The 144,179-nt window shown below is 34.5% G+C and overlaps 13 protein-coding genes and 1 long non-coding RNA gene across 16 annotated transcripts in view; 9 read left to right on the forward strand and 5 right to left on the reverse strand.

Moving 5' to 3' along the window:
* Positions 1-413: 413 nt before the first annotated feature.
* LOC123882918 lies at positions 414-1,687 on the forward strand (the record flags this gene model as incomplete). Its single annotated transcript, XM_045931573.1, has 1 exon — positions 414-1,687. A coding segment is annotated over exon 1 (1,248 nt), but the record flags the coding sequence as incomplete, so codon positions are not given.
* A 25,173-nt stretch (positions 1,688-26,860) lies between these two features.
* On the reverse strand, positions 26,861-27,955 carry LOC123886261. The gene has a single exon (XM_045935593.1). The coding sequence runs from the start codon at positions 27,953-27,955 to the stop codon at positions 26,861-26,863; it is 1,095 nt and encodes a 364-aa protein (XP_045791549.1).
* Positions 27,956-31,266: 3,311 nt separating this feature from the next.
* Positions 31,267-34,766, forward strand: LOC123885364 (NADH dehydrogenase [ubiquinone] 1 alpha subcomplex subunit 2). The gene is made up of 4 exons (XM_045934639.1): positions 31,267-31,451; positions 33,370-33,462; positions 33,591-33,697; positions 34,452-34,766. Exons 2-4 carry the CDS (start codon positions 33,377-33,379, stop codon positions 34,553-34,555), a joined length of 297 nt encoding a protein of 98 aa, XP_045790595.1. The 5' UTR covers positions 31,267-31,451; positions 33,370-33,376; the 3' UTR covers positions 34,556-34,766.
* A 1,648-nt stretch (positions 34,767-36,414) lies between these two features.
* On the forward strand, positions 36,415-38,387 carry LOC123885363 (DELLA protein RGL2-like). Its single transcript, XM_045934638.1, has one exon. The coding sequence runs from the start codon at positions 36,415-36,417 to the stop codon at positions 38,191-38,193; it is 1,779 nt and encodes a 592-aa protein (XP_045790594.1). The 3' UTR covers positions 38,194-38,387.
* A 2,832-nt stretch (positions 38,388-41,219) lies between these two features.
* On the forward strand, positions 41,220-42,512 carry LOC123885093 (nicotianamine synthase-like). Its single transcript, XM_045934322.1, has one exon. It carries the CDS (start codon positions 41,372-41,374, stop codon positions 42,308-42,310), a length of 939 nt encoding a protein of 312 aa, XP_045790278.1. The 5' UTR covers positions 41,220-41,371; the 3' UTR covers positions 42,311-42,512.
* A 707-nt stretch (positions 42,513-43,219) lies between these two features.
* On the forward strand, positions 43,220-46,625 carry LOC123884909 (ubiquitin-conjugating enzyme E2 32-like). The gene is made up of 5 exons (XM_045934136.1): positions 43,220-43,454; positions 44,639-44,770; positions 45,011-45,095; positions 45,596-45,759; positions 45,844-46,625. The coding sequence occupies exons 1-5, from the start codon at positions 43,347-43,349 to the stop codon at positions 46,267-46,269; spliced, it is 915 nt and encodes a 304-aa protein (XP_045790092.1). The 5' UTR covers positions 43,220-43,346; the 3' UTR covers positions 46,270-46,625.
* A 719-nt stretch (positions 46,626-47,344) lies between these two features.
* Positions 47,345-48,427, reverse strand: LOC123882795. Its single transcript, XM_045931391.1, has one exon. It carries the CDS (start codon positions 48,367-48,369, stop codon positions 47,551-47,553), a length of 819 nt encoding a protein of 272 aa, XP_045787347.1. The 5' UTR covers positions 48,370-48,427; the 3' UTR covers positions 47,345-47,550.
* A 5,420-nt stretch (positions 48,428-53,847) lies between these two features.
* On the forward strand, positions 53,848-56,881 carry LOC123887543. Of its 2 annotated transcripts, none has more exons than XM_045936875.1 (3): positions 53,848-54,398; positions 56,134-56,206; positions 56,293-56,881. In XM_045936875.1, exons 1-3 carry the CDS (start codon positions 54,310-54,312, stop codon positions 56,449-56,451), a joined length of 321 nt encoding a protein of 106 aa, XP_045792831.1. In that variant the 5' UTR covers positions 53,848-54,309; the 3' UTR covers positions 56,452-56,881. The 2 variants fall into 2 exon arrangements, 1 of the variants encoding a protein (XP_045792831.1); XR_006801556.1 differs by having other exon boundaries at positions 53,852-54,398; positions 56,124-56,206.
* An 840-nt stretch (positions 56,882-57,721) lies between these two features.
* Positions 57,722-60,927, reverse strand: LOC123886262 (protein FAR1-RELATED SEQUENCE 5-like). The gene is made up of 4 exons (XM_045935594.1): positions 60,865-60,927; positions 59,672-60,336; positions 57,886-59,584; positions 57,722-57,775 (listed from the first exon to the last, which is right to left on the reverse strand). Exons 1-4 carry the CDS (start codon positions 60,925-60,927, stop codon positions 57,722-57,724), a joined length of 2,481 nt encoding a protein of 826 aa, XP_045791550.1.
* A 1,570-nt stretch (positions 60,928-62,497) lies between these two features.
* On the reverse strand, positions 62,498-64,365 carry LOC123887163 (universal stress protein PHOS32-like). The gene is made up of 4 exons (XM_045936451.1): positions 64,178-64,365; positions 63,867-63,976; positions 63,436-63,554; positions 62,498-62,711 (listed from the first exon to the last, which is right to left on the reverse strand). Exons 1-4 carry the CDS (start codon positions 64,350-64,352, stop codon positions 62,624-62,626), a joined length of 492 nt encoding a protein of 163 aa, XP_045792407.1. The 5' UTR covers positions 64,353-64,365; the 3' UTR covers positions 62,498-62,623.
* Positions 64,366-66,308: 1,943 nt separating this feature from the next.
* Positions 66,309-73,493, forward strand: LOC123884593 (aldehyde dehydrogenase 22A1). Its single transcript, XM_045933726.1, has 14 exons — positions 66,309-66,644; positions 66,741-66,784; positions 67,630-67,734; positions 68,341-68,468; positions 68,690-68,812; positions 69,284-69,437; positions 69,681-69,784; positions 69,872-69,950; positions 70,278-70,373; positions 70,530-70,667; positions 71,797-72,012; positions 72,259-72,450; positions 72,880-73,023; positions 73,107-73,493. The coding sequence occupies exons 1-14, from the start codon at positions 66,533-66,535 to the stop codon at positions 73,257-73,259; spliced, it is 1,788 nt and encodes a 595-aa protein (XP_045789682.1). The 5' UTR covers positions 66,309-66,532; the 3' UTR covers positions 73,260-73,493.
* A 3,590-nt stretch (positions 73,494-77,083) lies between these two features.
* LOC123887014 (TPD1 protein homolog 1-like) lies at positions 77,084-78,478 on the forward strand. The gene is made up of 3 exons (XM_045936285.1): positions 77,084-77,260; positions 77,468-77,578; positions 77,984-78,478. The coding sequence occupies exons 1-3, from the start codon at positions 77,176-77,178 to the stop codon at positions 78,283-78,285; spliced, it is 498 nt and encodes a 165-aa protein (XP_045792241.1). The 5' UTR covers positions 77,084-77,175; the 3' UTR covers positions 78,286-78,478.
* Positions 78,479-114,136: 35,658 nt separating this feature from the next.
* Positions 114,137-117,659, forward strand: LOC123887062. Of its 2 annotated transcripts, XM_045936334.1 has the most exons (13): positions 114,137-114,196; positions 114,292-114,355; positions 114,439-114,642; positions 115,168-115,317; positions 115,569-115,702; positions 115,805-115,874; positions 115,990-116,080; positions 116,230-116,299; positions 116,392-116,487; positions 116,595-116,694; positions 116,843-116,985; positions 117,135-117,273; positions 117,455-117,659. In XM_045936334.1, the coding sequence occupies exons 2-12, from the start codon at positions 114,295-114,297 to the stop codon at positions 117,264-117,266; spliced, it is 1,251 nt and encodes a 416-aa protein (XP_045792290.1). In that variant the 5' UTR covers positions 114,137-114,196; positions 114,292-114,294; the 3' UTR covers positions 117,267-117,273; positions 117,455-117,659. The 2 variants fall into 2 exon arrangements, with proteins under 2 accessions (XP_045792290.1, XP_045792291.1); XM_045936335.1 differs by having other exon boundaries at positions 114,185-114,355.
* Positions 117,660-143,507: 25,848 nt separating this feature from the next.
* The window catches only part of LOC123887481, a 2,743-nt gene continuing 2,071 nt past the window's right edge, over positions 143,508-144,179 (reverse strand). The window contains exon 2 of the long non-coding RNA XR_006801517.1: positions 143,508-143,771. This is a non-coding gene — a long non-coding RNA (uncharacterized LOC123887481). The remainder of the gene's footprint in view (positions 143,772-144,179) is intronic.

The following is a 144,179-nucleotide window of genomic DNA, read 5'->3' on the forward strand; positions in this document are numbered from 1 at the left end:
TTATCTTTCTAAGTCTGTTCTTGGAATTGATTGGTTGTTCAGGATCATGGCGGCTAGGGCTAACAATCAGATGGCAGATGCGATAGCTACTTTAACCAACATCGTGGCTAGAGATCATCAACCCGGGAGGGAAGATGAGATGAGGTTGGAGCGGTTCATGAAGCATAATCCGAAGCTTTTCACTGGAGGCTATGCTCCGGAGGCTGCTGTCAAGTGGATAGAGGAAGTGGAGATTGTCTTTGAGGCTATGAGGTGTACCGAGGAGAGTAAGCTAACCTTGGGTACTTATGTACTTCGTGAAGAAGCTAACAAGTGGTGGAAGAATGCTAAGCTGAGGATGGGAGTTGGTGGTGTGGTAATCACTTGGGAGATGTTCAAGGGAGAGTTCTTGAGGAAGTACTTTCCGGCTGATATTAGGAACAAGAAAGTGGTGGAGTTCATGGAGCTCAAGCAAGGGAACATGTCTGTGGCGGAGTATTCCGTGAAGTTTGAGGAGCTATGTGCGTTTAATCCACACTACAACACCGTGGAAGCTGAGAATGACAAGTGTGTCAAGTTTGAAAGTGGGTTGCGCCCGGACATCAAGCATCTTATCGGATTTTCTCAAATCCGAGACTTTGCAACTTTGGTGGATAAGTGCCGTATTTGTGATGATGATGGAAAGGCCAAGACTAACTACTACAAGGCCATGAGTGACAAAAGAGGAAAAGGTCAAGACCGTGGGAAGCCTTATGGTGACAAGGGGAAGAAGGTTGTTGAGACTAGTGGTGGAAAGAAGAGAGGTGGTGGACAATGCTACAAGTGTGGTGAGTTGGGTCATAAGTCTTATGAGTGCCCAAAGAAGGTGGACAAGTGTGTCAATTGTGGGAGGCTAGGACACAAGTCGGATGTTTGTCAAGTGAAGGTGACTTGTTTTAATTGTGGTGAAGAGGGTCACAAGAGTCCTATGTGCAAGAAGCCGAAGAAGACTATGGGAAAGGTGTTTGCTTTGAGTGGAGATGATGCGGATCAGGGGGATAATCTCATTAGAGGTACGTGTTTCATCTATAACACTCCTTTAATTGCGATTATTGATACGGGAGCAACACATTCTTTTATATCCGTTGATTGCATGAAGCGTCTTAGTATACCTGTGTCTGAAATGTCTGGTCGTATGGAAATAGAAACTCCTGCTAATGGTTCTGTAACTACCCGTCTCGTATGTCGTGACTGTCCCGTAACCGTGTTTGATAGACACTTTGGAATGGACCTAGTGTGTATCCAACTTAGTGGTATAGATGTTATCTTTGGTATGAACTGGTTAATATTTAATCGAGTCCATATCAACTGTTGTGAGAAGACTGTTGTGTTTCCTAAACCGGAGGAGAGTTTGCATTTGATGAGTAAGAAGGAAGTAGTAGAATCGTTGAAGGAACCTGTAGAAGTGTATGCGTTGTTTGCATCCTTGAAGATGGAAGGTGAAGTTAAGGTGGAAGAGTTACCGGTTGTTTGTGAATTTCCCGATGTATTTCCGGAAGACGTGTCAGATGTACCGCCGAAAAGAGAAGTAGAGTTTACGATCGATTTGGTACCTGGTACTAGTCCGATATCTATGGCGCCGTATCGAATGTCAGCGTCAGAGTTGAATGAGTTGAAGAAACAACTAGAGGAACTACTTGAGAAGAAGTTTATTCGACCTAGTGTATCGCCGTGGGGTGCACCTGTGTTGTTGGTTAAGAAGAAAGAAGGGAGTATGCGGTTGTGTATTGACTACCGACAGTTGAACAAAGTGACGATCAAGAATAAGTATCCACTTCCGAGGATAGATGATTTAATGGATCAATTGGTTGGAGCTTGCGTGTTTAGTAAGATTGATTTGAGATCCGGATACCATCAGATTAGAGTGAAAACAGAAGATATACCAAAGACTGCTTTTAGGACGAGGTATGGTCATTATGAATATTCGGTGATGCCTTTCGGTGTGACCAATGCACCTGGTGTTTTTATGGAGTACATGAATAGGATTTTTCATTCATTCTTGGACAAGTTTGTCGTGGTATTCATCGATGATATTTTAGTTTACTCAAAGTCCGAAGAGGAACATAAGGAGCATCTGCGGATTGTTTTACAAGTTTTGAAGGAGAAGAAGTTGTATGCCAAATTGTCGAAGTGTGAATTTTGGTTGAAAGAAGTAAGTTTTCTTGGTCATGTGATTTCAAGTGGAGGAATAGCGGTTGACCCAGCGAAAGTTGATGCCGTATTGCAATGGGGAACGCCGGAGTCTGTTTCAGAGATAAGAAGTTTTCTTGGATTGGCTGGTTATTATAGGAGGTTCATTGAGGGATTTTCGAAGTTGGCTTTGCCATTAACGCAGTTGACTCGGAAGGATCAAGCGTTTGTTTGGGATGTGAAGTGTGAAGAAAGTTTTCAAGAGCTTAAGAAGAGGTTGACTACCGCGCCTGTGTTGATTTTACCGGATGCTAAGGAATCTTTCGTCGTGTATTGTGATGCTTCGAAGATGGGATAGGAGGTGTGCTTATGCAAAAACGTCAAGTGGTAGCGTATGCGTCGAGACAACTGAAGGTTCATGAGAGGAATTATCCGACACACGATCTTGAGTTAGCCGCAGTTGTGTTTTCATTGAAAGTATGGAGGCATTACTTGTATGGATCGAAGTTTGAAGTCTTTAGTGATCACAAGAGTTTGAAGTATCTATTCGATCAGAAGGAGTTGAATATGAGACAAAGAAGATGGCTCGAATTTTTGAAGGATTATGACTTTGATTTGAGTTATCACCCCGGAAAAGCTAATGTGGTGGCCGATGCGTTGAGTAGGAAATCGTTGCACATGTCATCACTAATGGTGAAGGAGTTAGAGTTGATTGAAGAATTCCGAGACTTGAGTCTAGTATGTGAAGTGACTCCTAAGAGTGTTAAATTGGGAATGTTGAAGTTGACGAATCCTTTTCTAGAGAATATCAAAGAATGTCAAAAGACGGATAAGAAGTTAATGGAGAAGTTGGCAATAGTAGTTGAGGAAGGAAAAGAAGCTAATTTCAAAGTTGACGAGAATGGAGTTGTGAGATTTCATGGAAGAGTGTGCGTGCCCGATGTGCCCGAAATGAAGAAGATGATTTTGGAAGAAGGACATAGGAGTGGAATGAGTATTCACCCGGGAGTAACCAAGATGTACCAAGATTTGAAGAAGTTATTTTGGTGGCCAGGAATGAAGAGGCAAATTTCTGAGTTTGTTTATGCTTGCCTAGTTTGTCAGAAGTCGAAGATAGAACATCAGAAACCGTCTGGTTTGTTGCAACCTTTGTTTATACCGGAATGGAAGTGGGATAGTATTGCGATGGATTTTGTGGGAGGTTTACCCAAGACTACTAAAGGTTATGAAGTGATTTGGGTGGTAGTAGACCGTTTGACGAAGTGTGCGCATTTTATTGCTATTAAGAAAGGTACCTTGGTACCTAAGTTGACCGAGATCTATATGGAGCAAATTGTGAAGTTGCATGGGATTCCGTCGAGTATTGTTTCGGATAGAGATCCGAGGTTCACTTCGAGATTTTGGGAAAGTTTACAAGAGGCTTTAGGGACTAAGTTGAGGTTGAGTTCGGCTTATCATCCTCAAACGGATGGCCAATCGGAAAGGACGATACAATCTTTGGAAGATTTGTTGAGAGCTTGTGTTTTGGAGCAAGGAGTAAGTTGGGATTCGTGTTTGCCGTTGATCGAGTTCACGTACAACAATAGTTTTCATTCGAGTATTGGAATGGCACCTTTTGAGGCTTTGTATGGAAGGAGGTGTAGAACACCGCTTTGTTGGTTTGAATCCGGAGAGAGTGTGATTCTTGGTCCGGAGATTGTGCAAGAGACTACGGAAAAGATTAGAATGATTAGAGAGAAGATGAAAGCGTCTCAGAGTCGTCAAAAGAGTTATCACGACAAGAGGAGGAAAGACATTGAATTTCAAGAAGGTGATCATGTTTTCTTAAGAGTTACATCGACTACCGGAATTGGACGTGCTTTGAAGTCGAGGAAGTTGACGTCGAAGTTTATTGGTCCTTATCAGATTTTGAAAAGAGTGGGGAAAGTGGCGTATAGGATTGCTTTACCGCCATCATTGGCGAATTTGCACGATGTGTTTCACGTGTCACAATTGAGGAAGTATGTTAGAGACCCGTCACATGTGATTGAGTCAGATGATGTTCAAGTGAGGGATGATTTAACGGTTGAGACTGTGCCTTTAAGGATTGAAGGGAGAGAAGTAAAGAAGTTGAGGAACAAAGATATCGCCTCGGTGAAGGTTGTATGGGGAGGACCCGCTGGTGAGAATGCAACTTGGGAATTGGAGAGCAAGATGAGGAGCTCGTATCCGGAGTTATTCTCAGGTAATTTTCGAGGGCGAAAATTCTTTAAGGAGGGTAGAGTTGTAACGACCCAATTTCCATTTATTCGTTTTTATGTGTCAAAATGTTTTATTGACGTGGCATTTTAAATAAGTTAATAACTTTAGTTATTTATCGAATACTTTAGTTATTAGGCGAGTAGTGAGAGTTAACTTGAATTGGGCCAAGCCAATGGGCTTGAGGCCCAATGGGCCTTATGAGCATGAGTGGGGCGGCCATATGGCCAAGTCAAGAGAGAACATTTCATTTGTTCTTGTTCTTGACAAGTTGGAGAGAGGAGAGAGCTCAAGAGCTAGGGCAAAGGAAAGTGAGGAGAATCAAGATCAAATCTTCGTATTTTCTTCGAATCCAGGTATGAGAGTAGATTCCTTAATCGTGGGTGACTCGAGGAAGGGGAGAATGTCGATTTCTCCTCACCCGAACTTCCTCCACCCCATTTTCGTTTTAGCTTAGATCGGATTTCCTTGATGGAATTCGTTCCTAAGGTTCTTAATATGTTTAACATGCTTTTAACATGATTAATGAACGAAAATAATGGATAAAAACGAGTTTTATAACAGATTAAACTCAAGAACTTTGTGTTCTTGAGAGTTTTGATGAAAAAGTGTCAATCCTTACTTTTTCGATGTTTATGAGGTAGATCTGAGAAATGGACTGTCCTTTTGTGTTTATCTATGTTTGTTATGTGTGAATACAAACTCTTTTGGGATTTATAACATGAAAAATGGGATTTTTGGGTGATTTGGTGTAGAAATCGCAAGTTTTGAACTGTCCTGACAGGAGGTGTTCGCTCAGCGAACGTGTGGCGAACAGCTCGCCACAGTTCGCTGCAGCTCGCCACGAGCAGGTGACTTACTGGTGAGGTTCGCCATGTCTCGCTAAGCCTTCGCTCAGCGAATAGTTCGCTGAAGCTCGCCAATGCTCGCCACGAGCAGGTGACTTACTGGTGAGGTTCGCCATGTCTCGCTAAGCCTTCGCTCAGCGAATAGTTCGCTGAAGCTCGCCAATGCTCGCCATGAGTAGGTGACTTACTGGTGAGGTTCGCCATGTCTCGCTAAGCCTTCGCTTAGCGAGGGCCTCTGCGACAGCAAATTTTGTTGATGTTTATAAGTGTAATTAGGCACTTGTAACATGGTTTAATGATACTCTTGCATGATTATTGATGCTTGTTGATGCTTATAATGCTCATTGCTATTCGTTGAAGATTGTTAATCATGTATGAAGTAATAAATGAAGAATATTAAGGTTTTGTTAAATCTTAATAATGAAGTATGTTGGATAGTGTTCCACATAATAAATGAAGAGCTTATGCTAATTATTTGTGAGTGAATTCATGAACACATATACATGCATTCATGAATTAAATAGGATATTGGATATTCCAATAAAGAAGTATATCGGATTATATTTATCCGATAAAGAAGGATATTAGAGGTGAGATACTCTAATAAAGAAGATGGTACCACATGCATTAGTAATGTCTAGGATTGACATTCATGAAGTTGAAGCATTAGAGTTGCATTAGGTTATATGTGTGCATTACTTGATAAGTGATATGTGACATATAATTTGGCTAAGTGTAATGAATTGTAGATTGATTATTTGGTACTTGATTATACATGTTTAGAACTTGTAATTGAGTAGTTAATGGTGATGCATGTTTATAAATTATGAATATGCTTGTTGTTGTTGAAGGAGTGTTTAAGTACCTTTTACTTGCACTTATATTTTGATTATGTGATCTAACTCTCATGTTTTGTGTTATGTGCTGGACCGTTGGGGGTTCAGGTTCTCAGGTTGAGGATCCCGATCAGAGTTAGAGGGCTTGCTCGTGCTCGTGGTAGTGCGCATTTTGGTGAGGAGTTAGCGTAGACTACTCCTTAGATATATGATATATATATCTTTTTGATGGGTTGTATAGAATTGCTCTGATTAGGTTTACCGGGTCGGGTTATTCGTTTGAATTGTATTAAGCCCGTGATGGCATATTTAACTTTGCTAATCCTATCTTTTGTCGTAAACATAATATCCTTTGTTGATATGGCCTAGAGCCTAGGGATATTGTGTGAACAATTATGATCATTGTATGATATACATTATGATAATTATTCGCTTTTAAACTCCGCTGTGCTAGCATGATTTTAATTATGCCGTGGTTTGTATTATTAACATGTGACGCCTAGATTTTCTTAAGTGTTTTATTTATTTATATTTAATAAATACGCGTTAAGGGGTTGGGTGTTACACTTAGCCCCATACCCCTATAAATCCAAATATAATTATGAAAATGAAAATTCCTTCAATCACCTTAGTAAAAAGAGAAGTTTATTGATCCTCTTACACATGTATTTATGAGTTTGATTCATGACTCATATGCGTATGGAGAAAATTGAGTTGAGAGGGGATAATTCATCTTGTGTGTCCACAAATTCCCGATAGAGATTAGTCATCGCTAACGACGATAGAAACTTTGTACCAATATTATAGTAATCCAAAAAACTAAGAGAAAACCAACATGTGTCCTAAGCGCACATGTTAAAATACTCAATATAGAAAATTTATCTTAAAAATCGCACATTCATTTTTAATTTTTTTTTTTATCACACATTCATCTATTTAAAAGTTAAAATGTTATTTTTTAATACTAAATTTTCACTATTCCTTAACATGTATTTTTAAGAATAGAAACTCAATTTCACTTAGAATTTTTTAGAAAAAAAAAAACTAAAAGACAAATAAATATTAAGATCGACTTTGCCTTCATCTGGTATTATAAGTAGTGAACCAAACCACAAACTCAAATGAATAAAAACTAAATAAAAAAACCTAAGGAACGGGTCGCATCAAAATCATTTAAGATTGCATGATCTCAAAATTTCTACTATCTTCCATACGATCTGAAATTATTGAATATGTTAACACAGTAGAATTGAAAGGAGTGACTAACATATAGTTTTTTTTTTTTTTTTAAGAAAGACTAACATATAGTTAAATTGCATTATCTTACAATCTATGGGTGATCTTGACCAGTAACGGAGTCATGAATTTATTTTGAATAAAAAGTTATAACATATAAATTAAATACAAATATTATATTATATATGTATAATAATTAAAGTTGTAATAAGGACAAAGTTGATCACTCGAGATGAAATATCATAAATTTGCTCCCTTAAAAAAAAGCTGGTCATTCAAAAATTAAAGTGCGTATCTTGAGATAAATTAAGTGTGAACTAATACTTGCATAAAATTGATCATTAATTTTTTAATTTTTTTTATTATATTACATAAAAACTAAAAAAATGATATAATCCTAAATAAATAACATTAATCAAAAGAGAATAATTATTTTTAATTGATAAAAAGTTGTGCTTCATTAACACAAAAAATTAAGGAGAAAGATAATAGTGGATATATATATAAATATGAAAAGCTAATTTTACAAAAATAATGTGATTAATTTAGTGACTTAAGACTTTAATTTTGTCTCGATTGAAGTGGGTTTAAAACCCACTTTACACAATAAAATTGTTTTTTTTAAGAAAAAAACAAAAACATTAAAAAACCTTTCAACACAACGGAATTGATTATTTAAAAAAACAAAATAGATAAATTCTAAAATATAGACAGGAGGACTCATATCAACACCCCTTCTCTAAACACATCAACTTTAACCACTCGGCCAACTACATTCTTGTAATACTTAGATGCGTTTTCAAAATTCTAAAAATTCACTAGAATTCTAAAAATTTCCACGTGACTGCCTTTTCAAAATTCACTTTAAAGATAATACACTCTTGGTTAAATATATGTAACCACTACATTCTCCTAAAAATATATTTTGATATTTACTTGTAATATATCTATCAAATTTAGTATTCGGTACACAATAGTTACAATGATTTTATTCTTAAAAAAAAAAAAGGTACAATATGATTTTAGTTTACTTTTATTTTGAATTTTAAAGAAAGAATAAAAGCTAAGCCCTCAATTAGGACCTACTTAAGGAGAAAGACATGCCCAATGTTATTGGATTGAAACCCCTCATCCTACAAGCAAAAGATAATGGGAAGTGCAAAACCAAATTAATGACCATTTAAATATCCCATGAAATACAACAACAACAACAAGAAGAAACAAAAGTTTTCATTGTCAAGTTGCAAAGCTCTTAAAATACACATACAACATATTTATCCATCTATTTTAGAAAAGTTTTCTTCTAATAACACGTGACGTATTTTCACATGTCCTTTGTGTTGCCCTATATTCGTGCAATAGCTAACACGAAGCTCTTGCACGAAAAGTCTAAAACTATAGCTATGACTTAAAATATATACAAGATACATAGTGAACTATATATTAAAAGGCAACATCAACTTATTTATGACTATAGTGTTATCTTCTATATTGAGGAACCTTTTTAAGTCTTCAAAGTTGATTTCTCTGCCCCATTGGAATTACCTTTGTTTTGCCCTAATTGATTGAACATTTGCCTCCAGCTAGTATTCCTATTGTAGTTGTGGTAGCTACTATATCGATTCCTTCCCGGTAAAGGAATTAAAGAACTAGGTGGCATTTTTGGATGAGTATTTTTTTGTTTTTCACCATCATCAATATTTGTGAACTTTGGCACACCAACAACAAAAGTAGTATTACTCTTATATTGATCAGCCATTTTCTTTAAGAGAATATGGTTTTTTTTTTTTTTGAGTCGTTCTCACTTTGATGCTATTTTAGTACGAATAACAAGGACCCGGTTTTATAGATGGAAGAAGAATAATATCTTTATGCTTAATTATCTAAGCTTAAGATGAAAGTTTTGACCATTTATTATTAATGGAAAATATTCTCTTACAGAAAATATCTATATATGTGAGTTTTCAAATCATGCATGCATGTTCGGTTTTGTTAAAATACATATGTTTGATTCATTTACGATAACTATATTCGGGAATATATTTATTCCATATGCTTTGTAACACTAGGACAATTGGACACGATAGAGATTCTATTTGGACTCGTATCGATCAGGCAAGGCTTACTCATTATATTGTTCTCGTGTATCGCTCTAATGGTTAATGAACTCCTCCTATAACGAATTGTTTCGAAGAACCCGAGTTTGAGTTCTGGTAGAAATAATTTTTTGTCAGATTTTACATACCTCACAGCCGAATTTTGAATTACCGAACGCCTTTTCCCCCAAAAAAACTAATAATCTCACCGTTCATTAACAAGGTTTTAATTGAAATATATTAGAGTAAAGTTATGTATGGATACAACACAAGAATTGGATCGAGAAAATTCACACACGCACTGTTTCGATTTAATTTTGGCTTATTTTCGAGCTTAATAATTTATACAAATAAATAAATTTTTTTAGTATGTATTATTTATAAGTTTGTTAAGGTATTTTATGAAATAATGGTTTTATGAAGATACAATTTTTACTAGTCATAAGCCTTATATATTACCACAAAAATTTATTTACGCAAGTTATTTTTCATACATTAAAAAATAAGTTAATTTTAATGGACCTAATTCACAAGCCTACAAATAGTGTGCCAAAAATATCTCCATCCCTTACTTCTTCTTACTTGTCCCACAAAAACATCGTATTATATCTTTTAATATAAGTTAATTATGTTTTTAATCTAGTTAAGAAGTTAGTTAAAAACAAAAGAAATAGAATATCTCTAACTATAAAAAGAAAGAAAAAAAATGAGCCACGTACCCTATCTACTTTTACAATACTCATTCCTTTTGTAGTATTATATATGTTCCTATTCTTTATCCACTACTTCTCACATTAATTCGAGCTTTGAACCCAAAGAAAAACTCATATAAGATAAGATCGGATATTGCAAAGAAGAAAAAGAAGAAAGAAAAAACCACACACACACACACACACAAGCACCAACAAAGAGAATTTGTGTTGAGATCATATATAAGCTGATTTGGATCTTTTTAATTTATCTTATAATATGTATTCTCAAATTTGAGAAATAATTAAATTCAGATTAAAAATAAATTTTTAAAAAAATTCACATTAAAAATATATATGTGATGTTATCTTTTTTTTTTTTTTTGGAATATATGTGAGGTTATTTTAGCTTACTTGAGAAATTTTGCAAATTAAGGCAAAAACTTGGTAGGTGTAACTTGTAGATACTAAATTGACTTGTAGTATTTCAGTTTAGGGGAGAATTTGTTAGTAATATAGCTTAGTAATTGACTTGTTTGTTCACTAAGGTTAGAGGCACTTGCAATGTAAGTAAGCTTGTTAGGTAAGCTTTGTAAGTCATTTGTATTCAATGCATTGAACAGTCAATGAGAATAAAGAGATCAACAACTTTCATCATAACATGAAAGCAATAGGAAAATAATTAAATATTTTCAAAGCTTGATTTTGATATAAAAAAATGTCTATATAATGACTTTTATTATTGAAATAAAATTTAACCATCAAGACATCAGATCTATCATGTTTTAGATTTAACTATCATGTTTTAGATAAACACTATAAGATTGAAATTAATTTGAATACTTTTAATTCAATTCCTTCATATGATGATCGATATTAATTTTTGTTATTTTGCTTGAATAATTTGTTTTTACTATTTTAATTTTTTCGTAAACCACATTAATATTTAATTTTTTTAGAAATTATTTTGCATATATTATGCTACTAATACTTTGTAAGATGTATTTAAACTTAGAATTTGACTGTACCCCTCAAACTTTCAAGAAAACGAGGTTCTAATAATTTAAAATTCGATCGAAACTTAAGAAAAATATATTAAGTATTGTTCTAATTAGAGATTAAATTTGGATATTCATGATTGATAATTAATTTTAAACTTATCCTAAAATTGAGAATTTTACTTTGATTTAGAAAATTAAGTCACTACTACAATTTTGCTTTACAATAGCGCCTATTTAATAGCGCTTTTTGTGAAAACGCTATTAAAAATCACACAGAGATACCTGTAATAGCGGTTTTGTGTCGGGCGCTATTATAGGTGACCCTTACAATAGCGCTTTACCTAAAAGCGTTGTTATAGCTTACTAACAAAAATTTATAGAAGTTTACGATGGCGCTTTCTTTTAAATCGCTATTATAACTGTATTCCTATGTTAGCGCTTTCCTTGAAAACGCTATTATAGGTGTTTCTAGTTTTCTAGTTGACTTAAAAATATAATAATTAAGCGAACATAACCTTTTTGAGCCTTGAACCCTTTTCTTCTTCATTTGGTTTCTTCGACCTCACCCAGAAACCTCCTTCGGTTTCTCCTGAATCAATTGAACCCAAAAACTCTCACTGTTGTCTTTCGTCGTCACTCAACCTCAATCACGAACTCGTGAAATCCTAAACCCCAAAATCTTAGAACTTGTTGAAAACCCTAAAACCCTCTTCCCCCATCATTCACCATCGGCCATCCTTCCAGAACTCGTTGAACCCAGAAAATCTTCATCGTTCTCCATGCTTCATGGCAATTGAACCTCGTCTCATCAGAACGTGTTTAAGTATTTGGGTTTCTCTTATTCTTCTTCTCCTTCTTCTGTAGCGAAAACTAGTTCCACTTCTCAGCTTTAAATCACACGTTATTTCCCCCCTGCATTTATGATTGTTGTATTCACAGTTTCTTTACTGAATAAAAACCCTTTTTATTGGAATTTCTAACTGTTGCTTTCAACATGATGACCCAGATGCAGGATAATTTGTTGGCACTCAAGAGCTTATTGGGTTGTTACTTACTTTTCAGGAAAGATCCTTCTTTAAGCATTTCAAATTCTTAAATTCATAGTTCTATATTTTATACTTTCTTTTTGATTTTCGGTTATTCAAGTGTGTGAAAAAAAACAAGATTCTATTTTTTATTTATAATTGATTTATTACAAATGAACTTTGACTCGTTCTATTGCTAATTAAGGAAAAAGAAAACATGTTTTCTTCTCCAATTAGTAAAGACTAGATTTTGTTAGGTAGTTATATGAATCTTCTTGAGAAGATAAAGTGTGAACTTGATGGTCATCTAGTTGTAGAATTGAAGGTAATTCATTGGCAGAGTGATTTTCCAACAACGCAGTTAGATGCTTTTGTGTAAAGTAGATTTTGAACATCTTTGTCAAATACTACAAGTGTTAAGCAGCTGTTTCATCTGCCAGTGTGAAAGTTAGTATGCTATTCATGTTAGATTCTTACCATATATCTTTAAAACTTGTGACAAATTTCATATCCTCACTAAATACACTTATGTGATTTAATTATGCGATTTAATGTCTTTATACTGATGTTGAAGTGATTTATTTAGTATTTGACTCTTCTATGGTCCAGGTTAAGTTGAACCCATCTCCTGGATAAAAGGAGATTCAGCTGCAGCAAAGAACTGCCTCAATCTTTTATTAAACAAGGTAACAATGGTCTTACTGCTAAATCCTAAATCAATTGGGCAGCATCAATGGCTCTATCTTGTCATACAAGGGTTCCTTGGGTTCCCTTGATACATTGTTTTCATAGTTATGTTTATTTTGTCTATGTATGCTTTCTATATATGGTTACATTTGTGTGGTGTTGAATGTTGAAGAGTTGAGACGAGACAAGGGATAGGTGATGGAAGTGTATTTTCTACATTTTTTGTTACTAGTCCGTGTAGCCATTTAATGTTTTTGAGCTATAAGTTTAAGGGAGAAGGCTCATAAGAAGAAAGAAGAGAAGAGAAGGCTCACATGTAGATAATTTTAAACGGACATAAATATGGCGTCAAAATGTTATCTAACATTTACTTATCTTTATGCACTTGTGCAGCGAAATCTGCCATGTCATGATTCTCATGAATAAGACTACCATAGCTTGTTAAAAATATGCAAATTAAATATCCTAATATCATCGTATGAATCTCAATCTGTCATATACATGTTTTCCCGTCAATATTTGAGAAGTAGTTCACTTTATCTTTGTTTTCTTATTCATGAGAGAATTCGAGTTGACAAGGAGTAACTTGAAGCAAAGAGGTTTGACTCACCTAGTTGTCTCACATCCTATGTTATAATTTGATTAATGCAGCCAACTACAATAAAATTCTACTTCCTTTTGCAGGTTGTTATCTTTGAGAAAAGAAGAGAAATAGGAAGAGAGAAGGGCTAGAGAGAAAATCAAACAAAAGTTGGATGAACAGAAGGTTTAGACATTTTTAATTGTCTTCCTATGTTAGCTAATTTATTCATAACATTTTTGTTTATTTTGATGGTAAGACATGAATATACATTTATGATTTATATACTTTGTATGCCATTTAAAATGCAACTCACAAGGAATAGGTGATGAATATACATTTATAATTTTTTATAGTTGTGAATTTGTATGTGTATGGAATAAGGAATACCTTTGTAATTATTTTTATGCATTTAAATTAGATACAATATCAGACCAAATTATGGAGCAATATTGATTGTTGTGTGCTTGGGTTGGATTTTCCATACTAGAGTTGTTGGGTGCATCTGAGGTTAAATATATATGACATGTATTGGCATCTACATTGGTATATTTTGGCATTTGCATGGTGCTACTTTCTCTATGCAGGTTGGAATTTGGAATTGATCAGAGTTGGTTTTGGTATTTCTTTTGCTGAGATGATGCAGGATATGTCAAAGACTCAAAAAGTAAAGAATGAAGTTTATTTTGTGAAGGGTTGGCTCATGTCCTGGCATGTAGTCTTGGTCTATATGTTTTGGCCATTTAGTCTTTTATGATTCTAGTGTTATAGTCCAATCAATATGGAGTCTTTGTTTGTATATGTTTTGGTCACTTAGTCTTATGTGATTCTAGTGTTAATAATTGTCCGGTCAATATTAGTGACTGGATTGTGTTGTAACTAGGATATTTGTGTTGTAACAAATGGATTGTGACTATGTATTTGATTATGATTAATGAAAATCAAAGTTTTTTTTTTTATTCAAAAGTCAAAGGTATTTATATTTTAAATCCCTGAGCATGTCAAAAGCAAAAAAAAAAAAAACAAAAATGATGACATACGATAGCTCTTTTTGCACGGGCGCTATTAAAAGCTGACCTAGATTATTTATAAAAGGACATATAATAGCTCTTTGGGACACGGGCGCTATTAAAGATGTACCTATGATAGCGTTTATAAAGCAAAGCGCTATTAAAGCACCGTTTCAAAAGATATCCTGGGCAGTGTTAAACAGCATACTATAGCGCTTCTTACAAAAAGCGTTGTTAAAAATGCACATTTGATAGCGTTTTAAAACGCTATTATATGCACCCAGACTTATAATAGCGGTATTAGTAATAGCGCTTTAAAACGCTATCAAAACTCAAAACAAGCGCTATTAAAGGGGCTTTTTTGTAGTAGTGAGTGTTGCAAAATTTAATTAAAAAACTGATGAAAACACAAATAATATTCATTAAATTTAAATTAAAAATTGAAATTTTCAATAATAGATAAATCATATACAATTGATTTTACTCATTCTCATGTATATATTAACCTATGACTATTTGATTCATGCATGCAATCACCAAAAAATATACCAACAACCAGCTACATGCATATCAATCATCATGAACACCACAAACCAATTACATGTATGAATTTTGAATTCGTTCTTCCTAATTATTCATGTATTAAATATGAATTTTAGAATCAAACATGTCATGTGATAAAAGAATTTATATAAAAGTTAACTAGAAATACGTGGTCTTTTTTAGGAATGACTAGGGTTTGAGGTTTTTTTAGATTTTCTTAGTTTTCTTTAGATTTTCTTTGTTTATTTCTTTTGTTTTGTTTCTTTTCCTTTTCTTTTCTTAGGTATGGTCCGTATATATTTTTCCCCTACACACACCAGCAAAGAGGCAGATGATGAGGGTCACTTAATATCTTCTAGTTACTTTGATGTCTTAATCTTAATTAGTTAAAAAAAAATATTTATTTTGTTTTTTTATTTTTGTTTTCATTCCTTTTCATTCAATGGTGAAGCTAGAACTTTTGAGTAGTGGGAAAATTATTTACATATAAATTTATAATTATTTTTAATGTATATTGTGTGTGTGTGTGTTATAATTATTTTTGTGATTTTTTTATTCCTAAAACTAAGAAAATAAAATAAATGTTTAAAAATATATAATAATAATAATAATAATAATAATAATCTAGAATTCTATAATTGTTATTTAAAATAATAATTAAATATTTATCTTGTATTTTTTTTATATAATTATCAAGGATTAATATATTTTTGACATTTTCTTTTGTATGTATCAATGTCAAACATCTATCATTTCCATGAGTATTGTTAAAAAAATGTGCTTGTTTGTAATTTTCAATAATAAATATATATGTCTTGTGTTTTTTTTTTTATAAGAAAAGAATGAATTATAAGGAGTATAAGGGGTACCCAACCCTTACGATTCTAAAAGAAGCCATTAAATGCTAAAAATGCAAGATAATGGATCTTTACACCAATCTGAAAATACAAGAGAAGACTTAGAAGCTATTCTACCAACAAACCAAAACCAGGAGATATAAATAATTTGATCCACTAAGGATTGCAAGTTAATGACATCTCCTCTAAACATTATATTATTACGGGCTCGCCACAAGCTCCATGTGGTTGCCAACCAAATTACATGTCGAGCTTTTGCATAAGACTTATTCTTCACCAAAGGAGATAAAGTGCTTCCAACACACTTCATAGGGGATAAAATCCACATTCAGCCAGACGAAAATTCTCTTCCAAATTTGTTGCGAAAAAGAACAATTGAAAAACACATGGTCAATATCTTTCTCTTCTCTGAAACAAAAAACACAACACAACTCACGCGGATTAACAATAACACCTTTTTTCCCAACGTCATACGAGTTGGTAGTCTAGGTAATAATAATCTCCATCCAAATATACTCACTTTAGATGGCATGTCATTTGTCCATAATTGATTCAAGGCTTCCACCACGTTCTCGTCGATTGCCAAAGTAACAACACGAGATAGTAAGAACACATACGTCGAATGGACCGAGAACTGGCCGGTTTGATGTATGTTTCATCAAACGCTATCTTTGTTTTGTCTTGTGTTAATTTTATATATCAATAGCGTAAAAAAATACTTTATTTCCAAAAATGCACACTTTAATTTACCCTATCAAAAATATCTTCATGCTTATACATCAAATCCTTTACAAAAGTATCTTCATAAGGTTTTGTGACTTAACTTGTTAATGAATCCAAATATACAAATAATAATCATGAAAATCATCGTATTCCAAATTTATCAATAAAATAGAAACACTATAAATCAAATAACAAACAATATAATAATACATGAGATTAATAAAAAAAAATCAAAACATGAGATGAATGTAATCCACAAATTAGAGAAACCATATAAAATATAAAAAGGGGATTACTTGCATATTGATGAATCGTAAATTGTCGTTACTTGAAGATTGTGATGAAAGTGAATTTGTGAGAAAAATAACACATTAACTAATCATTAACGATGAAAGTAACCCGTAACAAAGTGAAAACAAAGAGAGAGAAAAATTGTTACCATGGGAGATGAAGCAGAGAAACGGACGAAGGAGAAAGGAATGTTGAATGAATTCACTACTAGAAAAATCTTAAATATCGACGGGCGAAATCTGTCTCTAAAATGTAAATATTTTGTCACTAAGCATATGTTACAGACAAAATTAGAGACGAATTTGATTCTGTCGTTAATTTACTCGTCTCTAAACTATTAGAGACAGATTTATAGACAAAATTCATCGGTCACTAACAAATAAAAATTGGTCTCTAAAGGTGTGTTTGGTTGGAGGTTTTTGGAGGAGAGGGGAGAGAATATTTTAAATTTTATGTGTTTGGTTAAATTTTTATAAGGGGAGAGGAGGGAGGGGAAGTGAGCAAAATCTCTTCAGAGATCACTTGCTTCCCCCAACAATGGGGGATTTGGAGGGGATGAGAGGTATTCAATTATAAATATAATTAAGTAGTCCAAATTACCCCTTATTTTATTATAAAAGTTAAAAATATCCCTGTTATTATAATTTTAAATGTTAAATAGACTTCATATTTATATATATATACGTAGGATAATTACACTTGAATGGAAAATAATAAATTGCCTCAATATTTCTTCACCAGAGAAAATAATAAATTGCCTCATTATTCATGCTATTATTATATATGTTCACGTCAGTGTTATTATACCCATTTTTCCATATATGTTTGAATCCTTCTTTTTCTTTACCAATCTTACATACAGATGACGAGATATAAATAAATATACATAGTATCCTTCATTTTCTTCATTATTATGAGTTTTTTGTTTTACGTTTAATTTCTTTTGTTTCCATTTGTTATTTTCATTGATTTTGTTTTCATATTACTCTCTATTATGTAACCAAAAAATATTACTCTCTATTGGTTGCAGTATAATTTTATATCTGTTTTATATTTATTTCGGATTTTTAAAATTGAGAAATATTTGTGAAAAAATTGTTTGATTTGCGCAGAAGAGTATTATAGCTCAAATTATGTGCGGTTTATAATTATGATGGAGTAAATAGTTTTAAAATCATGAGTATGTTCTGAAATTATAAGGACAAAAACGTAATTTAATTTTAAAATCTCTCCCCTCTGCTCGTGAACCAAACATATTTGTATTAAAATTCATCACCTCCCCTCCGGCCCTCCCCTCCCCTCCCCTCTCCTCTCCTCTTCTGAACCAAACATAACTGTTTTTAAAAATCCTCCCCTCCCCTCTATTAAAACTCCTCTGCTCCCCTAACCGTCAGTTGAATCAAACAGACCGTAAACGTTGAATTCAAAACACAATAAACAAGCAATTCTAGCAATTCTACTACTGATTAACACAATTATGAGTCCCCGGCAACGGCGCCAATTTGATCACCGTCGTTTCGTGATCAAAATAATTTTAAAATAAGTAGTACAAGGTAGTAACCTTGGTCGTTTCGCAAGGACTCAATCGGTTTAACAATGTTAGAATCAATTTAAAGATTGCAAATTGGGGGGTTTTGGTTTTGAAAACAGTAACAACAATAACGAATTTAATCAATGTGAAAGTAATCAATCCATTGGTTTTAAGAAATCTTGTTTATCATCTATCCTAGGTTCTCATAAGATTGTTCGTTAGTTTATGCTGGGCTGATTATAGAACTAATTTAACAAGCGAAAATCAATTCTATAAAGAATCGTTGATTAAGCACCAACGTGTTCAATTGACTATGGGGATGATCAAGCGTCACCGATAACATAGATAAAATCATAACAATAATTCATTCAGCCCCTTTTTACAAGCGAAAAAGCATATATCAATTTCTATTCAAATTAATTTATACAAGCGATGAATGAATTCGAATGGTGTCGATAGTATGAATATGAAACAGAATAATTAAGCATCAATTGTATCAAACTCATACATAAAGAAGGAGACACGAAAATTGATATATGATAAGCATAAACATATGAATTGATAATAAAACCGAACCTCAAGAATCAATCACAAAATTCCTTACACCAATGGATTGAAAATAAGCTTAGTTCTCCATGAAGGTAGTGGCTGCTAGGGTTGTATTTCGTGAATGATGAATGAGTCTCCTAGCTGCTTTTTTTCGGTTTAAATAATACATGGAAACGGGCCTTAAAATAATTGGGCCGAAAACATAAAGTTGTGCTGAAAGTTAATAATTTAATTCACGTCTGAAACGTAAACGTAATTATTCGACTTATTTGCGCTCCGAATTGACTTTAGGCTTCAACACAAAAGTTGTAGCTCTCTGTCTCAGCTTTCCAACGCATCTTCCCGCGCCTCAATCCGATATTCGTAGCTCCAGTTATGACCTACAGACTGAGAAGGTGTCAAGTTATTATTAATTCAGAAAATAAGTGACGAAAATAAAATAAAGCTAGAAATAAACTTTAATATAAAAACACATTAAAATAGTGAAAATAATAAAATAAACCATAGGAATACTTAAGTACAATAGTAGAAGAATGTGCATTAAAATGCACCGATCACCCTCTCCTCTTCTGAACCAAACATAATTGTTTTTAAAAATCCTCCCCTCCCCTCTATTAAAATTCCTCTGCTCCCCTCACCGTCAGTTGAATCAAACAGACCCTAAACGTTGAATTCAAAACACAATAAATTCGTCTCTGTTTCGTCTCCATAGAAGTTATTATTTTTTGTCTATTTAAAAAAAAAATGCTTATACAACTTTTCAAATATTAATTTTTATTTATTAGATGTAATTCATATAATTTTAAAATGTGAGAAAATAAAACTTCAATCAATACCAAATTTTCAACAATAACATAAAAATGTAGGGTCATCTTACAAAAGTATCAAGTGCACCACTTTGGCACTACATGATATCAAACTTAAAGTTATCCAAAACACAAAAGTACATATAGGTCTCCGCAAATAGGTTGCGGTTAGTGATTGGTAGTGTCATATCCGAGTCTCAGACTGCGTTTATGAAGGATAGGCTGATCCTTGATGGTATTCTGATTGCTAATGAGGTGGTGGATGAGGCTCGGAGGTCTAAAAAGGAACTCATGTTGTTCAAGGTCGATTTTGAGAAAGCCTATGATTCGGTGGATTGGGGTTACTTGGAAGAGGTTATGGGGCGTATGTCCTTCCCAACCTTGTGGAGGAAGTGGATTAAAGAGTGTGTCAGCACGACTACGGCGTCTGTTTTAGTTAACGGTAGTCCAACTGACAAATTTCCTCTCGAGCGGGGCCTTAGACAAGGAGACTCGCTATCCCCGTTTCTTTTTCTTCTCGCTGTTGAGGGTTTGAATGTGCTTATGGAGGCCATGGTGACGCGTCAGTTATTCACGGGGAATAGTATAGGGGAGACTGATCCAATTGCAGTGTCTCACCTTCAGTTTGCTGATGACACGCTTCTATTGGGGGTAAAAAGCTGGGCAAATGTTCGGGATTTGCGAGTTGTTCTTGTGCTGTTTGAGACTATGTCTGGCCTAAAGGTTAATTTTAATAAAATCATGTTGGTCGGGGTTAAAATTCCTGATTTCTGGTTAGGCGAAGCTGCGGTTGCTCTATGTTGTAAAGTGGGAAAGATCTCTTTCCTTAATCTGGGTCTTCCTATTAGGGGTGATCTGAGGCGTCTTACTTTTTGCGATCTAGTGTTGGTCTGTATAAATAATAGATTGTCTGGATGGAAGAGTCGCTTTCTTTCTTTTGGTGGTCGTCTGATTTTGCTTAAGTCTGTTTTGACATCTCTACCTGTTTATGCTCTTTCTTTCTTCAAAGCTCCCTCAGATACTATTTCCTCTATTGAATCTCTTTTGATTAAATTTTTTTGGGGATGGGGGGGGAGTGAGGACTTTAGGAAAACTTCTTGGGTCAGCTGGAAAAATATTTGTTTGCGTAAGGAGTATGAAGGTTTAGGGGTCAGACAGTTGAGGGAGTTTAACTTGGCTCTTTTAGGGAAATGGTCTTGGAGGATGTTAGTGGACAAAGAGGGGTTGTGGTTTTGAGTGTTGGCTGCTCGTTATGGGGTGGAGGGTGGTAGATTACGTGATGGAGGGCGGAGTGGATCATCGTGGTGGAGAGAGATAGTGCGCATTAGGAAGGATGGTAGTGAGTCAGGGGGCTGTTGGTTTGGGGAGCATGTCTTGAGGAGGGTGGGGGATGGGTCCGATACTCTGTTCCCTGGGTGTCTGAGGTTCCCTTAAGTGAGCGGTTTTGGTGCTTGTTTGATTTGGCGAAGACCAAACTGCGTACGGTGGCTGAGATGTTCTCTCTAGGGTGGGGTGCAGATGGTGAGGCGTGGGTGTGGCGGATGCAGTTGAGGGCGTGGGAGGAGGAGATGTTGAGAGAGTGTCAGTCATTATTGCTTAACCACTCCTTGCAGCCAGACCCTGTTACAGGTTACACTGTCCAGGGAGCATATCAGCTTTTGACTCTTCAGGATCCGGTTACTATGAATGACGCGGAGAATCTCATTTGGCATGTTCAGGTTCCTTTTAAGGTCTCCGTGTTTTCTTGGCGTTTATTATGTGATAGGTTACCCACAAAAACAAACATGGTCACTCGTGGAATCATATCTACTACAGCTCACTTTTGCATATTTGGTTATGGGGCGGCTGAGTCTGCCCAACACTTATTCATCTCATGGGGAATATTCGGTTATCTTTGGGTTTTAGTTGGCTCGTGGATTGGTACTTCTGCCGTGGATTTCATTACTGTACGTGATCACTTTGTTCAGTTTACTTCTTCAGCAAGTGTTTCTCGATCGCAATGCTCTTTTATGCAGCTCATTTGGCTTGCCAGCATTTGGGTTATATGGACGAAAACAAATCATCGATTGTTCCGAGGCTCGACATGCACCCCTCTTCAGTTGTTGGACAAGATCAAGCACTTCTCTTATAGGTGGTTGAAGCTAGGCATGACAGGTATCTTCCCAAACCCTACCCGTTTTGACGGGAAAACCCCGAGCTGACTGGGTCTGGGTTCGGGTTTGGGTTTTTCCCGATTTCAAAATATGGGTTTGGGACGGGTAATGGGCACATTGATACCCACCCCGAACCCGTTCCCGAACCCGCCCCGCTTATACTAAAATTAGATTTTACCTATTTTACATTAGAAACCCTTCAACAATCTCTTAAATTACATTTATATGTTTATATTTATTTTTAATTTGAGTATTAAACAAACCATTTTTTCTATTTTTTCTTTATTTAAAAAAATATTGTTGAAACAAAATAATTTTGGACATTTAACTTCTTTTTTTGATAAAAAAATACTAAAATACAATTCAAATTCATGTGGAAAGATGCGTAACGGGGATACCCGAACCCCGATGGGGATACCCGGTCCCCGTTGGGTATGGGTTTGGGGTTATACATTTTATCTCCACTCGAAATTGGGATGGGTTTGGGGAAACCCAAACCTTTATAGGTTTGGGTTTGGGGAGGGCAATATCCGTCCCCGCCTCGCCCCATTGCCATCTGTGGTTGAAGCCGGCGAGTGTTACTTTAGCTTCAAACTACCATAGCTGGTGGTCAAGTCCTTTGCTTTGTTTGGGCTTTGTATGATTTGTTTTTGGTTTTTACTCTGACATTATGCAAACTTTTGTAGTCTATCTCGGTATTTCTTGTGCTGAGGGGACTGATTTGTTAATATATATATATATATATATATATATATATATATATATATATGTATGTATATATATATATATGAGAATGTGAGAATGAATTTTCAGCCTTTAGATTAAAATTAATGGCTTAGATTAACGTGTGCCTCTCTTTTACCCCATGTACCACATCTTTTCCTCTTCTTCTTCTTCCACATAGCCTGCCAAAGGCAACAAATTATTTTTCACGTTTTCACCTACCAATCAAAGTATTGTCGAACCACCTCTGCCTCGGTCGCCACCTCCCACCATGTTCCTCTCTCTCTCTCTCTCTCTCTCTCTCTCTCTCTCTCTCTCTCTCTCTCTCTCAGTATTTTGTCATTCTTGCTCTTACCCATTTCCAGCAGCTCTTCTTCTCCGTGTTCCACCACTAGTTCTGGCTTCTTCTCTTCATTCCTATTGTTGTCGCCTTTGTTCACCGGCGTGTTCACAGGGTCGCTGTCATTCGCCAGCATGAATCTGGAATACAGCGGAGGCTAAAATTACCTTGAAGTTCGCTTTTTCAATAAACCTGGAAAAAAAATTCGGCTTCGTTTCATTTCCATGACGTCTTCCTCATCGTCGTAATTGCAATTCTCTTAATCTAGAAGATAATCTTAATTCCCTGTTCCCCGTCACATGAAGATTATCTTTTTAATTACTTTAATTCACTTATTCAAATTGAAACCTGTAATTATTTTAAATCCCCAAATTATGAAACTGGATTTAATCCAACAACTTGAGATTTGAGATCTCAAGGCAAAACAAACCAATTTCAATCTATTATAAAAGAACCATTAGAAATCAATAGCACCGCCGGAACGGAGAGATGACCGACGGGAAAGAGAGACGGTCGCACATAGAATGAAGAAGTTGAATATGCACAGGAATGAGAAAGACACACGTAAGGATGTTTTAATCTCAACCGTTCTTTTTTAATCTGACGGTACCTATTCATTCTCATATAAAGATGTCATTCTCATAATATACATCATATATATATATATATATATATATATATATATATATATATATATATATATATATATATATATATATATATATATATATAGCTTGTTAAAGAAAAAGTAGATATAATTGATTTAATAAAAATATATGGCTTAATATTACACATTTTGTTCCTCATCTTTATTTTAGATTTTAAGTTGGTCCCTTATCTTTTAAAAATTTCAAGTTGGTCCCTTATCTTTTCTGACGTCAACTAGTTAATAGATAAGTTTCGTCTTCAATCTTAATCTTCAGGTTCAATATTAAGATTCGTCTTCAATCTCTTAAGTTTTGTTCAACCTTTTAACATTTAGATTTGTTCAACCTTCAACTTTTTCAACATTTAACTTTAATCAACCTTCAGGTTCTCATTAGGTTATTGAAGAAGTTGGTAATTAGGTATTTGGAATTGAATGTGTCCTAGCTTTGTATGAATAAAATACTACACTTAACACTAGAATACAATCTAACTATGCACACACCCCATTATCCCTAGCATGAACAACTACTTTTCTTAATTAGTCACGTAACCTATTTAAACAAAAAATTTATTTAAACAAAAATTTGATTAAAAGCACAAACTTAAAAAATTTTAAAATAAAGACTTAATTAGTAAAATGGTCTTTTAAAGACATTTTTGGTTTCACATTGGTCCCTTAAAGAAAAAAAGGACCAAATAGATCCCTTAATGAAAAAAAAGTCTGAATAGGTCCCTTAAAGACATCTCCGTTAATCAGTTTGGTCCCTTAAAGACATCTCCGTTAATCAGTTTGGTCCTCGAAAAAATGGACGGAAAGGACCAAACTGATTAACGGAGATGTCTTTAAGGGACCTATTAAGATTTTTTTTCTTTAAGGGACCTATGTGAAACCAAAAATGTCTTTAAGAGATTATTTTTTATTTTTTTGATAAGTAAAATTTGAATTATAAGGAGTACTTGGGGTACTCAACCCTTACAATTCAAGAATAATCACATTAAATACAATCAAAGCAAGCTAATGGATTATTGCACCATTCTGAGAAAACAACATTAACATCACTACCTCGGCCTATGAACCAAAACCAAGAAATATAAATAATTTGGTCCACTAAAGTAGCTATATTAACATGTTCACCTTTAAACAATATATTATTGCGCATACGCCATATGCTCCATGTCGTCGCTAACCAAATAACATGTCGGAATCCTTTGCTAAGTTTACCTCTTGCAATGTCTCCAAACAAAATAAAATGTTGAGGGATATCTTCAAAAGATAAGCAGTTTTTGTCCAACCACCTAAATATGTTATGCCACACTTGTTGAGTCACTTGACAATTGAAAAAAATATGTTGAGAATCCTCCACCTCCCTAAAGCAGAAAATACAACATCTCTCATAATTATTGGTGATAATACCTCTATTGAAAAGAGTCTCCCTTGTTGGTAATTTATCTAATAACAACCTCCAACCAAAAATGCTAACTTTCGTCGGAACATTATTATTCCAAAGATCCTTCAAAGCTGACAATGTTTTTGGCTCAATTTCCACCAAGTTAACTCTCTTCAGCAGAACCGCATAAGCGGATTGAACTGAAAAAATACCCGCCGTGTTCGGGATCCACCGGCGTCTATCAGCAATGTTCCTGCAAGGCTGCACCTGTTCCAATAGTAAAAATAATTCTGCAGCTGCTACAGTTTCTGTTTCGGTAAGCAGGTCTGTCCAATCAAGCTTCCACGACCAAATATTATTATCCCATGTCCCCATGGTCGAAATAGTGGCATTTTGATGAACTGTTTTTACGAACAAAGCGGGATACAAGTCACAAAAAGGCTCCATTCCAATCCATCTTTCATTCCAAAAACTTATGTCTTTCCCATCTCCGAGTACGATACTAACATTATTACCAAACCAATTACCTTCCCCCCCGCCACCCAATTTCAAAATGTCTCGCCACCAAATTGAAGAATGTTTAAGCCCCTCCGTCCCTTTTCCATGCAAAAGATTTGCAGTGAAAGATCCATATCTAAAATTCAAAAGTTCTTTCCATGGCGTTATCATTTCCTCCAAGCATCTCCACTTCCACTTGCATAAAAGTGAGGAATTAAAGAGCCCCAGATTTTTTATACCCAATCCTCCTTTGTCCTTTGGTTGACATATGCGGTCCCAACTCACCCAACACACTTTTTTATTATCTGTTCCACCGCCCCACAAAAAATTTCTTTGGATACTAATCAACTCATTTATCACACAAACCGGTGCCTTGTAGAAAGAAAAAAAAATAAAGAGGTAGACTTGAAAGAACAAAATTAATGAGAGTAACCCTACCTCCTATAGAAAGGTTACGACCGTTCCAAACACAAAGTCTTTTTTTCATGGATTCTAAAATAGGTAACCAAGTGGCTCTTCTTCTAGGATTAGCTCCTACCGGAATACCAAGAAAACGAAAAGGAATAGACTACACTTCACAATGCAAGAAGGAAGAAGAAGCCCGTAAAAACTGGTCCTCAAGATTAATTCCGTAAAGCTTACTCTTGTAAAAATTAACTTTCAAACCAGACACAATCTCAAAACTCCGCAAAACAGTTTTAATAGTCCAAAGATTATCCCAATTACCTTCTCCCACAAAAATAGTATCATCAGCAAATTGGAGAGTATGGAAAGAAATATTGTTACTAACCTTGTAACCATGAAAAAGGCTTCTGTCCACTGCACTATGCATAAGGCCGGTGAGACCTTCAGCTACAATCAAGAAAAGAAAAGGAGAGAGTGGATCTCCTTGCCTCAAACCTTTACCAACATTGAAATCATCCGTTGTGCTACCGTTTACCAAAACAGACATGGAACTTTGGAACACACAAGCACGAATCCAACGACGCCATCCTTCAGCGAAGCCCATTCGAATCATCATATATTCTAAAAAATTCCAATTCACCGTATCGTAAGCCCTTTCAAAATCTACCTTAAACATCAAGCATTTATCTTTCCTTCTTTTTGCTAAATCTATCAATTCATTAACAACTAATACTCCATCCAGAATATGCCTGTTGGGTAAAAAAGCAGATTGAACATCCGATATTAATTTGCCCATTACTTTCTTCAACCTAGCTGCTAAGACCTTTGATAAAATCTTGTACATACTAGAAACCAAACAAATAGGCCTATAATCCGAAAGACATTGCGGATGATCCTTCTTTGGAATAAGAGCCAAGAAAGAAGCGGTAATTGCCTTTGGAAGGGATGCGCTGTCGTGAAATTCTGACAAAAACTCCATAATATCCCCTTTTAAAATCTCCCAACAAGTTTTCAAAAAATTAAAATTGAAACCGTCTGGACCTGGGCTTTTATTACCATCACTACTCCAAATCTAACTTCATCAACGGTAAAAGGTGCCATCAACGAAAAATTATCCTCATCAGAAAGTGAATGAAACGTAATACCATTGAGATTCGGTCTATTCTCCCAATTCTCCTTAAAATTGTTCTCGAAAAAATTCTTCACAAAACCCTTCACCTCTTTCACCCCATGTACCCAATGGTCTTCGTCCTTCAAAGCCATTAATTGATTCCTTCTTCTTCTACTTTTTATGGATTCATGAAAGTATCTAGTGTTTGAATCACCTTCTTTGACCCACCTCGTTCTAGACTTTTGTTTTAGAAGACTCTCCTTGAGATGAAGTTGTCTCCAAAAATCTTTATTAAGCCCTTCCCTTCTAGTTAACTCTACATCCATGTCATCTCCACCCAAAAGACCTTCGATGTCATTGATGTCCTTCACAGTCTTCTCAATATTAAGATCAAGAAAACCAAAAATCTCTCTATTCCACTTTCTCAAACTTTCTTTCAATAGTTTAAACTTCTCTTTTAATACATAAGCCTTTTTTCCATGAACAACAAAACTCTTCCATGAGGACTCCACAAAAGAAATAAAATCTGGATGATCCAACCAACCATTGATCACCCTAAAAGGTTTAGGACCCCAGTCCTTGGGTGAGACTATCAACCAAATTGGACAGTGATCAGATATATCGCGATCTCCTATCCACTGCCCGGTGATACCATGCTTAGTAACAAAACCATCAGATAACAAGAATCTATCTATCCGACTCTTTGATTTGCCATCCGCACTGATCCAAGAGAATTTTTTTCCTAACACCGGAACATCTATCACTCCCATCTCTTCAACAAAACGATTAAACATAATTCTTTCACTTTGTCTGCCGTCCGCACTACTACCTATTCTTTCCGAAGAATGTAAAATGGCATTAAAATCTCCTCCCACACACCACTCTCCTACTCCACTATGTTGCTTTAAAGTCAACAAATCTTCCCACATTTTTTTCTTTTTGACAAAATTACAAGATGAATATACATTGACAATATGCAACACATCACCATCCATATCCACACTAATGCCCAAAAATCATCACCAGAAAAGCTATTAAGTAAATTGAAAGAGGCAGAGTTCCAAATAATTAACATACCTCCGGAGAGTCCTTCCGGATCCTTCGACACCCAATTAACATCCTTGTGACCCCATAAGTTGTGAATACAATGATCTTCGATGTTCACTTTTTTGGTTTCTTGAAGCAAACAAACATCAAATCCCCCCTTTTGAAGAAACAAGTGCAGTCTACGCCGTTTCGCACTCCCTCCCCACCCCCGCATGTTCAAAGAAGCAATCTTCATAAAAGATGGGATTGTTTGTGCTTCCTTCTAATACTGTCATCCAATTCTTTTTTTTCATTGACATAAATGTGATGAATACAAACCTCCTCCGTGCCATCTTTTGCACCCAGCACAATAGCGCACTTCCCTTGTGGCGATGTCACCTCCACCCCCAATTCTAAAGCTCCGCGCCACACTTTTGTAGCCACTGCTTGATCAAAATTCTCTAAAAAATTTTTATTGCAATTACGAATATCTGACGAATTGATCGAACTACAATTCAAAACGTCTTCAGCTGCAGGTACTGCAGCCAATTGTTTATCTTCGTTATCGTCGTGAAATGACAAGCTTCTCCGTACAACCCCACTAGCAACAGGACCGCGCCGGGATCCTTCTTCCTCATCGGATTGAGAAGGTTGTGCGGCAGAGATTGAAGAGGAAGCTCGATTCTTGCGTGTGACTAAGCTGCGATTAAGATGTTGTTGTTTTCTCAAAGACGCAGACGGTGGAAAGATAGGTAATCTTTGGTTTTGTGTGGTTGAATTGTTTTGTGGAGTTTTGTGTTTTTGCTTGATGGAATTTTTGTGTTTCTGCGTGATGGAATTTTTCTGTGAAGTTTTGTGATTTTTTAGGCCTTTATTCAATTTCTTGTAAACACTCCTTGGGCCATCGCTATACACACATCCCTTCTGTTCCTTCAAACATCCACCGTCTATATCATTCAAATGGTTGAATTTGCGACAAATACCCATATCTTCAGATTGAGTCAGCCTGTTAAAAGCACCCCCTGTGACAGAATCATGTGAATTGATAGAAATATCAGGCCCATGCTTCTCCTGGCCCAGCAAAATTCCATCCAAAACATTAATTATGTCTTCCTTATCCACACCCCCTTCCACATTCGCACACCCCCCAACAGAATTCAAATTTCCAACAATTTGATTATTGTCTAAATAAAATGAATTAATTGACTTTTCCTCCAAAACCTCCTTATCAGTTAATGATGCGCCATCCTTATCTATAACAATAATAGGAGAATTATTTGCATTAACAACAGAATTTAATGCCAATAAATTTTCCCCCTCCCCCTCTGATTCTCTCTCCGGTTCCTCATCCACCGCCAACAACCGGCTCTCCGCCTCGTCTTCATCGTCCTCTGAGCTATCTCCTTCGTTAGCTCTCCCATCTTGAGCTTGGACTTGAGGTAAGGAAATTCTCATGGGTCCATACGAGTCTTCGATGATCCTAAGATGAAAAATTTCTCCATTAATTTTCACATCAAAAAACTCATCCACCACTTGTTGACAAGAAGTTCGAATCAAAATTCGGGCAACATCCATGGTTAATTTCTTATTTGTTGCATCATCAGAATTCATGAACGTGCCCCACGATTTCGTAACCTGAGTGAAAAAAATGTCATTCCACGCATGAAGAGGAATTCCGAAAATTCTTAACCAAGCCACTCTATCCACATCTACATCCGCTGGACACCAAGGACGAATCTCCCTAAACCATTGATCCAACCAATCTTTCGCGTCAACTAGTAAAGCTTGCACCTCTCCCTCTTCTTGGCCTTCTAACAATGTCAAGTTTGATCCTAAAGGAGTAACCTTGATCCCAAAATACCCTTCCGTGTGAAAAGCATTTTGGATATTATACGACATACCCGGATTAATAACAACTCCTATAAAAGCCTTTTTCAATCTCAACATGTCTTCCTTCTCAGCCTCATAGGAAACAACAACCCGTTTCTGCCCTCCGCTTCCATCTCTGGTTCCCCCCTTCAGCACCGCCTGAGCATAATTGTCCCCCAACGCTGTCGTATCATAATAATGCTGATTTTGACCGCCTCTAAAAGTGGGTTGTAAATTTGCTTTCACAGGTTGTATATTTCTATGACTCCTCTTCGAGTCCTCAGTCCTGACATTGCTTCGTTTGTACCCATCTGAACGGTTGAAACGAGATAAATTGACTGAAATTTTATCTCTCCCGATGATAATATTATCCAACGTGGATTCAAACTCTCGTGAGTCAGCTACCCGATCAAACCGCGCGAAACCAAATCTTCTACCGCCCTTATCCCTCTTTGCTGGTATCACTACCTCCATGATATCCCCATAGTGGTGAAAAACGTTGAACATAGCCTTTGCCCCGAAGCTATCCGGAAAATCCGTAAAAAAATATGTGGTGAGGAGGTTATTATTATCCTTATTGTGATTCCTTGCTGTTGCTATATCAGATTTGTACTTCTTGTTGTCTTGTCTGTGACGACCTCTAACTGTCTGCCAATCCTGATCATCGTCCCCCATCCTTCAGAGAAAAACTTTCGTCGTACAATTGCTTCGCCAAAACTGGTCCCTAACCGAGGGTAACTCCGTTGCCGGAGAAACCGGGTTAGGACTTTAAACTCTCGTTTGGCTAATCAACCGACGTTGAAAGTTGTGAGAAAGGAGGAATAAGACAAAACAGGAGAAAAGAACTAGGTTTCACGAAATCACTGTTTCAATGGCAAAACAACAAATTATCTGCCTCGTTAAAAAACCTTTCTAGTAAAACCCAATGGGAAAAAAAACTAAAAAAGGGAAAAAGAGTACAGATAATTTTGGAGGGTTCATACTGTGATCCTTAGGATCTTGATTCTGTATTCTGTACGACTAAGGTTTGGTACGCAATTGCTCGGTGGATTGGCAATTCCTTAATTCCTTAATTCCTTAATTCCTTAATTCTGCCACGTATGATATCCAAAATGATATCATATTGAAAATGCTATAAGATACAAAAATTTGGATCAGTTTTCTGCCAAGAAATAAAAACCTCGGATAAGTTGATGTCAAAGGGGATTATTTTATTAATTAAGCCTAAAATAAACATAAAAGATGAAATATATAATTAAATTTAGGGCAAATGTAATTGACCACCCCTAAAGTTTCCTTAAACAACAAAGACACCCTCTCTAGTTTTCGTAAAACACTCACCTCCCCTCAATTTTAACACTGTTTATGTAAAGATTAAATCGTATAGGACAAAAGTGCAATTTAATCTAAAAGATACGGACGAAAAACCGAACAAAACTAAAAAAACAGTAGTGAGAGAGAAAGTTAGCGTTTTCCATAATTTCTCATTTTTGAACCTTCCGCATCCGCCCGAAGATCTTCCGACCACCGTCTCCGATCGATTGTCCGACCTCAGGCTTCACCGTCAGATCGCTTCTTTCAAATCCTATCTCGCTGGTATTCTCACGCGCTCTCTTTCTTCCTCTGTTTCAAATTTATTGAACTAGTAATTCTACGATTTTCTTATAATTGATTTTTATTTTTTCAATTAGTAATCATTATTCTGAGATTTGATCTTTTTTCATGTATGTAATGTTGATAATCTCATTCATTCAAAGCATATTACAATTTCATAGAAATTTGGGGAAATTTGAATAAGTGGAAATGGTATGATCCAAATTCCCACACAACGAGGCTATGTTTGGATAAACAACTTATTTGCAACTTATAGTAGGAGGGCTTATCATGATAAGCGATTATGGCCCCGTTCAGATTAGCTTATTTTTTAGCTTATCCAGACAGCTTATACAATTTTTATGTATTATTATAAGTTTGTCAAGGTAATTTTTTATAAAATAGCTTATAAAAATACAATTTTCACTAGTGTGAACTTATAAAATAGCATAAAACATAGGACCTGTTTTTATAGATTTTTTCAAAATAGATTATTGTAGTGTTAAATAATTTTGAGTAAAAAAAATTTACAAAGAAATAAATTTTTTATAAAAGCTTCAAATGAAAATTTGGTTTGAATAATTATTCTTAAAATGTTATTTTAGGTATTTGATCATTTTATTGAAACTTTTTTTGGATATCAAAATTTCGAAAAATCACTTAATTTTGAAGCTATTTCAAATAGATTTTCATAAAAATCATTTTTGAAATACAACTTTTTCAAAAAATTGTGATTTTGACTATGTTTTGATCTTCAATAATGTGTGTTTATGTTATATGATATCAAAATTAGTGTTTAAATTTAGAAAAAACGAATATAAAAAAACTTGTAATATTTTGAAAATCGGTTTTAGAAAATCTATTTTCAAAAATACAAAGAAAAAATCTATTTTTTTAAAGCTGAAACAAATAGGCCCTTAATTTATATTGCATAAGCTCAAAAATAAGTTAATCCAAACGGGGCCTATGTATAAGCTTACATAAGCTATTTTTGTAGCAAGAGATATAATAAAGTTAATTTTTTTTTTTTTTTTGTGGTATATGCTGCTATAAACTATTTACATAAGTGATGTTAGAAAATTTGTGAAAATAAGTTGAAAATAGCTTATGAAAAATGTTATAAGTTACTTTCTCAATACTTATGCGCCAGTAGATAAGCTCGAATAAGTCAATCCAAACCGGTCCTAAATCTTAGTGAAAATTTCAACATTTTATCTATAAATAGGAGGAATCGTCGCCACACTATCACACCATGCAAATGAGATGGTAGCAACCTTGTTATTTTGTTCTTAAAGAACATGCAAAGCCACTAGGTTTCTAAAAGTCTTTTTCAGTTTTCACAAATCACAAAGCAAAATCCTTAGAGTTTGAATCATTGTCTTCAATCACAAATCGTGGAAAGTTACGGTATACTCAAATTCCACTACGTGCTATAGCCACTATTTGATAACACCGTACTAAATAGTGTATTGCAAATAATAGTGATTTGTTCAAATTCTGCTACGCTACAGCGCCATATCCCGCTATTTGAGTTTGACAACACTGGTTTGAATAACATACCTGAGAAAACACTTTTTGAATTTTAAAAGACGTTAAGATAGGGGCATTTCAGTAGTGAAATTATAGGAAAAGAAAAGTACTCTTAATTCTTAACATCTTTGCAATTATTGTCCCTCCTCAATCTCACTGAACCTCTAGCTGTGATTAACTCATTAACTGTGAAGCGGATGGGCGAATTGTGGCTACTGCATTGGAGGAATTATCCGACAGTGTCTATGGTAGTGAGACTAGTTTTTACTGTCATACTACCGCTAGACGCCGGTGGTAGTTTAGCTTGCATGATTAATTTTATGTCTTTATCTCCTTTCCTCCTTGCCTTAATATGAGGTAAAGTCTCACAGATATTATAACTTTGAACTAGGAAAACAATGGCATGGAGAGGACAACTTTCGAAGAACATAAAAGAGCTTCGACTTTTGATGTGCCAGTCATCTCCTGCAAGCTCATCTGCAAGGTTATATTTATTTCTTTCTTTTAATTATCTTTTAAATAGCTTTTGATTACTTTTTAATTAATTTGAATCTCATAAATATTTTAATTTTTTAACGAGCTCTTATTATTATTATCTTTTTGTTATCTTAGGGCATTTGTTGAAAAGAATTATAAGGAACTAAAGACATTGAACCCAAAACTGCCCATATTGATCCGTGAATGCAGTGGAGTTGAACCCCAATTATGGGCAAGATATGGTAACACCCATCTTATATCTCATTCTTTTATAATTTGAATTTCATACCCGGTGATTTGCATTCACGTTCCATATCATCTTTCCCAAGCTTTTACCTCCCTTAGTTCCGTAACTGGATTTTTTGGAACTTAACATTAATGCTCTGACATTGAAAATATGCTAATCAGCATTGTTCCCTTAAATTCATTTCAATTTCAAAGGCCATTAAGTTATTTATAAAGAATATGATAGTTTTTTAACAGGCAAATTGTTAGTGGCTAATCAAAGGTCTTTAAGTTATTTATAAGAATATGATAGTTTTTTTAATAGGCAAATTGTTAGGGGTTAATTTGTCCGGGGGAGAGGGATTTGTTAGTAGCAGGAAATCCAGGGATCAAATCTTGGACCATCTACATAATACTCCTTTCTTTGGTGTTCTAACCCGTAGCTATGGACTACTCCTTCGAGGGCGGGAATATTGTAGTGTTAGTAGTCTATACAAAGCTAATTTTCAATAGTAGCCCAATTTTGACTTTTGTCCACAAGTAGCGTATAATGTGAATTTTGTTGTGATTGTTACTTGAGATTAATTTGCTTATTGTGGATGACATTGAATGCAGTAAGAAAATTAAGTCAATTTTGGTATACTTGCTCTTCCATGATGGTGCAAATTTCTGAATATATGTTGTAGCTCATCCTGTTAATTTGCATTATTTTGTACTGGTTATATATTTGTGATATACACTCATTTCCTGTAAATTAATCCTTAAAACTAGATTTGGGTGTTGAGAAAGGCATTAAGCTGGAAGGCATGACAGAGCCACAGATTTTGAAAGCACTTGAAGATCTGGTAAAAGCAGGACAATCTTTGAAAGCTTGATATTACTGCTTAGTCACTTTCTGAGATGGAATAAATTTTATGTTGCACTTATTATTACAACGTGTCTCTAAAGTCATTTTAAGAATAAATCTGTTGAGTCTATATTTAAGACTGGATTATGCATTTTGAGTACATTTATCGCAGATTAAATATATTTTATTTGATTCATCAAGCAGGCATAAGCTCTTGATGCTATTTCAAATGGCCCATACAGCTTTTGCTTGTCTTTGAAAATGAGTATAGTTAGATGAACTTGTAACAAATCCATGGATTAAAGGGAAAAGGTCATATCCATATGAGAGATAGAGAACATATGATCCTCTGAAGATAATATTGTTACCAACTTTGTAACAAACTAAATGATACTCTATAATCATTGTTACCCTCTCAAGCTGATAGGTGTTATCAGCACAATCAGCTTGAACTAAGATCGTCAAAAGGAGGAGGAGGAGGACGGGGGGATAGCCAATGGAACGTGTATTCATAGAACTTTTTTTTTGGGTCGAAAGACATGAGATTTCAAAATACACACAAGGCCAAAGAAAAACATTGTAGTAACTGAAGAAATGTAACTAGGCCTAGCTCAAGGCATGATTGATGTTGTCTGTTGGTGTCCCAAAGTTGAAACTAGAAACTTGTGACCAAGGTCCATAGCGTACCGTAGAAGCTCATTCGAGCGTCGAGGATATCAACTACACATGTCTCTTTTGGTCTTGTGAGCATAGCTTTTAAACTTTCACTTTTTATACTAGCTCTCTTATTTTTATTTTTATTTTTCTCCTCTGACAGTAGCTTTGTTATCTTTCAGTGATGAAGGAACTTGGTCTTAAATTTCCAAAAAATACTATGTGGAAATATAATTTCTCAAATATTAAAATATCAAAATTTCAATGTTTATTTTACATATACCTCTAGGTTCAGTTGCCAACTCCAAATAACGGGTAGAAAAAGAGGTTATTTAGGCATTAAATTGGCAGGTAACAAAAATAAAATGGCAATGGGTTAATAACATTTGCCAAATTGTGGGTTTCATAGAATAGTAAATCCGTTCTTTATTTTTTTTCTCCCCATTTCTGAAACTTGACATGGCAAAGTGGATAACATTAAAAATCATAGAAGTAACTTAAATAAAGTACTCGTTATTGTTTGATTGCATAATAAGATATCCAATCAACAACTAACAAGTCTCTATCACACATGTCATTTTATTTTACTGTCATCACTTACGACATCTTTGCTGGCTTATGCCTACTTGACAATTTCAAAAAACAAGAATACTTTGTCTGAATCATAACCTTTTATTTTTCTTTTTTCATATATATGATAGTTTTTTTTAACTATTATCAATTTTAATGACCAACTGTATCCAGGCCACCTTGATCATATCGACACATTATCATTATGGTGACAACATCAATGTTAACTCTACTAGACGGATTTAGTGTTAGAATTAGTCAATTTCACATTAAACTAAGCACAATCTATACCTTAGTTCACTAAATCTACAAATGTTCATGTATATATTAATTAAAATAAAACAGATTAAACCAAGAAATTGAACTCAAGTGGTTAATGAGCTCTCCCTAGGACGGATTGTTCGAGAGAATCTGAGTTCGATTCCTGGTGGGAACAATTCTTGGCAGAGTTTCATAACCTCGCGGCCGAACTCTGGATTACTGGGGCCCCTTCCCCTAGGAACCAGAGGGCTAATGCCAAAAAAATAAAATAAAAATAAAACAGATTATGACATTGATTAATAATAATAATCTTATTAATCTTGTTATATATAGAATGAAGTACATAAAGTAAATAGTTAGTTTGAAACTAAGTACCAAAAGAAAAGTTTGTTTCAATTTGTGATGGAAAACTTTTGCAATTTTGGTGAGATAAGTTTCAGTGCAATTGAGGACAAACTTAGTTCATCCAATGATACTTTCTGGCATACCAAAAAAGTTACTGCAATGAAAAATGTTCAATTTTCTGTAGCAGAAGATCAAGGAGACCATAATGGCATTGAGTCTCTTCGCTCAAATTTTGGTTTCTTTCCGCAAGAAGAAGAGTTACTTCTTTCCACTAATCAACAAAAGTTTCATCATCAAGATTATGAACCTTTTGATAATCTACAATTTGATATGGTTCAATTTGATGAACAGTTTGAAACCAAAACTCTTCCACTTTGTGACACAAAAAAGGGCAAACAATATTACCAAAATACCCCTTTAGCTGCACCAGTTGAAATATTGAAGAATTATGGCAAAGGATTCAAGAGGTTATTACCTGATGAAGGAAAAATCCTTCATCCTGTCAATGATTTTGGTTTAGTCACGGATAATGAAAATGAGAGAAAGTTGTCGACCACAGATATCATGAAGATAGCTGGAACTAAGTTCATACAATCATCATCTTCATCAGATCATTCTGCATCAGGTTTGATTCTTAATCACCCTTTTGGTTTTTCTTTCTCCGGTCTATCCGATGAAGAGAAAGAAGATATTTCACTTGCTGAATCACTCTTAACTTGTGCTGAGAAAGTTGGATATCAACAATTTGAACGCGCTAGAAAAGTTTTATCACAAATTGAGTCTTTATCTTCGAAGACAGGTAACCCGGTTAAGCGCGTGGTTCATTATTTTGCCGAAGCTCTTCGTCAAAGAATCGACAAAGAAACAGGTAGAGTATCTATTAACAATATGCAAAAGAAGGAATCTTTATTTGATCCTGAAGCGGAAACCAAGGATCTAAATCCGACCCTTGTCGCGTTTATTGAAGATCTTCCATTTTGTAAAGTTGCAATGTTCACATGTGTACAAGCTTTAATAGAAAATGTAACTGATGCAAAGAAGATTCATGTTATTGATCTCGCAATTCGAAAAGGGTTACAGTTGGCAATCCTAATGCAAGCGCTTCAATCGAGAAACGAATGTCCACTCGAGCTTCTAAAGATAACAGCTATTGAGAGCGGAAACACAGACACTTCAAAGCTTGCAGTCGAAGACACTGGTAAGAGATTGAAAGAATTTGCGCAAAGTTTGAACATACCTTTTTCATTTGATATAATTATTGTATCTGATTGGTTAAACCTAAGAGAAGATCATTTTAAGATAGATTCAGACGAAACTGTTGCGGTTTATTCTCAATTTGCGCTTAGATGCAAGATTCAACAATCCGACCAGCTTGAAACAGTCATGAGAGTGATTAGAACTATAAATCCAACAGTAATGGTTGTCGCCGAGATTGAAGCAAATCACAATTCTAAATCTTTTGTTAACCGTTTCATCGAAGCACTTTTCTACTTTAGTGCATTTTTCGATTGTTTAGAGGATTGCATGAAAGGCGATGAGAAAAATAGAATGATTATGGAATCAATGTATTTTAGTCATGGTATAAGGAATAATGTAGCTGAAGAAGGAGCTGAAAGAAAGAGTAGAAATGTGAAGATTGATGTGTGGAGAGCATTTTTTAGTAGATTTGGAATGGTTGAGACAAAATTGAGTATGATATCTTTGTATCAAGCTGAATTGGTTGCTAAAAGATTTTCTTGTGGAAGTTCTTGCACATTTGATATGAATGGTCATTGTCTTCTTGTTGGATGGAAGGGAACACCTATTAATTCTGTTTCTGTTTGGAAATTCATTTGATATATTTGGTAAATGCAAGTGAATTTTTGTTTCTTATTGTTCAAAAATTTATGTGAAGTTAGTTCTTATTGTTAAAAGTAATTTATGTTTTTTTTGCTATATGAATGGTAGAGACTACAATACCTAGGTCACTACTATCTTGATTTGGCTTCATGATACTACTTTAAATTTATAACTACATTTTTCTTTTAATCTCTTATATTTAGTAGTTATAAGTTTTTCTTTATCTTTATCCTAACAAAACTATATCCCTTAATTTCTCATTCATGAATCAAATTACCCCCATTCCCATATTTCAATTTGTATCACAACGACAAAATGATTAACCTTCATTGTAAGAGTGAGATCAAATAAGTAACATTTCTTAAAATGAAAATTAAAACGAAAAATCTCTTATTTAAAGTGTACCCATGCAGATCGTGGCCAAACACATACAACAAGCCAAAAAAGAAACAAAAAATTTAAGGGTTCATAGAAGAGCAGTGGAGGAAGAAGAAAATCATGTTGTAACAATGACTTTTTTTTTCTAAAAATCCTTCACCAAACAACCCATTTAATAAAAAAAGAAGATTTAACAGGAAATAATATAGAAGAAAGTGGGGAGATGAGAGAGGGAAAATCGTTAGTTAATAAAAGAGATATTTTAATTAATTAATTTATTTTAATTTTAATGAGGTGTAGTGTTTTAATTGGTTGTGTGTAAGAGTGATGTGTTAAGGGAGTATCTATGCAAGAATTTCTCGTCAGAAACTACTATTTATTTTGCCTATTCGAGCCCACATTGAGAATGAATCTTCTCATCTTTAGTTTTGGTAATGTTAAATTTCAATCCTTAATCTTCTTCAAAAAAAATTTCAATCCTTAATGGAATATCTCAAAAGAAATAGCGAATGAGAAAGAGCGTTTTAAATAGATATAAAGAATTGCATGTGAAGATTAAAAACATGATTCTCATTTTTGTTTTTTTTAAGTAGTAAGAGAATGAAGTTCATATTATGCAAGTAGCTTAAAAGTATATGTGCTATGGGTGACTTAAAATTATAATTAAAATGCATATATATACTCTATAAGCAAAATCTAACACAATTGTTGCTGTAGTTTAGTGGTGAGAATTCCACGTTGTGGCCGTGGAGACCTGGGCTCGAATCCCAGCAGCCACAAAAATTCTTTTTATTTTTTTTACTGTGTTGATTATTTTCATCAATTTATCAAAAATCACCACCAATTCCTGTTAAAAAAATTCAAAATAAAAATGTTCCTGTCGAAAAAAATAAAATGATTACATCTATTGAAAGTTCCAAATATTTGATCCCTATAAATATAAGTCATTTGTGTTTTGATCATTGCAAATGTTTTTTTTTTTATTAATACTACTACAAAATTTTAAAAATGAGAACTTTATTGAGCGATAATAAAAAGATGTAAAGTACAGAGTAATATGTTTTATAAGTGTAGTTCAGTTGATAACTATCATAAGAGTTAGAGTTAGAATTTCAAAATTTTCATTCTCCATATTTAAAAGTTATGAGTGTAGTTACTAAACTACATATCGCACTACACTGATCAATAATGGACATATTGTTACAAAATGTCGACAGAGTAGACTCATAAAATCAGCAAGTTGTTGAACTTTGGATCTTAATTTTTGGTATTTTTTTTATAAAAAAAAGGAACAAAGGTGCATGTTCTGTTCAATTCATTTCATGAAATCATTGTTTGTTATTCTAATGAAAATATTTTCTTTGTTTTTGAAATTTAACCTTCTTTCCTTTTCTTTTTCTTTTTCTTTTTGGATTTCAAATTTCAAAGTGTTTAATATATCAAGATGATATTGAGATTTGAGAAGAAATAAAATGGAAAATGTTGCACATAATGTTGCCATATCTCTTACACCAATGGAAAATGTTGATAGAGTTGGTGATGTAATAATGCCCACTGGTCACAGTGCACAACTTGAAAAACCACAACTATGAAGATAGTGCAGTGTTGGTCCAATATCTTTAAAGGTTTAAAATAATTTTATATTGAGGCATTTTAAAATTAAGAAAAATGGCTTTGAAAAAATAAAATAAATAATTATTCGAAAATGTTAAACAGTTCCCGCGGGCACTGTTTAAGGAAGTATATATAGTAATATTGCATTGAAACTTGTACAGTCAATTCCTCGAAAGTTTAAAAAGTGTTACTTTCAATTTAAAAATTTCATTTTTTAATTTCCTTAACCAATGCCCCTGGGACACCAGTTAGCATGACCCATAATTAAATTATGTTAAATTCAATGTGTAAACCAATGAACTCAATTATAGGTAATACATGGTTTTTTCAAAGATTGATAAAGATATTATAAACTCACGGTCACAAATCTGCATTTAGAAAAAGAAAAAAAACAATTTTCTAAGTTGACCATATTCACTTGTGTCAATCTCTCTCTAAATGGACGATAAATAGAGAGATAACAAATGGACGAAACCCAAATTCATCTTCTAGTATCCACTCCCAAAAAGACTTGCATAATTATTTTCGTATTGGGGGAGTAGCGGCTGATCTACCTTATGGTTGGATAGATAAATGTTTTGATTTCTGCAATTATTTTTTAACAAGGGTTATTGAATATCAAAAACTTATTACATGAAATCCTATTTTTTTAGAACGGGTTGAAGGAGTAGGTGTTGTTGGTAGAGAGGAAGTTCTAAATTGGGGGTTATCAGGACCAATGCTTCGGGCTTCCGGAATACAGTGGGATCTACGTAAAGGATAATTATGAGTGTTACGACGAATTTGATTGGAAAGTTCAATGGCAAAAAGAAGGAAATTCATTAGCTCGTTATTTAGTTCAAATTGGTGAAATGATGGAATCCATAAAAATTATTCAACAATCATTATTTTATAAAATAAAACTCCAAAGGATAATCTTTTTGATATATTACATCAATTTGCACCAACTTGTAAAAGCTCCATCAATTATATCCTCGAAACTCTAAACAAAAAAAAACAGTCCTACATTCCTCTTATAAATTAACATTGAATCAAAGATGTTACTAAACTAGAATTCAAAAATGTGGGCCTAGTCTTTGTTCAGTTTGTTGTGCAAGTTTATCAATTTTTTAGTTGTTACTATAAATCAGGTATTCTCTCGCGGAACTGTGACTAGTCTCTCGAGCCATATTTTTATACGGAAATGGACAACCGACATGAGGTGATAGTCGAAAAGGTATGTAAAATCTATGATAAACTCTCTAAGCTAGAAAACCTTAATCCTTCAAACCAAGTCAATGACCTATTTACCCAACTTGTAACAACATGCACCACACCATGTCATGAACTTGATATTACTAAATTACCCCTAGAAATCAAAGAAAAAATAGCTAAACTAATTACCCTTTGTGGAAAAGCTGAAGGACTACTTGAAAGTCATTTCTCAACTCTCATAGGATCAAATGAAAAACCATTAAACCACATAAAAATTTTCCCTTACTACAAAAACTACCTCAAACTCACACATTTAGAATTCACTATGCTCACCAAACACATAACTCAAGTTCCTTCAAAACTTGCCTTTATTGGTTCTGGTCCCTTGCCTCTAACCTCAATCATGTTAGCAAACTATTACCTAACAAAAACATGTTTCCATAACTATGACATTGATTCATTAGCAAATTCAAAAGCTTATGATTTAATCTCAAAAGACAGTGACTTGTCAAAGAGAATGTTTTTTCACACTAGTGATATTTTTGATGTCAAAAATGTTCTTAAAGATTATAATGTTGTATTTTTGGCTGCATTGGTTGGTATGGACAAAAAGGAGAAAGCAAAAGTGATTAATCACTTGGCTAAATACATGGCTCCTAATGCTATTCTTGTTCTTAGAAGTGCACATGGAGCTAGAGCTTTTCTATATCCTATTGTTGATCCTTGTTTTGATCTTAAAGGTTTTGAAGTTTTGTCAATTTTTCATCCAATTGATGAGGTTATAAATTCGGTTATTGTTGCAAGAAAGTGTTTGGTGAATCAACAAGGGATTAATTACTTGAAAAACAAGTGTTGTGAAGTAGAAGGTTTTAATCCATTGAACCATGGGAATGTTGTTGATGAGTTGAGCATTGAAGACCAGGCTTAATTCTTTCTTATGCTTAATATAATAATGCATGTAATTTGTTATTGAGAGTATGTATTTTCCAGGATTTTGATAGCATGTAGTCAGGATTTCATGGATTCATACCGTCAGCATATTGGTTGTCATTAAATTAAAATGGAACGATCTAGATTTTGAGCTTAGTATTTACATTTAAAAATAAAAGTTAATTAAGCCATTCAATTAATCTTGATCGAACAACCGTTAATATGTTGTGTAAATGGATGAGATTCTAACCGTATGCAATCCAAATCATATTTTGGATTGTACGTATTCTCCTAGGTGCGACTTTGAAAATCATTCTTGTAGGAATCACTTTTAAGAGTAAAACTATTGGCGTTGATCATACAAATTAACCATTTCCCTTAATGTTTAGGATAAAAAATTTTCGTCCCTACAAAATTAGCGAGTTTTAATTTTCATTCTTTAAGAAAAATGTTTTCATTCCTAAAAAAAAAAATAGTATTTTGTATTTAGTCCCTAATGGACACAATTTTGACACTTTTTTATATTGGAGTATTTTTTAAATATTAACTTATATAAATTAACATGATATATGAAAATAATATAGACACATCTTGATCATCAAAAATATATAAATTGACATTAAATTAAATTTAAATTAGTCATTAGGCACTAATAATAAAACAAAAGAATTTGTAAAAATGAAAACATGTGATTTTTTTTATAGGGTTAAAAATCAAAATTGGTTTATCACCAAAAAAAAAAAAATCAAAATTGGTTAATTTTATAGGGAGGTAATATAACACATGTAGCCAACAAAAGAGGGACACGTAATATAACACATGAACAACGACGTGTCGTATCATGAGTCAACATCCTAGGTTCTGGTCTCCTCTCTATAATTTAATTTCCATTCCCAATTAAAAAAGAATAATCACACACACCTTTCGCAAACTATAATAACGATTGGTCGTAGTTGCGACGCTTTAACGACGGAGGTTACCGTCATAATTTCTGTTCCGATATCCAAACACAAACACCTTTCGTTCTTATAATAATGGCGGATAAATACAATCTGAAGAACCCAGCTGTTAAGCGGATCCTTCAAGAGGTTAAAGAAATGCACTCTAATCCTTCTCATGATTTCATGAGCCTCCCTCTCGAGGTTTCTTTTTTCTCCTTCCATTTCGCTTTTTCTTATTCATTTTTATATGATATGATTTTCTGATTTTTTTGGATTCAGAATTTCGAATTAATTGATTGATTCAGCTTGTCGATGATGTTTCTCAAAACCCCTTTTAAATTCATCATTTTTTTTTTAATATTAAATTCATCATTTTTTTGGGTGCAATCTTTCAAATTCTATGAAGCACAAACAAGAGACCGTAATGCAATGACATAATAGATACACGTCGACACCAATGATAATTTAAGAAAAATGACATAATTCAATATAATCATATTTGTCAGTGTCTGTTGCGAGCTTGACAATGGGACACACCTAATCTTAAGAGTATTGGTGTCTGATCCGAGTTTGACACTCGGACATGCATAATCTAAAGAGTGTCTGTGTTTGTAATTTTTTATATACGGAGAATTGTGGTAAAATGTTGATGTTGTAGACCTTGTTTGGATAACCATCTTAACTAAGTGCAAACACCATATAGAAAAATGCTATAGTGTCCTTGGGGTATTGATCAAGTAAACAAATATAGAAATTTTGTGCGAGTATTCAACTTTTTAGTAGTTTAAAAATTGTTGTTTTCAATACTAAGAGCGCACTTGTTAGCATGACCCATAAGTTTTTTAAAAGTGACACCGATGACCATTTTACAACTGTTCCGTGGGAATTTGAACTTGACACCTTGAGGTTACATGACTAAGCTCTTACGAGTGAGCTAGCACTTCAAAGTGTAGCATGGCCCATAAGTTATTCCTATAACTAAAGATAAATTAAAGTCAAATGTTTTCATATTATCCTGAACAGTTTATGGACATATGTCATCGACTCGTAGCTTATTTCAATAAGCTCTCTCAAACAATCTTACAAGTGTGTATATGCTGGTAAATAAACTTAAATAAGTCAATCTAAAGAGGCCCATAATCTCAACCACGTTTACCTATGAAGACTTTTAGTTTATAAACTAGTATTAAGTGTTATCTTTTAGATTTGGTTAATATTATTGATTAATTAGTTAACTAATTGATTGATTAATCCTAATTGGTGTATTCAACTGATCTGTCTTTTTTCCCTTGAGTGGATAATCTGTAACTTGTTACTGATTAGTTAGTTAATATCATTTATAATTTTAAGTCTTTACATAGCAAATTGATCATGTTTGTTTACAGGAAAATATATTCGAATGGCAATTTGCAATTAGTGGACCTCGTGATACTGAATTTGAGGGTGGCATTTATCATGGAAGGATCCAGTTGCCATCGGAGTATCCCTTCAAACCTCCTTCATTTATGCTCTTGACTGTGAGATATTGCAACCTCCTTACTCTTTACATACACAGCAATGCTAAGTTGCTAACAATACACTCTGTGACTTACATATTTTTATGTGGTCTCTCTCACTAAAACTCTACCTGTCAACTGTTTATATAAACTATGTTGTTACCATTTTCCTTTTCTTCTTTTTTGTGTGTGATTATGCTTTCTGAACTGTCTTTAATCTCAATCATTACATGCTTATAAATTTAACTGTTATGTTTGCAGCCTAATGGTCGTTTCGAGACTCAAACCAAGATTTGCTTGAGCATATCCAATCACCACCCCGAGCATTGGCAACCATCATGGAGTGGTAAGTAACATTCCCTTGCACTTTTGAGTTTTGATGACTAGTATTATGAATCAATAGAAAATGAATGAAAGTGATTTCTTTCATTAATGATTATAGAGGTTACATGCTACACTTATACACAAAGATCAGCTTATACTAACATTTGGTGTAATAACACCTATAGGATAGTGATTCTAGTCAAATAAACAGGTTACTTGTATAACAAGTAACTGCAATGAGCTAGTTTATATTTACAGCCTTCTCTTGCCGTTCATGATGCAATAACTAGCTATCTGCATTTGCGGAACTATGTTGCAATTCTTGAGCACATGGCCCAATTTGCTCTTTATATGTCATAGATGTCATGTATTTGAAGGCCACACTTGCAAATAGACCTGTTAGTAAGTTAGATAGGTTTTGTTGTTTTCATGATTTGAACCAACTTTACAGGCCACCCCCTATAGATGCCTTTGATAGCAAAAGGTTCTTATTACCATAATTGATGTAAATTCCTTTGGCAGTAAGGACTGCTTTAGTTGCACTGATTGCATTCATGCCAACCAGCCCAAATGGTGCATTGGGTTCCTTAGACTACAAGAAAGAAGAGAGGCGAACTTTGGCCATTAAATCTCGTGAAGCATCTCCGAAATTTGGGACTCCTGAACGTCAAAAGCTTATCGATGAGGTAAAAAATGCTAAATATAGTTTTCTACTCAATATATGTTCTGTAATATATTATGCTGATTGTACTTTGTTATCCCATTCCCAGATACATGAGTATATGCTAAGCAAAGCACCTCCTGTTCCTGAACTTAGCCACACAGAGACTTCTGAAGATAACGTGAGACCTGAGGAGGCTGAGTCTCAGGTTAGTTCACCTAATCCCGAGGCTTTATCTGAAGAAGAGGGGATTGATCAAGTCGGTAACGAGGTTGTTGAAGAACAAGTAATCCCTGCAAATGCCAATCCTGCTGAAACTGAACCTTCAAGAGGGAATCAATCAAGTTTTTCAATGAATCAGTTAGACACAAGGGTTCAAAATCTGCAGTCACAAACGACAATCCAAAAACATAAACCGGATGATCGGTTGTTCACATGGGCAGCTATTGGACTAACTATTGCAATTGTGGTCCTCTTGCTGAAGAAATTCATCAAATCTACAGAACATGGTCCACTTTTTTTCAATGGATCTTAAAGATTTCACTGCTTATGTTGGCTCAAGAGGTTAGCCTTATGCGGCGATGATAGAAATGTAAAGCTCTTATAAACTGAAAGAAGTTTTGGTTTTATTGTACTTTTATTCTATACTCTCTTTTTGTAATTATAGTAATATAAATGTGCTACAGCTATAGCCTATGAGTTGGTGAGCATGCCCTTAATTTTTCCTGTTATCAGGTGGTATGCTTGTGACTTGTTAGCTACCATGATGTACGTATGGATGTATAATATATGTATTATGAACTGCAATATGTTAACATTGTACACAAGTAAAAAAAATGGTGTATCAGATGAACAACATAATAAGATTGTTTTATCTATTGATCTTTTTTATCTATCTCCACCAGTGCATCGCGGCCGTTGATTTCAGATTGGAAGGTCTAGATTACGCAGTCGAGCGGCTGATAGTTATGTCACATAGTTAAAACACCGAATCCAATTTCGTGTGGTAGGTGGCTGAATTTGGAGATGGGTTGGTTCATGTTTTCAAAACAGGGCTATATGGTATGAAAACAAAGAAGTATGAAAACTGCATGAATTTCTTCTTTCTTTTTGTTGGGTACAATGCACAAATTTCTTTAACTAATCAAATTAAAACTGTAATTTGAGAAGTAATGACCTACCAAGTAAGAGAAGACCCAAGATCGCTTGGATGAGATGATTCAGATCTCTTTCAATTTCATTGGATTTCATAGCTTCGAATATAATCTTGAGAATGCAACGATATAATTATTTTTTGAACAATGCAACGATATAATTATTGATTGAGAGTTTTGTTGTCCATTGTAGTATTATAAAGCTCGAAGGATTATTCTCTTTAGTTGTGTGCTAAGGATACCTGATTAGCATTCATATGCAAATTCATTCAAGTTTTTATTTTAACAAGTCATAGATTCACGTAAAACTGAGGTTTTTTATAGTGACTGCGCAACACAACCGCGTAATTTCATTTTTGCGCAGCCACTACAAAGGATCTCAGTTTTGAATACGATTCGCGGGACAGGATCCATTCCATATCTATGGGATACTAAATTGAAGGCTAATTAGCTACCATATAGAAACAAACAAAATGTTATTTTTTTGCAAAGTAACTAAAATACATATACATTGACAAAGATTTCTTTATCAAGAGTTTGTACCCTTTACAAACTAATTTATTACTTTCCTATATACATAATTAATACTATAGTCTATATAATCCAAGACTTGACTTTAGTGCATATAATATACAAAACATTAATTTACCTATTAAGTAATACTAATAGGGAACCAAATTAGCAATGGAGAGAGAATTGCTAACAGTAATAGTAACTAAACCATCAGTTTTAGTCATGTCAGAAGAAGGTGATTTTCTTATATCCTCGAAAGCACTCTCGCATGTTGAAACATCGGCCATAACAGCGCTAAGCATAACGGTAATGGTACCAAGATCGCGCGACTCAACAGCCTTCATCGCTCTATGAAGATTTTCCGCAGCAATTTTGTATTGTTCTTGACATTCAGAAACTGCACTAGCAACAGCCGGATTTTTCGCGGCATGTCTTTTCACTTTTGTTGTTGTCAATTTTACTTCAATTGAACATACTTTTATGGCCGCAGCGAGGACATCCATTATATCGAAATTTTGACTTACAAGAGGTTTAATTGTTGTCATACAAACGTCGGGGTAATCTGTGTGCATACATATTTGGTCTAGTCCGAGGGTGCTTTGTCTTGATTCCGATATGTGGTGAGGCTGTGTAGGCATTGGCATGGAGTTTCCAAACAACGATCCTCGGAGAATGTCGGAGATTGCATCTTTGAAGGAAGATGACTCACCAAATGGATCTTGTCCCGATTCTGATGCAAAGTTTGGAATTTCGGGAAAATCAGAGGTCGACTCAGAAGGCGCTTCAGAAGGCGCTTCTGAAGAATAGGTTGGTGGATTCGCCGAGTGATGCGAGTGACTATGAGAAATAGATCTTGATTCCAAGCTTGGTGAGTCCATGAATGTGTGAGCCATGCATTTTTGTAATGCAAAACTAATTAGGATTATGTAAAAAAAATTGAGATTAATATTGTTGTTGATGAATTTCATGTTGTTTTAAGGGATGCAAGAAAATTAGAAGGAAAAAAATGTGTATGGAATTATGTGTAAGGAGATTTAATTTAACTTGTGAGTGAAACATTTATATGAATTTTCCATAAAATTAGGATATTATTTAGGATGGTAACCATTGTTTATGCATTGTTTTCGGGGATAACAATAATTTGTCTGCGGTTGAAACTATAGTAACTATATTTTTTCACACTAAAAATAGATTTTCAATAATTAATGTCTTCTCAATCTCATAAGCTCTATTGATGATAAATAAATAAAATTGCTTGTTTCACTAGAGTAAAAAAAATAAAATACAGATATTGTGCATTTTGAGTAATATTCCAAATATAGAGACCCTTTAATTTGAAAGTTTCTATTATTGGCGGGAAAAGAACATAAAATTGAAGGAATTGATTGGTAAGTTTTCAGGAATCGAACATGTATCATGCATTATAAACACTGTGTTTGGAACAAAGGAAACTGAAAGGAAAGAAGCTAGAGAGGATGGAAAGTTTATTGAGAATTGGGCTTCCATCGTTTGGATCACCAAAGAAAGAGCTTTTGCAAGTGTTATACTACCAATTTTATACAAATAAGTAATTGAATTCCCAAGACCTATTTAATGGAAAAAATGTTCCGTTAATATATTTTTTTTGTGGGATTAATAATTTAATTATAAATAAAAATTATAGAAATATTATATTTTAAAATATAATATAATTATATTAAGATAAATATTAAAATATATTAAGATAAATATTTTATTCTTAGGTAGGGATATTTATGTCATTTACCAAATAAATCTCTTTCACTTTCTGTTCACTTTCACTCAAACCAAACAACTCAACAATCATATCACTTTCCATTCACTTTCTACTCATATTCAATCTTTCAACATTCTTTCCTCTGATTTTCTTTCCTTCAACTATTATATTTTAAAATATAAGTTTAAATGCAGTTTTGATCCCCCTATTTTGAATTTTTTGAAGTTTTGGTCCCCCTATTTCAAAAATCAACTTTTCAGTCCCCCTATTTTAGATTTTTTGTACTTTTGGTCCCCCACTTTATTTTGAGTCAATTTTCATGATGTGGCAGATGACACATGGACACTACAATTACACGTGACATTATTATTTATTTTATTTCAATAAATCATATTATTAAAAATTATTTTGATTACGGTAAAAAAATAATTATTTTGATTAATAAAATATTAAATAAATAAATTAAAAGAGATTAATCCCAAAAATCTCTAACTTTCCTAGAATTCTTCACCATCATAGTTGTGTTCATCCTCTCATCTCCAAATCCAAATTTATTCGTCTATCAACAAAAAAAAAAAATTATTCAACTTCATCACCAACCCCACCAAAACCTTTCTCCATTTCTTCCACTTAACTCATCGTAACCAAAAATCTCACTAATGTGAACAAGACATTTTTCCATGTTTTTCAATCAGGAAATCGTTCATTGTTTCCCAATATCAATAAAATTACCTATTTAACGTCCAAGTTTATTTGTTCTATAACTTTCCTCATAGCATAAAACTCCAGACCTAAAAGGAAACCAACTCAACAAAGTATTCCCTAATTTTGAAGAAGGGATAAGGAAGAAATCTAGATTTGAGATGAGATGATGATCGTAGATGAAGAAATCTGGGAAAATTAGGGATTTTTGGGATTAATCTCTTTTAATTTGTTTATTTATTTAATATTTTATTAATCAAAATAAATTTTAATAAAATGATTTATTGAAATAAAATAAACAATAGTGTCACGTGTAATTGTAGTTTTCATGTGTCATCTGCCACATCATGAAAATTGACTCAAAATGAAGTGGGGACCAAAAGTACAAAAAATCTAAAATAGGGGGACTAAAAAGTTGGTTTTTGAAATAAGGGGACCAAAACTTCAAAAAATTCAAAATAGGGGGATCCAAACAGCATTTAAGCCTAAAATATAATATAATTATATTAAGATAAATATTAATATATATTAAGATTAATATTTTATTCTTAGGTAGGGATATTTATGTCATTTACCAAATAAATCTATTTCTTTCCTCTCACTTTCTATTCACTTTCACTCAAACCAAACAACTCAACGATCACCTCACTTTCTACACATATATTCGATCCTTCAACATTCTTTCCTCTCACTTTTTTTCCTTCGACTTTCCTTTCTCATCCAAACAAAGCCTAAGTTTAGAAGGACCGAAATTAAAATTTAAAAGTATAACATATACAAGAAATTATAAAATAAATTTAAAGTTAATATTATGAATATGTATTTTATGGGCTATTTTTTTTTTTAAGTCGAACATTTTCAACTCCTCTATTTTCCCATCTAGCTTATATACGTCACACAAAATATTGACACACAGTTTAAGAATTCAAATGTAGATATTCTCTTACAAAGTTTGTGCAATTAATTTGTTAAAAGTTTAAAAAGTCAATTAAATACACGGATCACGATAAAACTTTTTGTTTTTAATCATTAACATTTTTTTTACTTCCTCCGGTTGTTATTATAAGAAAAAAATTTACTTTATAGATTCATAGAATGTTGGATGTATCTAGTCAATAATATGGACCAGATACATCCAACATTCTATAAATCTAAAAAGCAAACTTCTTCTTATAATAAGGACCGGAAGGAGTATAAGCTAAGAACTTCTAAACATCAAGAAGTGAGTTGGGATATTTAAGGCTGCTTCTAACATGGACCATGAAGCCAAGTGGTCTATGATGGACTATGAGTACTCACAAGTTCTTTTTCAATTGCAACCATTGGATGAAAGGAGTGTTTATAGATTATCATGGGCTTCCAACATTGAATACAATACTATTTGGATTTTAATTATTTTATACACAAAATTGAAAAAGAAAAAACATAATTAAATTTTATTTTCCTGATAATTTATTTATATTATTAATTTTTTATTTTTATATCACTAACCTAGATCCCAACCACCACCATAACCACCCCCTCGACCATAACCTCTATCTTGTTAAACTAAATTAGTTTAACAAGATTTACAAGTAAAACATGTGCCTATTATGATGTTTTGTTATGCCAATGTATGTACTATTATGAGATAACATGTTTTACTTGTATGAAGAACTGTGTTGTTAGGTTTTCTTTTCCCTGTTTTTGCTTTTTGGGATAAAATATCTTAAAAGTTTAGTTTAACAAGATTTACAAGTAAAACATGTGTCTATTATGATGTTTTGTTATGCCAATGTATGTACTATTATGAGATAACATGTTTTACTTGTAAATCTTGTTTGTGTGGTTTTCTTTTCCCTGTTTTCGCTGTCTTATTATGATGTTTTGTTAAACAAGATTTCACTTCGCTAATTTTTTTTTTGCTGTGTTTATTTTCCCTATTTTTGCTAAAAATTAGTGTGTATTATGATGTTTTGTTTTGTGTTTATGTGTTTATATTTTTTCTTTCAACTTTTTTAGCATCTATCAAGACAGGTTGACACCATTGCAAGAACTCAGTCATTGATGCAAGCCAATCTATTGAAGATAACAACAATTATGGAAACTGCACCATCCTCAAAGGCATTGGCCAAGGAGATGAGCAAAGGTCAACCCAGGACTCCTATGATAATAAAAACTGAAGAAAACTCAAGTAAGACAGCTCAAAAAACAAAACATTACCATGTTGATCTTTTCAAAAATATCGACAGACTCCTCTTGGATAATTCAGACGAAGAAAATGCTTCATATGAAAAACGAAGTGGCTTAAAAGGCATATATGCTCGTCAAAGTTCAAAAAACATTACTAGTTCATTTGACAAGGGAAACTCAAATTTGGCTGAAATGGATGTTGGAACAGAAGTAGGGAAAATCACCTTTGGTTATTCTGGTTTATTATTCATGTTTTTATTATTTATCTATATGTATATATCAATCTCTAATTTGTGATATAATCCTAGTTGCAGGGTAATGCTTCAGGAACAACCACTTCTGTCAAAAGAAATTCCACAAGGAAGTTACCTTTCACAAAAGCTCCAACACTAAAGAAAACCAAGACTGAGCCAAAACCAAAGTCATCTCAGGCAAAAATCAAGAAGAAACCATATGCTACTGGTACTTCCAAACAAAAGTCAACAAAAAATGTACATTTGGAAAATTGCTATGAAAGTCATTCTCTAGCAGCATACAAGGTAAAATGATGCATTAAATTTTAATTACTTGTTATGCTTCTTGTGCTAAGTGTATTTCAGAATGCTAAGTGTGAATTTATACCAAGTCCAAACATGAACTTAAATCTTCAAGAAGTTCAACTTAGTGTGTATGTCTTTCACACAGAGCTGGCCTCAAGGTAACGCTTTCTAATGGTTTTCTATATGTTCATCATCTGCTATTTTTATAAACTTGTGTTTAATTGAAAACATAGAATTTGTATTCATATGCGGTCAACATATCGGGTCGCGGTCTGATTTTGAGTGTCTTTGCCCAACGCGAATTGTTCGGCGTAAAGTAAGTCTAATTATCTCTTTTACGACCAATAATTCATTTTATTTTATTTTTAATTTGTTGTGTTTTTGGTTTCCCAGATAAATCATATGATGGCTGTGAATATCACATGGACTCAATTGAAGAAGACTGAGAAAACAGTTTGGTGTCTCCCTCCAGATTTTGTGGTGAGCTTTTAATATGGGTTTCATTGTACTTTATAACTCTAACCATTCGCATATTAAGTTGAACTAACATCAATTAATTCTTTTTAGCATGATGTCCTTGAAGGCAATACCATGGAAGTTTTGCTGATGCAATACGCAAAAGATTGGATACACCCATTCCAACAATTGTCATTGGTAACTACTATTAATTGATATGCACAACCAATATATACCTCAATGGTCACTAACTCATTATTTTTATTTCAGATTTACATCCTTATACATGATATTGATCATGGTCATTGGTACTTAATGATAATATCAATTAAGGAGAAAAAGATCTACCAGTTTGATTCATATCTTACTCCAAATGCAGCTGAAGAGAGGATGAAAACAATGCTTAAATTAGTATGTCAATAAATTATTTCAATACTTTGTTTATGTGCCAATTTAGATCTGATACAAGTCTGATCTTGGATTGATTATAGAGATTGTAAGCATTCCAATTAGATGGTAATTTACTGAGACAACTTTCTTCTGGTGCTTGCATGGACAAAGAGTTTCTATTTCATTTGCTTTCACTCTATCCTCGTTCACTTAACTCTTCTTCAAGTGCATATCATTCTTATCATCTTATGTGCTATACTTTATCTATTATAAAACAGAGCAAGACATTGGAAGCCACAAACAGGTACAAGAGTTGTATTCATACAATAGTACATAAATTATATATCTATGAATTACAAACATATATACATGTCTTATGTTTTGTCCATGTTCTTTTATTAATATAATTGTTGTGTTATACAGTCACTGTAACGCCCCGAATTTTAATTAGGAATATTTTAGGGATATATGATTTATTAAATGATGTCTAATTATGTGCTTATGTGTATTTGTGTGTTTATGAATTTTAAATTGATTTTTGACATGTTAAGTGTGTTTTTATGTCTTGTGTAATTATTGTAGTTTGAGATTAAATTAGATAGTAGTATAATTTAGGAGTTAGTTATGGGAGAAAATAAATAATTAGAGGTTTTGGACTTATTTATGAGAGAAAGAGGTAGAGAGAGAAGTTAAAAAGAAGGGTTTTGGTGAAAGTTGAAGAGAAAGAAGAGATGAGGAATGCAATCTCGTTTTCAACACAGCAGCCTCACAAAAACTTCGATTCCCGATTCGTTAACCGTTGGATTTCCTTGAAATTTTGAGGGTAGGTTCACAACATCCGAGACCAACTTTTGACCGTTCGGATCGTTGAAACAAGGTCTGAGGAGGAAGAAATCGAGTTCGGATTGCACCAGATGTGTTGGGGAGAAAAAGAGGGAAAAAGGCAAGAACAAGGTGGAGCTTCAAGAACCATTGCCATCCTCCATTTTCTTTACAATCAAAGGTAAGGGAAGTTTATGTTTTTAAGTAGGATTGAGTTATAGAATAAAGGAGTAGCTAAGCTTCTCTTTCCCAAGTATTCTATGATTCTCCTTAGGAGAGGGTTTTTTGAGAAAACCCATGAGTAGAGATTATGTTTTTATGCTTTCTCATTAATAATCCATGTTGTTGTTATTAGTTAGTAGTGATTTATACAATAAAAATTCATGCTTGAACGGTTGAAGTTGTTATGTTTGAATAAATTGAAAGTATGAATTTTGATTGATAATTTCATGAATTGGTTGTTGTTTTGTTGTTAATTTAAGTATGCTGAGTTAGGATTAATGAGAACTAAACATATGAATCCATTTATGTGAGTTTTGGGGGTTATGGGATACTATGATAGTGGGTTATAGTCATGGTAAATTGTGGTGTGAATCTACTCAATTTTTGTGAGATGATTTGTTTGAGTCGGTGTTTTGTTCGTTATATTGAAAAGATGATGGTGATGAATATATGAATGAAACTAAATTAATGTGTTAGTTAATGTATTTAATTGATAAACTTTATTTGTGAGTTTGTTGATGAAGTTTCATTGACGTGGATTATCGATGAATTTTATTCGTGTACTAAATGATGAATTTTATTGGTGTATGAATTCTTTTGGTGTATTAGTGATGTGTTCGTGCGTATGAACAATGACGGTGTTTCGTGCTTATGTACAATGACGAGGTGTGATTGTTCGTGAATATAAATTGGATGTTCAATTTATTGATGATGATAAATAAGGATTTATCATGTGTGGGTGTATTCTAAAGACGATGATTTAGAATATTTGGATTATGTTAATCCATATTATGTTGATGTTATAATAGAGATAAAACCATATGTTTGGTATATGCACATTCATGCATTCATAAGTTGTGTTTATTGATGAGTATTCTAGAGACGATGATCTAGTTTACTGTTGTTTTAGAGACGATGATCTAAAACATTTGGAATAAGTTTTCCAAAATTATGATGATGGGTACCACATGCATATAGGTCGTGTCTAGGGAGACATTGCATACTTAATTTCAATGGATGAAATATTGTGTGACTGATAAATTGTTGATTGATGTTTGCATAATTGCGCACTAAATGATAAGTGATGATTTGTGGGTGTTAATTGGTGGATGCTAAATGATGTGTAGTGGTGAGTTGGATATTTAGTAATATATCTCCGATATTCCAAGTAACTAATGTTGTATGATTGATTTAATTGATTAATGATGTGTAAATTGAGGTGTTGATTAAATGGTATAAATGTTGCATGAATTATTAACGTGATATAATCATGTTTATACCTTGTTGTATATTTCCTATTTTTTTTGCTTATTGCATAAACTCACCCTGTTTTGTGTTATGTGTTACGTGCTGGACTCTTGGGAGTCCAGGTTGTTGAGTCTCGTGTGCTTGAGTTCTTGATGAAGCTCCGCTCTGATTGTGACACGGGAAAGAGTTCATAGAGTCATTTACTCTGTCATTTTATTTTTAATTTAAAATGTTTTCTTTTTAGAAAAGAAAAATATTTTTATTAGTGATGCTTATGCTAATTTATTTTCATTAGCAATGTATAAAGAAAAATGTAATACCTTAAACCAATATTTGCATAAGTTATTTTGACTCCAAGCATATTTATTATTTATAACCGCTGCGTAATTTTGAAAAGCATTCTTGAATTAGAGTAACTTTTGAATATTGGGTTTAGGGCGTTACAGTCACACTTCTGGACTATGGGTCGTGGAGTGGATGTCTATGGAGCATGCATTCTTTGTAAATGCACCACAAATGGTAGGTCCTAATACACAATTGTCACATCTAAAATTGGATATCTACATCATAGTGATAGTTAATGCTTTTGTTTTTTTAATTTGCAGCTTGATGAAAATGTGGTTCGCATGAAAGTGGCTCTACGTCTGTTAATGGGTCCCCATAATGACTACTTCAAGAGTGTATCGTCAAATGCACTCTCTTATTGGTCGAAATTGATCAACAAAGGGCCTGAAAATGCCAAACTTGAAGGAACTGAATCTTGAATCTTTATGGGATATGACGTGTGTCTCACGTTAAGTGCAATAGAGACTCCTACTACCTTATTTTCTTGAGTCTTTTTTTGAATAGTATCACTCTTTTTAACTAATGATCTAGAACTAATGATCCAAGATCACATGTCTTTTTTGGTTATATCACTGATGGCCCCAGTCAATATTATGTTTTGTAATTGAAGACCATAGGTTTGGGGTTCCAAGCAAGGGCCTTTTGTTTATGTGTTGCCCCTTGTTTCTATTACTACTATTTATAATCTATCTTGTGTATGAACTAGAAATGGAAATGGTGTAGTGACTCCAAATCTATTGGTACTTAGACCAACTTGGTACTTATTATGTAATTATGTAATGATGATTATGCACAAATTTATGTTTACCCATTTAGATTTGTCTTATTTTATAAAACTTTCATTATCTCACAACTATGCACGTGTACTCGGAAAGAATAAATTGTTATTTTTCATTTTATAGGAGTTATAGTGTGTTTTGTTCGGAGGCGGCCATGAGCAAAGAGCAACACAATCCTACGCTCATGGTTGAGTAATTTGTGTTAAATGTTGTGTGTATTTATGGGTTTGATTTCCCTTCGTCGATTTCTTAATAGAAATTTTTAGAAATATAAAAATATTGCAAAAACAATTCGTCTGGGGCATAAAAAAGATTCAAACTCAGACGAGTTTGACTCAGCGAGACGCATTTTCAGCCATACCCATATACAAGAAGTATCTATAGGATGAGAAGAAAGAACACTAAAAACCAAAAGCAAGGACCCCAAAACCTGTCCACACAGGCGCAAAACAGGCTCATGGTTAGAGCACTAATACCAAAATTAAAGCTACAAACGATGGACAGAACACAAAGCTGCCACCAATAAAATTATAACACCATATTAGGCAACATAATCTTGATCACCTAGAACATTTCAAACATGACAACCAGATCCCTTCTTTTCAAATAAAAAGATTAACTCTAAAAGCAATCAATTGGGTCCCAACACCACTCATAAGGTGATTTAAAAAAGAAGCATGACACTAAATGGAAAAACAACAGGGAGACCTGCAACTACTTAATAACACAATATCCACTACAAATATTAGTAAATCCACTACAAAAGCATTAAACACCAGTGGGAAACATGTTTTAGTACATCTAGTAGCTACAAATATCAGCCCACAACAAAATTAACCAAGTTAATCAGTACATCTAAACAGGTTTCATAGCCACTATCATACAACTGCTTGAAGGCATACTCTCAGCACTAGGAATGACTGCTTGAAAGCATAAACTCAGCAGCGGAGCTTCCAAACTGATGCTACAAGTGTAAATGTGAAACGTAGTCAATGTCATAATTATTAGACAAAAGTCAAGTGCAAGAATTATTATGTAGACATGAATAATATGCATTTACATAAATTAACTTACCATTTGACTGTCAGACTGTTCGTTCATTGTTGTATTAGCAGTAATGTTTTGGCAAGATCTTATATTGTGCCCAACTATACCACAAGCGCCGCACTTATAGCTGGATCCTTTAGTGCTCTGGCCATATTCCTTCGATCTCACAATTTCGGGATCCTTTAGTGTCTCGTCAATGTTTTCAGTCTCGATATTTTCTGCACTGCCTGCATTTCCATGCTTCTCTCTCAACTTATTAATTTCAACTGTCATGAGATTAACAATATGTTTGTAGTCTTCATCATTGCGGTGTGCAACCACTGCTAATTCTTTAAATAAATAGTGTAAATTTGCAAGTCTAGCAATCAAATGAGAATCCCAGTAAAATGAGGCATTTGTGCAACTTCCGCTAATGTTTTCCTTCGCAGTCTTAGACCATCTATTCAATACCAAATATCCAGGCAACTCATCAAAGTCTAAGTTCACCAACACAACTATAATGTGCTCACAAGGCAAACCTATGGACTCCATCCTTTGGCAAGAACATCTAATATCTACAGGTGATGGGCAATAAGAAACATTCCACACTATTCTAGAACTCTTCCACTTTGTCACCAAATAAATTGAGTACATTGCCATCTCATGGCACTCCAACACCCTTATTAAGGATGCCTTAGATAAGACGGGTCGAAATAAAATAAACATCTTATTTGTGAAATGCCTTGATGCAAACCTCTCAATGGACCTCAAACTTGTTTGCAACACAAACTGACCATAATTCGATTCAAAATCAGATTCCACTTCCCTAAACCGAAAGTAAGTAAGGCACCTATGGAATTGTTCAACAAAATCAGTTAAATTACATCTCGACTGAACAAACTTTCCAATATGACTGTGCAACGCTTCACACCATGAAGTGGTCCTTATCCCTGCAAAAAAATTTCCACATATCAAAGCTGTAGCACACATGTTTCTTTTTTCATACAAATCTCTTATCCAAGTGTTGTCTTCCAATCCAAACTTATTAACCATTTCATCCCATGTTTCTTCGAATCGACTCACTTCAATGTCACCTAACATGCACTTCTTTAGGTACGGCATGACATCTGGAATACCTACATTGCTAATTGTATTGCATAGCAAATGCCATGCACATAACCGGTGGTGGGCTCTAGGAAATACTCTCCGTATTGCATTCTTCATGGCTAAATCACCATCAGTTATAACATAGATTGGCATCTTGCCTTCCATTGCCTCCATAAATTGTTCCAAAAGCCACACATATGTTTCTTCATTCTCCTTCGACACAAGTGCAGTTGCAAAAACTATTTGATTATGGTGATTAACACCAGAAAATACGACAAAAGGACACATATACTTGATCTTCCGATATGTGGCGTCAAAAGCCAAGACATCACCAAACACTCTATAATTCAATCTACTTTCCCCATCACACCAAAATAGATGTTGCAACCTCCCTTCATTGTCAATTGTGTGCTTAACAAACATCAACGGGTCTTTAGATCCCACATCTTTGAGAAACTTTAACGCGGTAGAGGCATCAGATGATTGTTGGCGTTTTTGTTTACCAACTTGATTATATAGGTCCTTTTTTATAAAACCTATCTTGTGATACCCTCCAGAGTTGTTTGCAAACGAACCAAACACTTGACAAGTCTTAATCCCAACTTTTCTAAAACTTTGAATTTGAGAATCATCAGCTGCACTGATCTTTTTATGTCATGGCAACAAAGAACAATATTTTTCTTCAAACAAATTATGATTATGTTTATCACTAAAAATTGTCACATACCATCTCCCTGATAGAGTATTAATGTGAACACGAAATTTAGCCTCACAACCACACTTAGTTTCACGCCTTGGTTCACGCTTTCGACTTTTCGTATTTAAACCCTTATCTTCTCTGTATCCTTCATTTGAACAAACAAATGTTTGTTGCAACTTTTCACCCTTGCTATTCCTACCAACCTTGCTTTTGCGTACAGAGAAACCATTCATTCTAGAATACCAACAATTGAATTGATAAGCAACTTCTAAATCACAAAAATCGTACCTACTAACATCATCAATGCTAATATTTTTCATATCAATCTTCAAAATATCTGTCAAACCATCTATGGTTATTTCATCTTCTGTAGAGTTATTTTCATCTGATTCTTCACTACTACTATACTCACTACCATCTCCGTCTCCATCTCCACTTAGATCTCCATACTCACCACCACTATCATCTCCACTACCATCCTCGTCTCCATTGCCTTCATGTTCATCTTCATACTTACCTCTATCATCTTCATTCCCTTCATGTTCATGTTCATCTTCATACTCAACGCTATCATCTCCGCTACAATCCTCATCGCCATTCCCATTTTGACCTCCATACTCATCTTCATACTCACCTCTATCACCTCCATCACTATTATTATTACTCATAATATTTGTTGACTCGTCCGATCTCTACAATGAAACAATAAAACCATTAAAATTTAATTGAATAACAAACACTTCAATATACACCTCAGTTTGCACAAAATCATTACATTATATATTAAAATACAACAAGTATCCCCAATACATGATATACCTCCCAATCACACTACCAATATAATCCCAAAACAACACCACACCACCAACCATTACTAATAAACTAAACCAGACACAATAAAAACAAGCATGACTAACTAACACAAAAACTAGACTGGAGTGCTGTTCTGCTCATGTACATGACTTCCAAAGTACACAGTATTCTAATTTTCATAGTTTCAGTTGTCTTAATAAGAGCATGAGCCAAGGAAAAAACTAAGAGAGCAGAGAAGCAACATAACATTCATGAGCTTTCATCTAACAACATAAACTTCATTTCAATTAGAGACAAACAAAAAAATAATAATGAAAAACCTACTCAAAGTAATCATCTCAGCTTGTTGGAATCAGAGTAGAAGAAAATGAAATTATCAACTTACTTTACACGATGCGTAACATAACCTGCCTTTGATATTCAGCTGCCGTCGGACCTGTTTTTCCAGTGTCTCGTGTGCTTTGATTCATATCGATTGGTGGTGGTGGATATGGTGGAGGTGAAGGTGGTGGTCGCCGTGAAGGTGAATAGAGTAGAAGTGGTGGTAGAGGTTATGGTCGAGGGGGTGGTTATGGTGGTGGTTGGGATCTAGGTTAGTGATATAAAAATAAAAAATTAATAATATAAATAAATTATTAGGAAAATGAAATTTAATTATGTTTTTGCTTTTTCAATTTTGTGTATAAAATAATTAAAATCCAAATAGTATTGTATTCAATGTTGGAAGCCCATGATAATCTATATACACTCTCCTTTCATCCAATGGTTGCAATTGAAAAAGAACTTGTGAGTATTCATAGTAGTCCATCATGGACCACTTGGCTTCATGGTCCATGTTAGAAGCAGCCGATATTTAAACACTCACATCTTATACTTATAGCTCATAATAATAATATAAATAAAATAGAAAGAAAATATATATATATATATATATATATATATATATATATATATATATATATATATATACATGAGCCTTAAGAACACATGGTAACTTTTCCAATATCCATTTTATCATACCCCTAAACACTTTTGATCTATGTTGATTTCCGAACTATGATTTGTGTCAAATGTACATGAGGAAATTTTCGCACAAACTATAATTCTGTAAATTTGGATATTTTGAACGCAATTTGTATCTATAACCAAGTATATTTTGACATACTATTTTTACCTTGTTTAATGCAAACTCAAGGATAGTTTATATCTTTTAAAAAAGATAACCAAACTTAAGCCACCTTAATGCACAATATTGCTTATGGTGTCTCTCCAAAGTGAAACTTTGACTATTGCCCTACCTTAAAATCGAATTCGAAGCAAATGTGAAAACAAACACGGTATTAAGTTGAGAATGATTTAAGCCACTAGGTTTGGTCTAGTGGTGAGGGATTTGGGTAATATGCTATAGGTTATGGGTTCGATCCTCAGCTCATTGTAAACTAAAAAAAAAAAAAGTTGAGAATGATTTTAAGTCGTTGTATAATTTAAAACCCTTGATATTGTTGTGGCAACTTAACCCTTGAAGTCGATGGGGGAAGAATGAAAAATGCTAAAGCCAATTGAATGATGAGGTTCATGTTTAAAGGTTTTAAATTGTAGTCACAATTATGGTTATGTTTATATTGCGATTCTTGTAGGAAATTACAATGATAAATAGTCTAAGTCCATAGTTGCGGTTTAGATTATGTCACTTAGGTCTCAACAACGAGTCTTGGGCCACAATCAAAACTATATCATATTCGAACAATATTCACATTAAAGGGAAAGTGATTATAAGTTCCTAAAAAAACCTTACAAACTTAACCATTTTATACTTTAAGACTCTCAAATTCAAATTATATTAGAAGTCAACATAAACAGAGTCATTCTTAAAACTCCACTACATTCCCATTTTCTAAACACATCAAATTGAACAATATACATTTCCTTATAAATGCATGACTTTATTTTCTTTTATTTAATGATATATACATGCACAAATATAATCTTGAACACAAGAATTCACAATTCAATATGAAGCAAGGGTTACTTGCAATTCAAACAAACCCATTTTCATACATTTATTTTATAATGTTAATTCATAAAACAAACTATATGCAAAACCACTAGAAACATAAAAACAAGTACAAAATTTGTTCCTACGTCAAATCAATTAAAAAATAATAATTAATGCTGGTGGTCTGGAGTCTTCACCACAATAATTGGACATGTAGCATGATTCACTACATGGTTGCTAACACTCCCCATTATAGCCCTGAAAAAAGAAAAAGAATGAGATATTCAATGAAATCTCATCAACAAAAATGCAATGCACGATATTCAAATGCTTATTTTGGGAGGTAGATTTTACATTAAAAAAAAACATATTTTACATTTTAAAAATGTTTACTATCTTATGTAAAAAAAAATTGTTATTACTACCCAAAATCCAGAATAATTTTACTATTTTTGATTTCTTAACTAATACTATGAGGCACTAGTTATCATTTTTCTTAAATACACTACTTCTTTCCATCCATAAAGATAAGTTTTTTTAGAAGAAAAAGTTTGACAAGAAATGCAATTGGTCAAATATCATATTCTTCTTTTTCTCGGATAAATATTTTGTAATAAATAGGTTTCCTCTTTTCTTAATTTGATTTTTAATTTTTTTTTGGTATTCCTCTTTTCTTAATTTCTTATGTAAAAATGAAAAGAAAAAGAAGACTTACAAAAGGTAACAAAAATAGTACGTCAACCGTCACAAAATTAATTATTTCTTTTTAATTATGCCCTCTAATTAATACTATTACCTACTTCATTCTTAATTCAATATCTAGTACTTTACATTTACGATCAAGGTAAATACACCAACATGATAAGTGTATTTTAATTTTAATAAAAGTATTATTCACACTCTATTTCATTTATGAATTTTCTTACTTTATTTGTCTAAGTTAGTCAATTAGTAATTCAGTACATAGAGAGTATATAGTTACCTTTTAATGGTTCCAAGGCCTCTGTTTCCCATGGTAAGACTATCTAGAGGTATTTGTTCAATTGCTTCACATAATTTTTCACCAGCATCTCCCCAATAGATCTTTACATGCACCACAACCTATGCCACAATAAATATCAGTAACTATAATAATGAAAAAATATACAAAAAATATATGAATAAAATAATGATTCTATAACCAATTTTTAGTTGGTTCAGTTGTGATTGACGCTAGATTTGGTAGGATGACCATGATTCGACCCTCGCAACTACAATCGTGTGGGACTGAAATCACTTGATGTCAGAACTGACCCATGAACCAAATTAGGCGGTCCAGTGGACTGGATACTGGTTTTCCAAATTAGGCGCTATATATATATATATATATATATATATATATCTTATAACTTCATGATCAAATTGAAATAGTACCTTTTTCTGCTCTACGGCAGATGTGGCGATTTTGATAACTTCAGGGCTGGGTTTGATTTCATATTTCTTTGAGAGTGTAGAGTCATTGAATTCAGCTAGAGGTATTAGAGCTGCATGATGAACATCAAATTGAAAGCCAAATCAATATAATTGTAGCTTTTATAAGAAGCTTTTATACCATGGCAATTTTCCATGTAAATAAGCCACTAAAATTCACAAAAATATATATATACACACACACCAACACTTATGTGTACGTACGTATTAAATTGGATCGTCAAATGATTAATTTACGAAAAAAATGTACTTACGTGAGCCGGTAACAGACCAAAGCTGCATTTCACCATGCTCATACTCTTCTGGGCTAACAATAACAAGAATGATGTTATCACCTTCTCTGACAAGATTATCCACCGTCCATTGCAATGCTTTGACACTGCATGGTGAGAAATCCACAGCTACACCCAATCTCCTTCCACTTGCCATTGATTCTTCTTGTTCACTTGTGTAATTGCATGTGAGTGCTTCATTAATTAATTTTATTGTTTTGTTTTGTTGTAATGGAGTGAGAATGTTTCACGGGACATAACTTAATTCTTGAAGACAGAACTAAACAATTTATGCGACAATTGCGTTTCTCCATTAGTGGTTGAGACTCACATATTCTCACATATATACTTTTGACTTTCACATTAATTAATTCACATATAGATTGTAAATATTTTTTTTCCATTGTAACTCACATATACTTTTGCATTTCTCTCTTATTTTTAAGAGAAATGTTATTTGAACAACTTTCTTAAACAAAAAAAAAAGTAGTCTCATATATTGTAATATTATTTTGATTATACTTAATTCAAAATTATATGATAATAATAATTTTGGATCTATATATTTTTTTTTATGCCACAATTGTATTTTCACTTTGTTATACATGATCAAAAGAAATTGAGAAGTGCTATAAGCACGGTACTCTACTCTTTACTATACTCTTTTTAGTATATTTTTAATCGATTGAAATTTATATAGATCTCACTAAATATAATCAGATCTGGATTTTATACGGTTAGTAATTTTATCACCGTTCGATTAAGATTGAACAATTGTGGTTTGATAATAAAAAATTTAATTTTAAACGAAAAATTAAAAACTGAGTTTAAATAGAAATTGTATGATTTTAATCGGACGGTTCTAATGATCTTTGTGCAGCAGACTGCACAAAGTAGTGATTGCACTTAATCCAAATCACACTAAATCATGTGTATTTATTAGAAAGTTTGTTGTTAGTAGAGTATTATTGCCCTTAGAGCACATGTTAACAAGACCCTTATTTAAAATACTTATTATCCATCATGTTAAAAAATATAGTTTAGTTGATATAAACTAGGCATGACAATAAAACCCATACCCGTGGGTATTCGCCCAAACCCTACCCGTTTTGACGGGGAAAACCCGAGTTGACTGGGTTTGGGTTCGGGTTTGGGTTTTCCCCGATTTCAAAAGATGGGTTTGGGGCGGGTAATGGGCACATTGATATCCACCCCGAACCCGCCCCGCTTATACTAAAATTAGATTTTACCTATTTTACATTAGAAACCCTTCAACAATCTTTTAAATTACATTCATATTTTTATATTTATTTTTAATTTGAGTATTAAACAAACCACTTTCTCTATTTTTTCTTTATTTAAAAAAATATTGTTGAAACAAAATAATTTTGGACATTTAACTTCTTTTTTTGATAAAAAAATACAATTCAAATTTATGTGGAAAGATGCGTAACGGGATACCCGAACCCCGATGGGGATACCCGATCCCCGTTGGGTATGGGTTTGGGGTTATACATTTTATCCCCGGTCGAAATTGGTATGGGTTTGGGGAAACCCGAACCTTTATGGGTTTGGGTTTGGGGAGGGCAATATCCGTCCCCGCCCCGCCCCATTGTCATGCCTAATATAAACTTATATTGATCATGAAAGGATGGAAGTTAAATTATCTACTTCTCCGCACTTAAGGTACGCGAGTGTGAATTATTTAATATTTAAAATTAAAATTATTATTTTTATTTATATTTTCTTTAATTAATATTCATAACACTTAAATTTCTAGATTAAATTCAACAAAAAAAAATCTAGAATAAAAATAAGATTATTAATTCTAGATTAAGTTAAAAATTAAATAAATTATATATATAATTTTAATATGAAATAAATTCTACAAGTTCAAGAGCCGAGTTTCTGTTCAATTTTATCTAGACTAAATGAAAAGACGTAAAAACTTGATTCTCACAATTTGGTAATTGATTTTTTTTTTTATCAAAAAAGATATTACATTAAAATTTTGATTAAAAAAAACTACATTAAAATTACTTTATTTATCTTGTAAGAAAAACTTTTTTCTCACATTTTCTAATTTTAATTTTGTTCTTGCAACCAATAAAGTTTTAATTTATTCCTTTCTCTCTTTGATGGAAATCATAAATTTAGAAAAGAAACACGTTCAGTTCAGTTCACACAACTCCACTCTTTTTTTAATAGTTTCCTTCTTCATTTGTCCATAGTATCAAATCAAATGCATTCATCATCTCAAAGCTTCTTCAGATTCTAACCGTAAAACTCTCTAGAACCTTCTTCCAAACCCTAACGACGTAGTTTTAGTTTTCTTCAATGGCGTTTTGGTGGTCCTTGCTCGTTTTAGCATTCGCTTTCGCCATTTGCAAGTTTCTTCTCATTCTCATTCCTCCTAAAGTTCCTTCAATCGATGTTGATGCTTCCGATGGTAATCTTCGTCACTCACTCGTTTTCACTCGTTTGTTCTATTGTATTTAAATTTGTCGTGATGCTGAAATTGTAATGTTGATTTTGATTATCGCAGTGTTGGAATATGGAAGCCAATCGCAGGAGAATAGATTCATATATGTGAGTGATGTGTTGATATAATGTTTGTATAATTGAGAATTGAAATCTTGATGCGTTTAATTTTGCTCTGTTTTCGCGTTTTGTTAGATCGGTTTTGTTTACGATTTTGAACTTGAAATTAGAGTTCACTTTAATTGGAAATGAGTATGGTGCTGCTTAATCGATTTGTTTTAGGAGTTACTTTTATCTCGGTGAAGCACTATGATGTGAGTTTTAGGACTTAGGTTTGTTTGGATTTGAGTTTATCTATTGTTATAAATAAGCACTGGTGAGGCTGTTTGAGAGAGCTTATTGGAAACAACCAACTTATGACATGTCCAAATTATTTTTGCTTTTTTTTCATAAGCTCTCCAAGTTAGTTTATGGAAATAGCTTATATGGAAATGGTTTGACTTTATTTTATATTTTTATTATAGAAGTAGATTAATGATGAACACTTATGCTTTAAATGCTTAATTAAGTTGTTAATTTTATCTCGTGATGTTAGTTTTAGGACTTAGGCCTGTTTGGATTTGAGTTTATCTATTGATATAAATAAACACTTGTGAGGCTGTTTGAGAGAGTTTATTGGAAACAACTTATGATATGTCCAAATTATTTTAGCTTATTTTCATAAGTTCTCCAAGATAGTTTATGAAAATAGCTTATATGGATTATGGAAACAATTTAACTTTATTATATTTTTTAGCTTATACATAAGCACTTATATGATGAACACTTATGCTTTAAATGCTTAATTAAGTTGTTTATCCAAACAAGGTCTTAATGTTGTTGGTTTGTAATTTTCCCTGTTTTTTAGAGAATCGAGGTGATCCGTCTCGTTGATGAAATTGCTTTTTATTCAGGTGCCTCCAAGGGGTGCGGCACAACAATCAGGCAAGAAAGTTCAGTGCTATGAGCCTGCCACCATGAAATATTTGGGATATGTTCCTGCTTTGACACCGGATGAGGTTTGTGAGCCAATGCTTATTGTTTTTTTCAAGAGACTAATGATTGTGATGCGTAGTTTAAGTATCTGGCAAACAAGCAGCCAAGAAATATTTGGAATATAATGCATAGTTTACCTAAGCTAGCAAGCAACTATTAGTTTTAGATGCATAGTGTTTATTTGAATGAAGTATCAATATTATTATTTTAAAATTTAATGAGTATACATTGATGGTGTAAAAGTAATTTACAAAGTCATCCAATGATATCTCATTATGGTACTATTTGTAAAACTTTTTTACACCCTCTCGGTACATAGTCGTCGTTAAACTCTTTATTTATTTATTTAATTAATGTTTATGCAAGTATTATATTTAGAAATAAGGAAACTTTAAAGTCTCAGCGAAAGGAAAATAGATAAGGGAATAAAACTAGTTGGTCTGAGTAACTCGTGAGTTTGTTTGATTTACTTGTATATCTTAAGCGAGCACTCGAAAAGCCATAAAAGTGAATTATACTGCATATGAACAAGTTATAAGTGTGTTAATAAATTATTGATATTCAATTTGACTAGATTCATTGGTATAAATATTCCAGAATTAACTAGTACTGATTTGAGATATCGATAGGTCAAGGAGCAAATTGAAAAGGTACGGAAGGCACAAAAAATGTGGTCAAAGACCAGCTTCAAGCAAAGGCGCCAGTTTTTGCGTATAGTATTGAAGTATATAATTAAACATCAAGCACTTATCTGCGAGTAAGCACTTCAAATCAATGGTCATAGTATGAAGATTTAAGTGTTTGTTTTTTTACTTATCTAATGTTGTGAGTTGCGACATCCTAAATAAAAAATGCAATTTTTTGCATAGTTTTATTTGATAGTCTGAAAAATAGATATGAACCTGACTTATTGCATAAGAAAATCAATATCAAATAAAATCAATATCAAATAAATCCTAATGTGTTCCCGTTTATTAGGATATCTTCACGTGATACTGGAAAGACAATGGTAGATGCCTCTCTAGGAGAAATAATGACAACATGTGAGAAGATCAATTGGCTTCTGTCAGAGGGTGAACAATGTCTGAAACCTGAGTACAGGTACTTGTCTCAATCTTTTGTATTCAATATTATATTTTCTCATCTTACTTTAGAGTTTAGACTGAAATTTTTTGTAGTTCTCTACTTATCTTTATTTATTCAAAAAAAAAATAAAAAATACATATGTTTCTTTTCTTTATGGCAATTGACAAGTAGATGCACCATACCCCCTGCCCCCCTCCAGTCCCAGTAATTGACTATTTTCTTCGTTGAGATTGACTCATGTTATATTATCTCTCATATTATTTTCTTTTTCTTTACTACAGCTTTTTTAACATTAAATTCGTAAAGTCTTATATTCATGGCTTAAATTCTATGAATTTTTTTATTTTTTTTTTTATTTTCCATGTACATAAAGAATGTCTATTATTTTTTAATAAGTAAAGAATGTTTCTATGTTAATACTGCAAATCATCTCAGTCCACTTTTATGACCAACTTTTTATTTTGCAATAAATCAAAAAACTTGCAGATCCTGTGGAAGATCAATGCTTCATAAGAGAGCCAGAGTAGAATTTCACCCCCTTGGTGTTATTGGAGCCATTGTGTCGTGGAACTATCCCTTCCATAATATTTTTAACCCTATGCTAGCAGCAGTTTTTTCTGGAAATGGTATTGTGATTAAGGTATAAAACGACATAATATGTACTATGTGGTACCTTTTCTAAAATTGTTCATCATATGGATGTATTGCCATTTTTTTAAACAATAGACATTGTTGACTGCTGTTATACTAACATAGGGATGATATTATATGTTCCTTTAAGAAATAATATTAAAAATTGAGATTCTGCAACATGCAACAGCAATACCTTTTTTTATGGTTATAATTTCCAGTTTGACTGAAATCCTCGTGATTCTGATGATAGATATCAGAACATGCAAGTTGGTCTGGATGCTTTTACTTTCGGATTATCCAATCAGCCCTTGCTGCTATAGGAGCTCCAGAGGACCTTGTTGAGGTGATAACAGGGTAGAGCCTTATTTTGTACCCTTCCTTTTTCCCTTTAATTTCAAAGTCATATCTGCATCTATACCTCAATCTGATCTTTCTTACCAGGTTTGCTGAAACAGGAGAAGCACTGGTGTCTTCTGTTGATAAAGTCATTTTTGTTGGATCACCTGGGGTTGGGAAGACGGTATGATTCCCTTGGCCAATCAAAATGGTTTATCCTGTCCTCTCATCTGTAAATTGTATCTCATAGTAGTTTATTTATGTTATCCATCATATATGTTTAATAAAGAATTTCCCTAGAATACTTGGTCAATGTTTAGTCTAGTATTAGGATTAGCTGAAGCCCCATTCTGTACTCACAAAAAGTGTAACCTCAACCAAAATCAATGTATGAGATGGTTTGAGGCTTTGGGGCTTTGGGCCTTTGGGCCTTTGGGGCTATTCCCTACTTTTCCATATATGCTTCTTCTATTCTTTCCACTTAGATGATATTTCTTGTTCTTTTATGCAGATAATGAAAAATGCTGCTGAGACACTTATACCAGTTACACTAGAGCTTGGTGGAAAAGATGCATTTATTGTTTGTGAAGATGTAGATGTGGACCATGTATGGATGGATATCTTCCATAATTTATTATTTCCAAAGCCTTGCATATGATATAATTGTTGACCATATTTGGTTGCAGATGTTGGCCTTACTGCATAATGATATATTCATTGTTGAATGCCATAGTTTTAACTGTCACTGATCTGCTGAATGTAGGTTGCTCAAATTGCTGTCAGGGCTGTTCTTCAGTCAAGTGGGCAGAACTGTGCTGGAGCTGAACGATTGTATGTCCATCGGAACATTTATCCAGCTTTTGTCAGCAAAGTTACCAAAATCATCAAATCCGTTACAGCTGTAAGTGTTTTTATATGTAAAAAAATATCATGCAAGTGATTTTCTATGACCTTTCATTTGTAACATCTGTCTTGTGCAATTTCTTTCTAAGTCAATATGGGATTCTTGTCAGATTTGCTTACACTTGATTGTTACAGAATTGCTATATCAGAAGTCCATCAGCTTATCTTTACATCTGTTCTTGTTTATTATGAAGTTGCAAGACGGTCATATGATTCATAATATGTTTTTGTCTTCTTCTATTTTTGTTGCATTTCTGCATGCGTCTTCTTCTATTTTTCCATAGAGGAGGGAAGAGAAAGAAATAAAGACTCTGAATTATGATGATGATTTTATACAGTAAACTACACGCTAACCCTTATTAAAATTTATACTGAACTAGTAATCCTAATTAAATAAGGAAAAATATCATTAAATATAGAGGAATACAGTATTGGGAAAAACCTAAGTCCCACATAGGATAAAGATAGGCCTGAAATGAGTTTATAAGTTAGTGGCACCCCTCACTTTACAAGCTTGTTTGTAAGGATGAGTCAGACACAATGTAAAAACATAATATGGTATGATCCAGGCCACTTACTACCATTTATATCCACGCACCAAACTCAATAGTGTTGGGCGTGAGGTTGTGCATTGGGAAAAACCCAAGTCCCACATGGGATAAAGATAGGCCTCATATGAGTTTATAAATTAGTAGGACCTCCTCACCTTACTAGCCGGTTTTACAAGAATGAGTTAGTTAGGCCTAATATAAAAACCTAATATACAGAAACCAATCTTCAGAGATAATCTATGATATTCTCAATTACTTTAAGTACAACTCTGTATTATGAGATTTTTTAAAATATATTATAACAGATTGGTTACTTAGTAGCTTGCAGTGTTAAAAAATGGCAAAGTGATAGATTTTTACTTATGGGCCTAGGATCCATGATTAGATATAGATGAGAGGAAGGGACAAGAAGGTCATGAAATTATATAAATTCTACAGATTGCATTAACATTGAAAATTGAGTGCTGTACTGGCACGAATCATATTTTCAGTTATTAATGGAGCATAGGCATCTTCCTCAAAATTATTTAGTATGAAGTCCATTCTTTAAGGCTTTGGGTTAATGATTTCTTGCAGGGCCCACCACTTGCTGGGAAGTATGATATGGGAGCTTTATGCATGCATGAGCACTCTGAAAAGCTTGAAGCTCTTCTAAATGATGCTTTAGACAAAGGAGCTGAAATTGTTGCTCGTGGAAGTTTTGGACATATAGGTGAAGATGCTGTTGATCAGTATTTTCCCCCTACTGTGATTGTCAATGTGAATCACTCAATGAGATTGATGCAAGAAGAGGTAGCAGAGCTTGCTATTTTCTCCATTTTTACATTACCACTTTTTTCCATTTGTTATTTTAGTTTAGTCCATATCTCTGTAACCAACAAAAATATATGGTTCATATCTTTACTACAAGTATTGGAGATTTGGAAATTTGAATAACTTATTCTCATATAGTGTAACCAACTATTATTCAAGAATATATTTCTATCTTGTATGGTTCAGCAACTGCTTACTTGATTCATCCGTGTATTTGACTTATAGGCATTTGGACCTATCATGCCAATAATGAAGTTTAGCTCTGATGAGGAGGTTATCAAGCTTGCTAATGACTCAAAATATGGGCTCGGCTGTGCTGTTTTCTCAGGCAGTCAAAGTCATGCCAGAGAGATAGCTTCACATATACATTGTGGGGTAGCTGCAATTAATGATTTTGCATCAACATACATGTGTCAGGTAATAAATCATCTCTCTCTCTCTCTCTCTCTCTCTCTCTCTCTCTCTCTCTCTCTCTCTCTCTCTCTCTCTCTCTCTCTCTCTCTTGTGTATGTGTGTTTCACCTGAAAGGAGCTCTAGTGGTAGCGTAATATGATGTGTGCTTTGTTTTTAGGAAGCACACCTGAGTAATGAATTTCTGATTTTGTCTTTGTCACGAACCAAGTCTACATAAAACAACACACGAATGTTTTATATTACATATATAAACCTGTGTGCTTGTATTGAAGTTTGACCTTTTTAATATAAGAATCTGGGTGGCAAGGATCATACCCTAGAGTCTAGATCAGTTTGTCATAGAGTAATACCATGTCAACTCTTCCAAAAGGTTAGAACTATTATGCAGTCTTTAAATTTCCACTGACGTAAAGTTTCATTCTGATTTTCCAGTCCCTGCCATTTGGGGGAGTGAAACACAGTGGATTTGGAAGATTCGGTGGTGTTGAAGGCTTGCGAGCATGCTGCCTTGTAAAATCAGTTGTTGAAGATAGATGGTGGCCATTGATTAAGACCAAGATACCAAAGCCTATTCAGGTCAGTCTGGCAAACCTTTCATAATATCTTAAGACTTCACTGTTGGTGGATAAATACTGAGACGCGCCTTTCATTTGTCATAGTATCCTGTGGCAGAAAATGGATTTGAATTTCAGGAGTCACTCGTTGAAGCACTTTATGGGCTTAGCATATGGGATCGTTTGCAAGCATTGGTAAATGTTGTGAAAATGCTTACTGAGCAAAACTCAACTGGTGGCAATAAGAAGGAAAAATGACTAATCATGTCAGGGCGTTTAATGTGCCAAATCGGTAATAGGCACATTCAAATAATTAGGGGCTTCTGGTTTGTCTCCAACTACTATCAGTATTAGCTATTTTCTATGTCCCCTGTCATTTTTGCTGTGGTTATTTGATGATGATCAAGGATAATTATCTGATGAACATCAATACGTTTTTTCTTATATATCACGTTAATGAAATCATGGAAGCAAGAAACTTTAAAGATCATATATTCTCTTGAATTTTATTTTTTTAAATACTCCATAGAACACCCCATGATTGGCGACTCTCTCAGTGCGCCCATGATTGATAAGTTGCGTATCATATGCTCACCATTAGATGTTGGTCCAAAGACCTCTCACCTTGACATTGACCATTATAGTTGAGAGCGTTTGTGGTTTTGTCCGGAGATTTACACAAGTAGGCGTTACAACTTAGTAAATCCAGTTCACAGGAATGGTTTCTTTCTTTATACCATGTTTTCAGTTTTTAGCATGTACTTTATTATTCTAAAACTAAATGATGAATGCCTTAAAGTGAGTACCCTCTATATCTATGAAATGAGTGCTTTCATCTTTTATCTTTAATATAGAGTTTGCATGTTTTGAATGTTCTCTACTCACATTAAAACTTTAGAATAAAGTTTAAACAATACAATTGTACGAATGATTAGGATTAAAAAATGTATTACAAGTTTACTTCTAACAGATACATTTTTTTACCAACCCGCCCTAATTATAGGGCATTTGGCTCTCATTGGCTGGCTCTAAAGTATTCTTACAATTGAGTTTCTTGGACTTGCTATTGGATTAATCATTCAGTTGGTAATGAGACATCTAATTTTAGTAACATTAGGGTTGGTTGCTAAATAGAAGAAACCAGAAATATGTATTTTATGGTTAACAATATACTCCCGCCGGTCTATTTTACAAGAGAGTCTACAAAAATTGATGTATTTTGTCCATATTATGAATCAAATATATCAATTTTTGTTGACTCAATTGTCTTTTATAAAGAATTAGAGATAGTAATTAGTATTTTTATTTAACAATTTGTGTTAGATGAATAATGTGAGATGGATAGACCTACACCGTAAATTGTAAAATGACAATTCAAATTCAAGATACATTATGGTGCATTTGAAATGGAATCAAATGCAAATTAGAAAGCTAAACTAAGTAATAATCGTAAGATGTTAGGTACAATATCACATTAATTTTCTGTTCATAAGAAGGTACCTAGCTAGGTAATGAAGTATTTCAAGTACATCCGCAATTAATTCACATCACATGGTCATACATGCATAAACAGGTAAGCTGTCATCAACTCCCAAAACCTTAGGTTGCTTATAATTTGCAAAAGCAATAAATTAACATTCAAAGTGATTCTTATATCTAGCTACCTGAACTTGAAAGCAGTAGCTGAATCCAAATGGTATATATGAACCCACCACATGTGCCTCTGAAATGCATCAGAATGAAAGTTCTTACCTGTTCATACATATCATTTCATATATAGTGGCAAAACTCGGATTTGTCTTTTGGCAACAAAACAGTGACTTCTAACTGTTTTGTATGAATGAGTTCTAAATGAAGCTTTGAGTTTTAAGGGCATCTTTCAATTTTCACGTTGTTACCAGGTGTCAAATTATAGGTACTATTTTTTGTACCATTAAATAGCTAGATTCCCATGCACCCAAGATACCAACATAAAAATTGTTATGTAGTGACTGGTTTAGAGATTAAGAAAATATCAAATGATCGCTAAATCAGATGCTAATGTTATCACCGTGGTTTATGGACATTTTTTTCAATCGTCATTAAGTTAGTCACAAATTTATTTAGCATTTGATTTAGAGATCGATTTAGCGATCAATTTGGAATCAATCGCTAAATCGGTTGTTAAATCTACAGAAGATCAATAGTAGATTTTAGTAACTGAAATTCAAGCCCCTTTTTTTTAATCATTTGTAACTTCAAACTTAAAATAAATGAATGGTGCAGATTGGCACTCGACCTCAAGTCCATTCGAGAACTATAGTATTATTGTGGATTTGAATTATCTTATATGCAACGTGTAAGTCAGTTCATGATAAGTGTTTGATCTTGTACATCAAGAAATAATTTAAATCCTCTTGGAGAAGTAAAATGATTATTAGCATCATCATAAATGATAATTTTCCCCTTCTCCAATTAAAAAAAAAAAGGTTTGAATCCTCTTTTCAAGTGTGTATCTTCACTTGCAAGTGACAGATAATTCTAGCATAATTGAGTGAGGATTGATACACATGTGAATTCGAAAAGAAAACATTTCTATGAAAAGAGGAAAATTGACACAAGACATGCATAATAAATTAATGCATGCAACCGTGTCTGCACTGCATGTGCATGCATGCCATAACCATTCATCATAAATGAATGATACTTGAGCCTTGAGGGTCAAATTCCCTTTTGTCAAAGTGGAATAGGTCTATAATATGTAAACATGAAGAATAAATAAAAATGGAAATTTATCATTCAAATAGAAGAATAAGAAGCTATTCATATTTTCTTTCAAGTTCCATTTTCCTTTTGTCATAGGGCTCTGCCATTGCTACCCTGTAACTTTCTTTTTCAAGCTCAGAATTCATGTGCTTTGTCCTTTCTCTAGATGTTAGATTTTTACCTCAATGAAAAAAAAGGAAGGTATACCCCAAAGCTTATGAGGGAAGGTTAGAGGTAAAATAAGGAATCTAAGCAAAACCTATATGACTGATTCTTGAGGCATGTAAAATTAATTGACATGTTTGAAAATTCTCGAGTTCGAGTAGAATTGATTTTGTATATAAAATATTAACACAGGCACGAACATGACACTGACACATCAACAAGAGTAATCATTTGACAAAATTATAATAATCGGATATGTCCTGAGCTTGCCACCTGATTCTAACTTAAAGCTACAATTTGGAACTTTAGCCTCTACAATTGATTTACCTCGATACAATTGATTTACTCTCGAATTTATTTTTCAACTAACTTTTATATTAATGTATTCAAACATTAATCATTTTGTTTTTGTTATAGCATAACCAAACACAGATAAAATATAAAAGGTTGATTTACTTTTAAACCAATAAAATTGTTTCTTTCCACTCAACCTGTTGTGTTGTGTCAATTTGTTTCTGAAAAAGCTTTAAATCAAAAACTGAGACAAAAGCTTGATTTTAGTAATAGTTTTTGTGTACATTATATTAAATACTAATAGTTTCTGTGTACATTTTCTGTTGGAAAGAAATAAAAGCCTTATGGAGTATGGACACTAGAATTCTCACATTTATTACAAAACTTTTATTGTCGTATTAAAACTTATATATATTAATATGTATTGTATTACATATTAATACATATTAATATTATACATATTAATATAATCAATTCTTGTTTTTTTTTTTATTTTTTTTATAAGAAATATAATCGATTCTTGTGTTGTATGTTTCTATATTATTATTATTTTAAAATTGATCTGAGAATCGAACTCATGACCTCTAGAATACTACCGAAACACCTCACAACTAAACCAAACTTCATAATATATCCACAAATCCTAGCTCATATTGATAGAAATGCCGAAATTGCTAAGTCGAACGCTATGACCAGGATTCGAATCTCGATCCCTCAACTTTGTGTGTGAGTTTCTAATAACTTATCATTTCGTCTATAAATCAACTTCATAATGTACTTCAAATGTGCAGGCGCAGGCCAATCATACCATTCTTATATAAACATCAGTCTAGGGTCACCAACCCTACAAATCCTTCTCTCCTCTCTTCAAAATTCATTTCTAACACTCTTGAGTTTGATTTGATTGAATATACTTCTTTGTCAAGTAGATTAATTAATAAAAAAACATATAGCCATAGCTGCATTAAACATGACTATCATAATGTCTTTTCATCTGTTCTTCCTCTGCATCATAATGCCCTTCCTTGTATTTTGTGATGTTGGAATGCATTCAGGTAACAGAAACAAATCATCTTTTGCTTAATTCTCTCTCTCTCTCTCTCTCTCTCTCTCTCTCTCTCTCTCTCTCTCTCTCTCTCTCTCTCTCTCTCTATATATATATATATATATATATATATATATATATATATATATATATATATATATATATATATAATAGTCTAATTCTTTATCTGATCCAGAAATTTACATAATGTTTGCAGGTTCTTCAACACAAATTTTTCATTCTTACCATGAAGACAAAAATGGTTCCATAATAGCATCAGAAAAATCAGAACATTCAAATTCCACCTCAACAAAATTTTGGTTTCATGGTACACATGCAATTCTTTCATTCACTCACTCATTCATTATTTAATTTTTCTTTTAATAAATAATCCATCAATTTAATTTCTAAAATATATGAAATTCATCACTTTATCCTCTCCAATACATTTTATCTGCAGTTGCATCTCAGCCCCGCATTTCTTTTTTACAATATAGTGTTCAAATCATACCAAAAAAAATTGAATGGCGCAGATCTGGACTAACTCTGGTAAAAATTTCACTAGAGAGGATCCTAGTCTAGTCCCTGCTGTTAAGATGTTATGAACTAACACGACAATTTTCACATACTTAAAAATAAATGACGGATTTCATATACTTTAGGGCTAAGTAGGAGACAGAGCGATACTTTCAGGGACTAAAATTAAATCGATAAATTATTCTTTTTTCAACAGGTTCTTGCAGAAAAAGAGACATTAGTATCTCACAAAGCAAAGCTTCAACTACTGGAATTCCACAGTACATTGTGAATATTGTCAACACTTGTGTTTCTGGTTGTGCTCCTCATGATATCCATCTTCATTGTGGCTGGTTTGCTTCAGCAAGAATAATCAACCCTAAATTGTTCAAGAGACTCTCTTATGATGATTGTTTGGTGAATGGAGGGAAACCTTTGAGTTCTAGCCAGATTATTAGATTCACTTATTCTAATTCCTTTATGTACCCTCTTGCATTTAAGTCTGCTAGGTTTTGCTGAGTCCAGAAATAGAATTTTAAAAATTATAGTCCCTATTTATTCAAAACCTTGTTTACATTAACAAGAGAAATTAAATTATAGAATTTTTCTTTAGTTTAAATTATATGGTTGTAGCATAATGTTGCATGGAACACTTGGAGATTAAAATCAAATATGGTGATTCTTCAGTATAATAGCCTCTTAATGCTGTGTGTCTGCCTCTCTTTGGTCTTTTGACTGTCTCATGAGAAGTCCTTCCTGAGAGTCAGCAGAGGGTTAAGACTCAAACATAGAGGACAAAATTGACAACACCATGCATGTAGTTAATCACACCAATAAAAGTGCTTTGCTTTCACTTTCTACTATAGTATTTTCTTTACTTTGATCACTGATCTTAATTGGAGAAGGTAGTTGTTGTGTGTCAGCCTTTAGCAATAACCACACTTTCATAGCTCTTTTAAAAATCAAACATAGAAATGTGGATTTTTTTACCATATGTTTGAGGTAAGTTTTTTTTACCACCTTTTGCATGGAGATATGGAATAGTCAATGTCAATGTTTGGGATGATGTGGATTGCTTGCGGTAACAGATCAACGGAGTTACACGTAGTTTTAGATCCTAACGGTTGATATCAGATTAGATGAATAAGATTGAAAATTGTATATTTTTGACTAAAACAATCTCAGCCATTGATTTTAAATCGGACAATAACAACTGAGATTGTCTACTGTAATAACAGGAAATCTCTTTCCCAAAATTTGTGCTTAAGTTGATAACACTCTCCGTCTTAAGTCGATCTATACGAGGATAACTTAATTGGTAAGGACATCATATATAATATGTAAAGATTAATGTTCGAACTTTAATATTTCACTTATATATCTTAAAAGATAAAAAATTTATTAATAGACTATTTAACAAAAAAATTATATTTCTTTTGATACCATAAATTGATATGTATCTCTATTTCAGGGACTAAAAAAGAGAAAAAAGTGTCAAACATGCAAATTTCAGGGACCGTCAAACATTTAAATGTATATATCGATCTATTAAACTTCACGGATTAAAAGGTGTGGAAAAAAACTTCAAGGATTAAAATGAAAATTTTTGGAAACTATATATAGGGACAAAAAACATATTTAACCCTTATAAGTTTGGCCCTCAAATGTATTTTATGTTAGCCAATTTATCTAAAACATTACTAATAAAAGACGCATTTAAAAATTTGTTTTTATAATTTTAATACAATATATTGACAACATCTCATATATTTAGGAACCAAATCACCATTTACTCGAAAGAATATACTTATAACACACTAACATACCTACAAGAGGGGAGGGGGGCCCTTGGAAGTCCGTCCCTGAAACTAGATACGGTCATACATACATTTTTCTTTTTTTACATTTTGAGTGTATATATCTCTAGGTCTTACATATCGAGGCATTTATAGGCTCAACAATTACTCAATAAATTTAGCAATTACTAAATCTGTTGAGGTGTGAAGAAAAAAGTTTTGATACCTACTACTATATGTTCCTTTGTGATTTATGAGCCATTAAAACTTGACAATGATGTTACCTATACGAGAAGTAGAGAGTAAAGAAAATACAAATTTGTGAAAGAGATAGATTGATCCCCATATTCATGTAGAACAATATTATTTGAATAATTTTTTTAGATAATTTTGTAATAACTTTTTTTTTCTCCTTTTTTATTGAACGAAAAAAAATAAAGAGAAATATAAAAATATAACGCGAGTATGAGAGAGAAAATTATCAAAAAATTGTTTTAAAAATTAGTTCAAATATTATTGCTCATTCAAAGCTTGTTTGGTAAGCGAGAGTTTGATGCGAGAGAGACAACGAAGAGAGAGTTTACTAAGAAACATGCTCTTTCTTCTGTTTGAAGCACAAGAGAAATGTTAACGAGAGATTAAAAGTGGTAGGCCCCACACACTTTTTATTTCTTCTCGGTGATGCGAAGAAAGTCGAAGATATGCACCAATATCCACTGAGAAAAAATATTGGAGAGAGATACAAAAAAATATTGGAAAGACCTATTTTTAAAAGAGTTTTACACGGTCATAACCATCAAAATATAGAAATATTTAATTTTTATCATAATAACTTCTAAACTTACGCACATGATTGTTGTTAATTGTGATGTGATAACCGTGTAAAATATTTTTTTACTTTCATTTCTTGAAGTACTTTTTGTATGGATCTTACTCGAACTTCCAATGATTTTCTTAGATACATAATTTTCTCAAAGTTGTTACAACCACAAAAAAAAAAAAAAATATTGAATTAAGAAGCATATAAAGATAACCTAAAGAAATACACACAAGTTTTATCATTTAAAATTATTATTATAATTCTAAAAAATGAGCCCAACAATTTCTCAGATATAGCTATCTCTCTTAGGGGTGTTCACGAATTGAATTGATTAGTCAAATTTGATCGAATCAATCAATTGTCTTTTGTTTGGGCTGAGTGTTCAACCGTATTTTTAACACTAAAATCGAATCTAATCAACCAATACATTTAACACTAAAATTGAACCAAACCAACCTGATCATCAATGGATTGGGTTTGCACATCATGCAAAAAAAATAAATAAATAACAGACACAATTCAATAAATACACTTGTGGTACTTAAAGATTAAAAAAATTATAATCTTCCAGTAATTAAATTGAAAAAAAACAAATCTTATAATTTTTTTTAAAAAATATATCATTCATCGTTTTCACAATTTGAATTAATTAATTCCATTATCGGATATAATATCTAAAACAAACGTAAAAGACTGAGAGATAACAAAAGTTGAATAAAGAAAGGACTGAGACATCTCAAATTACAGTATAAAAAAAGACTCTAATACCTGTGCCTCCGCACGGATCGGGTTGCATTTATAAACATAGACTTAATGGGGGAAAGGAAGATGTATAATAAATTGAATATAAAATAATGGATAAAATAGTGGTATTAAAAAAAAAGATTTTAAAATAGTAGGAAAGAAATATGTGTGAGAAGAAATTTATGATAACTAAATTATTTGGTATGGTTATGTTTATATAATAAATTGTTAGAAAATGAAAGACAAAGTTCTTGTAAGATTCTTTTGAATAATCTAAAAAGATAGAGACAATAGTTTGGGTAATGCTATAGTAGAAGTAATAAATAATGTAAATAGTATGTACCAAAAAAAAATGTAAATAGTTGATATCATGAGTACTATAATGTTCACTTTGAATAATTTGGATATTAATTTATTTTATAAAATTATTGATACATAAAAAAAATTTAATAAAATATAAATAATAAAATTATTAATTTGAATAATTTGAATAAATCAATAATTTGAATAAAATATATTTTAAAATACATAAAATAAAATTAATAAAATATAAATAATAAAATAATTAATTTTTAAATATATGTGATTTTCTCACAGGGGGAATTTTGTAATTTATATTTTCTAAAAAATCAAAATTTTACAAAAATTACAATATTTTAAAGTAAAATGATTATTAAAAAATTGACAAATAGGGATATTAATTTAAATTTTATAAAAAATTAAATATAATTCTTTTGCAATAGTAGTTTTATTATTTACGTATGAGATATATCATATATTTATTTGGCTTATCTAACATGTATATATTATTGAGTTATTTATTTGATCATGATTCATATAAAAAATTAAACTTGATTATTTTCTCATGATTTTTATTTTAAATTATATAAAGTTATTTGATTACTTATTTATATTTTTTATTTATAAAATTCAAAGTATTACAAAATAATTTAAAAAAAATAACAATTGTTTTACAAGAGTAATTTTGTCATTTAAATATGTTATATATTTTATCATATTATTATGAGCAAGTATGTATTATAAACAAAAGATAATAGTTATCATGTTTGTTATCTTGTGTGCACCAAACACAAGATATGATAACCGGATATAACTGTTATCCTGCTGTTATCCTATCTTATCCTTATCCTGTTTTATATCCTATCATGTCACTATGCTATCCTGCGCACCAAACGAGCCCTAAAAGTAAGTATTTGTGTTATCGTATCCACATAGACTACTAAAATATCAACGCCATTCAACAATTAATATGATCTTAAGTTAAAGGGTTTCAAAGATGTTTGTTTGTTAATATTAAGAGAATAAAACAACGGTAAAAGTTGAGTAAATTGACAGAGAGATAAAATTGTTGGGATTAGACTTAATTGACTCATTCATATATATTTTTCTGATCAGTTATATAGGTTTTGGTCATTTATCAATATCATCATGTGTCACTCATCGTACGTTTTCGTCCCCAGATAATGACAATAAATCTAATGTACCTATCAACCCTTGATCCTTCAGGTGATTAATCAATACAATAGCGTTAAAATCCAACACTTTAAGTGAATATTAAAAAGTATATTCCTATAACATTTCAAATCCATAGATTAAAACAATAAACACAAGGATAATATCAATATTTTCATAACTCAAACCATATATAATACCATGATCAAAAGAAATACATACAAATTTACATCTAATCCCAATAAGAGAGTTTAGTTACTCATAGTCATGGTAACCTTACAAAGATGAAGAGAAAAGAGATTAATAAGCATTATGAAGGTGTGAAAACACAAGAAGGGGGGGGTTGAATTGTGTTTTAGTCAAGTTTAAAACTTTTTCAAGTTCTTAACTTAACTTCAACAGCAGCGGATAAATAACACAATAAAACAAGTTAAGAGATAGAGAGAGATCACACAAGCACTTTATACTGGTTCCTCTCACAAAACGAGAGTAGTCCAGTCCCCTTGCACTTCCAAGGGATTTCACTATAATCACACAAGATTACAATTGCTCAAGCACACAAGCAAGAGACTTCACCACACTGCTCAAGCACACAAGCAAGAGACTTCACAAGTACAAATGAAATGAATAATAGAATGAATACAACAGCTCTTGATCAGAACCTAGAAGAACAAATACTAAATATTTGAACTAAAAGTGCAACAACACAGTTCAGAGGTTCAGAGCTTTGTATGAGAAATTCAGAGTTTGTTCGTGCGTAATAATAATCCTTGATATTTGTTTACTACTGATTCCTTTAGTATATATATGACTAGAAAAGAGTCGTTGCAAAGATAACCGTTGAAGTAGATAACCTTTTGTCTTCAAGCAGCCTGTCTTGATGCAGTTTGGTTGTATCTAAAACTGAGTAAGAGTTTCAGGTACTTTGACTACTGCAGAGAAGACTTTCCTTATTCAGCTAACACAACTGATGACCCACGTTCTCAAAAGAGGACAGACAAAAAGAGATTAGTTGTTCTGATCAGGCTTGAAAGGTCCTTTTCTTCATTGGTAGAAGAGTTGACTTGGAAAAGAGAATCTTTACAAACTTCAAGAAGATCATCAGAGCTTGAAGAAGCTTAGACCTTAAGAAGTTCTGAAGACTTCATCGTCTGAAGGTTACAACTTCTGAGTCTCACAATCTTCTGAACGCTTGCAAACTTCTGAACTCCTTATCTTCTGATCTTTAATCAGAGTTTAATTGAGTCTAAGTCCTGCACACTTAAATTAAATTTTTAGTCCTTCCAATTGTTTATTAATACTTTGTTATCATCAAAACCTTAATAGATTTAGGGGCAAATATTTTTAAATCAATTTTGTTCCAACAATCTCCCCCTTTTTGATGATGACAAACATAAGTATTAATTGACAATTGTTGTTAAATTAACTTATCATGTTTCTCTTAGGTTTATGAGGTTTGCAAGCTCCCCCTAAGATTGATACTCCTTAAAGCCTAAACTTTAAGTTTTATCAATGATATTTTAATTTAGTATAAGATTAAGATAATTTGGAATATAACAAATTTCATATCTTTCTTCAGAGTGAGAGGTTTGCAAGCTCTCCCCCTAAGTCTCATAAGGCTAAGTTAAAATTGCACTCTTAACTTATCCTTACTTATGAAATTTATTTCAGTTTCAACTTACTTAGTCTCCACATTGAAATACGTAAAACAACTTAAAAGAAACAACTTTTAACTTAACGGATAAAAGCGTGAGCGTGGTTTCAGCTTTGAAACTTATCACTTATCAATTAATGCGTAACTACTCCCCCTTTTGTCATTATCAAAAAGTAAAAAAAATTTAGATAACCAAGACAGTCAAAGAAGAAGAGTGGTTGTTACAAAGGTGTATTTATTTCAAAGACGAAAAACAACGCGCTAAAAAGTTTAGAAAAGGTGAACGAGTTAACACACAATCTTCTCACAAAAAAAAATAAACAAGTATATCAAGAAGAATCAAGAAGAATGAGAAGATTTAGTTCACGTATTGCAGAGGTTCGTAGAAAGAGAGAAGAAGAAGAACGCGAAAAAGATGAGAAAGATAAAGAAGACAACAAGAAACCACAAGATGCTGAAATTATAATCATTTCATCAGACTCTGAAGCTGAAGAAAATGAAGATGATGCTGACTACGTTGAGTTCTTGGCTGGCTATGTTCCAGAAGAAGAACAAGAAGAAGAAGAAGAGCAGAACCCAGAGCCTATAGAAATTTCATCAGAGGATGCTGAGGAGAAATCTGAGATTTCTTCTGAGTATTATCCATCTGACTAGGATTAGGTCGTCTTTTTCTTTTTACCAATGTACTCATCGTTGTCAGATCAGCAATAAAAAAAATTTTCGTTTAAATTCATCTTGTGTTTTTATGTTCTTGTTAATCGTAAAAAAAATAAAATTAAACATCACCCAAAAATATCAAACCAATAATTAAGTGAAAATTCAAAATACGATTGTTCAGAGAATTAAAAAAAAAAACAAACATAACATCAAAGACATAAAGTGCATAGAATCCTAAGGTTTTTGGAGAAAGGCTAAGAGCTGGTCAAATTTATCATTCAGAGAACCCACGTTGGAAACTAGACCATCCACTTTAGATTCCAAATTGAGTTGAGCTGTCCTTTGCCTTTCCAAACCTTCTTGTTGTTCCCTCAGAGCTTCTTGAAGAATCTGCAGCTGATCTTCAACCAAAGGTGCCTTGCCTTTATCAGAGGAGGGTTCACCTTCCTCTGGATAATCAATCATCAGAATATCAGCATCTGGAGCAACCTCTTGGTTCAGCTCAGGAATTTCTTCAGCAAGTCTTGCAGCAGCTTCAGCCAGACGTTCATTCTCAATCCTTTGATCCTCAAGACTCTTGAAAAGCTTGGAATCCACCCAGCACTCCTTAAAGGCAAACAAATGCCTTGCAGTAGCAGAAATAGCAGCCAGCTTAGCACGCTCATTCTCTTCATGGTTAAACACAGTCAGTCTTTTCAAACTAGCTCTTGCTAAGCCTTCCTTCAGCAGATGCACCACTTCCAAATCCCGTTGTCCAATAACAGTCTTGATCTCATTACCCATTGCATCCAGAGCATTGCAGATTTTAGCCTTGATTAGTGACACCTCCATATCCACATCAGAGGGACACACCAAGAACCTGTCCTGAATGTGTGATAACCTAAGTAAATCATCATAAAGCTGATTGGAGAGGTTACCAAAAGGGTCAAAGGATGAGGGTGAGATATTGGGAATGGTAGAGTGTTTTGTTGATTCATTAGCAGGGTTGTCAATGATGACAACTTCTGCTTCTGAAGGTTCAGGGGCACAAGTATGAATACGTGCAGGAGAAGCATGCTCAGCACTTGGATTAGGATTGGGTTCAGGAGTTGATTCAGAAGATGAGATGTCAGATGTTGATTCAGGATATATGTGTTCAGATGATGGTTCAGGAGATTTGTGTTCAGTTGTTGGTTCAGGGGATTTTGCAGGTGAGGGTTGTTTTGTGGGAGAGGCTTGATCAGAGGTAGGATTATCTGGTTGAGGTTCAGATGATGGAATGTCAGGTGATTTGTGTGGTTGAGGTTGAGGTGATTTGGATTTAGGAGGTGATGAAGATTTGTGGGTTTCATGAGTAAGAGGTTGATTATTGAGGGGGTCAGGACTAAGATGTTTTTCTAGTTCAGAGAGGGGGTTATCAGAAGTTGAAATGTTGGGAAGGATAGTTCTAAGAGGTTTGGTAAACCCTATTCCAATTTCAGCTTCGTTAAAGATGTACTTAGGAGACTTACCTTTGGGATCAGGAACTTGTTTCTGATGCATCCTATTACTCAGAGTTTCCTCATCAGACTGAGTTTCTGAATCAGACTGAGTTTCAGAAGAGTCACTATCTTCACTATCCTCTTCATCATCAACAACAATAGGCTCCTTTGATGATGTTGCAGCAGCTTTCTTAGAAATAGCTTCATGTTTCCTTTTCGTTCTTTGCTCAGCAATAGTTTCTTCTACTTTAACCTTCTTCTGAGCAAGAAGATCTGGTTTTTCTTGTTCAGCTTTCCTCTTAGGTTTCCTCTTAGGATTGTACATGTTTACAGGAGCTGGAGGGACCATACTCCTATCAACAGTATACCCTTCTTTTCTAAGAACTTCCAGATAATCTTGAATGATGTGCTCAGCATCCATTTCAGAGATTACTGGATATCCATCCACATACAGTCGATCTTCAAGACTAGCTGTAAACTCTTGTGAAGGTTGAACCAATTTTGATGAAATAAGACGTATCTTGGTTAGAAAACTTGCATTCAGAATCTCAGGAGTAAACTTCTTTTCCACAAGTTCTGGATGGAACTTCTTCAGATTGTGAACAACATGACCTTGATAAAGAAGGTATGAAAGTAATCTTGGATAAGCGATGGCTGTTTTCCTCTGAGATTTGCTTGAGAGGATTGCTTCACAGATCCTCTCAAAGAAGTATTCTCCCAGATTCACCTTCGTTCCTTTCAGAAGGAAGTAGATCAGATGACGATGAGTCCAGGAGATTGTATCAGTACCACCAACTCTTGGACTGATAGCAGCTAGTATGATCTTGAATAGAACTCTGCAAACATCAGTCAAACCCTTGACTTTACCCTTCAGTTTCAGATCTGTACACATCAGAGCCAGAAGATCATCTCTGTACCTTGTGTCCTTCTCAAAAACATCTAACTCTATCCCAGAGTTATCCAAACCAAGCAGAGCGTTGAAGTGAATAGGAGAGAAAGCCAGATTCATACCACAAATATTTGACCTAATCTGTTTTCCAGTAAACTCCAGTAAACCCATTTCTTTCCTAGATTTACCTTTTAAACTAGGATCTCTTTCAATAGCAGCACGTTCTTCCTGCTTAGCTTCAAACTTATCAAAGACCTTAGCCTTCATCCAGAATTTCTTCAAGAGATCTGGGTAAATATGACCATTAAGCATGTCGAAGTACTTATCCCATCCTTGAGTGGAGAAGTACTGTTTTACATCGAACCCATTCTCCTTTAAACTATCAAAATCTATCATCTTCTCAGAGAGAAAGGTGAGTTCAGATTCTGGAAACTCCATTTCGTTCCCAACGATTTGAAGATTTCTGAACATGAACGGAGGAATCTTTGATGACGAAGAAGACGAAGAACCAGCCATGATGGAGTTTTAGGTAAGGGTTAGATCTAACGTGAGAGAAAGAAAATTTTGTTGGAGGTTTAGAGAGAGAAAAAAAGTGTAGGTTGTGAGAGTGAGAAGTGTGCAAGTGTATTGTGTAAGTTTTATTTAAATGCACACAGTTAACACAAAAATGGCAAATTTGGGAAGTTACGCTAATTGACAAAAAGTTGAATACTAAAAGTCATCATTAACCACCCACTACCTGACACACGTAGACCACGTGCAGAAATTTACTCGGTAACTGCTATTTCAATGGACAACTGTTCAATAGTGAATACTAAACGTTTTCCATTTAAATAGTTCAGAGCCTCTGAAATTTTTAAAATAAACTATCAGAGTTAAATACTTCAGAGCTTGTGTTTCAGATGTTCTGAATCATAAGTTCTGATGTACATAACCTTTTACACTTTTGAAATTCTGGTATAGCAGAACCAGATGTTGTATAGAATATCGAGACATCTGGTCTGACATGAATAACACGGCAAGGCATATAACATTAAAACGGATACTAAGAAATAATGTTTTATCAGATGTTCCAACATTCAATTTAAAGAGAATGTCGTACTTAATGTTGGAACATCTTACGAAACATAATAAAATCAACAAGTAAATAAACTGCACAGGAAATTGTTAACCCAGTTCAGCCAACCTGCCTACTCTGGGGGATACCAATCCAGGAAGGAAATCCACTAATAGCTCTAGTCACTAAGACCTCCAGCAAACCCTTTGAATTTACGTCTTACACTAAGACCTCCAGCAAACCCTCGGTTTACGTCTTACACTAAGACCTCCAGCAAATCCTAGGTTTACGCCTTATGACCTCGACACTACTCATGCAACTTCTGCCTAGGAACTCCTAGACATGAGATCCCATCTCACTTCCACACAGCCAACACAACCTGTGTTGTTCATATAATGTTGAATAAAATGTGGCGACAATCACCGTGACATATTTTACTCTTGCTTAAAAGCTTCGAGTAAATCACACACAGTTAACTCCGTACTTCAAAGCTTAGGAGTAACCTTAAAACATTACAACTCAATAAAACACAGTCCTACTCAAGTATTAAATCAATACGTGAGAGGCTCACAAACACTATCTCCTTGCTTAAAAGCTTCGGAGATATTAAATACTCTACTCATTACCTAAAGGTTTCTGAGTGAGGACATAGTGACCATCTCACAACCCGAGTGGTTCACTTACACCAACTCTCCTAGAGAGTGGCTTAAAGACACGAAACCCTAAAGACTACATCATTGATGAACAATGGTTTCGGTTCCTAAAATCTTGGTCTTGAGTCTTCTTTATATAGACAGAGCTAGCACGCTCCTGATCATCCAAGATAAGCTTCAGAACACAGCTGGTCTTTGAGTCACGTCCAGCTAAGCAAATCAGACCTTAATAAAAACTTTCCTAAAATGGTTGATCCTCTTTAGGAAATAAATAATGTGTTGAATCATTCCATTAAGTCTTGATAAGAACATATCTTCACTGATAACGTCTTGATCAGATCAAATCTTGATATACACGTTTGTAGAGTGGATTTCCATATATAGCAGATACGTGTAATAAATGCGCGAGATTTGGGCAATCTGACTGTCGTACCCAAACATGTTACAACATTTGGTCCAACATCTTTTGTACCTAACATGTTGAAACATTTGGTCCAACATCTTGCTTGTATATTTGTTTTAGCAAAATGAGGCCAACACACAAATATCCAACAATCTCCCCCTTTGGCAATTTTTGGCTAAAACAACTTCAGCCCATTAATTAGCACAGAGAGATTTAAAAACCATACAATCCTTCAAGTCAACGTGAGCACACAAATATGAAGGAAGGTAGAACATCTTCTATGTTACTTCCAAAAGATTTCCTCAAATGAAAATAACGCACAGGGTAAAGAAATAAACTTTACCATAAACCATCAGAGGCATACACAGCAGCGGAATCATAACCAACTTAGCTTCATCCTTCAGTAGAGAGAAATAAACTCTCACAAGCATACTTGGGAAAAATAAATTCCTACATCAGCATCAAGATGTTTCAACAATTTGTAGCGCATCATAACATCCATACATTAAGCACACATAGGCAAAGAACTTGATATTGCATTACTCCCCCTTAATATCAGATCAGAGAAAAACATATTTTTGCTCCCCCTGAATACATCAGCTCATGCATCTCATCAGGCCATCAGAAAAACTGGTTCTTACTCCCCCTGAATTCATGCATGTCACTGCACACACTACTACTTCTTCATAGACAGGCTAGACTAGCATGTCACAACATCAGATACAACATTATAAAGTAGCAGACAAACACAACATACTACTCCCCCTTTTTAGCCACAAAATATGCCAAACAAAAACTTCATGCATTAAGAGCAATAGTAATGAACATCACAGAAATCCATAGTGCAGAATATCAGAGCATAACAAATCCATAGTCTTGAAATAGCAGAAGCATTACATCACGTACCAACAAAAAAGGCAAATGTCCTCAACATTATGCTCCACATCATATAATCATCAGATATCATACATCACATACTGCTACCGCACACAAAACACATCACAGATCATAACTCCTTAAGCAAACCACAAAGTAGCAGTTGGGAAGAGTAAATTCTCACATAGCGGAGAAAAATAAGTTCTCATGCATTCAGGATGTTCCAACATATGGCAGGACATCATCCGGAGCAAACAAATAGAGCTTTGCACAACAGAATAGTAACTACTTACTGCATTATGCTACTTCCCCTCAAAATCAGAATCAGAGCAAAAATTAATTTTACTCCCTCCAAATACATTGACACATGCTTATCAGAATGATCATCAGAAAACAATTCTTACTCCCCCTCAATTTTATCATCCATATCAGCACATAAGCATACAGCAACGCAGATTCAATACTACACCACTCAGATTAGCAGATGTCTAAGCATCAGACACCACATCATATAGTAGAACACATCCAACCACTAAAAGAGCATGCATATGTTTCAACATCAGGTAGCACAACAGACATTAGCAGCAAAACATATCATGCCTACCAACTACTAAACTACTTCCCTTTTTAGTCAGAGGTTTAGACAAAATAGGGTCTTCATGCATTAATCAAAGAGTACAATAGTATAGATATCCAAGAACATAGTGCACAGAGCTACTACAAACGAAGACAACACCATGGGATACATACCTCATCAGATATAAATCAGCAGTGAAGTCATCATCAAATAGCCTAAAACAGATCACACTTCATCAGCACAAAACTTTCAACATGATGACCAAGATGTTTCACCATCTAGTAGCACATCAGATAGCACAGGTTCCTCCGGTATGGTATCAGAGCATTGACAACAAAGATGTTTCAACACATAATAGCACAACACATAGCACATGTTAGCAAAGATGTTTCAACATATTTATCTAGCGTGGTATCAGAGCGAATATGAGCAATCACAAAATACGTCACATGTTAGCAAAGATGTTGCAACATATGGTAGCACAGCTTCTAGCACAGGTTCTTCCAGCATGGTATCAAAGCACGTGATCTTCCAATCAGGGCACGCAGCATCCATCTAACAGAAACTCCCCTTGTACACATGATCCCATCTTTGTGCAAAGGAAGCACGATGAAAGGAAACATTGCCACAGAGAGCAACAAGCACATTCTGAGGGATCTTTTTCCCACCAGACTTTTTCTTTGAGGCAGAGGGTGTGATGTCTGGTACATCCTCCTCAACATTATACTCAGAGTTACTTGAAGGTGCTTCCTTTCTGCTCAGACTCTATCTCTTCTTACTAGCAAGCACAATAACCTCATACATGTTCTTCAACCACTTCTTCACTAAGTGGCACAGTTTGATGCCTTTCTTTAGACTGAGAGACCCTTCTTCAACCTCAGTAGAATTCTCTTCATCAGACCCTGTTTCTTCATCAGATGAGTCAGATGGGTCAACAGATGTCCCAACATCTTTCACCACAGCAGTTTCTTGAACAGGTTAATAGTAACATCAGCCGTAGGTTGGTCCACAGATGTGTCAACGTCTGTCACAACATCCTTTTCAGGAACAGTTTGTTTTGATTTATCAACAACAGAACCAATATCATCTTTTGTCTGAGATACATCAGCAACAAGAACATCTATAATTGTGTTTGTGGAATCAACAACATTCACACCAGCAGAGATAATAATGTCAGGAGCTAGTAATACTTCTCATAGCTTCTTTCTCCTTTAAAGCACAAAGGGAGAAATAAACTCCCATATACAGAGGAAAATGAATTCTCACACATCAGAGAAAAATAAATTCTCAAAAATCAGATCAGGATGTGTAGACAACATGAGTGACATCATAGCATAACATATCTCATGAGAACATAAAGCTAGAGGTTTCAGAAGCAGATCTGAAACTGTCACATAATCACATTTAAGTATCACATATCTGAGCATTATCGCATCTGATCACAACACATCTGAACACGTATAGTACTTCTCAGCAGAATGCACATCCACACAAACAGTCATAGCATGACCAGTTCTCTTTCAATCATACTTTGAGCAATAGCTTGGTCACGTGGAAGATCATCAAGATCAGTTTCTTCCACCACATTATAATCTTCAATACTCCAAATCACAATCATGTTTGTGACTCTCAGAACCATATTAGCATCAGCTTGGGAATTATAGAACAGGTTTCAACAACACGAAAAGGTTGGTCCAAGATGTTTCAACATCTGATGTGACATCAGACTCAGGTGAGGTTTCTTTGGGGGACACAACCACAACTTTAGTGGGGAATAACAAAGTGACAGAATCAACAACTTTGAAAGATGACACATGAAAAAATTTCAAAAAAAATCATCAACAACCACAACATTCATACTAGACTGACCTATGGTTTTAAGAGATCTTGGTTTATCTAGAATTACAATTTCAGAGACAGATCTCACAGATGTTTCAACACTACCCACAACATTTGAACTGACAAAAAAAAACCTTTAACAGATGTAACAACATTTGACTCAACATTATGGGGTGACAACTGAATCAATGAGGTTATCAAAACGAGTTTGGTAGGTTTATTAACATCATCAACAAACATAGATAGGCTTTTCTAGGATCTTTTGAGAGATAAGATTAACCTGGATAATGGATTTAGAAATAGGTTTCCTAGATGATGCACATTTTGTTGACCAAGCAGAATAGAAGTAGATTCAGATGGATTCAAAGTATTCACAGACCTTTTATGCATTCCCTTCTGACACGAGGTTGATCACACTGTCCATTTCACTTCCTTGTTGATCTTACAGGAAACATGTCTCGAATAATGTTCTAACATTCAGTCAGACATTGTCGTCTTTTACTTGCATTTATCAACACATCTTCAAACATACTGTTTTCCACTTGATTCGAAGTGTTCTCCTTTCACTTAGACTTAGTGACCCATACCAAGACATATGAATATCACATTTGTGACATCTCTCAATAATGAAGACTCTTGGAAAGTCCTTCAAAAAAAATCTGTAGAGAAAAATAAATTCTCCCAGACTCAACCATTTAATCACTCGAGAGATATATAACTGATATAATTATTCAGCTTTACATGATTAGAATCAACCATGCCTTGTTAATAATTTCATAATGTCACAGCATGTTGTCTGACATCATATTCTCATATGAGGCATAAGATCTCCACAAGCTTGTACAACACTCTAGGCAATATATATGTACCAATGCAATCCACAGATAAACACATGACTCTACCTATCATAGATAATCAGGGCTCCAGCTGAAGATGAAAACTCGAGCACTAAATGAAAACATGCGAAAGACTTCATGATTTCATGTTGAAGGGCAACACCAACTCCCTCAGTAGAGTCGATTCTGAGTCAGATACTCTCACTTCTTGAGAATACATCCAAGCATTCTGACCTCTTCAGTTAACAAGGACACATCTGATCAATGTCATAGCAGAACCACACTATGTATCATGACCTTTTGAATAGGCAGGATGTCATGCATACAAGGTGTAAAGTCACTCACAAAGTCCAAAACATCTTAGTTTGCTTAAAAGCTTGACTAAGATCCTGATTATCAACCCTTTTCTAGAGTGACTTGCAACAGAAGAAAACCAAAGACAATTATCAAACCTCAGTATTTGACAATATTCTTCTGCCCTTACATTCACTAGTAGTTGTTGATACTAGTGGAATAAATAGTCATGCATTGCTAGAGCATACTATTAAAACAAGATCAGAACCTCCACATTCTGATTCATATAGTCAGAAACACGTCTTCTGACCACATAGCTTGAGCACTCCCATGCAAAGTCTCAGGCACCTTCCACAGAACAACCATCAGTAAATATGATGTTACAACATCATTTGGGACATCAGCTTCTGATTTTGGAACCCAATTACATTGGTCCATAAATCATCATTCAAAAGGACTCATTGTGCATAGACATCCTTCAAGAAGCTCCCAATAGAGTACCATCAATGCAGATCATCCAGGTTTTTCAAAACACCTGAATACCATGAAGAGAAATATACTCTCCGAACAATAAAGTTCAGACTACATAATTGCACAGCTCTTCAGACAAATATATCAGTTTTATGCATAACTTCAACAAAGGATATACATATACTTAGCTCCCATTAAAGTATTTATCTTTTGTCAGATAGGATTACCTTCTCACACAAGGTAGGACATTAGATCTGACATCATTCTTCTGCACATATATGGCACCAACAGATAACATCCACTCATGACAATTATTCTTACAAAAAGTCATTCCAGATTAGGTCAGTTGCTTGACCTTGTACTCCACCCTGAGTAGAAGCAGCTTCCTTGGCTGAAGAAGCAGATGTTAGAGAAGATGTTTCAACATTAATTCTGACATCAATCTCAATCCCATCGGTTTCATCCTGAACTATGGTCTGAAGATACCATAGTAGTCCATAACTCTTCCAAGGGGACACAGGAGAATCAACCATCAGTAGTTGATCAACCTTCAATATCAAATCATCTACACATGCAGGGACGTGCATATTTTACATCTCAAAAACTTCTTCTAATGTTCCAACCCCTTGTCTTACTTTGAGATGTTTGATGCCATTCTTCTGAACCTATAGAGGAGATTCCCTCTAACAGGTATCTGGAACACTTTGATCCAACATAATATCAGGTACCACAGATGTGACAGTACTTAGCACAACATCAGTCTTAGATGCCAAAGATGTACCAACATTCGACACAACATCATTTTCAGAGTAGATCCTTTGAGAGACTCATCAACAAACTCACTTGTAACCTTAGTGGAAGCATTAAATACATCAGATGGATTTTCCTTGATTAGTGTGCACCAGACAATGGAGAGAGGGATGCAACATATACTTCCTTTCACTTCAACACAAGCATACATGTTGAAGGGAAGTAAAAACTTCGTCAATCTTAATTCAAAAGATATCTTTAATGCACAAGGTAAAGAATTAACTTCACCAAAAATACCAGAGAACCATAAGCCTTTGGTCCCAAAAAAAATAAATCCTCATTGTTTAATCATGCATTCATGCAACTAGATATTATCACAAGAATATAACATTCATGGTTAAAATATCATATAACACATCAATACTGCACACAACTTCAACTACCACTTACTTGGATCAGACATGAACTAACCCAAGAGGTCAACCATATGTTGATCGTGTCCCAAGAAACTTATCTAAGACATGTTTCTAGCGTAGAACCCATCTCAGACACAGATGCCTCCTCTTCCAGGTCAGGAGAAGGTTCCAAACATATGTAACCAACACACACTTGTTTAGCACCCAAGCATCTGCCATGCCCTACTGTCATCCAACAAAATTCTGCAGAATCTGCTCTTCAGATGTTCCATCAGATGTTCCAACATCTGATAAGACATCAGTTCCCTTCTAACGGAACACACCAAGAAATCCTTTATCAAAGCCAATGGAGGTTAGCTTTTTAGAGTTAGAAGCAAAAATAAATTGCTCATAACTTCCCTCAGATTCCTATTCAACAAACTCATACATGAGTGCCTTTATGAGTGGACTTAAGATCACCCCCAAGTATCTTTGGCATCTCTAACAAGTTAATAAAAAAAACTCTCCTTGAGCATCACCACACCAGGGCTTACATCATAGAACGGAGTGGTGCATCTTCAACAAACAAAACCACCAGGAGTTTTCCATCAGATATGTATGCAGCGGAATTCAAACCACAAAACTCCTCAACAAACTTCAGGCACACTAAAATAACACATGTTTGAAAATAAATCAAACCATACAGCAACTCATCACAAGATCTACACGCCTGAACAACAAAAGATAGGTCTAATACACACCCTATCATGAATAGTCCATCCTCCACTTCTAGGGACCATTCAATCAATGTGAACTTCTCCAAGTTCAAACAAATTTTCAGTATTCCTTACTTGCCCATAACCAGAAAGTATCTTCCCAAAGATCTCATCCAGAAAACAGAACAGGATGCCTGCTCTGATACCAATTGAAATTCTGGTATAGCAGAACCAGATGTTGTATAGAATATCGAGACATCTGGTCTGACATGAATAACACGGCAAGGCATATAACATTAAAACGGATACTAAGAAATAATGTTTTATCAGATGTTCCAACATTCAATTTAAAGAGAATGTCGTACTTAATGTTGGAACATCTTACGAAACATAATAAAATCAACAAGTAAATAAACTGCACAGGAAATTGTTAACCCAGTTCAGCCAACCTGCCTACTCTGGGGGATACCAATCCAGGAAGGAAATCCACTAATAGCTCTAGTCACTAAGACCTCCAGCAAACCCTTTGAATTTACGTCTTACACTAAGACCTCCAGCAAACCCTCGGTTTACGTCTTACACTAAGACCTCCAGCAAATCCTAGGTTTACGCCTTATGACCTCGACACTACTCATGCAACTTCTGCCTAGGAACTCCTAGACATGAGATCCCATCTCACTTCCACACAGCCAACACAACCTGTGTTGTTCATATAATGTTGAATAAAATGTGGCGACAATCACCGTGACATATTTTACTCTTGCTTAAAAGCTTCGAGTAAATCACACACAGTTAACTCCGTACTTCAAAGCTTAGGAGTAACCTTAAAACATTACAACTCAATAAAACACAGTCCTACTCAAGTATTAAATCAATACGTGAGAGGCTCACAAACACTATCTCCTTGCTTAAAAGCTTCGGAGATATTAAATACTCTACTCATTACCTAAAGGTTTCTGAGTGAGGACATAGTGACCATCTCACAACCCGAGTGGTTCACTTACACCAACTCTCCTAGAGAGTGGCTTAAAGACACGAAACCCTAAAGACTACATCATTGATGAACAATGGTTTCGGTTCCTAAAATCTTGGTCTTGAGTCTTCTTTATATAGACAGAGCTAGCACGCTCCTGATCATCCAAGATAAGCTTCAGAACACAGCTGGTCTTTGAGTCACGTCCAGCTAAGCAAATCAGACCTTAATAAAAACTTTCCTAAAATGGTTGATCCTCTTTAGGAAATAAATAATGTGTTGAATCATTCCATTAAGTCTTGATAAGAACATATCTTCACTGATAACGTCTTGATCAGATCAAATCTTGATATACACGTTTGTAGAGTGGATTTCCATATATAGCAGATACGTGTAATAAATGCGCGAGATTTGGGCAATCTGACTGTCGTACCCAAACATGTTACAACATTTGGTCCAACATCTTTTGTACCTAACATGTTGAAACATTTGGTCCAACATCTTGCTTGTATATTTGTTTTAGCAAAATGAGGCCAACACACAAATATCCAACAACTTTAATAGCCAAATAAAATTTTTCATTCAGAGATTGAAAACATGTTCAGATGTTTCTTTATAAAATCAAATCTTTCAACATGTAAGGCTTTAGTAAATATGTCAGCCCATTGATTTTCAGTATCAACAAACTTAATATCTATAATGCCTCTCTGAACATAGTCTCTGATAAAATGGTGTTTGATTTCAATATGTTTGGCTCTAGAGTGTAGGATAGGATTTTTTGATAAATGAATGGCTGCAGTGTTATCACAATATAAAGGAATATTGTGACTGCTTACCTGATAATCTTCTAACTGATATTTTAACCAGAGTAGTTGTGTGCAACACTTAGCTGCTGAAATGTATTCTGCTTCTGCTGTAGACAAAGCTATAGTAGTTTGTCTCTTACTAGCCCAGGAGATAAGGTTTTCACCAACAAATTGACAATTGCCACTTGTGGATTTTCTTTCAATTTTATCTCCAGCATAGTCAGCATCACATAATCCATTTAGCACATAATCATTGGATTTCTTATAGAGAAGTCCAAGATTAGCTGTTCCTTTCAGAAACCTAAAGATTCTCTTTACAGCAGTAAGATGAGATTCTCTAGGATCTGACTGGAATCTTGCACATAAGCAAACACTGAATAAAATATCTGGCCTAGAGGCTGTCAGATAGAGTAAGGAACCAATCATACCTCTGTAGACCTTTTGGTCTACTTTTCCTTCATCTTCTGACTTGCTCATGTTGGTAGTTGAATGCATAGGAGTGTTCATTATCTTGCAATCATCTAGGTTGAACTTCTTCAGAAGTTCCTTGGTGTATTTTGATTGATGAACATAAGTTCCTTCCTTCTTCTGATTAATTTGAATTCCCAGAAAGAACTTCAATTCTCCCATCATGCTCATTTCAAATTCATCCTGCATTATCTTAGAAAAATTCTTGCACAAGGAAGCATTAGTTGAACCAAAAATAATATCATCAACATAAATTTGAATGATTAAAATGTCTTCTTTGGTTGTTTTTCTAAAGAGTGTGCAGTCAACCTTCCCTTTCTCAAAACCCTTTTCAAGAAGGAAATTACTAAGTCTATCATACCAAGCTCTTGGAGCTTGTTTCAGACCATACAGTGATTTCTTCAATTTGAAAACATGTTCTGGGTTTGAGACATCTTCAAAACCAGGAGGTTGCTTAACATACACTTCTTCAGAAATAAAACCATTTAAGAAAGCACTTTTAACATCCATCTGATATAAGGTTATTCCATGATTAACAGCATAAGATAGAAGTAACCTGATTGCTTCAAGTCTAGCAACTGGTGCAAAGGTTTCAGTATAGTCAATCCCCTCTTGTGACTATAACCTTGTGCAACCAATCTAGCCTTGTTTCTTACCACTTCACCTTGTTCATTCAGCTTGTTTCTGAATACCCATTTTGTTCCAATAATGTTCTTGTGTGAAGGTTTGGGCACTAGAGTCCATACATCATTTCTTTGAAATTGATTCAGCTCTTCTTGCATTGCCACTATCCAAGCATCATCTTTCAGAGCTTCATCAATCTTTGAAGGTTCCATCATTGAGATAAGACCAACTAACGATTCCTCATTTCTCAGTTGAGATCTTGTCTTCCTTGGACTATCCTTGTTGCCTAAGATCAGTTCCTCTGGATGTGATGATTTGTATTTGAAAGTGTTTCTTGGGGGTTCATCATCTTCAGACTCATCAATAGCAGGTTCAGCAGTTGCTTCAGATCTTTGTTGTTCAGAGTCTGTAGGAGCTGTCATGTTCAGAGGTTCTTCAGAGAATGGATGTTCTGAGTAGTTTGGAATATCTGAATACTGATCCTCTGATACCTATACTGATCCTCTGATACCTGAAATCTAGACAAACCTTCCACAAGCTCTGACACTTGGTCAGGCTCTTTGTCATCAAACTTGACATGCATAGTTTCTTCCACAGTGTGTGTTTCAGAAATATACAGTCTGTATGCTTTTGAGCGTTCAGAATATCCTATAAAGATACCCTTATAACCTCTAGCATCAAATTTCTTTAGATGGACTTTGTTGTTTAAGATGTAACAAGTACATCCAAACTGATGAAAATAAGAAATGTCAGGCTTTCTTCCTTTGAACAATTCATAAGCAGTTTTGTTCAATTTAGACCTGATATAGATTCTATTTTGAACATAACATGCTGTGTTTACAGCTTCTGCCCATAAATATTTTGCTACATTAGTTTCATGCATCATGGTTCTGGCCATTTCTTGCAGAGTTCTATTCTTCCTTTCTACAACCCCATTTTGTTGAGGAGTTCTAGGAGAAGAGAATTCATGCAAGATGCCATATTTTTCACAAAAGTTTTCAAAAGGTTCATTTTCAAATTCTCCACCATGATCACTTCTAACTTTTAAAATCGTGTAGCCTTTTTCATTTTGAATTTGTTTGCAGAAAACACTAAACTCATCATATGCTTCATCTTTTGTTCTTAGGAATTTTACCCAAGTCCATCTACTGTAGTCATCAACAATTACTAATCCATAATTCTTTCCATTGATAGAGGCAGTGTTAACTGGCCCAAACAGATCAATGTGAAGAAGTTCCATTGGTAGAAACAATGTTCTTAGGTTTAAAAGATGATTTTGTAATTTTTCCTTTTTGACAAGAACCACAAAGTGTGTTTGAGTGATATTTGATTTTTGGTAAACCTCTGACAAGGTCAAGCTTGCTAAGTGAAATCTGGCACGCAGTGAACACAATGCTGCACAAGATGCTATAACACACGTTGCAGCAAGACAGTCGCAGAACACAGTAAATAAATAAATAAATTGCAGAACAATAAATAAGACAGGAAATTGTTAACCCAGTTCAGTGCAACGTCACCTACTCTGGGGGATACCAATCCAGGAATGAATCCACTATAATAGCTCTAGTTCAAAGCCCTCGACCAACACCCGGTACTTGACTTATCACCTAGACACTACCCGTGCAATCCTACCTAAGAACCTCTTAGATAATGAGACCCCGTCCCAAATTCCCTCTAACAACACATACCATGTTGCTGTCAATAATAACGATCAAGATGGAGACACTCTCCTAGAAACTAGACCACACTCTTGCTTAAAAGCTTATGAGTGAATCACACACACTAACTCCGTGCTTAAAAGCTTAGGAGCAGCTTACAATAAACAACACAAACACAGTCCTAAACTTGCATCAGATTGACACAAGAAAGGCTGACAAAAAACACACAACCAAAACCTTAAAAAACGCACGCTTTATGAAAGACAAGGTTTTGAATACACGAGTTGTAAAGGCTTGAGGCTTCACATATTTATAGTCTTCAATTGTCTTGATGTCCAAGTTAGGTCTTCAGACTTGTACAGCTGTGAGAATTGCGGCCAAACCTAGATTAAAATTGAAAATATGTTTTGTGTTGTACCAAACAAAAAAAATCGAACAAAAATATAATATAATTATATTTTTGTTTTTAATAACTTTCCTTAGGCCGACTTGGACAATTCTTGTGCAGTAAGTCTCGTCTTGCATATACACACGTGCTGGAATTAATATTTGAAGCAAATCTTGAACGAGATTGACAGAAAAAATTCTGCACTTAAAACAGAGCATCAGGATGCTGTACGAGGATGCTGCAGCATCTTTGTCCAGCATCTGGCAAAGTTGGCTTTTACAAAATGTAGCCAAACACAAAACCCAACAATCTCCCCCTTTGGCAAATTTTGGCTAAAACAACTTTGGCCCAGTGCATGGAGAGATACTGTCTAGACTTTCCTTCGAGTCAACATAAACACACAACTAGGAAAGAAAGTAGAACAATGCTAGGCTATTTAAACTTTCCTTCAAGTCAACATGAGCACACAACTAGGAAAGAAAGTAAAATTTCATCAGATGAAAAGGTAGCTAGCATGTAAGCATCAGAGGCATGCAACAGCGGAACATAACACATCTTAGCCTCAAAGTACAGATAGAGAGAAATAAACTCTCACATAGTGGATTCAAGATCGGAGAAATAAACTCCTTAAAATTTTAGCAACGCCACAGAGAATAGGAAAAATAAATTCCTATATAAGCATGCATATTAAAAGTAGTAGAAAAATAAATTCTACCTACTCCCCCTCAATTTATGCATAAACATTCACTCCCCCTCAAAACATGCATATCACATAAAACATGCTATACTAGATGCTATAGCATTTTTCATCACATCATGCACAACAGATATTACTCCCCCTTTTTAGCCATAAATTCTGACAAATAAAGTCAGTATCACACAGTAGGAGCAGAACTTCCACAGAGTTATCAGATCATAGAGAAACATAGAGTGCAGAGAGAATCAGAGCATAGGAACTCATAAAGTGCATATGACAGACCATCAGGGCATAGAAAACCTGGAGTATCGGACCCAAACGACATGGATTATGCATGTTACAATCCAGAGAGCATCAGGGCGTAGCCCACAAATTAAAATCCAAAAGGACATGCAAATAAAGCATAAGCAGGTCACATAGAAGGACTTGCGTCAGAGTCCTCCTCCTCTACCTCAGTATCACCACCATGCAGAACAGTTTCATCAAGAATATGGAAACCAAGGTCAAGAGGTGATCTGGTCCCTACAACATTTATAAACCGAGCCAAACCTGTAGTCAGAGTATTGGAATGAGTAGTTGAAGCCGGTTGCAGTTTTCTGCTTTAATCAAATCAACAAGCTTTTAGCATTGTAAAAAATCTTCACTTAAATTCCTTTCCACATCAAGCCTTCTTTAACCTCCTAGTACTAGAAGCAGGAGTCCTCTCAGTAAGGTTGAGATTGTCCACATAAATAACATTTGAATCTTTCTCAGCAGATTCATCAACATTCAAAGGAACAGACATAGTTTTACCACTATCATCAACATAAGGGATCACATAGATATCATGAACAAGAACATTATCAGTAGTAGTTGCTTCAGAACCCTTTTCTTTGTCAGGAACAATAACATCATCTGGAGACTCGGGTATCAAGATGTTATCCAAATTTTCCCGTGCTGCAGATGTTGTAGCATCATGTGCAGCATCTTTCTCAGGAACACTCTTCTTGACATGTTCCAACACAGAGTCATCTTTGACCTCAATTGGAGCGCTAATATCATTACCAACAAATGTTAAACACAGTAGGGGAGAACACCACATAACTTTCTCTGACAAATACTTTCTCACCACAAGAAACATCCTTATCATCAACAAACACACAATTCTTACCAAATCTTCAGATGTTTCAACATTACCCATAACAGCGTGCATTACTAAATAAGTTGAAGAGAAAACTGCACGCCACACTTGCAATAATTGCTATAACTCTTCAGATAGGCAAATCCCAAGTTTGCCTCGCAATTTTTCAAATTGGACCGCATCTAGAGCCTTAGTAAAAATATCAGCCAGTTGTTCTTCAGTGGCAATATGCTCAAGAGTCACAATACCTTCTTCAACTAGGTCTCTAATAAAGTGGTGTCTAATATCAATATGCTTCGTCCTGCTATGTTGGATAGGATTCTTTGAAATATTGATGGCACTAAGATTGTCACAGTACAATGCCATAGCATCTTGTACCACATTGTACTCCAGCAACATTTGTTTCATCCATAATAGCTGGGAGCAGCTGCTACCAGCAGCTATGTACTCTGCTTCAGCTGTAGATAAGGATACACAATTCTGTTTCTTGCTGAACCAAGATATAAGGTTGTTGCCCAAAAAGAAACAAGCTCCTGAGGCGCTTTTTCTATCATCTGCACAACCTGCCCAATCAGCATCACAATATCCTACTAGCATAGAGTTCTCACCATGAGTATACAAGATCCCATAATCACATGTACCATTCACATACTTCAAAATTCTTTTCACTTGAGCAAGATGACTCATCTTTGGCTCAGCTTGGTACCTAGCACATACTCCTACAGCAAAAGTAATATCAGGCCTGCTGGCTGTAAGGTATAATAAGCTTCCTATCATGCTTCTATAAAGACTTTGATCTACATCAACTCCCTTTTCATCTTTGGTAAGCTTTAAATGGGTTGCTGCAGGTGTTCTTTTATGAGCAGCACTTTCCATACCAAACTTTTTCACTATATTTCTTGCATACTTGCTTTGGGAGATAAAAATTGTATCTTCCATCTGCTTTACTTGGAGCCCAAGAAAGTAGGTTAGTTCACCTACAAGACTCATCTCAAACTCAGACTGCATTTGCTGCACGAAATGCTGTACCATCTCACTAGACATTCCTCCAAAGACAATGTCATCAACATAGATTTGTGCTATTAGAAATTTACCTTGATCTTCTTTCACAAATAGAGTCTTGTCATTTCCTCCTTTCCTGTAGCCTTGACTAGTAAGGAACTCAGTCAATCTTTCATACCATGCTCGAGGTGCTTGTTTTAATCCATAAAGAGCTTTCTTTAATTTGTAAACATGATTTGGAAAGCTTGGATCAACAAACCCCTTTGGTTGTTCCACATATACTTCTTCATTTAAGTACCCATTGAGGAAGGCACTTTTCACATCCATTTGGAATAACTTGAATTTTAGAATGCATGCCACTCCTAGAAGTAATCTAATGGATTCAAGACGAGCAACCGGAGCAAAAGTCTCATCAAAATCTATCCCTTCAATCTGTGAATATCCTTGTGCAACCAGCCTTGCCTTGTTTCTGGTCACAGTTCCACTTTCATCAGACTTGTTCTTGTAGACCCATTTGGTACCAATTACATTTGCATTTTCAGGTCTAGGAACCAAGTCCCAAACTTCATTCCTCTTGAACTGATTTAGCTCTTCTTGCATAGCATTTATCCAGAACTCATCAGTCAGAGCTTCCTTCACATTTTTTGGCTCAAATTTAGACACAAAACAAGCATTAGAAACTATGTCAAGTGTCCTTCTAGTAGTAATTCCTTGATTGGGATTACCAATAATCAGGTCTGTAGGATGATTCTTTTGAGTACGAGTAGAAGGTCCTTTCTTTGGAGTAGCAGAGATTTGGTCAGATGCAGTAACCTCTGTATCATTCTTTGATTCATTAGTAGTTTCACAATCTACATCACCTGGTATAGATGCTGTAGCATCTTCTGCATCATCTTCAGCAGTTTCACTTGAGGTGTCATCTATTACCACATTTATAGACTCCATCATGGTTTTGGTTCTATTATTATATACTCTGTAGGCTCTACTATTTGTTGAGTATCCCAAGAATATGCCCTCATCACTTTTAGGATCCATTTTGGTTCTTGGTTCTCTATCAGACAAGATGTAGCATTTACTACCAAACACATGGAAGTGCTTAACAGTAGGTTTCCTCTCCTTCCATAATTCGTATAGAGTAGTTGTTGTTCCAGATCTCAGGGTGACACGATTATGAATATAGCAGGCAGTATTCATAGCTTCTGCCCAAAAACCATGTGAAAGCTTCTTTGCATGTAACATTACCCTTGCAGATTCTTGTATAGTTCTATTTTTCCTTTCTACTACACCATTTTGTTGTGGTGTAATGGGAGATGAGAATTCATGTATGATGCCTTCAGAGGCACAGAAGTCAGAGAAACTGAAGTTCTCAAACTCCTTACCATGATCACTTCTGATCCTTAATACCACATTGTTTTTCTCCTTTTGAAGTTGAATACATAGATCTTTGAACACATCAAAGGTTTCTGATTTCTTTCTAATAAAATTTATCCAGGTGTATCTAGAAAAGTCATCAACAACAACATATGCGTACCTTTTTCCTCCCAAGCTTTCAGTTTGCATAGGACCCATTAAGTCCATGTGTAGAAGTTCAAGAACTCTGGTAGTGGTAAGATGCTGCAGCTTTGGATGTGGCATCTTGGTTTGCTTTCCAATCTGACAATCTCCACATATGCTACCTTCTTCAATTTTGAGATTTGGCAGTCCTCTGATGGCTTCTTTAGATATTGCTTTCTTCATGCTTCTTAGATTAAGATGACCAAGCTTTTGGTGCCATAGTTTTACTTCATCTTCTTTAGTGATTAAGCATGTTGACATATTTGCTTCTTCTTGGGGAACCCATAGATAGCAGTTGTCTTTTGATCTGACACCTTTCATCAAAATCTCACCTTTGTTATTTGTAACCAGACATTTAGATTTGGTGAAGTTTACTTTCATTCCTTGGTCGCATAGTTGACTAATACTTATCAAATTTGCAGTCAATCCTCTTACTAACAGTACATTGTTTAGTTTAGGCAAGCTATTACTTCTGAGCTCCCCTATCCCAACAATTTCTCCTTTTGCACCATCACCAAAGGTAACAAAGCTAGCTGAATAAGACTTTATTCCAACAAGAAATTTACTTATTCCGGTCATGTGTCTTGAACAGCCACTATCGAAATACCAGTCTTCCCTTGATGAAGCTCTAAGTGATGTGTGAGCAATCAGAGCAGTAATCTCTTCTTCAGGTTGAATTGTATCACTTTTCTTCTCATTTTCTCCTTTAGGTTTCCATTCTTGTTGAGTAGGAGCAGTTGTGGAAACAGGTTTGTGCTGAGGACGTCTGTTAGGGTACCCATATAGCTTGTAGCAATAAGGCCTTATGTGCCCTTTTCTACCACAGTAATGACATCTCCAAGCATGGTGCTTTCTTCTATTTCTTGACATGGGATGCTGCTGATGATGCTGCGGCTTCTGATAAGGCATCCTTTGCTTTTGAGTTTCTTTAGGCTCCATGTACATGAGGTTAGGACTGTAATTTTTGAATTTGTTGACATTTTCATAGCTAAGCCCAATATTTCTAGGCTTTCGAACATTTTTCTCTAAGATTTCCTCCAGTTGTCCATCAGCCTTATGAAGTTTGTCAAGATGCTCATCATCTTTATACAACATGTCAGAGAATTTTCTCAGCCGCCAAATGTCAGTATTTAATTTTTCAATGACTTCTTTAGCTTCTTCAAGATCAGAGGATAGATAGTTTACCTTCTTTTGAAGTTCCTCCATCTTTGAGGTATTCTCAAACTTTTCTGCTTTTAACTCATTGATGGTTACCTTTTGTTTCTCAATAACCCTGCAGATCTCAAGATCAGAGGATAGAAAGTTTACCTTCTTTTGAAGTTCCTCTATTTTTGAGATATTCTCAGATTTTTCTGCTTTTAACTCATTGATGGTTACCTTTTGTTTCTCAATAACCCTGCAGATTTCTTCACTTTTAAGACAAAGTTCCTTGTAGGATGCAGCAAGCTCTTCATAGGTTACCTCTCCATCATCAGATTCTGTATCAGATGTAACAATACCTGTTAAGACTGAGATATGTTTAGCAGTTACAGATGCTGTATCATCTTCTGAGTCATCATCCTCAGACCAACTGACAGTTAGTCCTTTCTTTGCTCTCTTCTGATATGTTGGGCACTCAGGTCTGATGTGACCATATCCTTCACATTCGTGACATCGAATGTTTCTGTTTAAGTTTGATTTTTCATCACCCTTTGGTTTTCCTTGACTCTCATTGCTGCGCATAGTGCTTGGAGCATTGTTTTTGAAATTTGATCTGGGTCTCTTATCCATTTGTTTCAGAACTTTGTTGAATTGTTTTCCCAATAACACCATGGCCTCAGAGATACTCTCATTAGATTCTTCTTCATCCTCCAGTTCTTCTTCATTATTTTTAGATGAGAAGGCAATGCTCTTATTTTTCTTTTCACTTCTTCCATTTGTAACACTTTCATAAGTTTGGAGTGATCCAACCAGTTCATCCAGCTTCATCTCAGATATATTTTTGGCTTCTTCCATAGCTGTGACTTTCATATCAAATTTCTTTGGAAGTGATCTAAGCATTTTTCTTACTAACTTTTCTTCGGGAATTTTCTCCCCCAAAGCATCAAATTGATTATCATAGTCTAGAATAGTCATATGAAAATCTTGAATTGTTTCCTCCTCCTTCATACGTAAATTTTCAAACTGAGTAGTAAGAATCTGTAATTTAGACATTTTTACCTGAGGAGTACCTTCATGAACAGTTTCAAGAATCTTCCAAGCTTCCTTTGCTGAGACACATTTTTTGATTAGTTTGAAGATGTGTTTATCTACCCCATTGTATAATGCATATAATGCTTTTGAGTTTCCCAAAGCAAGCTCATCCTCTTCTTTAGACCAGTCCTCCTCAGCTTTTAGTTTAAGTGTTGGCTTTCCATCCTTGTCAATGACCACGGGGGGGTCCCATCCTTTCAAAACAGCCTTCCAAGTTTTGCTATCCATAGATTTTAGGAAAGCAATCATGCGCGATTTCCAATAATCATAGTTGGAGACACCAACTAGAAGCGGTGGTCTGCTTACAAGCCCTCCTTCCTTTTCAATGTTGCCAGACATTTTCCCTGGAGCTCACCCTATAACCAGAAAGGGTGCCTGCTCTGATACCAATTGAAATCTGGCACGCAGTGAACACAATGCTGCACAAGATGCTATAGCACACGTTGCAGCAAGACAGTCGCAGAACACAGTAAATAAATAAATAAATTGCAGAACAATAAATAAGACAGGAAATTGTTAACCCAGTTCAGTGCAACGTCACCTACTCTGGGGGATACCAATCCAGGAATGAATCCACTATAATAGCTCTAGTTCAAAGCCCTCGACCAACACCCGGTACTTGACTTATCACCTAGACACTACCCGTGCAATCCTACCTAAGAACCTCTTAGATAATGAGACCCCGTCCCAAATTCCCTCTAACAACACATACCATGTTGCTGTCAATAATAACGATCAAGATGGAGACACTCTCCTAGAAACTAGACCACACTCTTGCTTAAAAGCTTATGAGTGAATCACACACACTAACTCCGTGCTTAAAAGCTTAGGAGCAGCTTACAATAAACAACACAAACACAGTCCTAAACTTGCATCAGATTGACACAAGAAAGGCTGACAAAAAACACACAACCAAAACCTTAAAAAACGCACGCTTTATGAAAGACAAGGTTTTGAATACACGAGTTGTAAAGGCTTGAGGCTTCACATATTTATAGTCTTCAATTGTCTTGATGTCCAAGTTAGGTCTTCAGACTTGTACAGCTGTGAGAATTGCGGCCAAACCTAGATTAAAATTGAAAATATGTTTTGTGTTGTACCAAACAAAAAAAATCGAACAAAAATATAATATAATTATATTTTTGTTTTTAATAACTTTCCTTAGGCCGACTTGGACAATTCTTGTGCAGTAAGTCTCGTCTTGCATATACACACGTGCTGGAATTAATATTTGAAGCAAATCTTGAACGAGATTGACAGAAAAAATTCTGCACTTAAAACAGAGCATCAGGATGCTGTACGAGGATGCTGCAGCATCTTTGTCCAGCATCTGGCAAAGTTGGCTTTTACAAAATGTAGCCAAACACAAAACCCAACACTAAGCTTAGAGATTAACCTCCAGTTAGCATAGCCTAACCTCTTATGCCAGATCCATTTTTCTTCACTCAAGGTCAAAAGACACATCACTTTTTGTTCATTCAAATCAGAAAGATTAATTTTATAAACATTGTTCTTTCTCAGACCTTTGAATACCAAGGAGTTATCAGATTGTTTAGACACAATACATGATTCCTTATTAAAGACAACTACATAACCATTGTCGCAAAATTGACTTATGCTCAATAGGTTATGTTTGAGTCCATCAACTAACCAAACATCATTAATAGATAGGGAAGAATTACCTACTGTACCTGTACCTATTATCTTTCCTTTTTGATTACCTCCAAAGCCAACAGATCCTCCATTTTTCAAAGTTAACTTGGAGAAAAGTTGTTTGTCACTAGTCATATTCCTTGAACATCCACTATCCAGATACCATGAGTGATTCATGATACTTCTTTGAGTGGCAGGCTGTATGAGAAACAACTTTAATCATTGCGGTAGAACTCTTTATCACAGTTAATGACAAAGTCATACCAGTATTCTTCCTCTTCATTTCTCAAGTTCTGATTGTTAACTTGAGAACTTGTCAGCCATTTGTCTAGGACATAAGCCCTTCTTCCTTTGCATAGGACTTGTTTCCATGCTCTAGGTAGGACATATCCTTTCCTAGTTGGTAAATCTGAATGGTACATTATTTCAGCTTTTGGTACCCATCTTCTGGGTCCACGCTTGTTAGTCCACAAATGCTTACTATGTTGTTTAGTGTTAGAGAAAGATCTTGGTTTGGAATAATAACCTTTTTGAAACCTTTTCTTTGTTTGAGATCTGTTATTATTCCAGGATTTGGATTGTTTATGATTCCAGGGTTTGTATTTATCACCAATCCCATGTTCTGATTGATTATATCTACTGACTCTAGAATCATAAATAATCTGAGTCCTGTACTGCATCTGAGGTTTGGAGTTTGAATTTTTTCTTTTAAAAACTTCTGAGCTTTTAGATTGACTAGCTTCAGGTACTGAAGTTCCTTTGGATCCAGAAATTGAAGTCTCAGATTTTGAAGTTTTCAGAACATCTGAACTAATGTTCTCAGGTTCTGAACAACTTCTATCTTCTGAACTTTTCTTTCCAGATCCTGAGGAACTTGGTTCCTCTGAGCTGTCAGCTTCTAAATCACTCAGATCATCATCCTCATTTTCAAAAGTACCAGGATTCTTTCCCTCTTCACTTGGTGGAACAACATAATAAACCCAAGATTTTCCAACCTTTTTGGCAAAGGTCTTCAGCTTTGAATATGTTCTACCATATTCATAGCCAAGTCCTTCTCCTCTATGTCTCAAAACATTATAAATTCTATTAGCAGCTTTGCTCTTCCCAAGGTTGAGATGCACAAACTGTTGAAGAGCTATTTCCTGCTCATCAATAGGTTTGTGACAAACAGCACAACCCTTTTCAAAGTCATTCACTATATTCAGAGTTTCTTGATATAGACCTTTAAAATGTTCTGCTTGTTCAGTCAGAGTGTTAAGCTTTTCTTGTAAAACTTTTTGTTTACTTAACACTCTGAGATGTTTCTCAATGACCTTGTTAAGTGCAGTTATAAGTTGAGATTTAGAACAGTCAGAAAATACCTCATCTATTACTTCTGAATCTGATTCTGATTCATCCTCTGAGTCTGCATCTGAGTCAGTTGAAGCCATCAGGGCTAGATTTGCCTCTTCCTCTTCCTCAACTTCTTCCTCAGATGATAGCTCTTCAAAAGTAGCCATCAGACTCTTTTTCAATTTGCTCTTAAATTGTTGATTCTTTGAGCTGTATCTTTTGCTTTTGTCTTTGGCAGACATTTCTGGACAGTCAGCAATAAAGTGTCCTGGCTTCTTACAGTTGAAGCAGTTCTTCTGATCATCCTTTTTGCTGACAAAATTTTTGGAGCTGTTACCTCTGAAGTTTCTTTTGTTAAATCTGTTCCATTGCTGAAACTTGGTGAATAAAGCAAACTCATCTTCACCCATTTCCTCCTCTTGACCATCTGCAGAAGATTCCTCTTCAAAGTCAAGAAGCTGAGTCTTAAGAGCTTTAGAAGGAGTCCTAGTTGACTGTAAGGCCACAGACTTGGACTTCTTCTTAGCTTCTGAATCAACATTCAGAACCATCTCATGGCTTCTGAGATTGCTTATCAGAGCCTCAAGACTCAGAGTCTTGAGATTTTGAGCTTCTTCTATTGCAGTGACCTTAGGTCTCCAAGCAATAGGAAGACTTCTCAGAATCTTCTGAACATGGTCATGGTCATAGGTGGAATAACTTCTCTTAAGAGCTTTAAGACCAGATACAAGTATTTGAAACCTTGTAAACATAGTCTCAATGTTTTCATCTTGTTGCATAGTGAATAGTTCATATTGCCTTATCAAGAGACTAGCCTTAGCCTCTTGAACCTTTTCATTACCATCATAGGTAGCACACATAGAGTCAAAGATAGATTTAGCAGTAGATTTGTCTTCTATTCTGACATAATCTTCATGTCTAATAGCACCAACAACAAGGTCCTTTACTCTATGATGCTTAGTGTAGGTTTTTAAGTTAGCTGGTGTGAGTAACTTTCTATGCTCAATGGACAATCTTCCATGTTCATTTAAGTTTTCAAAAGTTACTCCCAGCTCAACCAAATCCCACAACTCATGATCAATAGCAGTAATATTGCTATACAGTCTTTCCTTCCACCACTCAAATAATGATGCATCACCATTGAATATAGGGGCTTTCCTATTGCCACTATGTTCATGTGATTCATTACTCAAGTAGTCAAAACCAAAAGCATTTCTAGGACCACCACCAGCACCACTGGCATCACCGGTTGTTCTAGTGCTACTATCGTCTCCTCCAGACATAGTGTTCTCACAAGATCTTTACTGTCTCACTGTTAAGTGAAAGTAACAGACCAGAGCTCTGATACCAATTGAAGGTGTGAAAACACAAGAAGGGGGGGTTGAATTGTGTTTTAGTCAAGTTTAAAACTTTTTCAAGTTCTTAACTTAACTTCAATAGCATCGGATAAATAACACAATAAAACAAGTTAAGAGATAGAGAGAGATCACACAAGCACTTTATACTGGTTCCTCTCACAAAACGAGAGTAGTCCAGTCCCCTTGCACTTCCAAGGGATTTCACTATAATCACACAAGATTACAATTGCTCAAGCATACAAGCAAGAGACTTCACCACACTGCTCAAGCACACAAGCAAGAGACTTCACAAGTACAAATGAAATGAATAATAGAATGAATACAACAGCTCTTGATCAGAACCTAGAAGAACAAATACTAAATATTTGAACTAAAAGTGCAACAACACAGTTCAGAGGTTCAGAGCTTTGCATGAGAAATTCAGAGTTTGTTCGTGCGTAATAATAATCCTTGATATTTGTTTACTACTGATTCCTTTAGTATATATATGACTAGAAAAGAGTCGTTGCAAAGATAACCGTTGAAGTAGATAACCTTTTGTCTTCAAGCAGCCTGTCTTGATGCAGTTTGATTGTATCTAAAACTGAGTAAGAGTTTCAGGTACTTTGACTACTGCAGAGAAGACTTTCCTTATTCAGCTAACACAACTGATGACCCACGTTCTCAAAAGAGGACAGACAAAAAGAGATTAGCTGTTCTGATCAGGCTTGAAAGGTCCTTTTCTTCATTGGTAGAAGAGTTGACTTGGAAAAGAGAATCTTTACAAACTTCAAGAAGATCATCAGAGCTTGAAGAAGCTTAGACCTTAAGAAGTTCTGAAGACTTCATCGTCTGAAGGTTACAACTTCTGAGTCTCACAATCTTCTGAACGCTTGCAAACTTCTGAACTCCTTATCTTCTGATCTTTAATCAGAGTTTAATTGAGTCTAAGTCCTGCACACTTAAATTAAATTTTTAGTCCTTCCAATTGTTTATTAATACTTTGTTATCATCAAAACCTTAATAGATTTAGGGGCAAATATTTTTAAATCAATTTTGTTCCAACACATTAATCCACTTGATTCCTCAAAATGATGCACATCCACCTTCAATTCCCCTTTGAAACTTGTTTCGGGTGTATTTCTCTCTGTTCTGGACTTCGTAACAAGTGAATGATCTAAAATTTTGCAACTGATGGCTATTTATACTAGATCTGAAAACAAAAGCTCGCTTAGCGAGCTAGCATTTCTTCATCGGTGAGTTTGCTGACACGTAATCTTCTGACCGCCACTCTCGCTTAGCAAGAACTCCCGCTTTCACCTTGTCGAAGCTCGTTGAATGACTTGAGCAGCTCCGTGCCAATTTTTTGTTGATTCTCAATGTGCCCTCGCCTTGGCCTCGCTTAGCGAGAAAGTGAAAACTTCAATCCTTTGTTTCTTGGTCAGAATTCATCTGTTGACCCACAAACCTACAAAAATTGTTGAAATTAAGTAAAAGGAGTATAAATTGATCATTTCACTCGCAAAACTCATATTTACATAATAGTGGGAAATTTTAATTGAATAACTTGCAAAATAAGTCACTAAATGTCTTAATTTAATATGTAATTTTACTATTTTTTGACACTTATCAATCTCTCATCATTTTTATCTTAAATTGAGTACTCTATTTCGTTTCTATTTGAAGATCCCAACTTTTGTAAGTGGCTTTGGTTTTGACTTTTGAGTAGTGAATTAGCACACCTTATGCTTAATTCACTCTTTAATAAATTTTGCTTATTCAAAAATAATAATAATTAGACATTAAAACTGAGATGTCCTATTGAACAATTTAACTATTTTATTAACCACAAAAAACATATACTATTAATCCCATTTTTAACATATATCTCATTTTACATAAAATAAACATATATCTCATTTTTTTCACGGATTAACATATATATATCAATATTAAAAATTAAGATCAAATCAAATATTTTAGGCCTCAAGTATTTACTACCTGTATCACACTATATTCAATTATGTGTTTTTATTTTTTATTATGTATATATCAATTATTTCTTATTTTTTATATTAATCTTCTGATTCTCAGGAAAAAAATCGGGTCAATTTGTTGTTTGTTTTAGTTTACACATAATAATTGGAATGTTTATTTTTTTAATATCTTTTTGTTTTAAAAATCCGGTGCCCTTTGTAACTTTGGAGACTTAATAATTCAAGTTTGGTAAAATCACAACGACGACCAAGCTTTCCCTTAAGAAATTTAATTAATTGAAATATTCTTTTAATAAATTTATAAGCAATGTTTGTTTGTTGCAGATAATGGCTAGTTTGAGATTTTTCTGCACCACAAATATCTCAGCTGTCTCAACTCAACATAAAGGTTCTTTCTATTTTTCACTCTCTCTGTATATATCTATCTATGTATCTAACATATACTAATGAAATGAATGTGCTTAATTCCAGTCAAAAACAATAACAAGTGTGTTCTTCATCAGAAAGTCAAGAACCTCATCAACAACACTTTGGAACTTCCTTCCATTTCATCATCATCGACTACTCCAATTGAGTCTCTCCATAAAGGCAATTGGGTCAAGCTCATTTGTGGTGCAAGCTTTGAAGATGTTGTTGATATCAGAAATCTCAGTTTGGTTTACACTCTTGCTGGAGGTAATTATTATAATTTATTTGGGAGTATTTGGTCCGTAGATATAAATGGTGGGTGACGCAGATGAATAAATATCTTATTAGATTTTTATATTGAAAGTATATGTATATCTGGTGTATGAGGCCGACACATGTGATTAAATTCAATTAATTATTTTTATTTTGTCAAATTATTATTGTTTAGGATCTGTTAGTGTTGTGTCTGGTGTTTGTGTCCGAGTATGTACTACATAAAATGCTAACTTATTTGGCCTTATAAAGGAACACATTAAGGGATTGGACTTTGAGTTAAATTATGAGTACTAGAGAACTTATTAAAGTAACTTATAACATAATCTATACAGAACTTTGCTTTGGCTTTAATTGGGTTCTCCACTAGTGGACCGATTGGTCTCTCAGAATAGTTGGTCCTTGATTTGATTTTATATTTTGTTATAAAATTAGCTTATACATAAGCGCTTATGTGATGAATACTTATATAACTAGTACTTAATTAAGCTGTATGTTTGATTATGTCGTTTGTTGCAGTTGACTGCATTGACTGCGCTGCTGATGCATCGGTTGTTAGTGCTGTGAATGAAGGAATTCAAGCTGCAAAAGACATCTTATGCTGCCATAGAAGACCATGGGTGATGATCAGTGTTAATGATGATAAAGATCTTCATTTTCGCAAAGCCGGTAAGACAGTTCTTATACAACATACATCCGAAATCTTATGACATGGTTTAGAGGACGATGACATTCGCAATGAATCTTCATTTGCAGTAACCTTATCCATGTATGCAAAACATAGTGCCATATGATTCATCTGGTTTATGTGCAATTTTAATTAATTATAAAGCTTAATCTATGCTTAGTGTGACAATTCGCTTAATATATGCTTAGTGTGACAATTAATGAAGGTTTTTAGCAATTCCGTCTTAACACAGAATTTGATCCGGAGGACTGTCCAGCCGACTGTTCACGCCCTTGTGAAAATGTGTGTCCTGCAAATGCAATCTCATTCCAAGAGAAATCTACTTTAGGAATTTCATATAATACCGAAGCATCAAGAGTAATGAAGGTAATTTTTACTCGATTTTACTTAAAACCTCAGTTTTTTTTTAACATAAACATGTAAGCCATCTTATAAATCTTGTTTCGTTCAATTGGCTTGAACGTGCAGGACGGTGTCATAACGGAACGCTGTTATGGCTGTGGTCGATGTCTTCCAGTTTGCCCATATGATAAAATAAGTATAATATTTTCTTAGATTTTTCTCTTAATTATTCGTTTCAGATACATTTAGATGCTATCTCTTTTGATATTATTCAATTTTTTAAACAATAAATACTTTTCGTATCGATCCAGGAGAGGTAACGTATGTTAGGGATGCTATTACAACTTCTGATTTGATCAAGAGAAATGATGTTGATGCTATAGAGATACATACAAGTGGAAGGTAATGAAGGATTTTGAAATTATTTAGCAGATTATATGAAAAGATCAAACTTCAGTTTTCACTAATGTGAGATATGTTATTTCTATTATGTTTTATTGATCGTTCTAAATACATTTCATTGTGCGAATATGATGCTTCTATTTCTATAGACAGAGTAGACAGTTCGAAGAACTCTGGCGTGCTTTAGGAGATTCGGTACAAAATTTGAAGCTAGTAGCCGTAAGTCGAGCCTTCTTCAATATTTAAGCGGTTAATAATACTTTATAAGTTATTTTCATTTGATTCAACAATTTATGATTAAAATGATCCAGGTTAGTTTACCTAATGTTGGAGATTCGACAATATCATCTATGAACAAAATGTTCTCGATTATGAAACCAAATCTTAAAAGCTTCAACTTATGGCAGGTGTGGCCTTTCTCTCTTTTAACCAAACTTAACAATAAATTTTTATAAGCCAAATTCTATTACATATTACTTTTAACAAATTAATCTTTGCCTTGTATAAACACTAGTTAGACGGCCGTCCAATGAGTGGCGATATTGGTAGAGGAGCAACTAAGGAGTCAATAGCCTTTGCTGTTCAATTAGCTCAAGCAAAAGATAGACCTCCCGGTTTGTATTAATTCAATTTATGGTTCTTTTAAAACCTTCACGGGTAGTTTATCATATCATGTCTCTCTTATCCTGGTCATCCAATACCAATAGGCCTTCGGGCTCTATCATATGATTTAACTAACGTTTCATTCCCTTAACATTGTAGGATTTCTTCAACTTGCTGGTGGAACTAATGCTCACACAATTGAAGGGTTGAAAAGAGAAGGACTCTTTCAAACAACAATCAGTCCATCTAATCCATCGTGTGCTTTAATTAGCGGCATAGCTTATGGTGGCTACGCGCGAAAGGTAAAACAATTCATGTCTGATTATTCATTTTTCATTCTGTTTCTGTTCTTAATTTTCTATGGTTAGATAAAAGAATAGATGTGAGTTATATTATGTGAAATTAACATGCTATTCTTCCCAATTTTACTATTTGCACCCATTTAATTCAGATTGTTGGTAGAGTATTGAGATCCATGCAATCCCAACATGGTGGAGCTGCTTCAATTGAGGATCATCCTGAGCATCTCTTAATGGCTCTAAGGGAAGCACTTGCTTTGGTTGGACCTGTTAAATGTCTATAATATTAATAGGAGAATGTTAACATGTGCATATATGGCACATGTTAAGGTAGTAAAAATAGAAATTATGCTTTAAAATTTGTGCATTTTAACTTTTCAAGCATTAAATGTCTTGTATCATTAAATGTGAAATTTCTATATTAGGATATTTTATAATGTGCCCTATATGCACATGTTAACAAGACCCTAAAATACCTAAGAATACCAACTTTTGGGACTCAAAAGCATAAAAAAGTTGGTATAATTTTGCATATTTTAACAAGATGAGTCAAAATTGCTTTTTGTGGTATAGAACTTTTGGCACTTACTTTGATCATTTTAACAATGTTATCATTTTGTTTGTTCAAAAAATAATGCTGAAATTTTTTCAATTTAACCCGATTAATTTAATCATTTTGGCACTTAATTATAGTGGTGACTAAATGAGTTCTTCTCTCCTAATCGAACTTTCTTCATATATTGTAAGAGTCGAAGATCGAACTCCTAACTACTTGATTAAAAAGCTCAACACCTTTAGTTACTATCCCATTTGAATCAATTCAATTGGTACGTACTATCACCTCATAAATTGTTGCGCCTGCGCCCTTTTAATCCACGAACGTGGAGACCCATAAAACAACATCCTTGGTCTCCCATAATCAACACAAGAGCCCCTTAACAAAAAATGGGAACCATGTTTAGATGCGATACAATCGCGGCACCATCAAGTAGGACCATTTCTTTTGATTGTGCCAATATATAGAAGAACTTAAAAATTTGAAAGCTATCAATTCCACTGTCTACTAGTATATGATCTATCTAGAGTTAGAGTTTTACTCTACATGAATGAATTGACCTAACATTAAAAAGTGACATTTAAAAAATTCGAACTTAAAATATTGAGATAATGCACTCCAAAATTTTAAGTCTTCACCAACAACATTCCACCGAGTATAATATTTACAATTTCAAAAACATTTTTTAGTTTTAATTTGAAGTTTACGCCAGCAAGCAACGATGCTTGGGTTGGGGCCATAATTGTACTAACACTGATTTTTATGGTTCAACATATTTTCGTTCCCAACAATTGAAGTCGAGCACACTTCCACGAATTATAGGTATATCAGCCAATAACCAGCCAACAACTCTTCCCTTTGATGAATTGGTCAAAGAAATTTGGACTAAATATAAGAGAAAATTGGTCAAAGAAAGTTGATGTATTTGGTTAAGAATTTGGACTAAATACATCAACTTTTGTTGACCAATTTTCCCTTATATTTTGGGACGGGGGGAGTACTACTACTTTACATAAAAAAAAAATATATATAAATAAATATACTTTTTTCCGTAATAAAATATAAGAAAAATTTGGTTAAAAAAATTGATATATTTGGTTAAAAATTTGGACTAAATACATCAACTTTGTTTGACCTGTTATGAAATATAAGTAGTAGTAATAATATATAAGTATAGAGGAGAGAAGAAGAGAAGAGAGAAAGAATAGAGATTGTATTATTCTCATCAAGGTGTGTCTTTACATGACAATACAAGTCATATTTATAGGACAATATAATGGGCCAGTGGAATGGATCAATGCTTAATGGACATTCACTAAATTATTCATAACACTCCTCCTTGGATGTCCATCGAGGATATGCCTCGTTAAAACCTTACTAGAGAAAACCCATTGGGAAAAAATCCTAGTGAAGGAAAAAAAGTACATCATCCTTTGTGTGTGAACTGCCTCATTAAAAACCTTACCAGGAAAAACCCAGTGGGACAAAACCATGGTTAAGGGAAAAAGAGTGCAGAACATATTTATATCTCCCCCTCATAAAGACAATTATATATGAGATGAAGAAAATCAAATAATCTTATGTAGTTGTAGTAGTTGCTCAAAAGTTTTACTTGAAGCTGACTTTATAGAAAGACATGTCTTATCTTCTTTATCATATAATCTTCTCCAAATATGTAGTTTGTGCAATTATTTTCATGTTGAATCGTTGCAAGAACCCTTTAGAAGAAAACTCACAAATTCTTGTATCTGATGAATGACACACTTCAACCAAATCACATTCTTGATTTATCTTCTATTCTCCTCAACTTTCCTCTCATTTTTTTTCTTCATGATATTGTTATTGTTGTTTGTTTCATAGATCTCCATGAGTAATTGTACTTCTTCATGTGAACATATAGTTTGTTTGTGATCTATACCTTTACGAGGATTAAACAAATTACCTGCATATCTAAAATAACAAAATATATACTTGATGATATATTGACAACAAATAATAGGTCCATAATGTATTTGGCCCCAATTGAACTAAAATGTGGTACTTCAGGACCAATTAGTTCTTCATCATTTACTCGAACTCTAAAATATTCTTCAAATACTTATTTTGTAAGAAATGACAATATTTCAAGCTCTTAAGGAGTCTCTTGATGATATTTTTATCATCAACATAGATAGATAAAAAAAATTCATTGCCAAATATTTTCTTAAAATGAACAAAGATCATTTTCATATTTCTCACTTGGAAATATTCAACAAGAATATTATACAACATGCATATATATTGCTCGAGTATTTTAAGGAGACTTATTCATGTTTATTAAGTCACATTTCCAATAGTTTGGTATATGTGTCTCACGAAAATTAAATCCTTTTGGGATTTTCATATAATTATCAAGTGAGATGATTTTCATGTAATCATCATTATTAAGTGAGCCATTCAAATACATATACTAAACTTAATCAATTATAAAGAAGTTCTGAATTCACTTCAAGTGAATATGCCTCTTGAAAATTAATGATAGACGTTTATCATTATTCTTTAATAATGAGTCAAACTTTAAATATTTGTATATTTTCTTTTCTCAAATAGTTTGAAATGTATGTCTCGTGGAAATTAAATCCTTCAAGGAGTTTTATATAATTCACACTAACAAGTGAGCCATACAAATATATTGTGACACATTTTTCAAATAAATTGAATTTTCCATGTGTTAATAAACTTAATCAAGTAAGACTTAATTAAGTAAGAGAAGGATTTTGATTTCACTTCAGGTGAATATTTCTCTTCACATTCAATGGCAAACTTTTACCAATATGCTTGAATAAAAAAATCAAGCTTTTAATGTTTGTATGTCAACATTTTCTATTCACACGAAAATTAATTCGTATCTATCATGTTTTACATCTTCAGGTGTATGGACTGCTGGTCCAAAAATCTTCACTTTGCAAAGTGACTTTAATTACGTAGCAATTGCGTTTTCATTTAGACAATCATTGTCTATAATTCTCAATAGAATTTAGTTCATGATCCTCATTAACTTTTTCACAAATAGCGCTATATTATATATAAAATATCGTCAACGTTGACTTCCTTTCGGTTCCATCATATTCCATTCGTGACATAATTTTCATTCATGACATAATTCGTCGAGATCTCTTTATTATCATAAATTTTAGGTACCTGAGAAGTTCTTCTGGAACTTATAACTCAATTATGTCAAATACTCTTTTGACAGTTTCATATCCTCACTTGGGTCATCTTTCTTTTTAGCTCATTTTCTTATTTGAGGATTTTTATCGTTGGAACCGACTGATCTACCACACTTCAGGGTGGTTAATACTGATTTGCAAAATAAGATTGTCCAACAGGGACATCCATTTTGTTTGGAGCATTAGCAGCTAATAGTTGATTTCATAAATTTTGCAAATGATTTATATTTTGAACATTTGATTCAAACTATGAGGATCAATGTGAGATAATAACATTAATTTATTTCAAGTGATTTATTTGAACTTCTGGTTCATATTTTTCAGCTGCTTATTCTCTCCCCTAATATTGGGAAAATTAATTCATCACTTGAAAATCAGCCTACAGGGCTGTAAATAATTCTCCAATTTTTGGCTCAAGATGATTTATAATAGATGGAGATTCATATCAAATACATTTTCCCAATATTCTTTAAGAACAGTTTAAATGCATTCTATTGGAGCAATTTCACATACACAACACATCCAAAAATGCTTATATGGGAATCATGTTTATAAACAAAGTTCAAATTGTAAATTAGGGGAGAACTTATAATAACTAGTTGGCTTGATGAGAATTAGTATCTCAATATTCATGTTTGAATGTTCCCAAAATATAAATTAGAAGTTATGATCTCATAAGTATCAGTCATGTAATTACTTTAGACGGCTAAAGAATGGATCTTCAAGTCCATTTTTTGTATGATCATATTCTATTTGATATCGATTTCAATTGACATACGATACTTATCAAATATTTTCTAAGAATTTAGAAAATGAGATCCTAGCAAAACTATTTGAAAAAACAAACTCACAAACTTCTGGTTGTGAGTAAACATGCATGTGACCAATTTAGTTGATGCATCAATTCAAGTCACAAAATATCTAAATGGTCAAAAATCTCAAATTATCAATTTCTTTTGGGAATTAGTAACCAATAAAAATTATTAGAATGAAGGAACTTCAGGCCCTTCACTATATATTTATAGTTTTTTTTTCGCATCATAATAAATCCGGGATGACCCAACCGGTATTGCCAACAATAAATTTAATATGATTTGTAAACTTCTGGTTTACAATAATTTGTGCTTCAATTGCACTATTATATATAAAAGTGTAGTATAAACTTCTGGTTTATAACTTTTTCATTACACTTACTTTATTCAAAATATGCGTGGTAATATATAGAGATATTCAGCATCTCTTCATTTCTTGTTCCATATTGATATTCATATATGAATGACAAGAAGATTATACTTATGCAATTAATTGGTCTGCAAATCAACATCTCCCTTATTATTGGGCTGAATTGTTACTATTGTCATTTATGTCCGTTTAAAAATGTTTCATCAAATTAGCGAGTGAGTGCCCTTACCAATCATTGGTACATTTATATAAATGAGCTCCAAGCAAACTTCAGGTTGCCACTCGAATTCTTCCTCGCAAATGGAGCCAATAAATTTTGATGACTTTACAAGTCATCTCAAATAGCCACAAATCAACAGCAAACCAATATATAATAATAAAAAAATATAATAATAAATCAATGCAAGGATAATTTAATACTCAATTGTCTTAATAATTCCTCAAAATAATAATTTCAATAACAGTTTGCAAGTGAGCATTCAAATAACAACAAGACAATATAAAATTTACAAAATATTTACAAATATTCACATAAATAACATTTGGTGTAATAATTATCATAAAAAAACATTTGGTATAATAATTAACAAAATTGAGCCTAAAATGAATTTCCAAATAGAACACTTTAACAAAATAATTAACATTAGTGTTACAACTTTTAAAGTAAAAAAGAGTTTCTCATATAATATTTTAGGCTCAAATCGTAAGATTATATAGTTTAAAATTATATATGATTCTCAGTTCTCACATTCAATCAACACCAAATATTTAAAAATTTCACAAAATAAATTCAAATCCCATAAACCAAGGATATGATATTAATATTAAACAAATATTCTTGAATTGAATATATATATATATATATATATATATATAAAATATTCTGGGTATAAATTATAATTAAATTTATTTCCAAAAGAAAATAGATATGCTTAAGGTATGAATTATAATTTTATTTCCTAAAGAAAAAAATATCAATTAAATTGATTTATTATGGAAGAAAAATATTTCCTTAATAAGACACAATTCATACCTTAAGCATTGTGTAACGACCCATTTTTCGTATTCGTATATTTTATTAAATGTTATTTTATTTATTAATTGGCTTTTATTATTTTAGTGAGCGACGAATAATTATTTAGCCGATCGTAAGTTATTAGGCGCGAGAACCTTGTTTTGGGCTTAAAGGGGCGTGAGAGGCATGGGCCTAAGCCATTTGGGCTTGGTTCATGACCATGAGAAGTAGTATAAGTAGCAAGTCAAACATATGAATAGTATCATAAATCCATTTCTTTGAGTTTGAGTGAGTAGAAGCAAGATAGAGCAAGAGCTAGGGTTTTGGCTAAGAGAAAGCTTGAGCAAGAGAAGGCTTGGATCATCATCTTTGCTTAAGGTAAGAGATTAGAATTCATGATTCTTGAGTGGTAAGGAGAGGGGAGATTGTCTATGTCTCCGTTCCCGAACTCTCCCACTCAATTTCTTTTAGATTTTGATTAAGCTTTTGTATGTGAGTATGATGTTCTTCATCATCACTTTGTATGTGTTAATCACTAGTTTGATTTCATGAAAAATATGTATGTGTTTGGATCATTTTTGGAAAGTTTATGAAAGTTACTTAAAACCCAAGAAATTGCCATGATTTTGATTGTTAGAGGTATTTGGATGTTTGGAAGGGATGATTAATGTTCCTTGATACCATATATGTTCGAAATGGCTGTTTATATGAATTTATAACATGTTTGGGTGAATTTTTGAGTTGATTTAAGGTTAAACCGCCTTAGATAACTCAAGAACAGATATTCTGTTCTGGTGTGGTTCGCTAAGCGACCAGGAGTTCGCTGTAGCGAACAGGTTCGCTGAAGCTCGCCAATGCTCGCCATGAGCAGGTGACTTCCGGGTGAGGTTCGCTTAGGCTCGCTAAGCCTTCGCTCAGCGAATAGTTCGTTGAAGCTCGCCAATGCTCGCCATGAGCAGGTTACTTCCTGGTGTGGTTCGCCATGTCTCGCTAAGGCTTCGCTTAGCGAAGGCCTCTGTGACAGCAATTCTTGTTGATGTTTGTAAGTGTGATTAGGCACTTGTAACATGGTTTAAGGGTATCCTTACATGATTGTTGATACATGTTGATACTGTTAATGCTTATTGTTCATCATTATATGATTGATAAACGTGTATGCAATAAGTTGTAGCTTAATATGAGCAATGTTATGTTTTGGCATTAATTTGCAATGTTAAGTGAATGTGTTAGGATTGTGTTCCCGCATTCATAAAAGAGTAGCTTCGAGCTAGAGAATATCATATGGTTGATATGTGTATGCATACATGCATTCATGATTGTATGTGAACATTGGAAACTTGGGTTCCAATAACGAAAATGGATTATGTGTCCATAATGAAGCCGAGGATCGGATTAGATGAATCCATGAGTCCAGAGCTGCTATCCAACAGGATATAAAACTGTTTTGGCTTATCCAAGGGAGATAAGATGGTTCGGTAAGTTCCGACATATCCAGCATGATATAAAACTGTTCTTGGTCCACCGTTGGTGAGACATCTTGGTACCACATGCATTTAGTTATGTCTAGGGATGGCATGACAGTGAATTAATTGGCATTAGATACCTTAGGGTAAATGCGCATATGTTTGATAAATGGTACGTGACATTATTTGGTTGAATTGTGTTGAACTTTATTAATTGATAATCGTTTAGTGCGATGTTTTGGCGTGAGTTAGAATATGTATGATGTAGTTCGAAAGTGTAAGGTCTTTCTTATGCTCGTATGATATGCGATTATGTTTTCTAACTCTCTGCTTTGTGTTATTTGCTGGACCTTTGGGGGTTCAGATATTCAGGCTGAGGATTGTGCCGACGTTTAGACTGCTGTTCTAGCGTGGTGTTGAAGTACCTTTTGGTGAGGAGACTTAGCATAGATTACTCCTCTTAGTACTAGCTTTTGACTAGAGTTTGTAAATAGTGAATGCTCTGGTAATGTAACATCGAGTCGGGGATTACGCTTGGATTTCATCGTATATCGGTGTTACCTTTTTGTTATGCTAGTTCTTGTATAAGTGACATCCTTAGGGATGAATATGGCTTATGTATATATATATGTATATATATGCATGCTTGGTTTGATTGGAATCCGCTGTTGCTTTTCATGTTAAATTTCATGCTGCTCTGTGTGTATGCTTGTGTTTTAATTACCGCGTGGCACTCTGCCTTTACACTTGTTGAAAAGTTTTTAAAATTACGTTTTTAAGGGTAGTATGGGTTAGGGTGTTACAATAGTGGTATCAGAGCAGGTCGGTTCGTGTGAACCAATTAGGACTTTTCTTTTCCCCGTATGAGCATGTGTAGGGAACACTGTTAGTACTTTCTAACGTCTAGTTGTGATTCGTTCAGGAATCATGGCTGCTGCGAGAACGAATGCTCAGATTGCGGAGGCTTTGGCCGCACTCACCAACATTGTGGTTAGAGATCACCAACCTGGAAGAGAGGTAGAGATGAGGTTGGAACGGTTCATGAAGCAGAAACCGCCAACATTTACCGGAGGTTACAACCCGGATGGAGCTCACAAGTGGCTGGAGGAACTTGAGATAATTTTTGAAGCAATGGATTGTTCCGAGGAAGGGAAGACAACCCTTGGGACATATGTGTTGCGTGAGGAAGCGAACGTGTGGTGGAAGAACGCCAAGTTGAGGCTAGGACCCGGTGGTATGGCTATACCATGGGCAATGTTTAAAAGAGAATTTTTGGTTAAGTATTTTCCTGTGGATGTGAAGAACAAGAAAGTGGTGGAATTCATGGAACTGAAACAGGGAAATATGACGGTAGCTGACTATGCCGTCAAGTTTGAGACCTTGTGTGCGTTTAGTCCGCATTACAACACTTTGGAAGCGGAGAACGACAAGTGCGTGAAGTTTGAAAGTGGTCTACGTCCAGACATTAAGCATATGATTGGATTTTCACAGATAAGGGATTTTGCGACCCTTGTGAACAAGAGTAGGATCTGTGATGAAGATGGTAGAGCAAAGGTGAACTACTACAAGGCTGTGAATGACCGAAAAGGGAAAGGACAAGAGCGCGGAAAACCTTATGATAACCGCGGTAGGGGTAATACAAGTGGTGGTAAGAAGCCGGTGAATGGAAGTTGTTACAACTGTGGAGAAAGGGGTCATATGTCTTATGATTGCCCGAAGAAGGGAGATAGGTGTAAGAATTGTGGAAAGCTGGGCCACAAGACCGAGGTTTGTAGAGGAAAAGTGGTGTGTTTCAATTGTGGTGAAGAAGGCCACAAGAGTCCGACTTGTAAGAAGCCCAAGAAGGTGATGGGCAAGGTGTTTGCTTTGAGTGGAGAGGATGCTAGCCTTGAGGACAATCTCATTAGAGGTACGTGTTTCATCTATGACACTCCTTTAATTGCGATTATAGATACGGGAGCGACGCATTCTTTTATTTCTTTGGATTGTGCGAAGCGTCTTAGTATTCCTTTAACGGATATGATGGGTAGGATGGAAATAGAAACTCCTGCTAATGGTTCAGTGATTACCCGACAAGTATGTCGTAACTGCCCCGTAACCATTTTTGGTAGGCATTTTGGTATGGATTTAGTGTGTATTCCACTTAGTGGTATGGATGTGATTTTTGGTATGAATTGGTTAATCTTCAACCGAATTCATATCAACTGTCGTGAGAAGGCCGTTGTTTTTCCGAGGCCGGAGGAGAACTTGCATTTGATGAGCGGGAAGGAAGTATCGGAAGCGTTGAAAGAACATGCCGAGATGTTCATGATGTTTGCATCATTGAAACTCGAAGGAGGAGTTAAGATAGAAGAGTTACCAATCGTTTGTGAATTCCCAGATGTGTTTCCGGATGATATATCTGACGTGCCTCCAAAGCGAGAGGTAGAGTTTTCTATCGACCTAGTACCTGGAACTAGTCCGATATCGATGGCGCCGTATCGAATGTCAGCGTCAGAGTTGAATGAATTGAAGAAGCAACTTGAAGAGCTGCTTGAGAAGAGGTTTGTTCGACCGAGTGTTTCGCCATGGGGAGCGCCAGTATTGCTTGTGAAGAAGAAAGATGGAAGCATGAGATTATGTATAGACTATCGTCAGTTGAACAAAGTGACGATCAAGAATAAATATCCACTCCCGAGGATAGATGATTTGATGGATCAACTAGTTGGAGCTTGTGTGTTTAGTAAGATAGATTTGAGATCTGGATACCATCAGATTAGAGTAAAGACGGAAGACATACCTAAGACTGCATTTAGGACGAGGTATGGGCACTACGAGTATTCAGTTATGCCGTTTGGTGTGACCAATGCACCTGGAGTTTTCATGGAGTATATGAACCGAATTTTCCATTCATTTTTGGATAGATTCGTGGTGGTGTTCATTGACGACATTTTGATTTACTCAAAATCCGAGGAAGAACACGAGGAACATTTGAGGATTGTTTTACAAGTCTTGAAGGAGAAGAAGTTGTATGCCAAGTTGTCGAAGTGTGAATTTTGGATGAAAGAGGTGAGTTTCTTAGGGCATATAATTTCAAGTGGAGGAATCGCGGTAGATCCTGCGAAGGTTGACGCTGTGTCACAGTGGGGAACGCCGGAATCTGTTTCAGAGATTAGAAGTTTCCTTGGTTTGGCCGGTTATTATAGAAGATTCATCGAAGGTTTTTCGAAGTTGGCTTTGCCGTTAACCAAGTTGACGAGGAAAGATCAAGCGTTTGTTTGGGATGGTATTTGCGAGAAGAGTTTCCAAGAGCTCAAGAGAAGATTGACTACTGCACCCGTGTTGATTTTACCTGATGCCAAAGAGTCGTTCGTCGTGTATTGCGATGCTTCGAAGTTAGGACTTGGTGGAGTGCTTATGCAAGGGGGTAACGTGGTAGCATATGCTTCAAGGCAACTGAAGGTTCACGAGAGGAACTATCCAACGCATGATTTGGAGTTAGCCGCCGTGGTGTTTACTTTGAAAGTGTGGAGACACTACTTGTATGGATCGAGGTTTGAAGTGTTTAGTGATCACAAGAGTCTGAAGTACTTATTCGACCAGAAGGAGTTGAATATGAGGCAACGGAGATGGCTCGAATTCTTAAAGGACTACGATTTTGAATTGAGTTATCACCCCGGAAAAGCCAATGTAGTGGCCGATGCATTAAGTAGGAAAACTTTGCATATGTCATCATTGATGGTGAAAGAGTTAGAGTTGATTGAAGAATTCCGAGACTTGAGTCTTGTGTGTGAGGTTACTTCTTCAAGTGTGAAGCTTGGAATGTTAAGATTGACGAATCCTTTTCTTGAAGATATTAAAGAACGTCAGAAATCGGATAAGAGATTGATGGAGAAGATGGTACTCATCAATGAAGGCAAGGAGACCAATATCAAGATTGACGAAAGTGGAGTCATGAGATTTCACGGAAGAGTTTGTGTACCGGATGTACCCGAAATGAAGAGAATGATCATGGAAGAAGGTCACAGAAGTGGTTTGAGTATTCATCCTGGAGTAACCAAGATGTATCAGGATTTGAGGAAGTTATTTTGGTGGCCGGGAATGAAGAGGCAAATTTCTGAATTTGTTTATTCATGCTTAACTTGTCAGAAATCGAAGATTGAGCATCAGAAGCCGTTTGGTTTGTTACAACCAATGGTTATACCCGAATGGAAATGGGATAGCATTGCAATGGATTTTGTGGGAGGTTTACCGAAGACCAAGAAAAGTAACGAGGTGATTTGGGTAGTGGTAGATCGTCTGACGAAGTGTGCTCACTTCATTGCTATTAGGAAAGGTACTTTGGTGCCTAAGTTGGCCGAGATTTATGTGGAGCAGATTGTGAAGCTACATGGTATTCCAACAAGTATTATTTCGGATAGAGATCCGAGATTTACTTCTAGATTTTGGGAAAGCTTGCAAGAAGCTTTAGGAACGAAGTTGAGGTTGAGTTCAGCTTATCATCCTCAGACAGATGGTCAGTCGGAGAGGACGATACAATCCTTAGAGGATTTGTTGAGAGCTTGTGTTTTGGAGCAAAACGTGAATTGGGATTCTTGTTTGCCGTTGGTAGAGTTTACATACAACAACAGTTACCATTCTAGTATCGGAATGGCACCGTTTGAGGCTTTGTATGGGAGAAGGTGTAGGACACCTCTGTGTTGGTATGAAACTGGAGAAGGTGCAATTCTTGGACCAGAGATTGTACAAGAAACAACAGAGAAGATTCGGATGATTCGTGAGAAGATGAAAGCGTCTCAGAGTCGACAGAAGAGTTATCATGATAAGAGGAGGAAGGACATTGAATTCCAAGAAGGGGATCATGTATTCCTACGAGTTAAATCGACTACTGGAGTAGGACGTGCATTGAAGTCAAGGAAGTTAACATCGAGGTTTATTGGGCCGTTTGAGATTTTGAAGCGAGTTGGGAAGGTTGCGTATAGGATTGCATTACCGCCATCATTGGCGAACTTGCACGACGTTTTCCATGTATCGCAGTTGCGCAAGTATGTGTCTGACCCGACACACGTGATTGAATCGGACGATGTTCAAGTGAGGGATGACTTGACCATTGAGACTGTACCCTTGAGGATAGAAGGAAGAGAAGTGAAGAGGTTGAGAAACAAAGAGATTGCATCCGTGAAAGTCGTGTGGGGAGGACCGGCTGGTGAGAATGCGACGTGGGAGTTGGAAAGCAAGATGAGAGATTCTTATCCCGATCTGTTTCTAGGTAATTTCGAGGGCGAAATTCTTTTAAGGGGGGTAGGATTGTAACGACCCATTTTTCGTATTCGTATATTTTATTAAATGTTATTTTATTTATTAATTGGCTTTTATTATTTTAGTGAGCGACGAATAATTATTTAGCCGATCGTAAGTTATTAGGCGCGAGAACCTTGTTTTGGGCTTAAAGGGGCGTGAGAGGCATGGGCCTAAGCCATTTGGGCTTGGTTCATGACCATGAGAAGTAGTATAAGTAGCAAGTCAAACATATGAATAGTATCATAAATCCATTTCTTTGAGTTTGAGTGAGTAGAAGCAAGATAGAGCAAGAGCTAGGGTTTTGGCTAAGAGAAAGCTTGAGCAAGAGAAGGCTTGGATCATCATCTTTGCTTAAGGTAAGAGATTAGAATTCATGATTCTTGAGTGGTAAGGAGAGGGGAGATTGTCTATGTCTCCGTTCCCGAACTCTCCCACTCAATTTCTTTTAGATTTTGATTAAGCTTTTGTATGTGAGTATGATGTTCTTCATCATCACTTTGTATGTGTTAATCACTAGTTTGATTTCATGAAAAATATGTATGTGTTTGGATCATTTTTGGAAAGTTTATGAAAGTTACTTAAAACCCAAGAAATTGCCATGATTTTGATTGTTAGAGGTATTTGGATGTTTGGAAGGGATGATTAATGTTCCTTGATACCATATATGTTCGAAATGGCTGTTTATATGAATTTATAACATGTTTGGGTGAATTTTTGAGTTGATTTAAGGTTAAACCGCCTTAGATAACTCAAGAACAGATATTCTGTTCTGGTGTGGTTCGCTAAGCGACCAGGAGTTCGCTGTAGCGAACAGGTTCGCTGAAGCTCGCCAATGCTCGCCATGAGCAGGTGACTTCCGGGTGAGGTTCGCTTAGGCTCGCTAAGCCTTCGCTCAGCGAATAGTTCGTTGAAGCTCGCCAATGCTCGCCATGAGCAGGTTACTTCCTGGTGTGGTTCGCTATGTCTCGCTAAGGCTTCGCTTAGCGAAGGCCTCTGTGACAGCAATTCTTGTTGATGTTTGTAAGTGTGATTAGGCACTTGTAACATGGTTTAAGGGTATCCTTACATGATTGTTGATACATGTTGATACTGTTAATGCTTATTGTTCATCATTATATGATTGATAAACGTGTATGCAATAAGTTGTAGCTTAATATGAGCAATGTTATGTTTTGGCATTAATTTGCAATGTTAAGTGAATGTGTTAGGATTGTGTTCCCGCATTCATAAAAGAGTAGCTTCGAGCTAGAGAATATCATATGGTTGATATGTGTATGCATACATGCATTCATGATTGTATGTGAACATTGGAAACTTGGGTTCCAATAACGAAAATGGATTATGTGTCCATAATGAAGCCGAGGATCGGATTAGATGAATCCATGAGTCCAGAGCTGCTATCCAACAGGATATAAAACTGTTTTGGCTTATCCAAGGGAGATAAGATGGTTCGGTAAGTTCCGACATATCCAGCATGATATAAAACTGTTCTTGGTCCACCGTTGGTGAGACATCTTGGTACCACATGCATTTAGTTATGTCTAGGGATGGCATGACAGTGAATTAATTGGCATTAGATACCTTAGGGTAAATGCGCATATGTTTGATAAATGGTACGTGACATTATTTGGTTGAATTGTGTTGAACTTTATTAATTGATAATCGTTTAGTGCGATGTTTTGGCGTGAGTTAGAATATGTATGATGTAGTTCGAAAGTGTAAGGTCTTTCTTATGCTCGTATGATATGCGATTATGTTTTCTAACTCTCTGCTTTGTGTTATTTGCTGGACCTTTGGGGGTTCAGATATTCAGGCTGAGGATTGTGCCGACGTTTAGACTGCTGTTCTAGCGTGGTGTTGAAGTACCTTTTGGTGAGGAGACTTAGCATAGATTACTCCTCTTAGTACTAGCTTTTGACTAGAGTTTGTAAATAGTGAATGCTCTGGTAATGTAACATCGAGTCGGGGATTACGCTTGGATTTCATCGTATATCGGTGTTACCTTTTTGTTATGCTAGTTCTTGTATAAGTGACATCCTTAGGGATGAATATGGCTTATGTATATATATATGTATATATATGCATGCTTGGTTTGATTGGAATCCGCTGTTGCTTTTCATGTTAAATTTCATGCTGCTCTGTGTGTATGCTTGTGTTTTAATTACCGCGTGGCACTCTGCCTTTACACTTGTTGAAAAGTTTTTAAAATTACGTTTTTAAGGGTAGTATGGGTTAGGGTGTTACAATAGTGGTATCAGAGCAGGTCGGTTCGTGTGAACCAATTAGGACTTTTCTTTTCCCCGTATGAGCATGTGTAGGGAACACTGTTAGTACTTTCTAACGTCTAGTTGTGATTCGTTCAGGAATCATGGCTGCTGCGAGAACGAATGCTCAGATTGCGGAGGCTTTGGCCGCACTCACCAACATTGTGGTTAGAGATCACCAACCTGGAAGAGAGGTAGAGATGAGGTTGGAACGGTTCATGAAGCAGAAACCGCCAACATTTACCGGAGGTTACAACCCGGATGGAGCTCACAAGTGGCTGGAGGAACTTGAGATAATTTTTGAAGCAATGGATTGTTCCGAGGAAGGGAAGACAACCCTTGGGACATATGTGTTGCGTGAGGAAGCGAACGTGTGGTGGAAGAACGCCAAGTTGAGGCTAGGACCCGGTGGTATGGCTATACCATGGGCAATGTTTAAAAGAGAATTTTTGGTTAAGTATTTTCCTGTGGATGTGAAGAACAAGAAAGTGGTGGAATTCATGGAACTGAAACAGGGAAATATGACGGTAGCTGACTATGCCGTCAAGTTTGAGACCTTGTGTGCGTTTAGTCCGCATTACAACACTTTGGAAGCGGAGAACGACAAGTGCGTGAAGTTTGAAAGTGGTCTACGTCCAGACATTAAGCATATGATTGGATTTTCACAGATAAGGGATTTTGCGACCCTTGTGAACAAGAGTAGGATCTGTGATGAAGATGGTAGAGCAAAGGTGAACTACTACAAGGCTGTGAATGACCGAAAAGGGAAAGGACAAGAGCGCGGAAAACCTTATGATAACCGCGGTAGGGGTAATACAAGTGGTGGTAAGAAGCCGGTGAATGGAAGTTGTTACAACTGTGGAGAAAGGGGTCATATGTCTTATGATTGCCCGAAGAAGGGAGATAGGTGTAAGAATTGTGGAAAGCTGGGCCACAAGACCGAGGTTTGTAGAGGAAAAGTGGTGTGTTTCAATTGTGGTGAAGAAGGCCACAAGAGTCCGACTTGTAAGAAGCCCAAGAAGGTGATGGGCAAGGTGTTTGCTTTGAGTGGAGAGGATGCTAGCCTTGAGGACAATCTCATTAGAGGTACGTGTTTCATCTATGACACTCCTTTAATTGCGATTATAGATACGGGAGCGACGCATTCTTTTATTTCTTTGGATTGTGCGAAGCGTCTTAGTATTCCTTTAACGGATATGATGGGTAGGATGGAAATAGAAACTCCTGCTAATGGTTCAGTGATTACCCGACAAGTATGTCGTAACTGCCCCGTAACCATTTTTGGTAGGCATTTTGGTATGGATTTAGTGTGTATTCCACTTAGTGGTATGGATGTGATTTTTGGTATGAATTGGTTAATCTTCAACCGAATTCATATCAACTGTCGTGAGAAGGCCGTTGTTTTTCCGAGGCCGGAGGAGAACTTGCATTTGATGAGCGGGAAGGAAGTATCGGAAGCGTTGAAAGAACATGCCGAGATGTTCATGATGTTTGCATCATTGAAACTCGAAGGAGGAGTTAAGATAGAAGAGTTACCAATCGTTTGTGAATTCCCAGATGTGTTTCCGGATGATATATCTGACGTGCCTCCAAAGCGAGAGGTAGAGTTTTCTATCGACCTAGTACCTGGAACTAGTCCGATATCGATGGCGCCGTATCGAATGTCAGCGTCAGAGTTGAATGAATTGAAGAAGCAACTTGAAGAGCTGCTTGAGAAGAGGTTTGTTCGACCGAGTGTTTCGCCATGGGGAGCGCCAGTATTGCTTGTGAAGAAGAAAGATGGAAGCATGAGATTATGTATAGACTATCGTCAGTTGAACAAAGTGACGATCAAGAATAAATATCCACTCCCGAGGATAGATGATTTGATGGATCAACTAGTTGGAGCTTGTGTGTTTAGTAAGATAGATTTGAGATCTGGATACCATCAGATTAGAGTAAAGACGGAAGACATACCTAAGACTGCATTTAGGACGAGGTATGGGCACTACGAGTATTCAGTTATGCCGTTTGGTGTGACCAATGCACCTGGAGTTTTCATGGAGTATATGAACCGAATTTTCCATTCATTTTTGGATAGATTCGTGGTGGTGTTCATTGACGACATTTTGATTTACTCAAAATCCGAGGAAGAACACGAGGAACATTTGAGGATTGTTTTACAAGTCTTGAAGGAGAAGAAGTTGTATGCCAAGTTGTCGAAGTGTGAATTTTGGATGAAAGAGGTGAGTTTCTTAGGGCATATAATTTCAAGTGGAGGAATCGCGGTAGATCCTGCGAAGGTTGACGCTGTGTCACAGTGGGGAACGCCGGAATCTGTTTCAGAGATTAGAAGTTTCCTTGGTTTGGCCGGTTATTATAGAAGATTCATCGAAGGTTTTTCGAAGTTGGCTTTGCCGTTAACCAAGTTGACGAGGAAAGATCAAGCGTTTGTTTGGGATGGTATTTGCGAGAAGAGTTTCCAAGAGCTCAAGAGAAGATTGACTACTGCACCCGTGTTGATTTTACCTGATGCCAAAGAGTCGTTCGTCGTGTATTGCGATGCTTCGAAGTTAGGACTTGGTGGAGTGCTTATGCAAGGGGGTAACGTGGTAGCATATGCTTCAAGGCAACTGAAGGTTCACGAGAGGAACTATCCAACGCATGATTTGGAGTTAGCCGCCGTGGTGTTTACTTTGAAAGTGTGGAGACACTACTTGTATGGATCGAGGTTTGAAGTGTTTAGTGATCACAAGAGTCTGAAGTACTTATTCGACCAGAAGGAGTTGAATATGAGGCAACGGAGATGGCTCGAATTCTTAAAGGACTACGATTTTGAATTGAGTTATCACCCCGGAAAAGCCAATGTAGTGGCCGATGCATTAAGTAGGAAAACTTTGCATATGTCATCATTGATGGTGAAAGAGTTAGAGTTGATTGAAGAATTCCGAGACTTGAGTCTTGTGTGTGAGGTTACTTCTTCAAGTGTGAAGCTTGGAATGTTAAGATTGACGAATCCTTTTCTTGAAGATATTAAAGAACGTCAGAAATCGGATAAGAGATTGATGGAGAAGATGGTACTCATCAATGAAGGCAAGGAGACCAATATCAAGATTGACGAAAGTGGAGTCATGAGATTTCACGGAAGAGTTTGTGTACCGGATGTACCCGAAATGAAGAGAATGATCATGGAAGAAGGTCACAGAAGTGGTTTGAGTATTCATCCTGGAGTAACCAAGATGTATCAGGATTTGAGGAAGTTATTTTGGTGGCCGGGAATGAAGAGGCAAATTTCTGAATTTGTTTATTCATGCTTAACTTGTCAGAAATCGAAGATTGAGCATCAGAAGCCGTTTGGTTTGTTACAACCAATGGTTATACCCGAATGGAAATGGGATAGCATTGCAATGGATTTTGTGGGAGGTTTACCGAAGACCAAGAAAAGTAACGAGGTGATTTGGGTAGTGGTAGATCGTCTGACGAAGTGTGCTCACTTCATTGCTATTAGGAAAGGTACTTTGGTGCCTAAGTTGGCCGAGATTTATGTGGAGCAGATTGTGAAGCTACATGGTATTCCAACAAGTATTATTTCGGATAGAGATCCGAGATTTACTTCTAGATTTTGGGAAAGCTTGCAAGAAGCTTTAGGAACGAAGTTGAGGTTGAGTTCAGCTTATCATCCTCAGACAGATGGTCAGTCGGAGAGGACGATACAATCCTTAGAGGATTTGTTGAGAGCTTGTGTTTTGGAGCAAAACGTGAATTGGGATTCTTGTTTGCCGTTGGTAGAGTTTACATACAACAACAGTTACCATTCTAGTATCGGAATGGCACCGTTTGAGGCTTTGTATGGGAGAAGGTGTAGGACACCTCTGTGTTGGTATGAAACTGGAGAAGGTGCAATTCTTGGACCAGAGATTGTACAAGAAACAACAGAGAAGATTCGGATGATTCGTGAGAAGATGAAAGCGTCTCAGAGTCGACAGAAGAGTTATCATGATAAGAGGAGGAAGGACATTGAATTCCAAGAAGGGGATCATGTATTCCTACGAGTTAAATCGACTACTGGAGTAGGACGTGCATTGAAGTCAAGGAAGTTAACATCGAGGTTTATTGGGCCGTTTGAGATTTTGAAGCGAGTTGGGAAGGTTGCGTATAGGATTGCATTACCGCCATCATTGGCGAACTTGCACGACGTTTTCCATGTATCGCAGTTGCGCAAGTATGTGTCTGACCCGACACACGTGATTGAATCGGACGATGTTCAAGTGAGGGATGACTTGACCATTGAGACTGTACCCTTGAGGATAGAAGGAAGAGAAGTGAAGAGGTTGAGAAACAAAGAGATTGCATCCGTGAAAGTCGTGTGGGGAGGACCGGCTGGTGAGAATGCGACGTGGGAGTTGGAAAGCAAGATGAGAGATTCTTATCCCGATCTGTTTCTAGGTAATTTCGAGGGCGAAATTCTTTTAAGGGGGGTAGGATTGTAACGACCCATTTTTCGTATTCGTATATTTTATTAAATGTTATTTTATTTATTAATTGGCTTTTATTATTTTAGTGAGCGACGAATAATTATTTAGCCGATCGTAAGTTATTAGGCGCGAGAACCTTGTTTTGGGCTTAAAGGGGCGTGAGAGGCATGGGCCTAAGCCATTTGGGCTTGGTTCATGACCATGAGAAGTAGTATAAGTAGCAAGTCAAACATATGAATAGTATCATAAATCCATTTCTTTGAGTTTGAGTGAGTAGAAGCAAGATAGAGCAAGAGCTAGGGTTTTGGCTAAGAGAAAGCTTGAGCAAGAGAAGGCTTGGATCATCATCTTTGCTTAAGGTAAGAGATTAGAATTCATGATTCTTGAGTGGTAAGGAGAGGGGAGATTGTCTATGTCTCCGTTCCCGAACTCTCCCACTCAATTTCTTTTAGATTTTGATTAAGCTTTTGTATGTGAGTATGATGTTCTTCATCATCACTTTGTATGTGTTAATCACTAGTTTGATTTCATGAAAAATATGTATGTGTTTGGATCATTTTTGGAAAGTTTATGAAAGTTACTTAAAACCCAAGAAATTGCCATGATTTTGATTGTTAGAGGTATTTGGATGTTTGGAAGGGATGATTAATGTTCCTTGATACCATATATGTTCGAAATGGCTGTTTATATGAATTTATAACATGTTTGGGTGAATTTTTGAGTTGATTTAAGGTTAAACCGCCTTAGATAACTCAAGAACAGATATTCTGTTCTGGTGTGGTTCGCTAAGCGACCAGGAGTTCGCTGTAGCGAACAGGTTCGCTGAAGCTCGCCAATGCTCGCCATGAGCAGGTGACTTCCGGGTGAGGTTCGCTTAGGCTCGCTAAGCCTTCGCTCAGCGAATAGTTCGTTGAAGCTCGCCAATGCTCGCCATGAGCAGGTTACTTCCTGGTGTGGTTCGCTATGTCTCGCTAAGGCTTCGCTTAGCGAAGGCCTCTGTGACAGCAATTCTTGTTGATGTTTGTAAGTGTGATTAGGCACTTGTAACATGGTTTAAGGGTATCCTTACATGATTGTTGATACATGTTGATACTGTTAATGCTTATTGTTCATCATTATATGATTGATAAACGTGTATGCAATAAGTTGTAGCTTAATATGAGCAATGTTATGTTTTGGCATTAATTTGCAATGTTAAGTGAATGTGTTAGGATTGTGTTCCCGCATTCATAAAAGAGTAGCTTCGAGCTAGAGAATATCATATGGTTGATATGTGTATGCATACATGCATTCATGATTGTATGTGAACATTGGAAACTTGGGTTCCAATAACGAAAATGGATTATGTGTCCATAATGAAGCCGAGGATCGGATTAGATGAATCCATGAGTCCAGAGCTGCTATCCAACAGGATATAAAACTGTTTTGGCTTATCCAAGGGAGATAAGATGGTTCGGTAAGTTCCGACATATCCAGCATGATATAAAACTGTTCTTGGTCCACCGTTGGTGAGACATCTTGGTACCACATGCATTTAGTTATGTCTAGGGATGGCATGACAGTGAATTAATTGGCATTAGATACCTTAGGGTAAATGCGCATATGTTTGATAAATGGTACGTGACATTATTTGGTTGAATTGTGTTGAACTTTATTAATTGATAATCGTTTAGTGCGATGTTTTGGCGTGAGTTAGAATATGTATGATGTAGTTCGAAAGTGTAAGGTCTTTCTTATGCTCGTATGATATGCGATTATGTTTTCTAACTCTCTGCTTTGTGTTATTTGCTGGACCTTTGGGGGTTCAGATATTCAGGCTGAGGATTGTGCCGACGTTTAGACTGCTGTTCTAGCGTGGTGTTGAAGTACCTTTTGGTGAGGAGACTTAGCATAGATTACTCCTCTTAGTACTAGCTTTTGACTAGAGTTTGTAAATAGTGAATGCTCTGGTAATGTAACATCGAGTCGGGGATTACGCTTGGATTTCATCGTATATCGGTGTTACCTTTTTGTTATGCTAGTTCTTGTATAAGTGACATCCTTAGGGATGAATATGGCTTATGTATATATATATGTATATATATGCATGCTTGGTTTGATTGGAATCCGCTGTTGCTTTTCATGTTAAATTTCATGCTGCTCTGTGTGTATGCTTGTGTTTTAATTACCGCGTGGCACTCTGCCTTTACACTTGTTGAAAAGTTTTTAAAATTACGTTTTTAAGGGTAGTATGGGTTAGGGTGTTACACATTGTAGTAGCTGAATTAATTCATAATAACACAGAGTACAAAGTTATCGTATAAAATAAAATGAATAAAGTATTAAGTCATGCACACCTTTTATTTTAGTAACATTCAAACTTAGTATATGAAAGTAACCGGAAACATCACAATTGTCAAAAATAATGTAAATAAATAATCCCTTAATTCATGATTTAAAAGGTCAAGTTGATTTCATCTTGCAAAAATCCCAAAAGTAATAAGTAGTATCACAATTACAAAAATTTGGCTAATAGAAATCTCAAAAGAAATTAAACGATATGATATTTCAATTGATATTTGAAAATTTGTCAAATCAACTAATTTTATTTTCAAAACAAATCATTTAATTTCAAATGAATCAATCATAATACTTCATTAACCGATAATGTAATAAATTGAAAACAATAAAAGAAAGAAATAAAAGGCATTCAATTGTTTTCAATGAGATTGATTGACCAAATTAACATATGAATGACATTTTTTTTATACGGTACATATGAATGACATATGAATGTATTAGTAGTGTACTAAATTATTGAATTCTTCTGGAATTCACACGGAATAATCTTGAGTTCTTCATGAACTACCCTTTTGAATTCTTAGGAATTCATAGAGAATAATATGAGTTCTTCAGGAACTATGCTTTTGAATTCTTCAGGAATTGACATAGAATAATGTTGAGTTCTTCAAGAACTATGCTTTTGAATTCTTCAGGAATTCATAAATTAAATGTCTAAGTTCTTCAGAAACTAAGAATAGGTTCTTTAGGAACCAAGATTATGAATTCTTCGGGAATTCATGTATTAACTTTCTAGGTTCTTCAGGAACCAAGATTATGAATTCTTAAATATGTTTATGTTCTTTTGGATGATCGAAGTGTCGATGTTTCACCATACAGGTGTCGGTCACGAAGCATAATGATGCTTCACCAGACTATTGTCGGTCACGAAACTCAAACAATATCAAACATCCAAGATACATATTATAAATAAATAAATAATTGATCAACATTTTATGTAATATTAATGATCAAAGTATTATGCTTCACCATACAAATGTCGGATATCACGAAGCGTAAACAACATTGAATCAATTAAATACATAAAGGAATGATGCTTATTTATTTATTTAATTTTAATTATTATTATTTGATCTTTATAAGTATACAAGGTTCAAACGATTCATAATCATATAATAATCAAAAATAAAAACTACTTGTGATTTCATAAAAATAGAATAAGAATTGCGTACCTCAGTTGGTAAGCTCGTGCTGATAACGTGTTATGAAATATAAGTAATAGTAATAATATATAAGTATAGAGGAGAGAAGAAGAGAAGAGAGAAAGAATAGAGATTGTATTATTCTCATCAAGGTGTGTCTTTACATGACAATACAAGTCATATTTATAGGACAATATAATGGGCCAGTGGAATGGATCAATGCTTAATGGACATCCACTAAATTATTCATAATATGACCAATTTTCTCTTATATTTTGGGGCAAAGAGAATATTATACTACTTCCGTCACAAAATAAATGTCACTTTAAGAATAAAATTTTGTTTCAAAATGAATGTCATTCTCGTTTTCCAATGCTATATTTTTGAATTGTACTCCTAATTATTATTATTATATGCACTATTTCCAATAAAACAGACAATAACTTATAGGGATAATTTAGTAAAATAATTATTTAGTTTTTTACAACATAGTTATATTTTTTAATGTGTGCAAAAACGTTAAAAGACATTCATTTTGAGACGGAAGAAGTATATTTTTTAAATTTATTGAAAAACGGATCTATAAATAAAAAAATGATGATAGACTAATGATTGTCAAAGAATCCAATCCTCTTAATCAACAATGCAAATTTGTATAATTTTTTTAGATGACTAGCATAATACCCGTGCTATCGCACGGGTCGTAACGTTACGCGTATATTTTTTAAGTTACACTTTGCTAAGTCAACTTTCAAAAAGTAATAAGAGTATATATTCATTAATAGATAAAGTAATATGATTAATTAAAAGATGGTTAACATTACTTGAAAAATGTTTTTAAAGTTAAATTTATTTAATCAATTATATACATAATTTGTCTCATGTATGATTTATTTAGTATATATGATAGTTATTTTGAGATTGTTATGAGTTTCATGAATCAGTAGCATAATTTGTCTAATGTATGATTTATTTAATATATATGATTATAATTTTGATATTGTTATGAGTTATATGAATCAGTAGCATAATTTGTCCCATGGATGATTTATTTATTATATATGATTGTTATTTTGATATTGCTATGAGTTATATGAATCAGTAACATATTTCGTCTCATGTAAGATTTATTTAGTATATATATATATGATAGTTATTTTGAGATTGTTATGAGCTCATTAATCAGTAGCATAATTTGTCTAATGTATGATTTATTTAATATATGTGATTGTTATTTTGATATTGTTATGAGTTATATGAATCAGTAGTATAATTTGTCTCATGTATGATTTATTTAGTATATATGATAATTATTTTGAGGTTGTTATCAGTATATATGATATTATGAAATTTTTAAAATTTTTATAAAAAACAATAATACAATATTATAATTTTTACCATGTGTTAGAATATTTTGTCCAAATACCCATTGTATATTGTTTCTGTCTTTGCAATATATTAGAAATAAAATAATACAATATCCATACTTTAGTATAGATAGCTAGCCTTAGCATATGCATGAACATGTGGATGTGGAGTGTATCCATGAATTCACGTCCCTTCCACTTTACTATAGTATAAAGGATATTTTCTTTGTAGTTTAAATAAAAATTTAATTGAATCATACAATGTTACTACATTTAAAATGAAAAATACTCATATATTACCATATACCTTCGTCCCATATAAAATAACCAATTTTTTTAAATTTTAAGGGACCTGTGCTATCGCACGAGTTGTAACGTTATACCTATATTCATATAAATTACACTTTATTAATAAAAATTAAAAAATTTTGTTGTTCGAAGTTAGATTTATTTAATCAGTATGAGTACTATGAATTAATAGCATATTTGTCCCATATATGATTTATTTAATGTAAATGTTAGTTATTTTGAAATTGTTATCAATTACATGAATGAGTAGTATAATTTGTCTAAAAATGGATTATGAAAAAATTGGAGATACTTGTTCCCTGATCTTGGGGTGTGGCTTCATCTTCTCATCTCCTGTCATACATAACAATATTAGAGACAAAAAAGAAAGAAACCAAATTTAATTTTTTTAGTAGTTTATAGATATGTATGTAGATCAATATAGAGAATAAAATTGATATTTTTATATTTTTTGGCATTATTTATACTTTGAGTTTGAAAAAACCAAAATATATAAACAAAACGAAGAAATAAAAAAAACTAAAAGACTTAAATTAAATAAATAATTAAACGGGTAAGGGGAGTGCAAACTGAAAACAGGGGATGCAAGTATAGCAAAACGTAGGCCCAAACCAAAAGGCTGGGGCACAGTAGCGTAAAAAAATAAAAAGGGCCAGGATTCAAACTGGCCGTCAGATTGATCAGATGATCCTGATCTGAACAGGGGAAAGAAAGATATATGTGTCTGATGAAGATAAGCGGTGATGATGGAAAGCTTACGGTGCTCGGCCGTGGACACTTGCACATTGGATCACATTGGGTATATATACACTTTTTCTTCATGGATCCTTCATTTTCCATTTTTCTTTCTCTCTCTTACTCCCTCCTTCACTCTTTCTCAACTTTGTTTCCGACGGCCGGCCACCGTCCCTAGAAAAATCTCATATTCAACTAGAAACACTTATTTAACCTTTTTAAACCCAAATCAAACCAAAAAAACACAAAATCAAACAAAAATCTCAAAAACCTACAAAACCCTAGATCTACTTTGTTGAATATTTTTTTCTTTCAAAACCCAACAACAAAAAATATTTGCATCAAAACTTTGAACATACGAAAAAATAAAAACGATTTATTTGGCGTTCTTTTTTTTTTTCATCTTTGTGAAGTTCACATCGGAGCTCCGCCGTCAAAGCTCTATCACAGGTCAACTATGAACTCATTAATGGAGTTTAATACCAGATGTATGACCTTCATCATGTAATTGGATTTTTTTTTCGATCTGGGGTGTGGCTTCATCTTCTTCTCTTTTGCTAATTTGGTATTTTTCAGTTTCCTTTTAGATTCTAGATTCTACAAAAGTTTCTGAAATAAAATATAGTTTCTTTTTGGATCTGTATATATTCTTATTCCTCTTATTTAATGTTAATTGATCTTTTTTTTTAATTTAAATTTGTTTACTTTTACTCATCTTTTTTTTTTAATTCAGTTTGAGATATTTTTAGAACAATCATCTTAGAACAATTGTAATATGAATATTTCTAGAATATGTTTGGTTGTTTCAAATTCTATCATTAACTCTAATTTTAATTTAATTTAAACAGTAATAATGATATTTCTTACGCAACCTGCACATTTTTTTGGGTACAAAACCTGCACCTCTACTGCAATCTACTATGCAGTACTACCCTACATGATTAATCACAACAAAGGTATAAAATATTATATTAAATGAATATTAGTACTTCTGTATGCTCATTGTCATTGAGACCCACAAAATAAAAAAGTTTATTGCATCAGTGTAACTATTACCAATATCTCTTTCTCTTTCTACATAAAGAGGTTTGAATTGAAATGGATTTTTCATTGAGTTGTGTCGATTACAAGTTGTATGTAACACCCAAACCCGTTATTTAATTAACTCTGCCTTTATAAAATCTTTTTCGAAAATACGTAGCGGAAAAATTGAAAATCTGATTATAAAGCGCTGGTTTGAATATCACAAAATACAAAATCCTCCGCATCAACACGATGCGTTATAAGTTATACAAAACCAATACTTTTCACAAAGAATAATTCTTATATGAAAACATAAGCAATTACAGAGTAATTTTCTAAAGGAATTTATATATATATATACAAAACCCCTTTTCTCCCCGTGTCACAATCAGAGCGGAGCTTCACCACGCTACTCGGACAAGCTAACATATAACCTGTCAATCTGGATATCTGAACCCCCAAAGGTTCCAATTAACACAAAGCAGAGAGTTAGTTTACATGATCAATAAAACAAGCATAAGAATGCACCTACGCTTTACACCACTATCATGCATACTACTAACTCACACGCACATTCATCAACAAATATTCCATTATAATTTACCAGACAAATTATAATTCAAACATCACTTGTACGTCAACAATTATCACATAATCAATCATCCACAAAATACACCAAACATATAGTTTCACGTCGTCTCGGACAATACCAAAACATCAACAAATACATTGTTCAGATTATGGTCATGACGGACCCTGCGTTGTTCATTTTATAGTCATGACGGACTCTGCTCCTCACATACGGATTAACAATCAACATTTACCAAGTATGTGTCAAACATCATTTATCATAAAATG

Source organism: Trifolium pratense, linkage group LG5 (genome assembly GCF_020283565.1).
Source record: "Trifolium pratense cultivar HEN17-A07 linkage group LG5, ARS_RC_1.1, whole genome shotgun sequence".
Classification (NCBI taxonomy): domain Eukaryota; kingdom Viridiplantae; phylum Streptophyta; class Magnoliopsida; order Fabales; family Fabaceae; genus Trifolium; species Trifolium pratense.

Bases quoted from the DNA above. Each gene is read 5' to 3' on its own strand.
- LOC123886262 (XM_045935594.1), bottom strand. From the start codon at position 60,927: ATGAATCAAAGCACACGAGACACTGGAAAAACAGGTCCGACGGCAGCT. The intron at 60,337-60,864 runs GTTATGTTACGC...GTTTCATTGTAG, and splicing joins CAGCTGAATATCAAAGGCAG to AGATCGGACGAGTCAACAAA. The intron at 57,776-57,885 runs GTAAGTTAATTT...TTACACTTGTAG, and splicing joins AACAGTCTGACAGTCAAATG to CATCAGTTTGGAAGCTCCGC.
- LOC123884909 (XM_045934136.1), top strand. From the start codon at position 43,347: ATGGCGGATAAATACAATCTGAAGAACCCAGCTGTTAAGCGGATCCTT. The intron at 44,771-45,010 runs GTGAGATATTGC...TTATGTTTGCAG, and splicing joins CTTCATTTATGCTCTTGACT to CCTAATGGTCGTTTCGAGAC. The intron at 45,096-45,595 runs GTAAGTAACATT...TTCCTTTGGCAG, and splicing joins TTGGCAACCATCATGGAGTG to TAAGGACTGCTTTAGTTGCA.
- LOC123887014 (XM_045936285.1), top strand. From the start codon at position 77,176: ATGACTATCATAATGTCTTTTCATCTGTTCTTCCTCTGCATCATAATG. The intron at 77,261-77,467 runs GTAACAGAAACA...TAATGTTTGCAG, and splicing joins TGATGTTGGAATGCATTCAG to GTTCTTCAACACAAATTTTT. The intron at 77,579-77,983 runs GTACACATGCAA...TTTTTTCAACAG, and splicing joins AACAAAATTTTGGTTTCATG to GTTCTTGCAGAAAAAGAGAC.
- LOC123887543 (XM_045936875.1), top strand. From the start codon at position 54,310: ATGTGTTGGGGAGAAAAAGAGGGAAAAAGGCAAGAACAAGGTGGAGCT. The intron at 54,399-56,133 runs GTAAGGGAAGTT...AGGGCGTTACAG, and splicing joins CATTTTCTTTACAATCAAAG to TCACACTTCTGGACTATGGG. The intron at 56,207-56,292 runs GTAGGTCCTAAT...TTTAATTTGCAG, and splicing joins TTGTAAATGCACCACAAATG to CTTGATGAAAATGTGGTTCG.
- LOC123886261 (XM_045935593.1), bottom strand. From the start codon at position 27,955: ATGGATGGTGATGTGTTGCATATTGTCAATGTATATTCATCTTGTAAT.
- LOC123885093 (XM_045934322.1), top strand. From the start codon at position 41,372: ATGGACAACCGACATGAGGTGATAGTCGAAAAGGTATGTAAAATCTAT.
- LOC123887163 (XM_045936451.1), bottom strand. From the start codon at position 64,352: ATGGCAAGTGGAAGGAGATTGGGTGTAGCTGTGGATTTCTCACCATGC. The intron at 63,555-63,866 runs GTACTATTTCAA...ATTGTGGCATAG, and splicing joins CTGCCGTAGAGCAGAAAAAG to GTTGTGGTGCATGTAAAGAT. The intron at 62,712-63,435 runs GTAACTATATAC...TTCTTTTTTCAG, and splicing joins GGCCTTGGAACCATTAAAAG to GGCTATAATGGGGAGTGTTA.
- LOC123885363 (XM_045934638.1), top strand. From the start codon at position 36,415: ATGGAAAACTTTTGCAATTTTGGTGAGATAAGTTTCAGTGCAATTGAG.
- LOC123884593 (XM_045933726.1), top strand. From the start codon at position 66,533: ATGGCGTTTTGGTGGTCCTTGCTCGTTTTAGCATTCGCTTTCGCCATT. The intron at 68,813-69,283 runs GTACTTGTCTCA...AAAAACTTGCAG, and splicing joins TGTCTGAAACCTGAGTACAG to ATCCTGTGGAAGATCAATGC. The intron at 72,013-72,258 runs GTAGCAGAGCTT...TTTGACTTATAG, and splicing joins TGAGATTGATGCAAGAAGAG to GCATTTGGACCTATCATGCC.
- LOC123887062 (XM_045936334.1), top strand. From the start codon at position 114,295: ATGGCTAGTTTGAGATTTTTCTGCACCACAAATATCTCAGCTGTCTCA. The intron at 115,875-115,989 runs GTATAATATTTT...GTATCGATCCAG, and splicing joins TTGCCCATATGATAAAATAA to GAGAGGTAACGTATGTTAGG. The intron at 116,986-117,134 runs GTAAAACAATTC...CATTTAATTCAG, and splicing joins ATGGTGGCTACGCGCGAAAG to ATTGTTGGTAGAGTATTGAG.
- LOC123885364 (XM_045934639.1), top strand. From the start codon at position 33,377: ATGGCATGGAGAGGACAACTTTCGAAGAACATAAAAGAGCTTCGACTT. The intron at 33,463-33,590 runs GTTATATTTATT...TTGTTATCTTAG, and splicing joins CCTGCAAGCTCATCTGCAAG to GGCATTTGTTGAAAAGAATT. The intron at 33,698-34,451 runs GTAACACCCATC...CCTTAAAACTAG, and splicing joins CCAATTATGGGCAAGATATG to ATTTGGGTGTTGAGAAAGGC.
- LOC123882795 (XM_045931391.1), bottom strand. From the start codon at position 48,369: ATGAAATTCATCAACAACAATATTAATCTCAATTTTTTTTACATAATC.